Source organism: Pezoporus occidentalis, unplaced genomic scaffold (assembly GCF_034315485.1).
Source record: "Pezoporus occidentalis ecotype Australia unplaced genomic scaffold, CSIRO_AGI_Poc_V1 ctg27, whole genome shotgun sequence".
Lineage (NCBI taxonomy): Eukaryota > Metazoa > Chordata > Aves > Psittaciformes > Psittacidae > Pezoporus > Pezoporus occidentalis.
This window is the reverse complement of record NW_026914611.1, coordinates 5,131,475-5,275,653: the sequence shown is the minus strand read 5'-3', so window position 1 is coordinate 5,275,653 and position 144,179 is coordinate 5,131,475. Positions and strand designations below refer to the sequence as shown.

At 37.0% G+C, this 144,179-nt stretch overlaps 1 protein-coding gene across 1 annotated transcript; it reads right to left on the bottom strand.

Annotated features, from left to right (window-relative positions):
• Positions 1-34,613: 34,613 nt before the first annotated feature.
• Positions 34,614-135,624, bottom strand: GPC5 (glypican 5). The gene is given in 6 exon segments (XM_062624540.1): positions 34,614-34,944; positions 38,973-39,106; positions 59,807-60,011; positions 60,013-60,496; positions 122,890-123,060; positions 135,441-135,624. Coding segments are annotated over 6 exon segments (1,365 nt in total). The 3' UTR covers positions 34,614-34,757.
• Between the last annotated feature and the right edge of the window lie 8,555 nt (positions 135,625-144,179).

Here is a 144,179-nt window from a genome sequence, read left to right as displayed (position 1 = left end):
CATTTGCTCTGCCCTGGGGCTATTGTGCCATATATTAGGCTGATAATCAGTTCTTTATTCAGCTTGCTATGTCTAGATAAGAAATATCACACTTCATCCCAAGTCAGCTGGCAAATTCTGACAGGGGTATGAAGTTAAGTATCCAAGGACAAATTTTGTCCTGTCTTTATATCAGTTGACGATGCTCTGTAAAATTTTGGTCACCCAGTTTTGATTATCATGATAACTAAAACAGTAAGGATACTTCATCAGAAACTTTACAAGCATGATTTATTTGATATATCCCCATAAGGCAGATAGGTAAGTCTTATTATCCTTTTTTAGGAAAACAGTAAAGCAAAGTGACTTGAAAAAGGCTGTACAATGAATTAATGCTACATCAAGATTAGGACCAGGGCTTTTCTGACATAACCCTCTATCTGTTCTTCTGGATTATAGCTCCTTCTACATTTATGAGTCAATTGTATTTTTAATGAATAAATTCTTAATATTTTTATTAAGATGAAAATAATTTTGCAAAGCAAAATCCCTTTTTGTCATTTACAGTTTTAAAATTAATTAAATTAATTTAAAATTGATTATTGTGCAAAATAATCAATTACACAAAACAACAGTAAATTTTACCTTCTGTGTCTCTCATGATGTAAAAGAATTCTTCCATATTAAAGTATTTGATACTAAGGATAATATTTTGCAATATATAAATGTAACTGCACTGGTGTTGAAATAATACCTTTCTGCTTGTATTTAGTTCTGTAATTATTATCAGTATCACTCAATTAAAAATTGGACCTGAATTACAGTTTCAAATGCCTCTTTCAAAGGCACACTCACAACATAAAATACAAACTCCTTCCACTCACCAAACATCTGAAATAACTGTATATAAAAGAGACTATAAGAAATAACATTGGTTTTCCAAGTCAGTTTATTCATTCTGTCAGTGCTTTGGGTGCTTTGGGTTTAGCTGTTGTTACTGAACCTGCTTACTTCCTCTTGATCACTGAAAATACTGTTATCAGTAGCATTGTAACAAAACACCATCTTTTTCTACTGTTTTTATGATCACATTGTAGTGGATGCCCAGCATGACATCCAAGATACTAAAATGTTAACTCATTAAATATGTCCAAATTTAATTTAATTTTTTTTTTTAATAACTAAGAAAATTTCAGTCATCACAAGTATGTGCTGTACAAAAACAGACTACAAGAACAAAGTCATAGACTACATTTCAGTTCATGGAATGCCACAAAGACTGCCTTGGAGTTATTCAGAACTGTTTATCCTCTGTGCTGCAGCATGCTCCTTGCTACGGCCTGATTCTCTCTGCACACCATACTGATTTAAGGGCCGTGGGGCTATCTCTCACCTGCCTCATTTTGAAGAATTTTCTTGGTCACTTTAGATTTAGAAAGGCTTTTAGGAAAAAATAGTATTGCTAGAAGAAAGGATGAATTATTTTTTGAAAAAAGAGGGGAACATGAGAGAAAGGTAAATGGTTTTAAAAGGAATGCATTGGATATTGTTTTAGAAGAAGAAAAATCCTCAAAATTACACACTAGTATTCTTTTTTGATGTAACGGTTGCCAGTATGATATTTAGGCAAGGAAACACATAGCTTTGCCAAACTTTAAATTATTCTTATCTCTTTACATGTGGATTTACTTATCCAAGATCAGCTGCTGAAGTCATTGAGCAGCTAAAATTTCTAAGCATCTAAAGCATCTAAGCAAAGTTCCACTGGTAATTGCAGCCATACCCTTCCTTATAAGCTCTACGCTGGCATGGTTTTGGGGTATCTTTCAGTGGCAGAGTGGATCATTTCCTTCTATCTTCCATTGTCACTTCAAGCCTTCAAAGGCTGTGAATATACCCTGTATTTTAGTTTGTATAAGTACACATTCATTTTTTTTGACAGAATTCATGGAAGTACATCAATTCAGGACTCAGTTTTGTGCTTCAGAGACAGGGAAAAACAATCTAAGTAACATATTGAAAAACAAGAGATAACCTTGGCTATATTAGCATATAACAATAGCATATATATGTATATATATTATAACAGCATAAAAACAACATCAGAGAAGTAAATCTCTAAAACATTAAAAGGCTGTGCCCAAAAATCATCCTAATACAAAAAAAAAGAGAGAGGAGGAGAAAAAAAAAAATCCACATGGCTGAGTATTCTCATTAAACTCAAACTCTGTCAGTGAATATTTATCTTCATTCTTCTGCCCGGAAGGGAGGCTGGAGAGAGTCTGAGGAAAAACACTTCTTTCTGTCAATGAAGCTTAGTAATCAACTCCATCACTAGAAGTCCTCTTACTGCCAGCTGCCATTCAGGTGACAGGTTATTTCAATATATCAGCAGAGGGCCAGCTGGCAGGGGGACAGAAATGACAACCTTGCTTGAACAGAGAAAAATATTTCCAGCAGAATTAGCAAGGCTGAGATGTCTGTATATGCTTGGGGATACAAGCAAGGCCAGAGGAGGGATGTATTTGAGCAAATAGGTAGATTTATCCTCTGTCTTCTAGTGACTGTAGAGTAGCATTTTTTCCAAATGGCAAGAAGTATGCCACTCATAGGTAATTTGATGTATGATCTGTTTGACAGATTACCTTTTCTCCTCTGTGTTTATTTCACAGTGTTATTCCCCTGTCTCGTATGTTTTACTCTTAAAAGTCTCATCTCATTCCCGTCTCGCTGCATGACATAAAGTTGTTTCTTCGGACTTCTTGGCACCTTTGTGACTTTCTTTTCCTTCCCTTTCTTTTAAACTCTCTAGCTCTTACGTTATTAGTTACTGCAGATTCTTTTCAGTCTCTGCTATTTTTACACTGCTGTGCATTCATCTGACTTCAAATCCCCTTAGAGGTTTAACTCGAGTTGCCTTTAAAATTATCTGCTCATGGATAAAACTCATATTTAGGGAACTTCCAAGGTCTGGTTTGCAGCACTGCAATGCAATCATTTGAGACCTGCACTGACTTTACCCAGAGCTGAAGATATCAAAAATTGTTGAAAATCAGTCTCTGGCTGTGAGCATAGGCAGGTGAAAACTTTACTTGTTTCTGCTACTCATTTTGAGCATTTCTTCTATTTATCTTTAGTTTTGAAAGGGTCTTTTGAATATTTCTTTTCAACACTGACTTTTCGCCATCAAAGTGTTCACAAAATCCTTTACTGATGTCCCCATTTCCATAGGCAGAATGTGTATTTAAAGAGACAAAATGAAATTCATTAGAATTCTGCATCCTAATCCCTGATTTTAATTACACTGTATCAAGTAAATATTTTCACCAATAAAAATAAACTTGTAGAGTTCAAAATGTAGAGCACAGGATACACACAGCTTCTATTTTCTCTGATTACCTCAAACTAAAAATATAATCAAGACTAAAAATGGATATTGTATTTTTTTTACCTGTAGCCACGTAAGCTATATATTACAGAAAGCATATAAGGTTCTTTGAGACTGGACAAAAGAGCAAGCTTATATAAGGGCAAATCACATCAGTTATTTCTTGCGCTGCAGAATACCTTACCTAGAGAAGAAATGATGCCTAGATTAATGTTTCTTATCACATATGTGCCTTGTCCCATCTGTTTCCTGCAGAGTAAATCAGCACTGATCAACACAGGTTGGACTGTGAAGAAAAAACACTAATTTTGAGCAGCCTCTGGACTGAGTCTCAATAACCCTTTTTTTCCCTCAACAACATTTTAATAATCCATCTATAAATTTTTAGGGTACCCCAAGGCATATTTTGATGGTCCATTTATGTATGCTTTGGGCAGGTTCAGAGACATAAAGTAACAAAGCAGCTGTCATCAACCATCCAAAGCACTTTAGCGTTTCACTAAAAATGCCCTGAAGTGTCCTAATATTATTATGCTATAGGTTTTTAATTTTAAGATGAGATTTCAATAACAAAAGGCTATTTAAAAAAACACTAACTTTCCATTTTTAGACTATTTAACATATAAAGCATAAGATAAAATACCAGTATTACTAGTTTTTCTTCTTCCATCTAGGAGTCTTGATCTTCTCCATATGAATTTTTGGAAATGTAAAGCTGGTATGGGGAAGACTGAATACGCTTCAAAGTTGATTTAAAAATATACCTTATAATATCATTAACCATCTTCTGCATATTAACCCCATATCTTTCTATAATTCAATATACCTTACCTTCATACAGAAAAAAAAAAAATGTAAATAAAAGTGGTGTGATTCACACACAGTAACAAAATGAATATTTGATTATTGGACTTCCACATGTACGATGTCACTGAAAATATGCTTTATTGAATAAATTGCTCCAGTTGAGCAAGCAGAAAATGACACTTGGAAACATGTCAGCATCTATTAAAAAAAAACAAAAAAAAACCAAACTCATTAGAGCTATACCCATTTATATCAGAACTGAATTCAGACCTCTGTTTTATTCACAATAGAAAGTCAGGAATTATTAGAGTGCTTGCAAAATGGTTGTTATAAAAACAGATTTGTAGGATTCAGCTGACCAAATCTAGATCTTTACAATTTGAATACCTACATATAAGTTGGTTGTCTAGGCCCTCTTATTAGTGGGGAAATTTAGAGGATGCTTTTATCCTGAAATTCCTATCTAGAGGGGAATTCATTGGTATCTATGAAGCCATTCCAGATGCCATATGATATCTGAGACATTTCCACAGGCCTGACAAACATGACACAGAAGTGATTAGACATCTGGGCAGTACCTAAAGGCCAAGCAAGATACCTTCGGTATCTAAAATGGAGCACTGGATGCTTCTATTTAGGAAAGTGAATCTTGTATCCAAAGTAGATATGGCGAATTGAGTTCTGTTCACTTTTCACCACTGACTCTGAAGGGACCCTCATCACTACTGGCTGATGATATACACTATATAGGTCTAAATTGTGTAAAATTAATCACACCCTTGGAGTTAGCTCTAACGGATTTTATTTATTTTGAAAGGCATACTTTAGGAAAAAAAAAAAACTTACATCACAGAAATACTGATCTTGCCTATAAAGAGAAAGGGGTTTGCCAGACTGAGGAAAGTATTTCTCCATCATCTTCAAGACATTAGTAGATATATAAATAAATAAATTTATGGATTTACAAATATAGGACAAATACATTTCTATGCCTAACTGCAGACAAGTAAACAATCTGTAGACAAATGTCAGCAGTTTGCAAAGAGATTGGGAAGCTCTGTGTTTATCTGTAAGATGAACTATTGTGACATTTGTTTTCCTTTATTTGCACAGAGGTACTTTACCAGCTTGGTTTACACCTCTCAAGGAAGTGGTCCTAGATCCATCTTGGAGGAATTTGTAAAACTGCACTTGCCACATTCTATGTGTCTGGCACCATAACATCCTTGAGCAACAGGTACAACTGCAACACCTGCAATGCAGCATGTCCACACCAGTGTTGTGCTGGAGAACACATGAGGAATTCAGATTTTCTTTTCTATCTCTAATTTCCTTGGCATTTACTTTCTGTATGCATCATTTTTGTGCTCTTCAAGCCTCCCCTCAGCTTCTTTCCAGAGGCTTTATGTTTCCTGATGATAGTGAAACAATACCTACTAATACCCTCTGTGTGTATGTGTGTGTGAACCTGACTGCTGGAGGGGTCCACCTTGTATGTATATGTATATGAATATATGGGATACTTGCTTAGCCAAACAGTGGAAAAGGATGAGGCCATTGGTGCTCCACCTGTGTCCGTGTGAGTGCTTTTTGCATCTGTCTGTGGTCTGTGCAGTATGCAGTGTATATATGTATATATGTAGTGTGCATGTGTGCCCTGCACATGTGTGCTTAAGGGGAATATGTGTTCAACCTTGCTACCAGTTGGCAACAGTGCATGGAGCTGCAGCAGTCTCACCTCTTACTGGCTGTTGGAACCAGCACAATTTTAAACACTAACAAATACCTTTCCTGCTTTGTTTTGCTTTATTTTGGTTTGTTTTCTTTTCACAAGTTCCTCTTCAACATCTGGCTTTACCCCATTTTGCTTACCTGAGTTTAAGCCCTTTATTACTTTCTTTATTTGTGGAAAAAAAAAAAACAAAAACCACCCCCCCAAAACCCCCCCCCCAAAAAAAAAAAACAAAAAAAAAAACAAAAAAAAAAAAAAAAAAAAAAAAAAAAAAAAAAACAAAAAAAAACGCACCACCACCAAGAAGTCCTGGGTTTGAAGGGTGTCTTTTCACTTCCAAAAGATTCTTTATTCTCCTGCTTAACAACATCAGCTCCTTTTCAAGGTTTGATTTGGTTTTGTTTTTTCTTGGGGAGAGGGGGTATGAGGGAGGTCCTCTCTGAGGCTCTAATTAAATACCTGCCATATGGCATTTAGCCTCAAATATAACTAGTGGCATGCTTCTCTGTTTGACCAGAATTGTCTCAGGAGTGCTTAGCTTCCACCAACAGCCAGAAGGTCAATATGGGAACACCAAGGCCCCTAAAATACCTAGTTATGCAGAAGATGCCCCATGCAGAGTGATATTAATGCATCTGAGGTCACAAGAAGAATAAGCAAGAGAGAAAAATAGTAGAATAACTGTTTCCATTACCACCGATCATCTGTTAAAGCAAATAATAAACAAAAAATAAGACCAAATAGCATGGTCTTGGTCTCCCCACTCATAAATGAACATACTCATAACACAGTTGTCATTATTTTCTCCTTCTCTCCTTCTGGCCTCTGAAACCTGGTTTTCTTTCTCTGTTTTCTTCTTTGAAAGTTCCAACACAATTATGGACCTCACCTGTAATCTAGAAAATCTCCAGCCTGCTGATGTAGGGCAGTCTCCTTCTGAGGCAGAAGAAATAGGGCTGAAATTTCTGGAGCTAAAAAGGGCACTGAATATAAGTGCTGCAAGCTTAAACTGCATATAGTCTGCATCCCTGTTATTTTCAGAGACAAAAAGGAGAAAAAGAAAAAAAACCTACAACCTATAAATTATATGTGTAGAGCACAGCAGTATAAACTTAGAAAAAAATCAAGAAAAGCTCCATGGTTCATGTTAGCTTATACAATTAAAGGGTCATTTCTATCAACAGGAAGGAGCACAGAGGGACAAGGTCACGAAGAGGAGCGAAATAACCTAGCCAAAGAGACAAGCCCTTGCCCAGCCCTCCCAAGGCTGTCCCTGGAGACCCTCAGGCCACGGGCCACAAGAGCGCCTGTCACCCTGAGACGGGAAGGGGGGGAGAATTTCACTGAGTCACCTTGTGTTACTGTTTTTCTGTAATAAAAATAAAAATGAGATACAAGGTAGCAATTTCCAAACACCATATACAATTTCAATCTTCTGAAATTTTAACATAACATTAAAGATCATTTGGTATAGACTTCTCCTTACTACAGTAATCAAAGAAGAGGACATTTCTCCAAATACTAGAAAACATGATAAAATTTGTATCAGTGTTTTACGTCACCCTCTCCAAGGAATGAGTAGTACCCCACTCAGCTGTGTAACACAGTAAGGTACAACCATAAATTCAGAAATAAATGTGAACCTTTTCAAACGAGGGCTAAGATCACCAAAATATACCCCATATATAAGAATAACGGAAAATTTATTTTTAAAAAATTAGTTTCCTAAAATAATATACGAGCGTAAGAACAGCTGTTTGGCTAAAGCCATAGCCCAGTATTCTCTGTCATCATTTAAGCAGTGGCCTTAAATGATGACAAGGGAAGAATAAGAACAAGGAGCATAGATATGATCAGCTTGCCCTGAATATTTCTGTATGGTTCCAGCTCAGGGGACCTATAAGCCCAAATCTGCTTCTAAGTATTCATTGTAACTCAAAGGATTTATCCTGTAGAAGTTGTCTAATTACCTCTTAGGTCCTGATCAATTTCAGTATACACAGCATTCTAAGTAAAGCCAATATTATAGCTGCTATATACTTAAGGTTTTGGCAAATGTCATAAAAATGTCTAATGAAACTCTTAGCTTCTGTTTCACTAATAAGCAAACTTTCTGCTGTGTTATAAATGTAAATACACCAAGCACACCACCACAACAGAACAATCAAATAATATCTAATTCAGTTTTTCACAAGCACAGAATTCAGTAATTCTTTAGTGGTTTTATATAATAAATAAAACACTCCTATATACATGGATAGACAGCTAAAAAAGTAAGAAAATTATTTCAGATGCTAATATGATAAGGAAAAAAAATCTAGAAACTTTAGCATAAAACTCACAGGCACTTGAAAACCAGAAATGTAAATAACCACAAAGCAATTTCCACAGAGACCTCCAATATGACAGAACTGCATATGTAAAGTAATGATAGTAGTACATCTCCAATACTTTTCTTTGCCTGATGAATATTTTTAATGTAGTTTTTAATTTGACAGCCTTTGAGATAAAAATGTTTTAGTTCATTTATTTTGTAAGCAACTCTGAAGACATGAACAAAGGTATCAATATTCAAACTATATATTTTATTCTGAGAGGATGGATAGCTGAAAAGAAAAATAAAAAAGCAATATAATAGAAAATAATAAAGACTAGTAGGTGATCTTGATTAGTGTTCTGCTACTTCAGAACTATTTCCTGACATTAATTTATCTTTTTATGTGCCTGCAAAACTAGAAAAAGTCACAAACAACTTCTTATCACTTTGCTTAGAACATTGTTCTTAACACAAGGCATGATTCCTCAAAACTTATAGAATCATAGAACAGTTAGGGTTGTAAAGGACCTTAAGATCATCGAGTTCCAACCTCTGCCTTTGGTTCCCCCATTTCTTCCTTTACTGGGATGCTAACACTGAACTCTCATTGAACAGATTTACTTGCCATGCTTCCATAAAAGATACATACTTCAGATGCAGTCACAGCAAAGTGCAATTTTTCTCAGTAAACTAGTGAGCACTCTCCCTGGGTAAAAGGACAGCCTAAAAATCTCAATGGTCACTGAAAGGCCTAACACATCACATCTTTATGCACAAAATATTTTTTGACAGTGGCCTAACTTTACATCCTTAAACAACCTCAAGCCAGCTTTGATCCCTAAGAGCAATGCCGCTATTTTTAAAAGTGCAACTAAGCAAACTGCAGGCACAACTATTCCCCATCTCTCATGACAGAAGAAAAGATGAAGATGCTACTTATACTTTGACCTAGCAGTATTCAATATTGTTTGGCATTTGGATATCAGAATGACAACTGCAATATAAATATGTAACTCAGAATTGCTCAGAATTGCTTGAAAACATACAATAATAATACTGATCAATGGTAAAACACTCTTTAAAATGCACGACAGCACTACGATACTAAAAAGGGCACCTTGGAGGTAATGTTACTGAATGAACAGACTGGTCTGAGTACCCCCTCTGAATTCTCTTAGGAATTTATTACGCTATAAAGAGAACAGAAAAAGGTGGACTCTTTTGACACTGCACACTTGAAAATTCCATGCTGCACCTTACAGCACAGCCATTAACAAGTTATTTCAGATGTAAAAGAAGCAATAAGAGGATACTGTAGGAAAATGAACATAAAGGAGCCACAAATCATTACAATAAGTCTTTATTTTCTGGAATGCATCCTTTCATTTTTCCTCCTATTATCCCTTCTGTGATATCAAAGAGTGTTTCAATGCAGAACAAACCCCACTAATATGGAACCGAGTATTCAGGGCTGGAGTCAGATCCAGTTTAACTGAGACAGCTGCACACCTTGTGTTCAGCATCTCAATTTCGCACATCTACCACACATGTAGTGTATCACATGGTGGCACCTTCCAAGGAAAAAAATAAAAAGAAAAAAAAAAATACAAGAAAAAAAAAAATATTATTCTTTTTATAAAACTCATAAAATTATGTTTAGGGAAAAACACCCAGAAAAGATAGACACACAAAACTAAACTGAACAGAAAGAATAAGGTGTTCTGCTCCATTTGAAAGAACCTATCTCTGCAAATCCACAGAAATAGCATATTAACCCATCACATTTTAAATTACTGTATGGAAGCATGCCTTACTATACTTAGGTAAGATAGTCAGGACCACTAAGTTCTGACAATAGATGTTTTTAAAAGCTCATTGAATGGTCATCTTCAATGGTTCATGAAGGTCTACAGAAAAAGTGGATGCTACCAAGCAAAGCAGACAGGCACTTCAAATGCTGAGATGACTGTCAAGAAGCTATTTCTGAAAGATGCAAACTGATAAATGAATTAATAGGACTGAAGTCAGTAAGGAAACGAACTCCCTCCTTTTTTCAAGGTAACACACCTGCTTTCATCTCTGCTTTGGTGGTTAATAACAAAGAGTACCAAAGGAATACTTTAAAGTAGAACATTTGTTCCTACTTCTTAGGAATCTTTGTCTGAGTACAGGAAGAAATGAAACAGTCATTAAGAAACAGCTCACACATATATTCAATGTAAAATGTTGATCTTTGGTTTGCTGTACATTGTAGGCGTCTCTGACTGTTCAGTCATGAAATTTGCTCAATGGCCTCTGCATTTTCTGCATTTCTTTTCTCTCTGATACTCTCAGGGAAACAATGATCTATAGTTTATGTATGTACAACTCCATGAGATGTTGACAAGCTGACTTACTTTCTCAGTCTTCTGTAGTTTTAAAAATAGAGATGTGACCCCTTTTTCACATGCAACAGGCTAGTTAAAACCATGAAATGACAACATATTTAGAGAACTAAAATGATTTAAAGAATTATACAATAGTCTTCACCACAGAGGCTGATTTCTGGGCCTTTTTCAGATTTATTTCCTTCCATCTTCTTTCACCATGCCATAAAATTGGTCCGTCCTGTTAATAATTTGTCTTACGGTATCTTTTATCTCTTATACCCTACCTGAGCCATCGTGAAAATCTAAAATGCGTTATTTTTCCTGCCTGCTAAAACATGACAATAGTCTCTAATTCTGTCTTCTCCCACACTGTAATTTTCCGATACAACCTGTGTTCTGTTCTGACTTGAACTGTGCCTATTTCCACAGCACGTTTCTATCTAACGACTGAAGCTATGATTGAACAATGATCAGACCTTCAGGTGCTGAACTACTTTGACTGGCCTGGGATTTTATCAGGCCACAGCATCATGATGTACATGTCACCCTACTCCAAGGATTTTGGCAGCCAAGTAGGGGTGTTGGACCTTATATATGATTTCTGGTTCTGATCAGTCCATTTGTAACAGTTTGTTTTGTACCAAATTTTTCAAAACAACTAGTGTTAGGTAAGATATTCAGCAGAGTTATGGAGGTTTCTGTAAAAGTAATTAAAGGTTGTACATGTACACACAAACTTATGTGATGCCACGTCCAGCTTCAGTGATTTGAGCCTGAATTACTGTAGATTGATATAGACAGTGTGACTTTACAGCTGTGTGACTGCTCCACAACATCAGCACTGGGGTTTTATGACATTGTCAAGGAGGTAGGAAGCAGCTGGCACTTACAAGTGAACCTGGGAGGCATTTTCATTAACTTATTTGTTCAACTGATGGATTTAAAGCACACTAAATTCAATAATTTATGGAACCTAGTATAGGTCCCCATTAATAAATAATACATAAAAGAATGTATACGTAAATAAATAATATGTAAATAAAAGGTATCATTTTATGCATTAATAATGAAATTTACATTCTCAGCTACTTCAGCTATGAAAAACTTTTTCTCAACAGCTATATACACATTCCCAATGTTCATATGCACTTGAATACAAGTATATTGTAGGTATTAATAACTTGATGACATTTTATTTTGATTTTTTCTTGTCTGCAATCATTATTTAATATAATAATTAGTATTTTGGACAAAATAGGAAATATTAGTACATACAAAATTTTATTTCTCTCTAGGTAAATGAATAGATACAGTAGGGAGGAGGAATGAGAAGAAGATAAGGAAAATGAGTTAAGTGGGACTTAACGTTTGCTTGTCTGGCTTTTGTAATTATCAATTGTTATTTCTTTCTAGAATGGAAGCAGACCTATAGCTGGAAGCTTAAATAGTAATAGCAAAATACAAAAAAAGCAATATGTGTTGTGATTCAGAAAAAAAAAAAAAACAAACAAAACTTAGATCCATAAAAAATGTGGGCTAAACAAGGGAGCTTGAAATTTTCAAAGCCTAAAGATTTCAGGAACTTTTTGAGCATATTTCAATACCTTAGAATGATTTAAATAAAAGCTGTTTCCCACAGATTTCCAAATCACCAACTTCAATACTGATTTTCTTGAGCATGTGATTTGGGCATAATTTCTCACCGTTAGCGATTTTTCATCTAATACTTTACTACTCTGTGAACCTCATTCCCTGCAACCACACAGAAAATACTTAGAACCACTTCAAGAATTTAATTTCATCTTCACATGAGATAGCATTTTTTACATTTCTTTCCCAAGAAGGCTGACATTTAAATTCTATAATTTTTGGTTTTATTGCATTAGACTTCAAAGATGCTGCATCTTTCAATATTTTTACCACCGATAGTAAATTCAAAAGTCAAATTAATCATATGGATGTCATCTAACTACTATTAAAGGTGCTGAGAAAAACCCATGTTGCTTTCTGTGTCAGCAAAAGCAAATAAGACAGAACATTAACAGAAAGAGAAAGAAATTGATATGCTTACAGAAAAAAAAAAAATCCTAACTTGTGGATCCGTTATCATCTTAGTCACTTCCAGGTCTCTTTTGCAGCTTTCCAAAGATAGAGGTTATGTTTTTAGAACAGAATTCAAATCTTCATTTTACATATGACAACTGTATCAGTACCATAAAAGGTATCTACTCTAACTAGTTTCCTGTGAAGAAAAACTACAATGTGCATTGTAATTAAACAGCTTGTGAGAAATTAATGGTATTGGAGTCCTGGAATGGATATTTAATCTACAACACACAAATGCTATAAAAATGGAAATTTAAACATTCATTTTATTCTACCCAGTCTGCCTGCATTGTGTTAGACATTTCTACCAGAGATTGTCACAGGTGATTAATATAAGTAGAGTAGGAGTGAGAAATTGAGTAATACAGCTCTGTATCATTACACTTCATGCTATTTGTATTTCTCCCAAGATTAGGTTCAGGTACTTGACTGAAATACTTTTAGGTCCCTATCAAGTATACTTGTTCACACAATTAAAATCAAGTAAAGACTTTTCTGACCTGTGCAAATGCCTGTGAAATAACAAGCTACCAAAATACAATTTGCACCTTTAACGTTTTGCATGTCAGAGAACTTCAGAGATGAACTTCAGCCTTTACATAGAGCGAGTGCCATTATATCTATTAATTCTATTATAGAGATACTTAATTTGGAGTAAATGGAGTGCTGCCAGAATAAATTACACAGAACTAAGATATGTGAAGCTTCCATAAATCACCACTTTTTTTCTCTGACAGAACCAGTGTTACTTCTTTCTGTATCTTTTTGACGGTAACCTTTCTCTATTTTCTTTTTTCTTTATAGCAATTTTACATGTTAATATCTATTGTGCCAATATCACAATGAAATGACACAAAAGACCTGATTACTAAACAGACCCAAAACTCTTGTGAACATGACACAACCCAACACTGCTGTGTGAACACCACGTCTTAGATCTCAACAGGAATTGCCCTTTTCATGTCCTGCTTACCATGGCTGGACACACTATTCTGAATGAGCCCTTCTTAATACTGAGTAGAGTTGAAAATACACTACTGGTGTACCACCTGTCTAGAAGAGGCAAGGGAACATGTGGCAGCAGGCTGGCCAACTTGGTGAGGTGGGCTTTAAACTAAAGAACTCAAGGGGCCAGGATCCAAAGTTGCAATGCTTATGTCATCATCTTCAACTGGGGAATAAGCCAGGCCAACCAGAGCAGAAACAAATGGTGGAGTGGGAGCGTTACTTTCCTTTAACATTGTGTTTTACAATCTGCTTGCAACACCCGCTGGTGCCAGTGAGTACATCTAATAAACTGGTAAGGAAGTAAATGTCTGGTATAAGAAACACACAAAGTAAAACAGTAATTTAGGGTGTTTGGGATTATTTTTTTTTCCTAGTAGATCTACTTGTCCAGCCCTTGAAGCAGCAAAACATAGATAGTAGTTATGTTTTCAATACAAGCCTCTTGTCCAGAAACGCACCAATGCTGCATCTTCCATCCTGAGCTTAAAATGCTCTTTCTGTCATCAGGTTAATAGCTGAATTGTAGCCTTAAAAGAGAAAAAAAACATGGTACAGAACCTATGATAATTTTATATGAATAATAGAAAATATTTCTATTTAATTATTATTTTATAGAAAATAATTTCCAGTTTGACAATAATCCCAGCTTTTACAGTCTGATTGAGTGCCTGACCTTCTTTCTTTCCCTTGAATATGCTTTTTTATAGCTTTCTTCTAGATATCTACAAGCAAGAAGGGGAGTAAAAGCCGCAGTTAATCACCTTCTGCTCTAGAGATCACAAATAGGTCAAGCATAACTGTTCCGTACCTGAAAAAGTGGTGTTAAATAAACAGAAATAATGTCTTTAGGTATAGGTACACTGGTGTGGTAATATAGTTGAAAATTCTTCACAAATACAGCCATATGTGTGAAATGCAGTAGCACAGTTCTTTCTCCTTTTATCATAAGGCCCTTTATACAAAAGTAAAACTGTCATTCTCTGGTGAAAAACACATATGAAATATCTGAATGATTATGTGGCTTTTAAAGTTTCAGCCAATCTTTGCAAGAGCTTCAGCATAAACACAGTTTTATCTAAACATAAACATGAAAAGAAATACTACAGTCATTGACTGCAAAAGCAGAGCCTGCTGGTTACTATTTTTTTAACAAATAACTGCCAGAGAGCTTCTTCCTCAAAGACTTCATTATCTAATACCACAGCTTTGCAAGCATTTTTTTTTGTGTCTGGCTACACACATAAGCAGGTCCTTTGATTTCAGCGGTATTCCTCTGACTGCATTTACCTTCCAAAATGCCTTTTCATGGTCTGAGTTTATGCAGATGACAAAGTCAAGGGAAAGGAAGTCTGCAAGAAAGACGAATCAGAGGGATTTGGGCAAGGCTTCCGATGTTATTGTGGGAGAAAGGTAGGTGCTTCTTCAAAATAGCTACTCTAGAGAAGAAACTTAGCTCAGAGCTTCCCAATCACCTTCCTGGAGTCTATCCAGCTCTATGTGCCGTTTAGAAAGACTAAGAAGATTAGCCTAGGAAAAACCCCAAACTCGCATGCCTAAATCACAGGTTAAAATCATGCTCCATTATTCCCACTGTTTGCAGACCAGGAACTGAGGTACATGAGCAACCATGTGGTGGTGGTATTAAAATGTAGCTGTTTTAGACTCTAAGTCCACCTCCCTGACTAGGCTAGAGATGTAATGTCCTGGAGTAGCAAATATGAAAACTTCATCCTCAAGCCATTTTAGAAAAGAAAAAGGTCCTGTTTTGTTTCTCTCCCATAGGCCACACATGCAGAGATGCCAGTTTGTGAAACATTTCCCTTCAGCAAGAAAAATATTTCACAAAGTATATTTATGGTGATACTGCTAGTGTTGCAGTCTAGCCCTCCAAATAATTTCTGTATCTAAGAAATACTGAAAATCAAACTGCTACAATATAAAAAGTTACAATGCTAGGCAATTTTAATTCCTACATAAGTAGGACTAATAGTAGGTCAGACAAATTTGCTGCTTGCAAAATTTGTTACTTAAAGTACTTAAAGTCTTTAATACTATGCTGATACACACTTAAACACTCATATATGGGAATGACATATTCATCTAATAAGGTCTTTGTTGGTAAGTATGATGTTTGATTTCACTTGTATAATGTCACATGCCAGTGATCCAATCTTTTAAGTCTACATGGCAAATATATTAATGCTTTCAGTTTACATAGTGTTTTTTCCTACCTCAGATGTGTCAGCAGGCGCTCAAAGAAAGCAGGTACATAGCTCAGTGCCACTCCATCTCTAAAATAATATGTACTTGTCATGCAAAAAATAAAGTCTTAGCACTTACTAATTTTATAAAAGCATCATTACTTCTCATGGCTTAAATAATTACTGTAAACAACTTTGTCTTTGCAATTCTTAACAATTACATAATTTTAGCAACTGTGCATTTGTTTGGCTAAAAAAACATAATCCAAAATAAAAACTTCCCTAACATACAAACATGTTTGTCTTCAAAATTTGCCCAGAAAAAAATCCCCACACGTCTTTGAAAGCCATTCAGGTCTTTGAAAATTAACAATCCTGGCATTTCCCCTTGTAGGCATAGGCTGCAAGGAAAGATCTTAACACTCAGGCTTTGCAGTCATTCAATTTACCTAATCATCCATCACTTTGTGATTATACTGAAGGGCCCTCACTTTGTACACTTTACTCTGTGTTCCAAGATTTTGGGCAACAGGGTTATACAATCCCAACAGCCTGAAGTTTTGGGGTTTGTTTTCCAGCTCTGTAGAAAATACTAGAGAGTTTAATCCACTGTCAGAGACTTTTGCCCTGTCAAAAAGCAATGCAATCTCTAAGACTGGAGAACTGCAGAGCAGCTATTTCAAAACAAGATGAAGAAAGTGCATTGAAAGACTGCACTTGCTAACTTTTTAATAGTGGAAGAAAATCAAACCTAATCTACTGCACAGGCTGGAGCATTTGGCCACCCTTCTGTGAATCTCCTGCATTTCATCTTTTTCTCTACCTGTCACAGAGTATAGTATTATAGTGTTCATTTATTCATTTCATTTGTCTCTTCTGCTTTATTTATTAGTGTTGGACTAGGTAATCTCTTGCTACTGCTTACTGAAATGGAAGAACCAGCAAATCACTGTCCTTAGCACCCCACTTTCAGTTTGTGTTTCCTCCAGCAGTGAAAAATTCCTGTCATTCTGCTAAGGCGATCCCTTTGTTCTAGATGATCATAGCAGTGGGATTTTGTGACATGGCAACTCCTTCATTATAATAGAAAAAACAATGGCAAATACCTGTGGAACAGTAAGTCCCCATAACATTGTGAAAATCACAGGCTTTCATGCTAATAACAACTCTGGTAAAAACAATGATTTTTTTAGCCAGTACAGCTATATGAGCTGCTATTATAACAATGATGCTGCAGGCATCTTTACACCCATAATACTGAATCCACACTGAGTGAATAACTGTACCCAGGGAGTATAACAAGCAAACCTTAATAACAGACTCAGCAAGAGATCTCAGTCATTCTGACATCTTCGGTGCAAGACTGGCTGAGAATACCCAAGGAGCAAAAGCCACAAGTAATTTGTAGCATTTCACAGTTACATTAGCACCTCTAATTGTAACTGACAGGGCAATTAAGACTGAAAAACATCCCAATGGCTTGTACATGATGATTGTCCCACTGAAACAACAGATCATGTATTCTATTTGGAGAAAAAATGTTTCACTTTATTTTCCTTCATTGAAGTAGATCTTCCAGTTCATCATGCCTAATTAAAAGGCATTTGTTTTGCTATAAATGTCATTATTTCAAACAATCACAAGCCTTTATACCAAGCATAGAATGTAACAATTCCCTTCTCACTACAAGTACCAGCATGATTCTTTTTCTAAAAAGGATGTGAATTACTGTATATAATGGTTTTAAATAATGAGTCTTAGAATAATGAACGGGTAATATTCTGAATACAAACACATTTAGGACACATGTTCCCCATACTTTTTTTTTTTTCCTTTTATAAACAAAATCCTGACAGTTTTCCTCATGTGCCTTGGTTTGCCAGGTTTTCTACACTGGTTTTCCTATCAGCCTTCCTTCCTCCCACATACACACGCACAGCTCCCTGTTGTGAACCATAACAAGCCAAGTTATGTCTAAAATTAATGAGTAGTTAAATTCTGTACCACAAATTTACAGTAATTTGTTTCTGTAAAAACTTGGTGCTTAGGGCCCAATACCTACTACAGACATATATTTGGAGGGGAGAGAATATGTGATTAGATCTACTCTAATCCCAAGAGACTGAATGCCCATAGTAGTTAGAGTGTGCTAGATATAACCTTCAAGCACACCTTACAGACAAGTTTCATTTGAAAGGAATCCTGTTTACTTGCCCCAGAACTGCTCCACAACATGAACTGAAGCAACTGAAGATGATTGAGAGATTTGTATCAAATGAACACTCCTGATCCAAACTAAAATCCTAACGTAGACACATGCATCTGTATCTGCTTCTTCAAGTAGAAAGCAGGTTGGTAACATGTTCAGAACTTAGGAGGAAAGAATTCCTCTCCAATTTCTGCACGTATACTCAGGATTTAAAATAGGTGGTATTTTTTTTTCTCCTCTGAGAATTCTCCCACACCTCAGCTGATGACTATTTAATTTCTCAGTTGCATCCTACTAATAACTTCCTATATACATTTGTATATTAAAGATTAATAATATCTAGCCACACTTTACACAGCTGTAATTACAAGCACACAGGGGAGAAACAAAACAAAAAAAATTAATCCCAAATCCCCAAACCTTACGCTGTATTGCAATCTTAAAGGACATATATGAATAAAAATAGTCTGAAGGCTATTAATGGCAATTAATATAGTAATAAAATAGATTAATAAAATGACTTGTCTTGGAAAAATATCCAGCTTTATGTCCAAAATGTGTCACAGGTCATGTTGAAGGTGAGCAATGGATTTTAGGGTGTACTTTTTTACCTTCCCCAAATTACACTCAAGAGAGAGCATCTAAGGAAAAAAAAACAAAACAACAAACAAACAAACAAAACCACCCACAAACAGACAACAACAACATCAACAAAACAAACAAAAAAAACCAAAAGGACCAAAGCCAACCAACCAAAAACCCCACCCAAAACCATACTTGTAAATGTCACAGCAACATATGGACCTTTACCGGCCTGAAAAGCAAAGTGAATCAATTCAGATGCCACCAATATGTTTAGAGAGCAGGAGAACTTGACAAATGAAGCAAGGTTGAATGAACTGTGTTTGCTTAGCCTGGAGAAAAGCAGGCCTAGGGGCATCTCAAAACATACTTTATAAAGTTCATAAAACATAGGTACAGAGAAGGATGGGATGCTCTTTTCACAGGGATGCACATTGACAGAACAAGAGGCAACCTGCACAAATTGCTCAGGGGAAATGCTGTCTGGCTATACAAATAAACTCCAAAACATGCACCCTTGAACACATGGAACATAATCACTTAAACACTGGAATAGGTTGCCCCAAAAATTGGTGAAATCTCTGTCATTGAAAATGCTACTCAGATTGACAAGAGTCCTGAATAACCTAATCTATCAGTAATTCCAGAGGTTCCTTCTTAATCCAGGCTTTTCTGTTTCTAAACTCTGTGTAACAACAAAAGTTTAACGCACAAGGTGAAAAACTATTATCTTTTTTCCCCTTTGGAATCCTGAACTGCAGCAGTTAATGCACACTTTTACTTTGAAAAGGATAAACAGCAGTACGCATTATTTTTTCTAACCATGATGCAAACAATGAGAAAAGTACTGAGGCATAGGGTGTATATGCTCAAAGTTTCTATCTTATCAGCTACAACTTGGTTCCATCAGCAAAAGACAGGTATGCTCATGTGATGAGGGCTTTAAAGAAGCAGAACGTCCCTGGAAGCCCCTACGTGAGCCATTATAGGGAGAATCAGCCTTGTCCTCTTCTATCCCTCTCCCAACAAAGGCTTTTGGGGAAGAATTGAAGGAAAAAAAAAAAAAAAAAAGGAAATACCGGCTAATAGACTAGATAAGGAGTCTTCAGCTGAAAACTGAGAGACAATTTGCAGACTTCCAGTTTCTGTTGCTTTTCACCTTTCTAAAAAAAAGAAAGCTCTCTTTGAGATTGTGATTTGTAACTTGGCTTTTGTCATGACAATGGCCTACTACAGATTTCCAAAGGAAAGAGGGTTTAGCCAATATCTTCCTCCATTTGTGGTTGGTCTGCTATGGATACCCTTGGGCTGTTGGACCAGGGCAGTGATGGCTATTCAGGAACTGCTTCTGATATGGAAGTTAAATGCTGGTGGCTGCCAGCACTTGGCCTACATGAGCTTTGTATAGCAATTGCAAACACTTAGATGAAATACAGAAAGAGTCAGATAATTCAGTAATACAAACTGAAAACTAATTTGGGGTGGTTTGTTTCTTTTTCTTCCTCAAAGCTGTGAGCTGCTTGTTTAAACATAGCTAAGGCCAAAGGAAGTTTGTGTTAAAAGAGATTTTGACAGCACATGGCATAACTTATAGAAGTTGAAAACAATGGAATCTTTTTGTAGAATTCAAGACACTGTTGCAAATCACAGCTGTGATCAGCTACCGTTAATGTATTCTTTAAATTAATAAGTATGGAGCTGCACTGTTATATTAGGCTTATGCCCATAGGCATATAACACATGGGTCAAAACCAGAAAGCATCTAGAGAAAAGAGGCAAACCCCAGGAAGCCTTTACTTTAAAATCCAGTGCTGTTGCTAGTTCACCTTTTAAATTTAAATTAAAGCAACTGAAAACAACAAAAGCAAGCAGTGTTTTCACAGAAGCCACCCGCTAGTATTTCCTTGCAGAATAAAAAACTGTAACAAAGCTTCTCTTCTGCGGCCTGCAACAGTGAGAATTCAGTCTTCTCCACTGGGTGGCAACCTAGGATGCAGTAAAAGAAAAAAATGCTCTCTTCGGACAACCACAGAAAAAAGTTTTTGCTCCTGTTGATGTTGTACTTGGCAATATACATGTGGAAGAAAAGAAACTTTGAACAAAGGTGACTGATTACAGACTAATCAGATTGGATGCGGTTCAAACAAGTATTAACATAAACCCCAAAACCTCCCATTTCTTGTTTGCTTCTCTTCATTCACAATAGGGTTATGAAACGTGAATTATAGTTGCCATTAGAAGCATTTGAAACTAATGCTGACTTCTGATAAGTGATTTCTCACATGCATCACGGTTATAGCTCTGCAGGTGGTTTCTTCGGATGAATAATTTTAATAAGTCACTTGAATTTATCATAAGTAAAAGGCAAATAGAGAAAAAAATCTACATCTCTGATTTAAGATACAGAGTGTACTTCCCCTGTCAAAATTCTCTAGAACATGGACTTCTTTACAAAATACTTGTAAACACACTGTTTTCTAGAGTTATTCTGTGGCTATCAGAATTAAAAAAAAAGGAATAATAAAACGACAGAGTACACTTTATCATTGTTCTACTATGATTAATGTGATTCCAATGAAGTGAAAATAAGGAAATGGAGTGCAAAGAAGAATGGCTTGAAGTGGAAAACAAAGTAGAGACAAGAATATGGAAATCAATGGGGAAATTATGTGAAAAATAATACATGAGAAAAGTAGGGATATACAAGGTAAATAAAAAAGTTATGAAAAATTATATGATAACAGATTAAGGGGAGAAAAAAAATCACACTGATATTTTCTTACAGGAAATAATAAGAAATAACATATATGTATGAAATTAATAAGAAAAAAGTATCTTTTTGTTGGAGTGGGGAAGCCCATAAAGCTTCTGCTCTAACTTCTGGCTCTCACTTCCTTGTTGTGAAGGACTTCTGCAAAGCAGGACATTGTGGATCCCCAGTACACACACATTGAAGTGAATGCACAAGTGTGAGTGAACATTAAATTACAGCTGGCTTATATTCATATGAGTGCCCAATAGGATTTTTTTTCCTTTTTGTGAGAAGAAAATGGTTCAGAAATGCCAGTATCATATCATGGAGAAGAAATTCAAATGAAGAAATGTCTCCACTCAAGAACCTTGACTCTCTGAAGGATCTCTACACAACCACTCTTTAAGTTAGACAGCAGAGACTTCGAATAAACATATACTGCTACATTCTCCCTTCTGTTCCCTGGGTATAGCCCCCAGTTTCTGGCAATTGATAGAAAGCAGACATTTACTGTAACTTTATCAAAAGTCCTTGATGAGTTATTCCTTGAATTTTCCTACCCATTCTTTGAACACGGAAAAACTGTTGGTTTACACAATATCCTGAAACAGAGATTCCATTATTCGATCATACACTATGTGAATAAGTACCTTCCATTTTTAGTTGGCTAGACAGATGTCATATGTTGTTGGTAACTGTGGTGGACTATTGCCTGTTCACTCTTTCAAATTTTTGATATTGGACATTTGGTTTAGAGTTAGATCTCCAAATGTCCCAAGAAAGTTGTCTCATGTAAAGAGGAAACCACAGGCACAAGAGGACATATTATTGTCACTATTAACCTGATTTCCACCCCCCTTTTTTTTTTTGGGGGGGGGGAGGTAAGAAGTGATGAAAAACATGCCTCAGGGCTGCTAGTTTTAACGTGCCAGAATATAATACTTTTTTGTGTGGATTCATCATGGGTTATTATAATTTTGATTATATTGATGCTGAATTTCTTTTTTGTTTGTTTGGAAACAAAACTTTGTAGCAGAAATGTTATCTATTTCCTAATTTTTCTGATGTTATCATGATATTCTAATTAGTTTGAACCCCCTACAAATACTAAGGTTAATGAAAAAATACATTTTAATTTTAATAAATGCAAATTTTTATAGAACAGCAATGATATTTTGAGACCAATGTGGTAATAAAAATATAATGCCTTACTAGAAATCTGGCTTTCCAAGTGTTTCCTTCAATTAGCAGCTGATCTCAAGATTTTAATATGACTTCCCACAGCTGGGATCAATTTACTTGACAATGTCTGTCCTTAGGCTTAGCTCCCCCAAATGGAAGCTAACTTCAGAACGAAATCTCCACTTCAGAAGATTTCAGTTGATGGATTTCATCTATCTCCCAGGTCTACCTCCTGAAAATTACTACAGTTACATAATTCATTTACCTTCATATCTCCCAAAAAGCTCATCCCAATGGAAAGAATTTAGTTGTGTTCAACACCTAACTGGGAAAAAAAAAATAAGCAGACTATAGTATGTATCTGTACCTCTTCATTGCAGGCAGACAGGTGAAATAACATTACTCCTAGATGTTCACAAGTTTAAATTCATAGCTCAGAATTATTTTATACATCCAAATACATGAGAAAAATGAACTTATTATGCCACCTATTTATCAGAAGGTGAGAGTGCCTAAGCCATGAGTTATTCTGTCCCTAGAGAGAATTTGTTCTCTTCTTACAAAATGATAATCTTATCCATTTAACATCTATTTTATGTTTATTAAAGAGGGTTGAGTTAAAAAAAAAAAACAACAAACCAACAAAAAAAACCCAAACAATGCAAATTCCAAAATAATTAAAGTCCTTCTGGAGGTGTTAGAAGTATTAGAGAAAACTGCTCATTTGAACAACAACTGTAGGACCTTTTTACATATGGCTTCTCTTCATGTATTCCACAACAATTTGTGTACACAGCTGAGAAAGAGTTTTTCTTGTCATGAGCATCTGTTTGACTCATCGTCTGTGCTGTACCTATCGCTGTGAACTGTTCCAATGACAGTGTTGAAACATCTGCCATGTAGGCTCTCCCTACAGAGGATTTCAGAGCCTAGAGGAATTTGAAAGAAGGGAGAAGGGAACAGCAATTCAATGAGATTCAGCTGATGTTCAGAAAAACTTGTTTTTCTTTTACCTTCAGTGGCCATCTTCTGGTGGCATTTTACTAAGGAAGGTGCACAGTGCACTTGTAACTACATCTCCCTAAGGCACAGGGTATAAGTAACCCATTTCTGTATTTTCTTTCTGATAGCCAAGAAATATGCTTTGAATTGACTTTATTTTTTCTCCTAGAGTGAAAACCTTTTTCCGTCACACTTGCATGTCCTTTTGCATGTCCTTGAGGGCAAGATTCTAAGCTACACAGCTATTCTATGCTGTTCACTCCAAGTAATTATAGTGGTTAGAAACAGCCAGTCAGCTAGCACTAAGCAGGATGTGTCTTCATTGACTAATCAGATTCAAGAAGTCCAGATTAGATGCCTAAATTTTGCATAGCTAAACATGTCATTTCAATCTCATCTCCAAAATTGACTTCTTTGTATACTCAAATATAGAATCAACTGTATTGACGGAAACACAGCTAAATTATTTTTCATTGTAAAACTTTCACAGGTGCCTAAGCAAATTAACAATTTCTGTTTGACACAACTTTTTTTTCTTTTTCTGCATATATATTCCTTTACAATGCAAGTGGGAGCACAGAAGAGGTGGCAGAGTCTAGCCATCATCTCCTGAACTGGCAGCTAAAATATTCTCCTTTGAAAAACTAATTCTTCAGATATAAAAATATGGATTTGAAATTAAATGATTACTGCCAAGATCCCTGTGAATACACTCTGTGCTGTCAAATGGCTGAAGGGCAGTACTCCAGAATGAGCTTTCATTGGTTTGGATCATAGTCAAATATTTCCTGTGCTAGAAATACATGCAGTCAAGAGCCAGTTGCCCTTATCTTGGGATTCCTGTTCAAGGACTTGAAGAAAATACAGTGATAATCCACAAATGCAGAAGGCTTTTGCGCACACACACACAAAAAAAAAAAAAAAAGGTTTGTACAATCTCTCTCCATTAGCTGCTGTCTAGAAACCCTGTACCATTCAGCACTGCTCTTCTATTGTTCATTACCGTTCAGTACTGCAGTGTGTTAACTGACCATGTTTAATATTTTTCAATGGAAAATGAAACATCTTTCTATCAAGAACATTTTTTGCTAAGTTTTTTAAATTAGCTTCTATTTATATTAAACAGCTTCTGTGCAAGGATTTCAGGAGGCACTGATAATGCATTTTTCTTCCCGAAGTAGAATAGAACACATTGCTTTGATGTTTGAACTGAAGGCAATAATATTAACTATCTGCCATGCTATCTTTGTAGATTCCAGAAGTATTTCATAAAATAAACAAAAAAAAACCCACAGTTTTATCAGACTATACCATAGGATAGGCTTATTACTTCCTCTGTTACTGTTGTACTTATGTGTGATTTAACGGTTTTAAAGAAATCAGGATATGAAAGTGAGACATATTAAAAGAAGGATTAGTAAGAACATACTTTTGTGTACAGGAACATAGGCAGCTCTCAAATATTGTTGCCATCATATTTGGAGAAAGGACACAAACATATCCATTTGTATAGCACTTTATAAAAACTGGAGATGTAAAACCTGGAGCTCTAGATTCATAACCTCTCCTACAGTGAAAAAAGGCTTAGGAAATAGAGGGAAAATGAAATGAAAATTTCATCTTCTTCCCATAAGCACCCTAACTCTCTCCAAATCCATTCCCAAATTTATGTAACCTTTAAAATGATATAACTTTAAGAAACCATGCAAGACAGAAAGATTTATACTTTATTCAAGAATATGTTTCATTTTTAACCAAAGGTACTGAAAGACCGAGAGTGGTACTTGGTCCTGCACAAGCCTTTATACTGCTTACCCCAGTTACCTTCACAGAGCACTTTGACCAGATCACCACTCACAAAAACTTATCAACATTACTATATGACATTACTTTCAGTATATTGATCAACATGCATACCTAATTTTCTGGTGAAATAGCTCAAACACTTAGGTGTAATGGTTCTGCATCAATCTCTCTGATTTAACAGTGTTTAGGTATTTTGGTTTTCAATCTCAGCACAGATACTTTGTTTCTAGATATTTCCAGATAACATAAATTCTACTACTACCTTTGACTGACACCCTTTACAGCCAAGGAGGAGAAACAAGTCCTTCTAGAAAGTTCTATCCAACTATTTAAAGACTAAATGAATTGTATCCTACAAGGGTCCATTTAGCTCTTTAGTGAAAAAGAGGTCAAGAGGCCCATTCAGACACGCATTTCTTCACAGAAGTACCTGGAGCAGAACAGATGAAGATTATCACAAGTTTTAACATGTCCAGTTCTTATTAATGTAAGTCATAAATGTGTTTAAAAATTAACATGACAGAGATTCATGACTTGCACTCCTTAGGAGGAGAAGCTACATCTTTTTAAACTGCAATATGCTATAGTGCAATCCCTCCATTCACAGACATGGGATTTTTCTCAAATACACAAAATGATTCCTAACAGTCTGAAGTAAGGTCTTGCTGGTGCTCCTGCCTATTACAAGCAGCAGAGAGAGCTCTCTTATTGTGGATGGAAAATAGTTCATTGTGAGTTTAGACTGGTTTACGTTTCGTATTTTCTTTATCTGCCTCACAGGTATCAAGTATACATTTGGGAAGAACCTGCACTATCTCAAGTTTCATGAATGTAACAAATTAATTTGGCTGCTTTCATCTGTTCTTCAGAATAATGTCTCATGTGAAAGCTTAGGCACTACCTGAATGTGAAAACCTTTCAGATTTGGACATGACTACTCACACTAGTGCTTGACTGCAGCATGACATATATAAGCATGTTCATGTTTCCTTTTCATTAGTTTTTGCTTCAGTCTTCTTTCAGAGATAGTTGTCACTGAAACATTTCTAGCAGATATGTGTTTACCTACATAGCTAAATTCAAAACGTTACTTGGAACATATTAAACATGCAAATGCATTAACTGGGCTAGCAAAACATCATTACATTTCTGTGTGGGTTACTACACTGTGACAACTAAAATTCTTTCTGAATTAATGTAGCTTCAGTTTGATTCATTCATTCAATGAACTGGCTAAAGCATGAGCTAACACAAGTGATTTCTACTTACAATCTTCCATACTTCAGCTGAATTTTCCCAACTGCCCACATGTGAACGAGTGCTAAAAAAACTTGGCCGTAGGAATGCAGTGTTAGAATAGAAACAGTTAGAATAAAATAGTCATTTTAATGAATATAAGACAACTTGCATCTTCCATCACACAGTTATAAAGGAATACAAGAAGAAACTGAGCTGCTAAGGAAGATAAGAAGCCATAACTGTTATTAAAGAAAACAGACCATACGGTATTTTGAAGTACATGCTCGTACACTCACAGTTGTGAATGGCAATTAGTTTTACTTCATTAGAGAGGATCTAACAATTCTTTTGACTACAAAAGCTGCAAGAAGGATTTTAAAGACTTGGAAAGTATAATATTTATTTCTAGAAAAAATGAGTGAACTTGTTCTTTGAATACATTAATAGAATTGTATGAATACCAATTTTTTATCTATATTACACAAACAACATCAAGAAAATCAAGCTGTACACATAAAAATCTACAGCATATTCATCAAAACAGAACTACATAAAGCATATTTTTTTCTTATATGGAGAAAAGCTTACTGCAAACTTTCACAATTAGATACACAGTAAAATCATTGGGTTTTTTCCCATAAGACACTCAACCAATTTCCAGATTTCAAAACCCACCCTGCTTGACTATCTAAAAGTCATCTGTGAAAATGTAAAACACAAAAAAAACAGCTTCTAAGTTTCAGTAGCTCATTTTCACAGTCAGTACATGATACTCAATGAAAATCTGACCTAGAGCTGTCAAGAGAGAAAAGTTTTCAGCTGATGCAACATGGCAATACAAAGATTGAAAGGAACATCTGTAAATGCTACAGTGCTGAACATCAGTACACGGAAGTTTCCTGTCTGAACTGGTAAGCCTGCAGTGTTTATAGAGGTCTGCTGTGAACATTAAAATGAAGGAGGACCCCATAGAAGATATTTCACAGCCCTAAATATTACTTAAATAATTCAATGAGAGCTGTTCCATTAAATTGCCATGGCTAGAGGTGATAAATAATTTGGTTTTAGAAATATAAAATGTTCAGAACATCTCTGTGTATAAGGGGCCACATTGTAAAACATCACTAAACTTACTGTTTGAAAGATATTCTGCATATCAAAGTTGAATTCAGTTAGATCATATTTCTTTCATAAGAACCTCAGTGAAGCACAAATACACAAATCTTCTGTCTAGTGTCATATGCTATGATTCAGAGTTATTGATTTTATGTTAGGCTTATTTCTGAACTATGAAGCAAAGCCTCTTGCATGAGTTTTCCTCGGTATTAAAATGAAACCTTATATGAAAAGGAGATGATATATCGTTTTTCCCCCCTCCACAGTTTCATGCCATAAACTCTATTAAAGTAGTCCTAAATTCCCTAGGAAAAACTCATAAGAGTCATCAGATCTCTAATACTGAATTCTGGAGTAAGTCTATTTTATTATGGCTGTCTAAAATGAAAGAACAAAACACTCCAAAATGAAGGTATGCTAATGCCATAATTCAGTCTATTAGAATATCTTTGGTCACTGTTCTTTCTTATACTGTCTTTCAACAGTCTTCTGTGACTTTATAAATGCTTTTATTTATTTAATATGGATCTAATAATGTTTTTCAATTTAAAAGCCAATATATTTTGTAAATTATTACCAGCTTAATAAAAATTAATTCACCCAGTGTTACAACCCTTCTATTATAACTCCTGCTGTGCATGAAAAATGATTCAAATTTCTCTAGGACAAACACTACAGAAAATTATTCTCGTGGTTTAAACCCTAGCCAGACAGCTTGTCTGTACCACATACTCTATCGGCCTACCATCAAACAAGGTACCATCCCTGTTGGTTAGTTGCTGCTGCAGCTATTTGATCAAGCAAACAAATGGAAAAATAGATCATTTAGTCTGAGGTAATCAAATTCAATAAATATCTTGCTGCTGTTACGTAATTAAATAAATTCCATTCTGAAGTGTCATGAGATTTATCTAAGCATATATTGAGAATGAATATTACCATTATTAAAGCAGGAAGGATTTTATTTTTATATCTCATGACAAAATAGGGAACAATCCCCACAGTTCATATCAACAAAGAATCATAATGTCATTTCTTTTTTTAACCTAATGTCAGAGTTGGAGCTCCTAAAAGTAACTGACAGAGGGACCTGAATTTCATCTTTTATATAATCTATCATCATCCTTCTTTCTTCTGTTTTCATCTTTCTATGTAATAAATGGTTCAGATTATATTCTCCCTTATAATTCTCAAATTCATTAAGATAACCTAAAAAATAATGCTTAAGGTTTTTCAAAAGACAACAAAAAGTTACCTCCAGAAAACCAGCAACTAGAAGAAAATAATCTTATTATTCAATTACATGTTGATGCCAGAAATAGAAATGCTTTTTATTTTTCTACATTGACACAGAAAAATTTATCATAAGCCCCTCTCATTTTTCTGACAAGTGAAGTTATATCAACAAGAAATTATTTGTGATTGGGGGGGGGGGGGGCAGTGATAAAATTAATGGTGTTGCTGATTATTCATTGAATGTATCTCAATGTCAGCAGTTTTCCAAATGAAAAATTTATAAATTGTAATGAAAAAAAGAATTCTGAATTCAGGGAGGACCTTTGAGGCCCCATGGTCTTACAGGACAGGTGTCTTACATTTTCATGACGGTTCAGGTGCCAAATGCTGCTGACTTCATTTCCAAGCATCCCTAAAGGGGCAGCAGCAATTCAAAACAAATATATTTCAAGGCCAGGCTGGATGTGGTCTGGGCAACTTGATCTACTTGAAGATGTCTCTGCTCATTTCATCAGGCTTGGACTGGATAACTTTTGAAGGTTTCTTCCAACCCAAACCACTCTACAATTCTATTCTATGCTTCTATTCTACTTCAGATTTCAGGTGTTTGGATTTAACAATTTATTTCATTTTAATTTCTTTATAAAAGATTCAGCCTACAAATACATTTATCCACCAATTACCTGTTAAGTTGACTCAGTGTTTTGGTACCTAAAAACTTGTGGTTAGCTTGCTGTGAAATGTTATTGTGCTAAGACTTTATGAGTTCATGGGAAGACTGAATATTCATAATTCTGGGTCAGGAAATTCAAAACTTGCAGATTGTGAAGAAACACATATTTACAATTGTTTCTTTTTCTCTATGCATCAATTATGCTGGTCCTTGTTGGCAATGGCATATTAGGCAAAGCAGTAAAAGACATAATTGGCTGTTACTACATTTCAAATTGCTCAGGCAAATCATTTGCATAGGTGGCAAGAGGTGCTTTTGACAGCAGTTCACATTCTGCATCATTATAAAGTGATGACCAGTTCAAATAGAAGAAAGCTAAAAGGAATTCATTAGATCTCCTTATATCAACATTAATCTTTGTTGTCTAAGAACAGATTCAGGACTGTACTCTTGTTTCAGAACATTTAAGAATCAAAAAAATTCCTTTCCCCAGCCTAAGAGCTGTGATAAATCTAATCATTTATTTGATGATAGATGCTTATTATAATCACTTTCTAACAACTTGCTCAGCAATTAAAATCAATCATGATGTTTAATTCCTCTTAATTTGGATACTTTAGATATGTGTTTCATACGAAACTCTTCCTTCCAAACTTGATTAGCTGTTTTTAATAATCTCCATTACTCTTGAATTCTTCAACACACATGAATGTACTATTTTCTTCTCCCACATCTATTTTTATTTCAGTGGTCCCAAGATGTACAGTACATATTCTCCTCTCCTCTGTGGGTTTTTAATCCATCTCTCTTCATGTTCTAGCCAGGCACTCTGGACTATCAAAACTGTATAAATGTCAGTTAAACCATTTTATGTTCATGAATGAGAATTTTAGATTTAATGTTAAGATGCCACTGAAATACTGACCAAATCCATGCAACTTTTACGATATGCTTTGGTAGCGCATAATTTATTAATTGCCATTCCACTTTTTCTATTGAGCCTAATAAATCCCATAACACTAAATTCCAGGTACTTCATCATGGCACTCAGTTGTGCCTTTAAAACTAAAGCCTGCACTTCATGAGTGACCAGTGTAGACAAACAACTGGGTAAAACAGCAGAAGGGCTGAAGACTCCTCTGAGACATCCGATCCTTCACTCTGCAGTAGATAGTAGCCTTGCTCCTGCAGTCCTGCCTGCTACCAATCTTATCAAGAGCACAGGGATTCTGGTCTCAGTTTTCAACAACAGCATGAGCCTGCACTGTGTGACAGGCTAGCTGCAGAACAATTTCCAGTTTCAGAATCAAGGGCCATATTGTCATGACATGACATGATTCAGGGGAAAAAAAAAGGCTTGAATCAAAAAGGAAACAGCTGAAGCACATGAAATGTAAACTGTTAAGTAAGCTTTCATTTCAATAATACCTTCTTTTTCTTTTTCTGACCTTTTCCCAACCAGGCTTGATAATCTAGGTAGCAAAGGCTGTAAGATTTATCTGAGACATAATAGCTGCTAAAACCTTGAACTACTTCCTTCAGAAAAACGCACAGAACAGGAGAAAGAAGAATTGCAAAGATTTTTTTAAAAACATTTATATTTTCTGTCTCCAGGGTTTAGTGCTACTTGCAGCTTGAAAGACAGATACAGCAGTCTTAGCAATCTCTTCAGGTTCTGATACACTCACACCAGCATTATGTACCTTGTGATATTGCTTTCCCATACCAGGCCCAGAAGTGCAGTCATCACCAGCTATGGTACATGAGTTTTAAATAGAAGGCAACATCAGACAGAAATTATGAAGAATATCAAAACAGATAAAATTTATTTATCTTTAACTAATTTGAATAATACCAACTTTTCCCGATCTGTGCCAGGTACACTGCACTCATAAATTCACCAATATGCTTATTTATTATTATACTGGGGGGCAGAGGGAGAAAAGAAAAGAGAGTAAATGTACAGGATCAGGTGTTATTCAGTATTTACAGAGAAAAAGTGATGGTGCCTGCTTAGATCATTATTGCTTCTAAAATGTCACAGTATCCTGGGATCATGGCAACAAAAGTTGAGCAACACAGGATTTAGATAATCCTAGATTCAGTATCAGAATGCTGGAGGAGATTTTAAGAGGTTATCCAATTTATCTCCACATCTCTAAGGAAAATCAGCTTTTGCTGCATCATTTCTCAGTGCCTTGCCTTGCCTTGCCTGCTCTTGAACATCCTCCTTCAGGCAGACACAGGACCACCAAAACTATTTTTGGTCCTTATTGTCCTTGCCATTAGAAAACTTTCTTTCATACTTAGAATATATTTTAAATGTTTGCTATGTGTTCTAGCCATTATGGAAGCAGATAGCAGACACTTCCACTTATTAACAGCTTATTTACACTTTGCATTTCCTCTTAACAGTTTTCCTTTTCAAGATTTAACAAATCAAATTTGTTGACTCCTTTCTTTTGTAACTTGAGTTTCCTAGATTCTTGATTGATCTCAGAATACTTCTGAGAATATTCTATGAGTATGCCAGTTTTCCTGAAAATGCTAAAATTGGGCTCATGCTATTCACCAAGATAATATTGAATTGTTCATCCTGGGTTTTGCGTGTTACTAGTCCCTTCTAATCTGGTTTCCCTGCAGGGTGGTTAGGCTCGCTTACTGCCTCCAGTCCGCATACCCAAGGGCTGACATTTTCATTTCCCTTCACAATATCCCCAAATACATTCACTTCTGATGCTGCTCATCTCATTAGATCTCTCTGTTAGTTGACTTATTGATCCATTTCAAATGTCATTTCCCAGCACAGTCTCTGGGGCAGATCAGGAGCTTTCCTTGCTCAAACACAACCTCCTTGTTTTTGAATTTGCAGAATTTGTTTATTTGAGTATGTTTCTGTAGCTGAGTTTTGCTTTTCATAGCCAAGAGAAGTCTCCATGCACTGTATGCACAATGTGTGCACTTGTCTCCCACATGCTTGTGTCACACATGCCTTAATTTCATAGCAGGCACGTAGATGTTCCCAAGCACAAAAAGAAAAAAGTGTCCATATTTCCCTAGATTAACAGTTCTGTAATAATAATGATACTAAAGAAATCCCTGATCTCAGTCAAAATGCAGAAAAGATTTTTCTTCCCTTTTAGTTATGAAAGAACAAATATAAACAAATAAATTGAACAAGGGACATTTTGACTGAGTAACAAGGCAAAATGAAGGGGAAGAAGAGGACATATGTGAACATCTTCATATAGATACTGGAGCAAGAGAACATGCACCACAACATCTTTAGTGTACAAGTAGAGGTATTGGGCTGTAGGAACTAATCTACAAATCTCATATACAGTTGAAAACCTAGAGGAACTCTGTCTGTCCTGTTCTTCTGGTTTTAATCAGCACTCTGTACTTCTAAATATTATCTACATTTCAGTTCTTTCAGGAAGTTAACACTAGGATATACTGAGACAAAATATAAAAACTATAAACATCAATATGCATATGAAACCAAATTATTTTGGTAAGGAAATTTATAAGCTAAAAAAGTGGTCTTTCTTATAAGATACAGTGCTTTTGTCACCAATTATTCCTTTAGGTTGATCCAAAAATAAAGTGAATTAATTAAATATTTTATTACTTCTAAAAATACACTATGGTCTAGAATTTAGTAGAATGTTCCATTTCTGTATAAGGACATTAAAGTCTAATCAATCAAAACCAAACAGTATAGTTTTATAATAGTAAGTATTATATAATAAGTAAGACAGTAATAGTATAATAACATAACTAAAATAGTACCATTCGGAAACAGCACCTTAGAAAATCTGAAATTAGGGTTTATTTCAAACTGTTACTGAAACATTTGGTATGAGTAGTATAACTCATTTGGGGAATGTCAGCAAAGCAAAAGCCAGAAGGTAAAACTGAGCTTAAATCTCAGATATAGATATCTCAAGAATTAACATGTCACCTTGAGAAGACTGTTGAAAATTTAGGACAGTTTTCCAATGAGGCAATCAAAGGAGTCAACTACTCATTCGGCTTTGGTGCTGCCAAAGTATTGGTCTATCCAAGAAGATAAAGAAAAGCAGATCTGTAGCTGTTCACTGAGAGTATCCATTAAGTTTCCTTAGGTATTGTTAATCAATAAATTGCAGCTCCTACGTAACCTTTTTAGAGATACCTAAAGATACAGGCTGTCACTGTTCCTTCTACTTAGTATCAGCTATCTCCTACTTCATTAACTCGCCTCACAACCTTTAGCCATCTTCTTTAATATAACCTTTGATACAACCTACTAATAAATGCTGTATTAACATCATGATCTTTATAAAAACATAATTGCAGTGAACTTTTTAATATTTTGGTCTCTGTCACCACAAGGTCTTCCTGCTCAGAGAAATACTTGTTTTGGTGATGAGAGCAATAAAGGAAAAACAGAGATCAGCTCTCTGAAAATCCTCCTGACATCCTCAGATGTTAGTGTTTTGTAACCTGTGAAATATATTGATTCCAGAAATACACATCCAGGAGCATAGCAGTTGATTATTATCTTTTCTTTGCCATTGCTGCTGAATGTTGTCTCCCAAGCTGCTGCTGCATACATAAAACAATACATGTGTTTCACCTTTAAGATGTTTTGTGTTTTAACTTTTAACTCTCTTTTGGGAAACCATATATATTAAGAAGTTGCTTCATTCTTTAGAGTAGAGAAAGTTTTAAGCAAATAGCTTTTGTCTGTTATCACACAACCTGTATCAAAAGGAACATTTTATATAGATCAAGCTCAAACAAAAACCCATGCTCTTTTTTCTCCAACTGTATTTTGTAAATGTCAATCCAAGCTTCTTTTCTAGTATATGTGTAAGTGCTGTAAATTTGACAGAAGAATATCTGAAAAACAGTAGATTTTTTTTGTTGTTGTTGAAACAGTGATTATTTTTTTTTTTTCTGTTCAAAGGTGAAGCTTGAGAGAAGGAAATCCATGCCAATTTGTTTTCCTAACTATCCTTGACACCTCGATACCTAGGGAAACAATGCACTTGACTTGAGTTGGAAGCTACTCCAGAGAAACAAACACAAAATACAAAAGAAAAGACAAAAGCGAGTCAGAAAGATACCTTCTTACAACATCTTCTCTGTTCCAACACAGGAGTCCATCGGCAGCTGCCAACTCATTACTGCAGAGCTGATCAGTCAGGCCACCGTAAAAGGCTCTGTAGAGCCGGAGCTGGCTGATAAATTCCCTGCACAGGGGAATACAGGAAATAATCGACAGTCAATAACAACAAGCTGTTGTGCATTTCTACAGAAGAAGATAAAGAATGTGCTTATTTTACTACTCTCCATTGGTTCCAATGATCTTTTTTTCTTAAATCAATTTGTCAGTTTCTTGTTAGATTAATTGGATTCTCTCAGATCACTTCAGTAGCTTTACAAGGTTGATACTCTCATAAGTGAAAATGAAAAAAAAACTAACTTCACTCATGCTCTGGAACAGGAATTATTTCCCTCCAACCTGAAAAAGCATAGCAATTTAAAATAATAATAATTAAATTGAATACGTAATCTGTTTTTCATTAATGCCACTAACTAGTCCGCTATACAGCATTACAAATACTACAAAGAGTATTTGTTAGTGATGGAGGAAGAAAAGATTTAGGTAAGATGGGTTTAAGACGTAGGTGTTAAATATTTAGTGAATATTTAAATAACTGTCTGAAAAATTACATCAGTTTTATCATGTGCTGTTGGTAGGTTATAAATTACATATTGCTATTTTAAATAATTGTCAAGATGCCCAGAGCTAATGATAAGTATTTGTACTTAATACAAATAAATGACTTTTTAGTTAGTATGTTTTTAACTGGATTGCGATATTTATGTTTATAAAATGTTTGCTTATGTATTGAAAATCTCTTCCTGGGATACCCATTCCTGCTGTGAATAATTAAAATATTTATTCATTCTGGTTTAGAACATCACACTATACTGAGTTATCTATGACCTGCAGGCACAAAGAAAGGCAAAAGCAAATGCTGTACTCACTGCTCTGTAACACAGCAAGCTTTACTCTGTGTTAACTTCTTTTATGGTGTCTGCCACAATGAAAAAATGCCAGAAATACTCTATACATTTCCCTGTATTTAGACAACACAGGCCTAAAATGGCATAAGGAATGAAATTATTGTTTACTCTAAATTAAAACAGATAAAACATGAATGATTATATACATGAGTGCTTATATACAGTCTGTCATTTAAAAAGCCACAAATTCTTTCTTATAATTGTAGGGCAAATATTTTACACAAACCAAAGTGATTTAGATTTACTATGTATTTTAAACGTGATACAAGTACTACACTACGTCTAAAACTGCAGTTTGGAAAATCTCAGGTAGGGTCAAATTTGACTATGCATCATATAATTGCCTATATGCAATATATTTAAAATATGAATGTATGATTCATGCACACTCTCCCAGACATGAATAGTCATATCTTGTGTCTCTCCATCCCCAAAATTGGATCCACTGTGTACAGCATTTTTGCAATTTTTCTCCATTTCCCATTGAATGGGATTGATTTTGATTTTATCTATGCTTTGGGTTTACATTCTGGCTGGAAACTAGTGTTTAGAGAGTCCTCTCATAGTAAATAGCTGGAATTTCTTCTTCTGTACATCCATGTACAACACAGAAACTAAAATAAATAGAGCTGCCATAATATCTTGTGACAAACTGCATTCTAATGGAAAGGTCATTCAGTTTATTAGTAAATATATCCTGAGGCAAAGCTAAAGTTAATACAGAAGCAATAACTGATTTCATCCTCCCTTGATGTCTGACCAAAGTAGTTAGAAGGGCAGATGGTATGAATGTCAATTTTCACATCATCATCTTCTAGACCAGATAGCACATAATTATAGGCAGCTGAGCACAAATGTGCAATTACAGTCAGCGCAAGCTGGAAGCTGCAGATACTTCTTATCGGTTTATTTGGAAATGTGAATTTTTTTTTACAATTTTATTCTCTGTACTAAAAGATGTATGCAATGTTAAGTTCTGGAGGAAAAAGCTTTATATACTTTTAAGTTTGTTACTATGGAAGTTTCTCCTCAGATTTTTTTAAATTCATCTGACAATTTTTGGTGTCAAAAGCACAGAGAAATTTCCTTTCCTTCTTATACCACATAGCACTAGAAAATACCAGCTTAGGTGTGATGGCAAAAATAATTTAGAAGTTCAGGCAGAGGCAATCTGACATGTTCTTTAAAATGGAAATTTTCATCCAGGGATGTATCTGAAAATATTAGAAAATCAGGGAACTCACACATCTAATGGAATTTCCATTCATTTCCCCTCAGATAACTGTCATTGATCAAGTCTACATGGTTTGGGAGAACCCTGTTCTTTTCTGCTAAAGCCTGTGAAAGCTGCTGAGAGCAACTTGCTGCCGGAAGTATATGAAAGGTAAATAAAGTGGAGTTACAACACCTCCTTAAAAGTACGCTGCAAACATTTGCTGTAGTCACTCTTCCATGTGAGGAATTGTTACAGTTGCCATGGGAATACAAAATGAAATATAAAGCAATTGTGACTAATAACAAAGGAGGTGATCCTGGAGGCAGCAAATGAAGATGGTATCAACTGTGAAGCTGTTAAACTGAAATCTGTGTCAGTGGATCTCAAACTTTTTCCCCTCTCCCCCTTTTTGGTGTAGCTCCTGCTGCATGCCATGAAGTGTTTCCAGCATCTCAGGCAGGTGAAAATCATGGCAAAATAGTATGCATTGTGCTGCTTATTGCCCTTCATGACCCTTCAGGTCTTCTTAGGAATATCCCTGAGGTCAACTCAGACAACACTTATTTTGAAACACGGTCCTGGATGAAATGAGATTTTAGAATATGGTTACACATTTGCAGAAAGCTAGCAACCATAAAATATCAAGAACTTCTCTAGCTACGTAACACAGAGAAAATGTGCCTGTAAAATGCGTATTGCCTGATGAACTTCTGTGCTGGCTAAACCAAACTTCTGGTTTGCATCTCTTTTCATTTCACAATGCTCTACAAAGCCTATAGGTTTGGGTTTTGTTTTTATTTTTATCTCCACTATTTGGAACTCAAAGGACCTTGCACTGACAAGAATGGTCTGCCTTTGAAGCTCAGAGGCTTTTTTTTTTTTTTCCAGACATCAGGAATGAGCAATTACGCAATTTTCTCACTTCGATTTCCTTCCGCACTGCAAAGTGAAATAAAAGGAAAAAAGGGGACAAAGAAAACCTCTTTGTGTTTTAGCAAACACTTTGACAGAAATGAGATTTCTGATTTTAACTTTGCACTTTGTTGGCATAATAGGGCGTTTAGTCTCACCTGTAATATCACTCTTTACAGTGCTATTACTATTGCAGTCTTTAAAGACTTGATTAATCTGTCTAAAGATAGACTGGCTTTTGAGATGCCCTCAGCTATTCAGGATATCTGCAGAAAGCTGGAATATACAATACAATTTACAGGCCACCTTCTTGGCAGTGGAATATCAGCTGGGTATCCTCAAGTAGCGCTGGGTATCCTCAAGTGGCACTGGGTGGCACTGGATGCTTGTAGTTGTGTGGGCAGCTGAATTGAATCCTTCTCTCCATAGAATATCGCAGCAACTTAAACACTTAAACGTAGTCTGGCAGATTTTACTCTCTAATGGTGAGCCACATACAAATAAAATCTCCAAGTCTTTGCAGTGATCTCAATCTGCCATATACTGAGAAAAGTCTGAGAAAAAAATTCAAGGATTTCAAGTTTTAGCCCCAAACACTTACTTGTCTCATTTTTTATAGTAGAAGGGTACGTAAGAACAGTCATTCTTTTCTTTTTTTTTTTTTGACTGATCAATTTGTACAGTCTTCTGATGAAAGTCACAATCACTTTTTGACAGCTTTAATCATGCCTGCCAATGTGCAAGTTAAATGTACTTTGAAAATATATACATCAATATAAAGCTAACGTTCATATTCTACGAATGTTATCCAGTCTTATAAATACTTCAAGCCACAACAAATGACTCGTCATATGTCCTTTATTTCAGAAAAGAAAATCTAGTCATAAAATTACACTTTCTAAAATGTAACGGCATGTTATGTTGCTGAAATGCTTCATTCTTTGCAATCTTTATTTATTCTCTAGTAATTCATGCCATTGCATTGAATATAGTCTATTCTGTTGTAAAATTAATGGCTTACTTTATTCTTTCTTTCTGGCTGTAAAATTAATATCTTACTTTCTTCTGCTGGAGAGGGTTTCTTCGCCGTCTCTTGAGAACATCTTCAACCCTTGATTATCTCTATTTTGATCTAAGGAGCAACCTGGAGACTGCATAGGCTTCCTTACAGGAGGACCACATACTTTGCTCACCTAAAAGAAAAAATGACACAAGAAGAAGAACATAACACATGTAAACAAAAAATACTATATATCGATTCAGTTTAAGTCCATTTAAATAAGAAATAAAGTTCTCTAGTCATTAAGCTAACAAGTTTCACTAATTATCATATTTCTCAACACCATATTCAGTAAACCCATAATTAGTCATTTATAGTAGAAAAATAGCCAAACAAAATTACTTCTTTTGAAGGAATACCAGGTGTATAATCAAGTCACCACATATATTTTGATTGTGCTTTTTTTCTTCCTGTAAAGAAAGCGTATTGCTATGCAGATAGTAACAGTAACCTCAGATAACACAATGTGTTCTGAAGGGGCAAATTTCTATTTTGTCTGTAATACACCCCAATCACATTTTTAATATGCATTGAACTTGGTGATTTCTTTCAGGGTTGATGAATTATTATGGCATGTTCACCACAGTTACCCAGAGCTTATAGTGAACAGTTAGCATGGTGCAAACTTGCATTACAATGTTGCAAGATGTAAATTTAATGATCCAAGATGTAAGTTTAATGATTTGACCATAGATGTTGAAAATATCAAGGCATTTTATACATCTGGCTTTCTGATCTAGATGTCAAGAGGCACAAGTTCAAGTGAACTCCCATTTTCTTCTTAGCAAAATGTGATACTGAGTATTTTGTACAATGGAAGTTATCAATTCATCTTCGTGGCTTATTATTTTCCCTAGTCACTGAATAAAAATAATTAGGGCTATACATATTTATTAAATAAGAGATACTTCATGCTGGGGATCGCATCTGACAAGATATTAAGCTGACTGAACTACACATATTTTGTGTTAGCTAGCACACACGCACTACTGAAAACTAATACTATATGTGATTTATGAAAACTTGGGTTTCAATAGTCAACTTTTCTTTTTTAAAACAGGGAGAGATCACCGTTGTCTCTAACACAGTGTTCCAATTTTTGAAGCAGAAACACATTCAAAATGAGAAAGAGGAATGGGTGCATATGGTATACAACAAAGATTATTGTTTCCTGTTGCATTGTACACCCCTGAATGTAAGAATAGAGAAAGGAAATAAATCTCATTCTTCAAGTTGCCATCACACACGTTAAAGAGCAAAATGCAAGCCTTAAGAACCACCTTTCCAACTAAGAACTGCAGTAGTGCTAACTAAGAAATACATTTAAAATTTTAAATAATATTAACATATTTAATTTGATGAGCTTCCTTGCATGGTATAAGTGATGATAACTGAAGACTCACTGAATGTACTTGCTTAGGCCAGTCAAAAGAAGAAAGAATCATCATTATTACTACATATGAATAAGCATTCGACTTACGAATTTCAAGTAAGTGTAAAGTTCAAAGTGAATACTCCTTTTTGTCTGCAATTCACATGTCTTAGTTTAGGCATCCAAGCTATTATTTGAATCCCCTTCAAATGAGGTGCATAAATTTACCCACAAGATAATTGCCCCTGGATACAGCTAAATTGAGGAAGTGTGGTCTGGATGATCAGGTAGTGAGGTGGACTGTGAACTGGCTGAAGGAGAGAAGCCAGAGAGTTGTAGTCTATGGGGCGGAGTCTAGTTGGAGGCCTGTAACCAGTGGAGTGCCTCAAGGGTCAGTACTGGGACCAGTATTATTTAATATATTCATCAACGATTTAGATGAGGGAATTGAGTGTACTATCAGCAAGTTTGCTGATGACGCTAAGCTGGGAGGAGTGGCTGACACGCCAGAAGGCTGTGCTGCCATCCAGCGAGACCTGGACAGGCTGGAGAGTTGGGCAGGGAATAACTTGATGAAATATAACAAGGGAAAGTGTAGAGTCCTGCATCTGGGCAGGAACAACCCCAGGTTCCAGTATAGGTTGGGAAATGACCTGTTAGAGAGCAGTGTAGGGGAGAGGGACCTGGGGGTCCTAGTGGATGGCAGGATGACCATGAGCCAACAGTGTGCCCTTGTGGCCAAGAAGGCCAATGGCATCCTGGGGTGTATTAGAAGGGCGGTGGTTAGTAGATCGAGAGAGGTCCTCCTTCCCCTCTACTCTGCCCTGGTGAGACCGCATCTGGAATATTGTGTCCAGTTCTGGGCCCCTCAGTTCAAGAAGGACAGGGAGCTGCTGGAGAGAGTCCAGCGCAGGGCAACGAAGATGATTAAGGGAGTGGAGCATCTCCCTTATGAGGAAAGACTGAGGGAGCTGGGTCTCTATAGTTTGGAGAAGAGGAGACTGAAGGGTGACCTTATAAGTGTATATAAATATATAAAGGGGGAGTGTCACGAGAATGGAGCCAGGCTCTACTCAGTGGCAAACAATGATAGGACAAGGGGTAATGGGTACAAACTGGAACACAAGAGGTTCCACTTAAACTTGAGAAGAAACTTCTTCTCAGTGAGGGTGACGGAACACTGGAACAGGCTGCCCAGGGAGGTTGTGGAGTCTCCTTCCCTGGAGACATTCAAAACCCGCCTGGACACATTCCTGTGTAACATTATCTAGGTGTTCCTGCTCCGGCAGGGGGATTGGACTAGATGATCTTTCGAGGTCCCTTCCAATCTCTAGCATACTGTGATGCTGTGACATATGAATAGTGTCCATTAAGGGATTTCATAAAATCATAGAATCATGGAATCATTAGGGTTGGAAAGGACCTTAAGATCATCTAGTTACAACCCCCCTACCGTGGGCAGGGACACCTTATGCTAAATCATATCACCCAAAGCCTTGTCCAACCTGGTCTTGAACACTGCCAGGGATGGAGCATTCACAACCTCCCTGGGCAACCTGTTCCAGTGCCTCACCACCCTAACAGGAAAGAATTTCCTCCTTATATCCAACCTAAACTTCCCCTGTTTAAGTTTTAATCCGTTACCCCTTGTCCTGTAACTACAGTTTCTAATGAAGAGTCCCTCCCCAGCATCCCTATAGGCCCCCTTCAGATACTGGAAGGCTGCTATGAGGTCTCCACACAGCCTTCTCTTCTCCAGGCTGAAAAACCCCAACTTTCTCAGCCTGTTTTCATACAGGAGATACTCCAGTCCCCTGATCATCCTTGTGACCCTCCTCTGGACTTGTTCCAACAGTTCCATTTCCTTTTTATGTTGAGGACACCAGAACTGCACACAATACTCCAGATGAGGTCTCACGAGAACAGAGTAGAGGGTCAGGATCACCTCCTTCGACCTGCTGGTCACGCTCCTTTTGATGCAGCCAAGGATACGGTTGGCTTTCTGGGCTGCAAGCGCACACCGAAGCTGGCTCATGTTCATTTTCTCATCAACCAACACCCCCAAGTCCTTCTCCACGAGGCTGCTTTGAATCTCTTCTCTGCCCAACCTGTAGCTGTGCCTGGGATTGCTCCGACCCAGGTGTAGGACCTTGCACTTGGCATGGTTAAACTTCATGAGGTTGGCATCAGCCCACCTCACAAGCATGTCAAGGTCCCTCTGGATGGCATTTCTTCCCTCCAGCCTATCAACCGAACCACACAGCTTGGTGTCACCGGCAAACTTGCTGAGGGCGCACTCAATCCCACTGTCCATGTCAGCGACGAAGATGTTGAACAAGACAGGTCTCAACACCGATCCCTGAGGGACGCCACTTGTCTTTACTTGGATACACTTTAGTATCCACCTCACCGTTTCCCATCAGAGGCAGTGGCTCCTTGGACAGCATGTTACTATACTTGTTCTTGCCCTCAAATTCAGTTTCAAAGCTCCATCACACTTTTCCCACCATTTCCCCACTAACTCTTCTTCAGAGCACATGCTCTCCATCAACTTAACTGGACTTCCATCCCTTCCCCACCCATAAGTCTCTACACTCTTTCTAGGCTTCGTTCATCCTCATGGGTGGAGGAGTTTTCTCCTTCAGTGCTGCACCTCCCCAGTCTCTGCAGCAGTCTATTCCATCAGCCACTCTACATCAACACAATGTACATACAACAGAAACAAAAAATGCTTGTCCTTGTACTTGTCTCACTCTGCTCATATTCTCTTATGCTCACTGATCTGATATGGGGAGCATTATGCTTATGACTAATTTTTATTACAAAGCAACTGATGGTTTGGGTTGCCTCAATTCCAGGCTTGCCATATGCTCTTCAACAACTCTTTATCTTACCAAGAATGGAAACAAGGGTTTAAAAGACAGCGAGAGATGTGTAGATTGTTGTAGGTCTTAGGTGCCTTGCATGTCTGAAAGAGGCACCTTACCTGTTCAAGCACTCTCAGAGACTGACTGCATGGTGGGAGCCAGTGAGGAGAAGAGAAATAGGGTAATACAGGACCTAAGCAGACAAATAACAGTCCTTTGGGTCAAAAAAATTGGCTCCAGTTATAGTAAACTGAAAAAAAATATTTGCATTCACCTACACTAGGAAGGCAGGAGAATCCACTGCTATCTATATTTCTTGAATTTACAATAATATCTCATTATAGTTTACTCTGTCTAAAATTAACAAATAAAGAAAATATTTTTTTGCAGTCATAGTGGCTTGGGATATGGATGATATTTGTTTTATATCTATTAAACAGTTGCTTCAAAATACTGTCTAATGATCATTATCTCTGTTTATCCTCTTTGAGTGGTCTCAAGAAATGCATTGAAAGAAATTGGCACAGCTACAAGTTGGGCAGATAAGAGACTCAGAGCAGCCCTGCAGAGAGAGACCTGGGGGTGTTGGTCGATGAGAAAATAAACACGAGCAGGCAGAGTGCGCTTGCAGCCCAGAAAGCCAACCGTATCCTGGGCTGCATCAAAAGGAGCGTGACCAGCAGGTTGAAGGAGGTGATCCTGCCCCTCTACTCTGTTCTTGTGAGACCTCATCTGGAGTATTGTGTTCAGTTCTGGTGTCCTCAACATAAAAAAGGACATGGAACTGTTGGAACAAGTCCAGAGGAGGGCCACGAGGATGATCAGGGGACTGGAGTATCTCCTGCATGAAAACAGGCTGAGAAAGTTGGGGCTGTTCTGCTTGGAGAAGAGAAGGCTGTGTGGAGACCTCATAGCAGCCTTCCAGTATCTGAAGGGAGACTATAAGGATGCTGGGGAGGGACTCTTCATTAGGGACTGTAGTGACAGGACAGGGGGTAATGGGTTCAAACTTAAGGGGAAAGTTTAAAACTTACAAACTTTTAAAGTTTAAAACTTTTAAAAATGGGTTCAAACTTAAAAAAGGGGAAGTTTTGTTAAATATAAGGAAGAATTTCTTTAATGTGAGGGTGGTGATGCAACTGGAATGGGTTGCTCAAGGAAGTTGTGAATGCTCCATCCCTGGCAGTGTTCAAGGCCAGGTTGGAAAAAGCCTTGGGTGACATGGTTTAGTGCAAAGTGTCCCTGCCCATTGCAGGGGGTTGGAACTAGATGATCTTAAGGTCCTTTCCAACCCTAAGTATTCTAAGATTCTATGACTGTGCAATAGGAAGAAATTTGCATTCACTGATACATTTAAAAATAAACCTTGGTTTCAAAGTTAAAACCTTTCTTAAAAATTAATCTTGGATAAACTTTACAATATAAATACCATAAAAATACTGTCACTATCTGAAAAGTCTTTTTAAGAAGTGGCTTGGGTTTTTATCCAAAAGCCATTTTTTGAAAATTCCAAAACCAGCATTAGTTAAATGATAAAAAGTGTTTCTACAGTACCATGTACGGCTCTATCATTCCCACAAAGAAGTACATGACAGTAATCATACTGCCGTGAACTCAGTTCTGTTAATGACACCACAGCCCTCACAGCTGAAAGTTAGCTCACCAGTCTTTAACAAAGTTATTTACTTCTTCAGACACAGTTTCTGCAGGATGAGCTACTTCAGCACGTGCAGTGACGATGTCATTATCTCTGTTAACTTTTTCATATCTCTTGACATTTAAACCCGTGCGATCACTAACTGACAGACTGGTTTTGTGTGGTGTTGGCTGTTCATTTTGTGTTTGGTACATCACCCAGTTGAGACCAATCTGTCTTTTTTTAACTGTTCACTAGTAGCTGTCAGATGTTTAAGCCATTAACTCTATATGCATGCCAAATGTACTCGACTCCCCCACTGCCCCAGTCTTCATTGCAGCCTGGTTTCTTCAGTAAATTTGTGCACATGGAAAGGTCGTATGCTCTTACCTTGCCTTCAGGTGCCTGCTCTGTCTGTGAGATAAACAATTTAAAACCAAAATGTCAGTATCTCATTTAACAATACCAGGCTGATAATAGTCTAGAAAATAAAAAAATATACTTTCTATAATAACTTCTGAGGTTGGTTGTTTTGTTTTGGTTTTGGGGTTTTTGTTTGGTTGGTTGGTTTGATTTCGTTTGAGTTGGAGTTTTTTTTAATGCATTCTTTCCATCTACAGGAATGAGTACAGGTTGTGAGTGTAACGTGTCTTAGCTGTATTTCCCATGGTTCCTGAAGGGCTACAACTATATCCATTATCTACATTGTTTTTTAATTTTTAGTCTTTTGGCTGCAAAATTAACCTTCCAAATAAAAATTCATTCAGTGCTATTACAGACAGTCTTGAGAGACACAGACTGGAATAACAACTTGGAGAGAAGGGGAATGCTCCCACTACACTAATGAGCTAAAAAATTACCATTTTTGAAGCAATATATCAGAATGTATTCTTCCTGTCTTCACTAAAAGGGTATTCCCATCAAATGTTTCCACAATTTTTCTTGCCTTTGAACACGAAATCCTAAAAGTGTATAAAACCAAATACCTTGATAAAAATGAGACTGAAAAATCACCAGAAATATTATTCAGGAGAAAATTACAGATCACACTGAATTTCAGGAAGACGACTGCTATAAAATTTTAAAAGACAGACAAGCCTCAGCAAATTACTAGAGGGTTTTCTGTTTTATTGTTTGGTTTTGGTTTTTTTTTTTTTGGTCAAATGTTTTTAAATACTGCACAATATTTGAGGGCACAAAAAGAAACCTCAGAAAATGATAAAACTCCTGATTTTTACATTTCAGACAAACCTATTGTTATTATACTCAGCATGCTGTTATTATGCACAATTTGTATGCCACAGTATGATGACTGGGTTAATTAAAAGCTCTTGTAATAACCATGCAGTTAAATCGCAATTAGTGCCACACATGAACTTCATGGCAGTTTGATTTTGCTGGGTGCAATTCTGTAGAATGTCTAGTTATGGCTACTTACAGTTTTCAAAACTGGAGCATCATTAACCTTTGCATTTACACAGGACTGGACAATGTGAGCATCATATCGGTAACGGTGGGATACTGCCCTCTAAGTTCACATGCGCAATAGAAGAAATCAATCACATTCTTTGGGTTTGGTTTGTTGTTTTGATTTTTGTTGTTGTTGTTGTTTTTTTTGTTTGTTTTTTTTTTCCCTGTAAAATTGGTTCTTTCTGATCCCAGCATTTCTACTGAAATGATTTTACATCAAACTGAAAGCACAGTCCTCTGGCACACTTTGAACTAAATATGCCATGTATCAGTAATTAGCTACACCATAATCTTTTAAATGCTGCCACTGTGTCAGAAATAAGCCTCAGGAAACCTGAGACTCTCTGCTCCATTTTCAGTCATAGGCTGTTGTGGAATACACTGAGATGATGAGTATCTTCTAGTCTTGCATAGTGTCTGTAGTCTGTTCACTAGTTCTTACTGCTGTGCATACAGCGACAGGAAGAAAACACTTCTCTGGATATAAAACATCTTGGGCTTAGACCTAGCTTTATCTGGGAACCAGAATCAGGACCCTGAAAATTGCCATTCCTTTTAACAGTTTCCATGCTTGGTTTTGGTATATTTAGCAAGCACTCTAAGTTTTTTATACACACACATATATATATATATATAGTAAATGGGGTATGTGTCACGTATTACCTAAATTGACACAATTTCTCAGACCCGTAAGTCATTAGTGTGGCAATAGTCCACACAAGCATTTAAAACTGCTTTTATTTAATGTATGTTTTAGATAGTGATTAGCCTGGTGGCTTTGTGTTCCAGCTATAAGGTCACAATTTGCCACCACCCTTTACAGTTAAGTCCTCTCTAACACTCATGAGCAAATGGACAGCTGAAGTCAAATAACTGTGAAACAAAGACAGAGTGAGATGTGAGGGACAGACAGGTGGAAAATACATTTTTTTTTTTAAATAAATGTGGTTAAATTAATTTTGTTTGCTTTCTAGGAATATATAAGTGAATACCCTCTTCAAGTCACAAGCATTTCCATCAACAGATTAATAATCAAACTACTCCAAATATTAATCTAGAAAAACAATGCATTAACAAATTATGAAGTCCCCTTGATTCAGATTTAACCTTGCAAGTGGATTTGTAAAACTTTCAGGTAAATGGCTGTGTGTTAGAAGAGAAAAGACCAACACAGACACTCTTTTTTTTGCACCTCATTTCAGCAGTCTTTGCAAGCAGCACAGGAGAGGATGGCTATTCCCCGACAAGGCGACACAGGGGTTTGGCTCTTGCTGATCATCTAAGCAGGTGAAAGTGAAGATTTCTTTAAGTAAGAATAGCTTCTCCTTTTAACTTGTAATAACCTCAGCTGAGCTCCTGCTGCCCGAGTCAATACATCACACACTAAGGACTTGCTCCACTGGTTTGTCTTCTTCTACTTGCGCCACAAGAGGGAGCACCAGCATTTCAGTATTTCCAAGCACTTAGCAGCCTCTTACCGTTTGCTGCCTGTTAACAGTTGCTTACTTAGTATCAAAGTTCTGTTGCAAAGAAAAATGTATTTTGGTACGTGAGAGCGTGCACGCGTGCATGGAAGATTAACGTATTCCCTAGTCAGGCAAAATGCAAGTTCTTCAAAATAAAGAAAGCCAGTATTTGGTACAACAGGCCAGTTTTTCTTCAGAACAGGAAAAAGACATTAGATGATTTTAGGAAAGAGCGTGGTGGAGTACCACTGGTGTTTACAACACGGGGAAATCATGCAGGAATTGTTTATTATTTCCTCTGTTTTCTTTACAAATGTTATGTTCAAGTGTGACTCGTTGTCTCTTTTTCTCCACTGTAGCCTCAGGACTCTAGGCAACATCTGAGGCATCCAAAACATTAAGCAAGGAGTGGAGCTACAACAGCAACCAAGCGTCATACATAGGTTTTACTCCATTTACAGAACTTGCAAGAGTCAAAGACAAGCTCCAAGGGACAAACATTGGGAACAATAGCCTAGGGAATTAAAGCTATTACTTAGACTAATGCTTGCACAAATTATCACATGATTTGCAATCACCTGCAAGACAAACCTTAAATGGACTTGCCAAATAATGCTAATTTCAAAGCAATTTTATGCAAAACTGTAATTAAAAGCTCAGGTGATACATGAAAAAGTGCACTTATACTTTTTCAAGTGAGATAGAGTTTTAAGTGGTTTCAAGCTCAAGAAGTGACAAATCCAATTCAAAGCAACCTTGTTAAATGTAGATTGTCCCATACCCAAGCAGATGCTACTGAGCAAAGATAAATGCAAACTGCAGATATACAAAAAGCTGACCCACCATTAAAGCAGTGGTAGCCTCGCCAGAAAAACCCAAGGAAATTGTATGTTACCAAAAAAAAAAAAAAAAAGGAAAATAATTTTCAGGGATATATAAACAAAAATACAACTTGCAGATACTGAACTAATTATTCCACTGTGTTTGGCACTAATACATCAGTGTCACTGCTGCACATCTTTTGGAGGAAATCTACAGTCGACAGGAAGGACCAAGAAAGTGACAAAAATGCTAGCAGTTTGCAAACCTTTTTTTTTTCTTTAAATAGAGATTTTTTTTTTTAATACAGTTTTGTAAAAGACTGCTGTCCAGGCTCTTGGATTCTGGGAGCCATAGTCCACAACTTTTATGTGACTGGGACTCCTATCCTCCTTCTACCACTCCATCTACCAAAACTAGTGCTCCGGCCCAAGTTCTCCTATCTTGTAAGTTTTTAATTATCTCTGATTTCCTTTATAATTTTGCACGTTCTGATAGTAAAATAAAATCTAATAGCCCATTAAATATGAGTTAATACACTTTTAATTTGTGTCTTCTTTTCTTTAATTACTAAAACCTTAAACAGTTTTAATTCTGCTGCTCCTTTCATGAGGGACTAACACACAGCAAGTCTGGCAGTAAAAATAGCTTCTCCTTCTGAATGGGGTGGGAGGGAAGGAAACGATTTTTTTTTTTAATGGCTTAATGTCAGGGGAAATCCTAATGTTCTCAGCCAAGTTACCCTGCAGCCAGAATACAGCACTGCCAGTTCAAACTCTTCAAAGGCAGCTCAACAAAAACTGCTTCTTGTGAGAGGCTGCCAGCTCTCCCAATCCCAAGTCTGCTTCAGTGGATGCCAAGGTGTTTCATTTATGGTCAGTGAAAACACCCTGTGGTTCTCCTCTGAAAAGCAATTATATAAAACTGGCAGTAGCCCTTTCCAAAGATCAGCTACCTCTGTGTAGTTAGACTGATTTATCTGTACTCGCTAGTGGTTAAAATACACCTTATTGCTCCTTACTTCTGTGGGCCCTGCAAGTACAGCTTTGACCTACAGGGCTAACGTTATGCCTTCTTGTCTGATACAGGCAGAACTGTTTATTATACATCTATCCAGGGTCACTGGTGTAAACCAGAAAAAAATTCAGTGTCACTGAAAGCAGAAATGGGGCTCTGTAACCTTTATCAGGCATGCTATTCACTTAAAACAAAAAGCATTACAACTTATAATACATAAAGAATTTGTGGAAGCAAAACAAGTTATCTATGTCAGTGTATCTCCACGACGTGTTTATACTTGTGGCAGGTCGCAATTCATGGTCCAAAATTGTGACGAGGAGAGCAGTTTTGTAAGATCTGCAACAAAAGTATGTAAGTCAATAAAATCATGCACACTTACAGTAACAGTCATAATGCATTATTTCATTTAGCATAAGATACTATCAACAACTCTTCAGATAAGCGGATGGTCCCCTTTTCACAGTAATAATCAAAAACCACCTAAAAAAAAAAAAGAGGGAAAGAAACCCTCTATCTAGCTAGGCTAGGTGATTCCCCTCCCCATTCCAAATAACATTTTACGAGATTAGTGGGTTTACTTCCTGTATCTGTATCTTAAGCATTTCAGTGCCTCCTCACCCTCTTACCTGAACCAGGACAAACCAGTTTTCTTTGAAGATCTTTTGTGATGTACAAGCTGCTCACTTAGCCATGTGTTCATATCATTTCAGGGACCAAAATAGTCTGAAAGACTCATCTGCTTCAAAAATCTCAGGATTTGGCCTCACAAAGTTTTTCTCTTCCAATACAAAGGGCTCATAGTGATTTAGGGGCCAACTGAGACACCCAAAGTCTGCTCAGCTCAGCAGCTCTCTGTGAACAGTTAATTCTGTTTCACAATGAAAAAGAGCAGAGAAAAAAGAAAGCACATTTACAGCCTACAGAAAGGCTTTTCAGCTGAATTCTTCCTTCACACTTGTTCATGCCTTTTACTTGCCTTTGGAGAAGGAGTGAAAAGCCTCCTTTCTTCTCTTTCTGCAAGAACTGGGCTGCAGCATTTTTTGTCTCTTGGAGCATCTTCCTTACCTTCATCTCAGCTCTCCAGTGGACACATTCAGAGAAGCCTGCCAAGGTGCCAAAGCGAAGTTAGACATCTATTGTGTCACCTAAAACTAAAATATGATGGCAGCCCATACTGCTTACTCCACATTTTTCAGACCTTCGAATCCCTCTGCAGTCAGTGGAAGAGGATGGCCACTGTGGATCTGTTGATTTTGCCCAAATTTTGGTTAACCTTCTGTTAAAAAAGGCGTATATATTAAAGATCCTATGCTTTCCTAACAAAATAGGTCTCAATCTTAAGAAGGAAGTGCAGCAAACTGAAAGATTTAACAAAAGATTCAAGTAATTTCAAATTGTGAAGTGGATTTGCTCTAAACACACTAAACAGGAATGCATAATGCGTGCCATGATATGTTCCTACATTTTTTACTTGGCAGTATGTATTGAACATACCTATGCAAACCTGCACTACTCAGCATCGCTTGCCAAAGCACTGTCTCGGTAAGTGTGGTGGGCTGACCTTGGGTGACTGCCAGCCCCCCACCCAGCCACTCTCTCTCCCCCTCCTCAACAGGATAGGGGAGAAAATAAAATGAAAAAGGTTGTGGATTGAGTAAAGACAAGCTGATCACTCACCAATTACTGTCAAGGACAAAACAGCCTCAACTTGGTGAAGAGGTATTCAATGTTTTGCCAATTATAAATAGAGTAGGTTGATGAGAAACAAACATAAAATGAAAACTACCTTTCCCTTAGCCCCTCCCCTTTATCCCAGGCTCAACTTTGCTCCTTCCTGTGAAGGAGTTCCCAACTCCTCTGCCTCCCCTCAGACCCCCAAGTGCTGCAGAGAGGACAGGGAACTGGAGGAGCTGCAGGGGAGGAACCTGGAACATTTGGCAAATGAACTGAAAAAAGCACTTTTTAGAAAAGTGTGAGACATGAACTTGACACTGGATTTGAAACTCTTATCACCAAAGGTAAGAAATATATCCTCTCGCATTTCCAAAAATGAAAGAGAAATTGATCAAAATAAAAAGAATTGGAATTTTTGTATCTATCTCGAAACAGGAACCAAAGGCTATGCCACCATGTACCCAAATGCTGAGAAGCTAAGGAATGTAGCAAGTGACTTATTTAGAAAGACATGGTTTCGTGGCTTCATGTTCTGATATTTTTTTAAGAAGTTCTTGACAGAACTGAGTGCTTCAGTGTTTTGCCACACATCTGCCAATGTAAACCAAAATAAAGACAGAAACAGAATATTAGTAAGTGTATGTCCAGCAATGTGTCTCAGTTTTATTTTATTTAATTTGCACTTGAGAGGTAATACCCTGATAAATCATAGAATCACAGAATAGTTAGGGTTGGAAAGGACCTTATGATCATCTAGTTCCAATCCCCCTGCCATGGGCAGGGAAACCTCACACTAAACCATGTCACCCAGGGCTCTGTGCAACCTGGCCTTGAACAGCGCCAGGGATGAAGCATTCACAACTTTCCTGGGCAGCCCATTCCAATGCCTCACCACCCTTACAGTAAACAACTTCCTCCTTATAGCAGATTATACCCTAACATACCTTTATCCAAAATGTGTGCATAGCTATGGATGTATTATTGCCTCTGCTAATAGTCTATGCATTATTTGAAGCCCTTTTTCCACACATCAGAAACAAGTAGACCAATTGCACTGGAAAAGGACACCTATTTTGAGCAGAATTCTGCAACACAGAGCTTAAAGAGGTATTCCAACATATAAGAGGTACTCTGGAATGTGATTAGCATTATTTTTATGTCAAATGAAGCAGAGAACTTATCATTTGTAAAACAATGATTTTACTTACAAAATCTGTACAACAGCATGGGTAGTATATAGTGTGTGGCATCGTGGACAAGACTACAGATATAAGGCTAACACTTCAGACCACAGTAGGCAAGCTACCGAAATAAATAACAAGGACGGATCAAATCAGAAAATATGGGAAGAGCTGTCAAACCTCTAGTTATGTTTGGGTAGGAAGAAAGCCTACTGATAAGCCATAAACACCTGCTTTTTTAATTTTTTTTGCCTTGTTTTCAAAGTTCTTAATTCTCTTTTCTGAGGAACGAAGCCCAGTTTACCCTCAGAAGAGAACTTTCTGATAGCAGCAAGGAGCTTTTCCACGTTGAAACAATGGGGAAGTGAAATACCACAGTTGAGGGATTTGAATTAGATGGAGGTCATGGCTGCAGAACACTTACTCATGTACATGCCACATTAAAAAAAACTGACGCATACAAGCACCCCAGTTTTTCCCACCTACAGCTGGATGCATGTCTGTGAATGGAGAGAAATGGAAGGTGACGGTGTTGAACTGCATATTAGGTTCACTATCAAACCTTTCTTTAGAACACAGTAACATTAGAATACAGTCATGTATCAGATGACTTTAAATCCAATTATTGTTTAGCAGTTTCCACAAATCAGTTTATATTGATCTTGTAAAGTAATTTAAATTCATCAATTTATCAAGTAATTTAAATTCAGCAAAATAGTGATGGCAGAGACATAGGCCAAAAGCTTCAGGCAGAAATCCTCAATCTTATTCCAAAGTCTGCTTTGCTGAAAACTCTGTGTTTATTTTATTTTTTTTTTCCTAAAGCATTAAAGAACTATATGGCATGTTTTTTTCACGTCATTTACAAATTGGTAATGAGAATACACACTTGCTTAAAGTTAAAGAAGTACAAGGCTGAGTCTAGTTAGGTAGTTTGGTGGTAGGAACAATATAATTAATTTTCCCACTATATCAAATCTAGGTTGTATCTGTTGCAGTCTCTAAACCAAGACTCATTTCCCTGCAGTTTAACATCAATACCTCAATTTCTCTTGAGAACAAAAGTACTTACTGTTGACAGATAGCCTAGTGATCAGCTCCTTTGAGAACCTCTGGTCTCTCCCTGTTGGTCTCAATTTCTATCCTTTTGTGGGGAATTTCATCTGGACTTTGAGACTGTATAAGGAACAATTTGTTCACTTTTGCTCTGACCAAAGATCTGAGAAATACACAATGCGTCTTACCTTGTGCAGACTCATGCACACCATAGTCATGAATACCTTGCATGGCTACATTCATTATTGTCCTGGGTTCAGCAGTAGCAGTCATTTTTCTCCTTCTTGGTAGCTGGTGCAGTGCAGTGTTTTGACTTTCAGCTCGGGAACAGAGCTGATAACAAGGATGTTTTTGGTTTGGCCAAGGACTTTGTGAGCCTCATGCTCTGCCAGGGAGGAGGGGGAGCCAGGAGGAAGCAGAGACAGGACACCTGACCCAAACTGACCAAAGAGGTATTCCATACCACAGCACGTCATGTCCAGGATGTAACTGGGAGTTAGCCGGAAGGGCTGGGGGACTGCAGGGTTGGAGGAGGTATCGGTCAGAGCTTGGTCGGGCTGGGGGGGCGAGTTATTGGTCGGCTGGTGGTGAGATGATGTATTCTCTTCCCTTGTTATTTCCTTTATCATTATTATCATTGGTGGTAGCAGTAGTGATTTGTGTTATATCTTAGTTACTAAACTGTTCTTATCTCAACCCGTGGGAGTTGCATTCTTTTCGATTCTCCTCTCCGTCCCTCCGAGAGCAGGGGGAGGGCAAGAAAAGGGGGGGAAGTGAGCGAACGAGTTACCTGACTGGGTTTAAACCACGACAATTATCCATGAGATGAAGCCAGTGCCTACATCTTGTGCTAGAAAAGCAAGTGATCCTTGAGCCTTGGGTTGGCTCTCTTACGAAAGGAGTGTGTCTGACCCTTTAAGGTATTTGTAGAAATCAGAATGAAGGAGCAGGAGCATGTATAGAAACACAAAATTAGAGGGAAATCTGGGATTTGAACACAGTTAAGTTTGGGATTTGAACATGCTAAATTGCCCCTGACCTCAAGGTGGTTTGTATCTGCTTCAGATTGGAAAACTCCCTCAGAATGACACGGTCTGCATGCCTCTACATTGGCAAATGCTGGGGAAAGTTATCTGCACAGCAGCAGATCACTCACAGACAAATGAAGTCAGCAATTTGGAAAAGCCAGCTAGATATTTGTCTAAACTTACCTATTTCTATCAGATAAAGTATACCTAGAATGTTTGCAACAGAGAAATGTACTGTGTAGTTTAAATATAAACAATATGGATAACAAACTGAAGCACTCATAAATTATAGAATGCTGTTTATTCTGCTTAATTTGTAAAATAAGTGATTAGGTTATTCTGTAACAATTGCCAGTTTTACTCTAGCATATATATAATAAATTAGGCTGTGAAAATATATTTCCACATAATTACTTTTTCTTATATGTAGAGCTTTTGGTTCTTTTTAACCAGGGTTTTGACTTTCAGTCTATGCTAGGTCATAAAAGCACACAGACTAGACCAGACCAGACTATAATTTCAGTTGGAAGGACCTACAGCGATCATCTAGTCCAACTGCTTGACCAATTCAGTGCTGACCAAAAGTTAAACCATGTTTCTAAGGGCACTGTCCAAATGCCTCTTAAATACTGACACGCTTGGAGCATCAACCACCTTGCTAGGAAGACTGTTTGATCCACATTGTCCAGAACACAGTGAAAGCATAGTGCTTACATACAAAAATACATAGAAGACTTCTACCAAATTTACAGCACAAATTCTTCACTTTCCAAATTAGGGGATGCCAGAATTTGTCTGTGTGATTTTATTTTTTTTTAATTTTTTTTTTTGAGGTGTTTCTGATTCCCACGTTTTAATATGTATATATAGCTTCTAGTATCATGGTCACGCACTTCCTTTTCCTTCAGATGCCCAGATCATCAGTGCCTAGAATACATAACAAAAGGAATCAATATTCCTTTTCATCTCTTTTATTCAGTATTAATCCCAAACACCACTGATCTTTTGGGAATCAAGAACAATAGTTTAATGTAAAGTTTGGAGGAAAGATTTAATTATAAAGCCTTGTAACTGTTTTATTTCCTCTCCAGTTACTCTCCCCTTTTCTTTCAGCTCCTGCCTCAGATCAGTATCACCTCCTCTCAGGTCCTCTGTTCCACTCCGAGGGACATGTCAGCTTCTGTGTTACCAAAAGAGTGACAGCACAAGTCTCCAAACACCAAAACAAAACCACAGCTAAGAGAGACACTCTCTTCAAGACAGCTCCCTCAACCAGCTTGACTTTCAGCTGCCAAAGCAATGTGAACACAGGGAAAGGGGTGGAAACACACAGCTGAGAATGGTGCCAGAACAGAACCTGGACAACCTAGGGTGAGACAGGCTTACTGTGCTCTTGAATCACACTGTGAGTGACACAGGAACTTGCCTTTCCATGACATGGGGCTGTGCCAGTAACTCATGCATAAAGGGAACAGAAACACACTCTTATGCTGGGCTAGTAGTTTCCATCCACATACACACAAAAAATTTCAATCTTGCTAAAATCTCTCTTTGTCCTTAACATTGACAATGTCTAGGACAACAGAATGGAGGAAACACAAAACAATTTATTATAACTTGAAAATAAGTTTCTAGAGGTTTTTTGTTTGTTTTTCCTTAAACAAGGCTTAAAGGTGTTATAAAGTTCTTGTGTGTCCATTAGCCTGCACTGTTGCCCTCACTGGAGAATTCCCTGGCTATACACAAGCTCAGAGACCAGCACAGAGCAGCCCAGGCTGAGCACAGAGAAGCATAGGATGAGTCTACAAGGTCCTTTGTAGGAGTAAGTACTTTTACCTGTTCTCCAAAGCTTAAGAACTACATATTATCTTTTTCAAATTATTTTAATAGTTAATACTGTTCCCATTTCGTACGATGCAGCTCTCTTAATCCTCTATGACATTATAGCTGCACAAGCATCCACAGCAGAAGTCTACTAAAAAAATTCCTGTTCTAACTCCTATCAGCTGAAAAGCACACAGTCCACTATGCACTGAGCATGAGCAGTACAGAAATGGACATATACAGACTTCAGGAACACAGAACAGACTGTCATTAAATATATGTGTGTGTGTGTGAATGTATATAAATACGTGAATAGTTGCACAACCCACACATCACTAAATTCTGCAGAACAGCATAGAATAACATCCAGGTATAGAGATGATGAACAGGTGCTGCACTTATTTTTCAGTCAGTGGAGCTGTGGGAGGCAGGAATTAAAGGTGTGAATTCAAAACAGGAAGAATAAAGGGAAAGACAAATTCCAGCTGGGGACATCACAGCACTGCTCTGCTGACCCAAGCAGAAAAGGGAACAAGTTGTAAATTACTGGAAAAAAAGGTTTAGTAAAAAGAAGCTATGCTATATAGGCATTAGTAGTCTTTCCACACCACACAGAGCTTAAAGTGTGAATATACGTAAGATTTAAATATAGAAACCCATGCAACAGGTTATAAAAAATCATTTACGTATAGTTATTTACAAAAACCATACACATGATTAGATAAAGAGCTGTACAAATACATGTATCACTAAGCAGGATACTCTCAATTCTCATATTAACATTTGCATATTTATATATCATACTTCCAAATGTTTAAAGATTTTTTTTTCTCTGCTTCTTTAAAACTCATGAAAGTTCTTGCTGTGATGAAATTCACTTTTAAAACTGCAGGGACTGCTGCGTGTTTAAATGAGCCATTATTTGCTAGCTCATAATCATCTTTTCTATGTCTGCTAGAATCACTGATGCATTAATTGCTTATCAAAATTTGAAACAGTTCATGAGTCACTCTGAAGATAAAATAAATAAATATTAATGAGTCAATTTCAACAGAATTCATGTCCTCTGCCTCTTAAAGCTGAAAGACTCCATTTATTACATGTCAGAATTAGGTCTCGATACCTGATGTATGGGCAAATATACTCAAAGCCATACTCAGCACATCAGAACTGAGATCACCATGTTTCAAGGGATCAATCCATCATAGTCTTGTTTGACCAAATTATAGATCAAAGAGAGAAAGGCCTGGTCAATTGTAACATAGAGAGTAAGTGAAAGATCTCTAAATGCACAGTTCTCATACAGACTGAATGAAAAATGAAGTATTTTGGTTTTAAAGTTTGGAAGTGATTCTATATGAGAAGATCTTAACAAGTAAACACTTGATCTTCAAACAAACACATTGACACAAAATATCACTGCATAAGAAAATCTGGTATTTCTTGCATGACATGAAAGAGGGGAGAGGGAAGGCATAGAGTTTTCAAGAATCCTAAAATAAAGCATAAAACCTTTCATTTTGAAAACATGAGTGTGCTGAGAGGCTTCCAAGTCTGTGCCAATGCCAGTTCACTGCTCAAAATCCAAGCTTAAAACTTTTCAAGCTAAATGACCAAAAATGAAACAGGAAACAGAAGTCTTTCCCTTGAGCCTTTACTTTTCCATTCTAGTTTTTTCCTGGAAGTTGTAGGTAAAAGAAATCACCCAAAAAATCTGAGGAGGAATGGGGATTATCTCTAAAAGGCAACTGAAGCTCTGAAACATATTAGGAATTAGACATCAGTGAGCCACTTCTGAGCCAAACTGTTAAAAAATTTCTAAAAAAAAATCACAGTTTTTCTTAAGGAAGTTAATCAGAAGAAGATTCTGGATAATGTAGCTGGCTGGTATAAAGCAGATAAAATGGGAAATTCATAGAATTGTGCAATTTTCCTGTTGCTCACTGAATACAAGCAGGATGAAGAAACCATTTTAACAGATTGTTGGTCTGAAGTGAAGAATCTTCTGTTTGTTAAATTAAGTCCAGTTGTTTATTGTCAGATCTTCATATCAGCTGCTTAGCAGAAGATACTGCTTCAAGCCCAGCTAGTCACATAAAGAGGCAGTAGAAGTATTACTGCCCCACAGTGCCACAGCACAGGGACACAGAGACACCCTGTTAAGACCTGTGTATACTGTAAAACTAAAGGCATCTACCCAGACCAAGATATCCAATCCAGCATTAAACACAGAATATGTCACTGTCAGTGAAGCCTGTATGTAAGGATACAGAGAAAAATACAATTACAAAATGTATTTTGGTTCAATATAATGTACGAAGAATTTAAACTTTGCTACTTATGTAACATTCTTAAATTTTCAGATACACTAGCTTTCTTTATAATGTGTAACTAAATAATGTGTATCTTTCTCTAACCATATCTTACAAGTTCTTCATGCACTCACAGCTAACACAGCTCTCACACAACTTGCTTTTTCTCTTAAGTATATTTAAGGAAGGATTTAGTTCATGTTAAAAATGAACTGTGACACTTTCTTTGAAACCTACAAAATTATGCAAATAATAAATGCAAAGTCATAGGTTCTTTAAGACAGGCTACTGGCCTCTAAAAGAAGCATTGTTTAAATATATCATTATGTGCATGTAAGATAACAGTGAAGTGATTAAACAATTTTCTTATGCTCATGAAAAACGTTTTTTTGTACTCTTAAAAATTATTCTCATATGTCATAGGATGTCACAGAAAACGTTTCCCATCTGCAAACAAATACTGCTGAGATTTAACATTCTCATTTACACAAATGTCAGGGTATTATTACGGTTTCATAGAATATTTGTGGGATCAGTTTTTCACCAGATAATTCACCTTCCTTTCATTAATATTTTAATTAATATTAAATTTCATTAATATTTTAAGCTTTCAAACTTAATGACACATTCCATTGTTCACTGTTGTTCAGCAGAACTTAACAGACAGTTGTAAAGTTAAAATTAAGCTACTCAGTGCATCTACTGAAAATGTTAACTTCTAAATAAAAAGGGTAAAGAAAAGAAGTTTCCATTGGGTTATGCAACAATAATTTTTACTCAGCAAAATTTTGAAAAATGCTGTGGTTTCATGGGAAGTGGGAAAAGATAAATTCCACACAAGAATTCTTCTCATACGGAATAGCCCTTACTGTAAATGCTGCCAAAACATTGAATCCCCATTTGATGTTAAACTTGTGAACAGAATACAAGAAATTAGCAGGTCATGTGCATGAGTAAAATAAAAACTGGCAATCCTGGAAAAAAGCATTGTCAAATAAACTGAACTCAGATACAAATGTGTTCATCACCATAAAAATGCCCAAACAAGTAATAGTTATGCTAATGAGTGTCATGTTTGCACTAAGTGTGGATAAAACCAGCTACTTACCTGCTCAGATAATTCTGGACCATTGACATGAGCCTGTAAGAGAGCATCATTAACAAGCAAGTGGAAGTTCAGAAGCATGTGCTCAATGTCGTATGTTCCACTCATGGCACTTGAGAGCTCCTCCAGGGACTGAATATATCCCCGCCAATGAAGATCAGCTTCTGCTATGTTAGCTAAGCAGCCTCGGATAATGTTGAGGCAGTATACAGGGCTTACTTAAAGTCAGTCCTTGGCAATGGGGGCAGTACTGCATTCTCAGTAAAGCTCTGCTGCAGCCTTTAGAGAAATGCAGATGATCTGTTGTATTGATCACTTCAATCCCCAAATTCAGAGCCTGCAAGAAAGTCAGGCTGGGTAACAGTGATCTTCCCATTTGTCTTATGGCCTTTTGGGGAATTTTACCAAAGGGTTTGATGTCTCTTCTCGCCATTTGGAGGCACTCCGCATATTCTATTGAAATGTCAGTCAGACCAGGGTTAATCACATGGTTGTAGATGACTGGGAAGAGGGTGACAAAAAATCTGTTGAGAGATTCCTCTGTGCTAATGTCTGTGCCAAATACGAAGAGTCCAACATCTGTGAAAAACCCCTGTACATGTGTAGTAGCCTCAGCAGCCATGTTTTTATATGTTTTGGAGAAAAGTGTGCTTGTGTAATTCTCAGCCAGTCTGATAAGCATTTCAAAGGTTTCTGCAATAAAGTAAGCTTGTTATTTTTAAGGTTTCAAATATAAAAAATTAAAGTAAGAAATTAAAACAATTACATCAGGACATCTTACATCGGCAATGCATTTTTTTTACCTTGCAAGTAATTCTACAACACAATCAATAATCCATATGTTTTCTTGGCAGGACATACTAAACAATCTAAAAACTATAAAAGGAAATTGATTGTAAGATGAGTTATTAAGTTACAAAATACAACAAAGCCCTACTGTATTTTTGTACATATATACATACATTAGTTCTCTCATCTCATGACTCATTCTGCAAATTGCACTAGAAACTTAAATGCTCTCAGTCACTTCAAGTCATTCCTCTTACCATCCTAAAATGGATGGGCAAAAGTAATAGCAATTTAAACAACTGTCCCATTCCATTAAAAATTTTTAAAAGATCAGTTTTGTCTTTTTGTCTTCCAAAGGAAGGAGGTGTACCCAACACACATGAGAACTATGTTCTATGTTTGAATCATACATGCTTTTAAACAACGCTACTGTTTGGTCTGGCAATTGCTATGGTCAAGCAAAGTGCTGGCATGGGCAGAACTGCCTTCTTTGGGCACTGAGATGCACCATCTCTAATCCTGAAGATCTGCACAGCAGGTAAAGTCTGAATGGATAAACTTACATTTCATTTCAAATGTTAGGCAGCAATCCTTAAGTACGCTGAGTAGTTCCTAATAAAAGTATTCTTCCCTGACTTGATCTATGATTTGCAAGTAAGGAAAAAAGCTGGGTTTCTAAACAGAAAAGGGGTGTCTGAATGAAGAATTTTCCAGATCTGCCTGAGAAGCCTGCACTTCAGGGAAAGCAAAGGAGCAATATATAGTTTAAAAAGAAACTTAGACCTCAGAATACGTATTACAAGTATTAACCCACTTTTTCCACTGGATGACTATGACTCAGTAACTTTCTTTTATTCATTCAAACTTTACAAATTTTTTTTTTTCACATTTATCTTTTTAATGGAACTCTATAGAAGTGACTAAAAGCACGAAGTACAGTTAATACTTTCCAAATGGATGTTAAAATAGGCAGAATCAAATAGTGTCAAACTATGCTACACAATTAATGAAGCAATCTGAAGTCTGATGTTAAGTCAGTGACTGAAAGGAACAGTAGAAAGAATAATTTTAATGTAATAACAAAGACTAGCTATCATATCTGTAATATATATTTATGCATAATAAATGCTTTATATTCTAATTAAAAGTTTGTCAGTTCAATGGGTTTAAAATTGCAAACTGTGTAAAGATCATAGGGAAGACATATTAATCTAATCCGCTTATACTTTCTATGCATTCTTTGCTTTCTCCAATGAAAATGAGATATATGCTTCAAAATCAGATTCATTAACTCTATTCCTGTGCTATTAAGTGCTGACTGTCCACAATAGAGTAGAAAAGTGCACCCCATTTGCCTTTTTTTTTTTTTTTTAACATTACTATTGCACATTCATATGTGCGTCTCTCCTAAAGTGAACTTCACTATAAACATTCATACATGCCAGATATCACAGTGATTCAGCATAGGGTTTGATTTCTTTAAAAAGTCATACTCCTGAAGCCAGGACATCACATGGAGCTCCCAGCAGTGGAGACCTATTCCAAAGCCTCTTCTGTTTACCCCATGATTTGACATGTGGAAGTACCAGCTGAGTAACTCTGGAGGCCACCACTGCCTGCATCCACTGTTCATTCACCGGCTCTGTGACATATTTCAACCTCCAGCACTTCATGCCAGACCATACCTGAGACACCTGCATTGCAGCCAATGTTAACATGAGAGACACATGTTCTTCTGGAGCAGCAGATGAGACACAACATATCAGATAGGGCATACTGATCAAGACACCCACTTTAATGCGACTGAAGAGAGGATGAGATCTCCACCAGCTATAAAGGCAGTTTGGACACCTAGCTCACATGGGGACACATGTACGTGGACAGCTAAATTAGAACCCTAAATATTCTACTGTACATTTTGTCTCATTTTTATTGGAGGGAATAAACACTGCAAAGAAAGTACAATCCTACTATGGAGGATTTATTTAGTTGCCTAAGAGTGTTCAATGCAATTTTCAATGGTAGTTGCTATGTGCCTGTCTGGAAGGGTATGGGTTTTCTGCAGGTCCTGTGTCACATCTACAGGCTTTGTGTGGATGTTTTGCATTTAAAATGGAACTAGATGGCTGTGCCTAGTCAGCTGAACTAAATCCTAGATACCCAATTATCACTGACTCAAGAACCCTTCATATAAAAGCTTGGAGCAGACAGAATAACAAAGACAAAAATTTAAGTCAAATAAATTCTTGGTTTAGATGGTTTAAAATAATAAAGTGTGGAGAATATTAAAACCTCCTAGGAAAATGGCTATTTTTGTAACTGTCGATTCAGTCTTTTACACAAAAGTAGGTAATGTTAGTAAAATAAAGATGTTATAATAATTTAGAATGACATGAATAAGGTTTTTATGACCCTTCTCAATTTTTCATTATTACTTTTTCCTAGAGGAAAACAATAAAATATGTGATACAAAATATCAGTTACAATCCGTGGCTTCAGTATCCTATTACCAAGAGCACAAATATTAGATGAAAGAATAAATCATGCCACACAGGGATAATCAATAGATTCTACAACGTGGTCTAAATAATAAGAAACCTTCAAGACTGAACTGTATTACTAGTGCCCCAGCAACCAACAGATGAATGACTTCAATAATCAGCTGCATGACTTTTTGACTATTTGTGCTTTTCTAAATAGCATATGATAATACTGGCCACTTGTGTTTATGATTCTGCATCATGCTGTTTGTCATGTTAGGATTTCTTACAAAATTTGTTAAGTTTATTTTACTGGCATGTTTCCTACTTTATAACTACCAAAGCTATTCCAGCGATTTGTTTTGCTGCCAGACAGCTTGAAGAAGGACAAACAGCAAAGCAGACCTATGTTTATTTTCAGTATTGAACAGCTTCTGTGAACACCTTACAATGGCAGTCTATGCCATTTACAACACTTTCAGAGATTTCAATGAGAAATCAAGTCATGCTGGTTCAATACTGCAAATGCATCATAGATTTAACAATGTGTTTTTCTATTTTTTGAGTCTATGGGCCCAAACTAACATCATTAGTCTTAATTATTCAGCCACATAAGAGAAGTGTGAGTTTTTCATTAGTATAAACCCAATACCTATAAAAGACATTTTAAATATAATCAAGATGAGCCAGACAAGCTCTTTCGATTCTAATTAAATGTCTTTTAATCTGCAGGTTCGGTGCCTCTTGTCTCCATCCTTTATGACATCTTTGTATTAACCACTATACAATATCATACAATATCCTACAGATACCTTCTGTAGCACTACTGTAAATAATGGGTGACATGTCTATTTTATTTTTGCTACACTTACAATTATGATTTGTACAATCCTAAGTCAAAACTCAGGGCTGTCAATATATTAACCCATTAGTTTTTTAGAAAGAACAGTAATATCTTTCTTCCTGGTATTGCTAACAAGGGTCAAAACACAAGGCAAGGAAAAAAATATAGATGAGCACTTTTTTGTTTTATATATTTTGCATCTATTCAGCCGAACCTTCATATCAGTACATATATATATATATATATATATATAGGCTTTTTGATGAGTGCATTTAATAAAGTGGTCACATAGTGAGGTAAAGTAACTATCAATCAGTTCACTTCTTTAAAAGATTTTCAATCTTTCATTCCCCTTCTTTAACCTTTCTGTTCCTTAGAGCCACAGCTAGTTCCAAATTATAAAGACACCACAATGCAGTAACCCATCCAGTGGATTACTGTCTTTAAAAGACCACACAAAAGTATATGAATGCCTTGTTTACTAGAACAACTCACAAAGAGAACATAAAAGAAACCTTGTTTTTTTTCCTAGACATCAATCAGATGTAATGGAAATACTGCACAGAATGAAATAGAATTTGGATTGGATTTTAAACCAGCCCTGCAATTCTAATACTTAACAGTTTTGGCAAAGTGTTTCTCTACTACAGGAACCTTAGAAAATTAATTAAAAAAAAAAATTCTGTGGAATCATGTTGTCACAAAAGCAACTGCATTTTCTTCAAGTTTACCCTTTCTTCACACAGATAAATATTTTATAGAAGCTGCTGAATAAGAAAACGCATGGTCTAATTCTGAGTATTACCTTTTGAAAAACCCGTAATACTTAACACAAAGATAGTCTAATAAATTAAAAATCCAGTAGTGGGCCAACAAAGTGTCATAATTCAGAACTAATTCACCAGGTTACATTACATATCATAAATTAATTCACACTGAGTCAGGGTAACATACAGAACTCAATAAATTATAACTAGACAGCTTAAATTCCATCATAGAATCATAGAATAGTTAGGGTTGGAAAGGACCTTAAGATCATCTAGTTACAACACCCCTGCCGTGGGCACAGACACCTTATGCTAAATCATATCACCCAAGGCCTCGTCCAACCTGATCTTGAACACTGCCAGGGATGGAGCATTCACAACCTCCCTGGGCAACCTATTCCAGTGCCTCACCACCCTAACAGGAAAGAATTTCCTCCTTATAGCCAATCTAAACTTCCCCTGTTTAAGTTTTAACCCATTACCCCTTGTCCTATCACTAGAGTTTCTAATGAAGAGTCCCTCCCCAGCATCCCTATAGGCCCCCTTCAGATACTGGAAGGCTGCTATGAGGTCTCCACGCAGCCTTCTCTTCTCCAGGCTGAACAGCCCCAACTTTCTCAGCCTGTATTCATACAGGAGGTGCTCCAGTCCCCTGATCATCCTCGTGACCCTTCTCTGGACTTGTTCCAACAGTTCCATGTCCTTTTTATGTTGAGGACACCAGAACTGCACACAATACTCCAGGTGAGGTCTCACAAGAGCAGAGTAAAGGGCAGGATCACCTCCTTCAACCTGCTGGTCACGCTCCTTTTGATGCAGCCAAGGATACGGTTGGCTTTATGGGCTGCAAGCGCACTCTGCCAGCTCATTTTCTCATCGACCAACACCCCCAAGTCCTTCTCTGCAGGGCTGCTCTGAATCTCTTCTCTGCCCAACCTGTAGCTGTGCCTGGGATTGCTCCGACCCAGGTGTAGGACCTTGCACTTGGCATGGTTAAACTTCATGAGGTTGGCATCAGCCCACCTCACAAGCATGTCAAGGTCCCTCTGGATGGCATTCCTTCCCTCCAGCCTATCAACCGAACCACACAGCTTGGTGTCACCAGCAAACTTGCTGAGGGCGCACTCAATCCCACTTTCCATGTCAGCGAGGAAGATGTTGAACAAGACAGGTCCCAACACAGTATTTAGGAATAATGCTTTTCGTAGTCCAGGGGGGATCCAGAATTGATGAGCCTGCATCACCTTAAGTATCAGCCCATAATATACAGGAATCCAGATAACTAAATCCAACTAAAACCTGAAAAAAATTAATAATAACATTTTTTTTTATGATTTGAATTATCCTATTGGAAAGTATTAGCTTGTTGCCAGTTGCCATTGATGTTCGATGCTCTCAAATGTCTTCCTTCTGTTTATGGGCAGCACAAAAAATCCAGAAGCATCAAATTATCTCTAGTAAAGATTTACAGTCCGAACAATTATATCTTGCACACACTGTATTATCAGAGTGAAGGGGAATACCTCAGGTACAGTTTACAGCTTAGCAAACACAAGATGTTCAAAAATTATGAGAAAAAATAATTATGGAAAATAAATTTATCCAATCAGTATTACACACATAATCTCTTTGTTTAAAATACATCAAACAGAGAAATATGTATAGGTGAGAAATTCAATGTAGTTATTCCTAACTACATAGTAATATACAGTGCCAGATACACTGCAAAGTCCTCTAATCATTTATTGTACCAGAAAAATGAGCTGAAAAAATAAAGTCTTTGAGACATATAAATGAATTATGAGGAATTAACTCATTAGGGTATTGCCTGTGAAGGTTATATGGAAGAGAGATCAAAAAAGGATAAGCAGAAGATATCTGAGACTCACAAAAACTGCTTCTCATTAACACATATTTCAAATTTATCCATTTCATAGATTAGAGACTCACCATTGAAATCAGTAAGAAAACAAGTAGAACAGATAAAACCTGCAGGCCAACAAACTTTGTGATGCCAAGTGTTAGTGATACACCTCAGGCTTTATAGCCGTAACTACTCATAACAAACTTCAGAATTTGTCAGGTCTTGTTTGGTCTTGAATTTATTTTAGCTGCCTTTGAAAAAAATATAAAATTAAGAAACTTGAATTAGAATAAATTCACCATTGCCTGAATTGTCCTATATTCAGTGGCAAATTACTCAGATGTCAGGAGTTTCTTACATTTCCTATGATTTTGAGTTTGGTTTAGTTATATTTTATTTTTGCTTTACTTGTGGGGTTTGGGTTTTGTTGTTTTGGTTGGGTTTGGCTTTTGTTTGTTGCTGTTGGTTTGGTTTTTGTTTGGTTTTGTGGTGTTTTTGGCTTTTTTTTTCATTTTTGGCTTTTTTTTAGCTTTGTGAAATTGCAAAACTCTTTAAAAAATTACACAGAGGACTGAAAAAAAAAGAAGTAATCACGGCGTAACTAAGCCTAAGGGCCCAAAGAGTAAGTGTGTACCCCATTAGCAAATGCAAGGTCATGACAAACAAAATTAGCCCTGAAGGGGCCCAAGACCACCCTGGAAGACACCTTCAGCAGCAGCATTATATTCCTCCCAGTGGAGAGCTCTGGAGGCATGAGCATAGCACCAGAGAAAAATATATACACTAGGAAGTTAGTGTATGACAGTTTTAGTTGGAATATTAATAGGAATTAGCAATCATAGATAATTTGGGCTATAAACATTAGCGCCACTGTAATTACACTAAAAAAAAACTGTTGCACTTTGAAAGGCTGTTAAAACATTAATCAGAGAAACAGCAAATTTTCATGGAACCATATGTAAGGTGTGCTCATTGTGAGGACTCCTAAGAAACTCAATCCCAATTTAACCAACGTAAAAAATCATTTAACATTTACTTGAAAATTTAATGTGCTGAAGAATCTAGAAAAGCATGTTCCAAAGCCAGGTGAGATTAATTTAACCCATGATTGTGCTACATTTTTTTACTACTCTGAATTGATAATTGTCCTTCTCACTCTTATTTTATAGTCTAAATAGCACTCAGTGTCAATCTTTTCTCAGTAATCCTGTCACTGTTTTGTCATGCAGAATTTCCTTTCTAAATCAACAAATTCAAGTATTTCCCTTCTCCCTGTTCTTATTTACACATTCAAGAACAAGCCCAGCACTGCAATGTTGTTCAAGCGCAGCTGATCTGATAATATGATCTCCAACTTGTGGGTTTTTTTTATAAGATGTTGGAATAAAATTCTCTTTTTTCCAGTTGTCTGGAGCTTCATTAATTTTTATAACTTAGTGAAAATCAAAGAATCATAGAAGTGTTAGGGTTGGAAAGCACCTTAAAGATCACCTAGTTCCAACTTACCTGCAATGGGCATGGACACCTTCCACTAGACAAGGTTGCTCAAAGCCCCATACAACCTGACCTGGAACATTTCCAGGGATGGGGCAGCCACAACTGGCAACCCGTGCCAGTGTCTCACCACCCTTGCAGTAAAGAATTTCTTCCTAATATCTAATTTAAATCCATCCTCCGTCAGTTTAAAGCCATTCCTGCTTGTCCTGTCACTACATGCCCTTGTAAAAAGTCCCTCTAGATGTCCAGTAGGCCGCCTTTAGGTACTTGAAGGCTGCTCTAAGGTCTCCCCTGAGCCTTCTCTTCTCCAGGCTGAACAAGCCCAGCCCTCTCAGCCTGTCTTCATAAGAGAGGCGTTCCAGCCATCTGATTCAGGAAATTCTTTTTCAACTTTTCACTTTTCAGTGAAACTTACTCCTATTGATTTTCAAATTTTAATGTTAATATTTAACAAACTCATATGATGTATTTAATCATATCTTGATAGTATAATCTATGTAATATGGAATGACTGTCATAGGCATGCATGAATAATAATCACCTGAATTAGTATCATATGGTTTTTATTTTAGCTAGTTGTGATCAGTGATTCCACTTTTCTTCCAAAACTGTTCTTCTTTATTTTTTTTTTTTTTCTCTCCTGTGGTCTGTTTTTATCCTTTTAATAGTGATGACTCTGGGACCATTCATCTTGCAATTCTGAAAGCAACAAGAGCATATTTTTTTATAATGCCAGGAGAAGAAATAACTAGTAATAAATAGAGCTCTATCAAACCCCTTTTTCCTCTTGGATTCTGCTTAGATTCTCTCTGATTTTGCAAGGCTCTGTGTGTTTCACAAGCAATACTTTCTCACTACAGGAAAATATTTTTAAATTGTCTGTTGAAGCAGAACACTTCAAGGGATCACAGCTTTAAAACTTCTATCATATAATGAAGTTGTTTTAAAATCTTTTGACGTAAAATGTTCTGCATGGTTTGCAAAAGGACATTAACTTGATTTGTACTTTTACACATTTGCCATAATAAATAAGGAATGCAAGTCATCTCAGATGTAGGAAAAGGGTATTTTTTAAAAAGGGAAATTTGTAACTTGTAGCAGGATGATGTTGATGGTGAGAAAAGTAATTGATTAGAAGGGTAAAATTCATTTCACGTAACTTCAAAGATGAGCTGGTCACCTGAAGCTCCCTAAAAGTCAGGTGAGATAAACAAGCACTTCTAAGGCATGACTCATCTCTCTGACTTTACATGACTACTTTTGGTTGAGATTAACTGCTCTCTGAAAGTGCTTGATCCTCTCCTTTGACTATAAAGGGACATTAGAACAAATCACTTAGATATATTAATATCTACATTTAGTCAGGCTGAATCCCTAAGATTTTTATAAGGAACTGGTATTAAGAGAAAGTGTCATCAAACATAATATGATAACTGCAATTTATATGAATAGACAGCTGAGATGATCATGCTTCTACAAAGTGGTCTTAATGCTAGATAAATTACAAACTTCTAATATATTTATGCAAATCCTCTTTCCTTCTGCATAGCCAGGAACACGGTTTTCTTAGAATTAATTCAAGTTTATATTTGGTCCCCAGAGGGTTCCCTGAGCATCATGACTTTACCTGCTAGCCTTATAAAAACGAATTATTGTGGAATCACAGAGGACTTACACATGAAGAGAAAGAATAACATCAAGAAGATTACCATAAAGCTATGATGATGACTAATATCAGATAAAGCTTTGCCTTCACATTTGAAAGTTCAGAACCTGATTTCCCACCCTCCACCCCCCCCCCCCCAAAACATGCCCTCGTGTCCATCCATCCATTCCCTCCCCCTATGCTGACAATACTCATTCAACTTCAGTGAGTTTGTTTTCAATGTATACACCTTAAAGTGAAATGATAATCAGGTGCTAGCAGATGCAACACCACAGATCATTTCTTTCACATCAAACAAGTAAACATATTCATTTTGTATCACTGAATATATAATCTGACAGCTTTCTTCTCAGCGTGGGTGGAAGTTCGGTGAATTCCCGCATCTGATATTCTGAGAAATTCCACACTAAAAATTGTGACACAAGTTAGTCAAACAAATTTGAGGAGTTTGTTTACTTAACATATGACTACATGTCACAGGTTTCAAAGAGCCTCCAAAAAATTTGGTAAGGGTTTAGATGCATTTATCATCTTCCACTTCACTTCTCTTAATTTTTATTGAGAAAAAGAAGACAAAAGAAGTGTTCTTTAAGGCTTCATTCCTTAAACAAACATCCATGTTTCCCATGTAAGATTCAGGAACAATTAATTTTATGACAGGATCCATTTTATGAAGTTAGTTCAATGTTCCTCTATAACTATTTGATATCAAGAAGAAAAACTGCATGCTACAGAATCACAGATTCATTAGAGTTGGAATGGACCTTTGGAGACCATTTAGTCCAAGACCCCTGCCAAGGCAGGGATACCTATGTCCCTCTGCGAAGCCCTGGGATATTATTGATTAGTGATCTAATCACTATTAGTGATTAGTGATATGTGCAAAATTCTGCTTGCAGGTGCTGTAAAAGCATTTTGGTTTATACCATATTTTTCACTACTTAATTCACAGAATACTGTAAAAAGGAACAAATTTGAAGTGTTGACTTTCAAGTATCAGACAGGTTAATAAATGTACCATTTCTAACTTGACAAGATAGAAACTCTCAGAAGGTGGATTATCAGGCAGACAAATGTGTTCTCTCCCAGTCAGAAAAGGAAAATAGCACCTGCCAACAGCAACATAAAAACCAGTTAAAAACTGGTTAGGAAAAGACATACAGTTTAAGTATATAAACTTACCAAATTTAAGTGAAATTCAGAAGATATTTCAACAATAAGAAAGTCTTAGGAAAATGAAATTGTTTCTAGGACTTTTTATGACAGTTGTACAGAATATTCTGTGTAGCTGCTTTTGATGATACCACCTTAGTGTCAAATATTGATATGGATTGGAACAATCCACTCTAACCTACTCTTTCTTACCCATCATGGCTTCTGATTTCAAGGTTGATAGGCTTATAGTTCCCTGGATCCTACTTCCATTCCTTCTTGTAGATGGGTATCACATTTGCTAATCTCCAGTCAGCTGGGACCTTCTATCCATGCCCATAGGCTTGTGTGTGTCTAAGTGGTGTAGCAGGTCGCTATCACCACCCCTTGGATTATGAAGCCTTCGTTTTGCTCCCCATCCCCGTCTTCCAGCTCAGATGGCTGAGTACTCAGATAACAAATGGCCCTACTGTTAAAGACTGAGGCAAAGAAGGTATTAAATACCTCAGCCTTTCCCTCATCCTTTGTCACTATATTTACCTCCACATCAAATAAATGATGGAGATTCTCCTTAGCCATCCTTTTATTGCTAATGTATTTATAGAAACATTCCTTACTGTCTTTTACGGTAGTACCCTGCTGTAAAATTGGGATTTGACCCTTCTGATTTTGTTCCTGTGTAACTTCACAACATCCTTGTAAGTCTTCCTGAGTTGCCTGCCCCTACCTCCAAAGGTCATAAACTCTCCTTCTTTTCCTGAATTCCAGCCAAAGCTTTCTGTTCAGCCATACTAATCTTCTCCACCAGCTCATCTTTCAGCCCATGCAGATTGCCTGATCCTGCGCTTTTAAGATTTCCTTCTTGAAGCATGTCCAGCCTGCTTGGACTCCATGGTCCTTCAGGACTGCCTCCCAAGGGACTCTGTCAACCAGGCTCCTAAGCAGGCCAAAGTCTACTCTTCAGAAGTCCAAGGTAGCAGTTCTGCTGCTTACTTCTCCTTACTTTTCCAAGAATCAAAAACTCTATCATTTTGCGATTGCTGTGGCCAAGATGGCCTCCAACCATCACATCTCCCAGAAGTCCCTTCTCTGTTCACAAACAACAGGTCCAGTGCGGTGCCTTCTGTAGTTGGCTCACTCAGTGGCTGTGTCAGGAAGTCATCTTCCACACACTCCAGGAACCTCCTAGACTGTTTCTTCTCTGCTGTATTTTATTTCCAGCAGATACCTGCTAAAGTGAAGTCCCCCACAAGAACAAGGGCTAAAAATTGTGAGACTTCTTCTAGATGCTCACAGAATATTTTTTTCTGCCTCGCAAAGAGTTACCAGACTCCCACCATGATAGCTGCCCCTGATTCTCACCCATAAACATTCAACCCTTTAATCACCGTTATTATGTCCTAGACAATCAAAACACTCTCTAACATAGAAGGCTACCCCACTGCCTTTTCTTCTTACCTACTGTTGTGGTTTAAGCCCAGCCTATCACTCAGAAACCTCACAGCTGTTAGCTCACTCTCCCCCTTTCCTCCCTCAGTTCCTGGAGGGATGGGGAGGAGAATCGAAAGAATGTAACTCCCGCAGGTTGAGATAAGAACAGTTTAGTAACTAAGGTATAACACAAACCACTACTGCTACCACCAATAATAATAATGGTAAGGGAAATAACAAGGGAAGAGAATACAGCCACTCACCACCCGCCAACCGATACCCAGCCCGATCCCAGCAGTGATCTAGGTCTTCTGAGTAACTGCCCCCAGTTTATACAGTGGGCATGACGTGCTGTGGTATGGAATACCTCTTTGGCTAGTTTGGGTGAGGTGTCCTGTGTCTGCTTCCTCCCGGCTTCCCCTCCTTCCTGGCAGAGCATGAGACTCAGAAAGTCCTTGGTCAGAGTAAACATGACTTAGCAACAAGTAAAAACATTGGTGTTATCAGTGCTGTTCCCAGGCCAAAAGTCAAAACCACAGCACTGCACCAGCTACTAAGAAGGAGAAAAATGACTGTTACTGCTGAACCCAGGACACCTACCCCTTCAGAAGAGTTTATAGTCATCCATTGCAGCACTCCAGTTGTGCAAGCCATCCCACCCTGTTTCCATGGTGCAACTGCCATAGTTCTCCTGCTGTGCAATGACTTCCAGCTCCTCCTGTTTATGATCTCATAACATATTTATCTAACCTATTCTTAAAAAATGCATAGTAATAGAGAGGGCACAACTTCCAAGAAAATCATTCCAGTGCTTCACCATACTCTCATTTGCTCTCACCAATGAGAACAAATTATTTGCTTCTTCCTCATTTTAGGTATTTCAGATTAAATCCTCCCCACCTAATTGCAGACACCTCCAAAGACCAACTGCATCTCCAAAGTGGACAAGTCTACATCTCACCTAATCAGTACTAAGGATGGTATGATTCATCTGGCCTAGTTCAGGTGTCCACATAGAAGTACGATGAATCACTCTGCTTTTCTCCCCTTTTATACAGAGAAAGAGCATGATTAGTTCACAGAAGCTAGGTGATGAATCTTACTCCTGAAAACTGTTATAAATTTTTTTTTTTTTTAATTAGAATGAACAGTCCCATTTCCTTCAATCATAAGGGGGTCCATTCTGCCTCCATGTAGTCAAACTTAATACTAAAGAGACTTCCAAAGGGAAGTCTAAACTGCCCAAATGATGTGCTTTAAGTGGACAAACTATATGTTTTGGACTTCCAACTTCATGTATAGCGCTATCTGACTAGATATTTAAAAAAAATGCTTTGTTAATGTATTTTGGAATAGCATCTCTTCTTTAACTCATGTTTACCTTGGGAACCATGAAGCTCTCTACATCATTTCAACAGAACAACTGTGAACCCAGTCCTCCTCCAATCTTCAACTCATCTTATTCCTACCTAAATGAAGAATCTGAATATGCCCCCATCAAATGACATCCCACTATTTTGAATTCTAGCTCTATTTTCCAGTCTGCACATGAGCTCTTATTGCCCTCCCTCATTTATTGAGAGCACATTGGTTATTTCAACATTCAACACAATAATGAAAATGGTGGCTGGACTTGTCCAAGAAACACAACTGATCATTGACCATTGCTAACCAATCAAATACAGATTTACAAAAGTTTTGCCTATGTTTAATGGCAATTTAATCAAGACAATTCCATACTTATGAGAATGTTGTGTTGAATAGCATAAAAAGACTTAGGAAAGACAAGTGACTTAACATCTCTGCTTCTCACATACCCACATTTTGGTTCCATTTCCACACAGGAATATTAGATTAGTTTTGCCCAATTTATGCCCAGTAAATACAGTTTCACTGTTTCATATCTACTTGGTATGTTCTTGTATTTGGCTTCTAAATACTTCATCTTTTTATTCCAAATAACTGAAATTAAACTAATTGGTCTAAAATGCTCTAACTTCCCATTTTCTGCTTAAAAATAATAATAATAAAAATGCATTTTCAGCCTTTTACTATCTCTTAAAAATCCGAAGACAACTACTAGTGCAATTCAGAATGTGCATATTGACAAAAGAAACCAATCAGTGAAGACAATTCTGAAGTGAACATCTTTTACATCTTACCAACTGCTGCTCCATAGCCGTGCAAAGAGGATCTTTATCTGTTAACAGTCTGATCAGCATTCACGACCGCTGGGCTTAAGCATAATTAATATCCAGTGAAACCTGGTAGGACATGTGAGAACATTTTGCCCTTTTCTGCATTTTTTAATGACTGCAGGAGAACCTGATTTATTCTATTATATGCCTAAAGTAACATACATTGTGATGTCACCTACTAATACACATTTTACCTCTGCAATACAAAGTACAAGATTCATTATGGAGCCTTCCAACCTATACTGTTCAGTTCATACATAGCCTTAAAAAATGTATGCCAATACTGATGAAAGCATTGATGTATACGAAACAATGCCAAACTCAAAACCAGCAAGGAAGAAGGCAGTGAAAGATTCACATCAGCTTATCACATCTATCACACAAACATACAGTTGTGATTCATCTGAACTACCACCTCAACTAAATACCATAGTCTCTTTTTTTTTCAACAGTAGAAAGTTAGGGGGATGTTTAAGGCATGATTCATCTGACCTATTTTAAATGTTTATAGGAACATGAATCATGCCCAAATATTTATAGGGAGATGAATCATGCCAAAAAACAATGTCCCTCTCAATTTTCTAATGAGGGAGCTGATAGTGACAAGCTCAACAATCGACTCTATTATACCAATCATCATTAGTTTTACTATTTCACCTGTAGAGTTTCATTATCTTAGTTACAAATTAACTTATAACTTCTTTATCATTGACCTGTAAGAGCTGTACCTGAATTTCCACTGTGGAAAATTAAATTCTGCCTTCTCTAGAGATTTGTCTGCTCAGAGATTATTTTCTTGCAACTATGTATGTTTTTAGAATGATGTATTCATCTAACTCCAATTGCATGAATGTAATCTATAACATAAAACAAGTATCTACTGAAAGCAATGAACTCTTAAAGAAAAAAGCTGAACAATACAAATACAATGCAAATTGGAAGAGATATCCCATTTCGTTTTGATGTCTATAGTTAATGTTGATCTAATACCGACACCAGATAAACGTGTGCATCTCCTTTCATATATGCATATTGACCACCAGGCCTGTAACTGGTAGCATACTCACAGGCTTGTTTCAGATCACTGCTACTAGTTCTTTCAAAGATAATCTGTGTGGTTCTGTAGACAGGTATACTACAGGGAGCAGTCTGAAAAAAACAGTACAGCTGAAACTGTGTAAGCCTCAGCACTCTCCACACTCTTCCAATGCTGCTCCAGAAAGCTTTCCATTTCCTCTTTCTGACACCCCTGGGCATGTATCATAGCACCACAGGTTCAATTTGGTGGGTGCGGTGCATCCTTCATATCATTGCACACTGAAAAAACGTATTAAAAACAAGGTCGTGCAAAATCAAGTGCACACTCACAGTTAAGTGGTACAGAAAAAGCATGTAGTCATTCTGCTCTAGAAGAGATCAAAAGAGGTGAAAGAGGTACAGGGAGAGAAAAGCAATAAAAGTTGCGTGCTACCTACTAAAGATTGCAAGTAGCAGCCCTATTCGCCACTCAGTTTAGATGATGTCTTTTAATCCCCTGCCAAATCCAGTTTCACAAGAAGATCATATATTAAACTATTTCTTGAATTGGCACTTGCCTAGCAATGACAAAATGGACCCCAACTCTTCTTCAGACTGCAATCCATGGCGAAAGGGGTGGAGGAAGAAAAACTAACAACACTGATTTGCAACCACCATCCAAGGAAAGAAAACTTTCATTTCAGTTCCAATGCTATGTTTCTCTTACATGAAAGCCATGTAAATTAGTCCTACTGTAATCCTAAGGGATGAATGGTAATTTCAGCTCTTGAAGACAGACTGTTACTCTGAACACAAGAAATTCAAAAGATAGAAAAGCTTTCTCCATGACCATGAAGATAATCTATCTAGAAAACAACAAAACATTCCCTTCTCATATCCTACCCATGCAGGAACAATGCTTCCAAATGAGCAAATAATGCGCTGTGAAACAAGATGAACAGACAGGGAATTTCTCAGTCTCCTCAGACTCCTACACATGCCCTTCTATTCAATTCTGTGACCAAAAGTTCATATTGGAAGTTGCTGCATATTAAATATTACAGGAATGTTCTATTGTGGAACTAATTTCTCTGTTTGTGGGCCATTTATAGGATGACATCTATGGCAGAGTTGCAGGATCACCTCACTCTTCCTTAAGACTCCTGTACATTATATTGTTATCAGTGGTTCAAGAAGACTCCTCAAACCCTCATGACTACTGATGAGGGACTGTCTTTGAGGATGGGAAATGGCCCTCAGAAAGCTGTCATTTCACTTGAAGCAAATGGCATGGAAGGGATCACTTTCTCCTCTGGCTGGCAGATAATGCAAATTAATATACCTTAATAAACCTTAATGCTGTTCTATGATAAATATGTAACTAGTCACATGGTAGGAGGCTCAAGAACAGAGCTCACATGCAATGAATAGCACTGAAGCGTGCTGCTGAAGCTGCAACCAGCATTACTGACCTGAAGCTGAGTATCAGAACATTCTTTAAACAACTAATTCTTAAGATTCTCTGACTAATTCCTACCATGAGGATTGTTTTCCTTTTTTTTTTTTTCTTGCTTGACATCCTTCTGCATGGCTTGGTTCAGCTGCATAAATTAACTATGGCATGAGCAGTAATCATTGGTCATTTAGGAACCATGGAAAAGAGCAGCAATGTAAGAACCATTAGGATCAGCTGGAAATATGGGGCATACAAAACTTCCATCTACATGAAAAAAGATGACACCCATAACTATTTTTTGTGGGAAAAAGCATCATAAAGAAGATTCTTTATCTGAAGAGATTCAGAGCAGCCCTGTGGAGAAGGACTTGGGGGTGTTGGTCGATGAGAAAATGAACATGAGCCGGCAGGGTGCACTTGCAGCCCAGAAAGCCAACCATATCCTGGGCTGCATCAAAAGGAGCGTGACCAGCAGGTCGAAGGAGGTGATCCTGCCCCTCTACTCTGCTCTCGTGAGACCTCACCTGGAGTATTGTGTGCAGTTCTGGTGTCCTCAACATAAAAAGGACATGGAACTGTTGGAACAAGTCCAGAGAAAGGTCACAAGGATGATCAGGGGACTGGAGCACCTCCCGTAGGAAGACAGGCTGAGGAAGTTGGGTCTGTTCAGCCTGGAGAAGAGAAGGCTGTGTGGAGACCTCATAGCAGCCTTCCAGTATCTGAAGGGGGCCGACAAAGATGCTGGAGAGGGACTCTTCCTTAGAGACTGTAGTGACAGGACAAGGGGTAACGGGTTAAAACTTAAACAGGGGAAGTTTAGATCGGATATAAGAAGGAAATTCTTTCCTGTTAGGGTGATGAGGCACTGGAATAAGTTGCCCAGGGAGGTTGTGAATGCTCCATCCCTGGCAGTGTTCAAGACCAGGTTGGACAAGGCCTTGGGTGATATGATTTAGCATAAGGTGTCTGTGCCCACGGCAGGGGGGGTGGAACTAGATGATCTTAAGGCCCTTTCCAACCCTAACGATTCTACGATTCCATGATTCTATAACATAAACCATTCCACTGAGCAGACACAGGTCTCTGAACATTCATATTACAGTCATATGCTTTATAGGTGGCATATACAAAAAAGGACTCAAAGGAATAATGAAAAAAAGGCCCCAAAAATTTATACTACAGAAAAATGGTATTTTTTCTTTTATTTTCTCTTTCCTGTAGAAGGTTTCCTGCTTCTTGCACATTATTGGTTTTATCTTTTCTAAATCTACAATAAATAATAACAGTCTTAAGATTGCAAAGTTCTGGCTTTATTCTGTCTTTTAACTGTCGATGCAGTACTTTATACATCATTAATAATTCACTGATATAATCCCACCAAATCTATAATCTACAGTAATAAATACTAAATAAGTATTTTGAAATGTCTTCTGAATGGCTTAGTTAATATAAGCATTCTAGTTTTCTTTAATGACAAATAATTGAAATAAAGAGGGAATAAAGAGGATGATATTTTCTCCTTTCTGTATGTTTAAGAATTATAATTTGTAGTATCATAATAATGAGACATTCTGCCAAAGTGTCATCTTTTCAAAATACAAAACAGGATTCATTTCACCTTACTTTAGCCATCTAAAAGTCAAATACTTCACCTACTGTAGCTATTCGGATAATCAGTGGGTTCAGACAGGAAACCCCTCATTTTTTATTGCTGAGGCAAATCCAAGATTATTGATTAATTAAAAAGATGCTTTAAATGTGCAAGCCATAGTTTCCACTCAGATATCTTTGGAGGGCAATTCATCCCAATTATGGCAGCCATCCACCTTAGGATGGGATGAATTGCACTCTAGAGTTGCTTTTCTTTTTTCATAAACCATGATGAGTCTAAATGAGGCAGTAGATTAGATACTCTTTTAGCTACTTCATAGGTGGCTAAAATTAGGAGAGATTAGTGCTATGTGAATTTAGTACTGAGTTTACTTACCTCATGGATACATAAATTGTCACAAAGATGCTTTGTTTGAAATAATGTATAGGGAAAAAAAAAATTAATATTTTTCTAAAAGATTCTCTGCTGGGTTTGGGAACCTTTGGATGTTAAATTAATTCTGCAAGGGTCTTCAAGTACAAATCACTAATGCAATTATGAAATGTAAATTTGCCTCTTACCTGATTATATGCCAACTCCTGACGAAGCCTAAAAGGTCTAACCCAGTTCAGAAATTAATTACTTTGAGCAAAAGTTCCCAAAGAGTAAGGGGAAAAAAAAAAACAAAACTAAACCACAAAACCAGCAGCTGATAAAATCTGTTCCTGCTGGCTGTACTGATTTTGTCTGGCACCAAGAAGTTATGCTACACTGATTATTTTATTCAGTAAAACTCTGAAATGTTGGTTAGCATTGGAGAAAGGTCAGAGAAAGCTCTTACTGATACCCTATTAAATATATCTAAGTCAGTGGCATACTATTAAACATACCACAGCAGGTTTAGTGGTTTGTAATTATTTAGTATATATCTACCAGAAATACATTTTTAACTTTAAGGAATGTCTGTTGCTTGATACATAGATCAGTTATCACCCATTTAAGAATTTAATAATACTCATTTTCCATTCCCAAAGTAAGGATGTGGCACACTGTTATTTCAATATATTTTCCCTAAAGAATACTCTACCATATTGACGGAATTTTCTGATTTGTTCCAGAGAAATAGATAATTGGAAAAGAAATACTGCAGTGAAAAAACAGTCTGTACTGTGATGACTTTATTTAAGGTACCTTTTCAAGCAAACAATTATTTCCATTAAAGTCCAACTTCAAATAACTTTATGAACTACATCTTTACTTCTAAAAAATCTGCCTACAATTAATTGTTCTGAGTATCTTTATCTCCATACACATTAAGATTCGAGAACTATTTTTTTCCTGGGTCTGGCTTCTTGACCAGCTCATTTCCTGGATATGAATTGGGATAAAAGCCAAGTATGCAGCAATTCCTTGTCCCATAAAATAAACTTCAATTAATTTCCCTAACAAGGTCCATGATTGAAGCATCCAGGAGAGCAAGACCTGGAGGTAAAAAGGCACTGATTATTAGGTAGTCACACCTCAGCTTTTCAAGAATGCTTGCATAAGTTGAGCCAGCTATACAGATAAATTTCTACATTACACTGAGGTAAAAGAAAAACTTTTTGCAAACTGATGCCACCTATCTTTCTGTCTTAGCAAGAATTCAGAGAAGACTGTGAGTTTTATTAACACTTCGGCCAGCAGAGATTTCTATCTTCAGTGGAAGATGGAGAAAACAGGTTGTCTAATTCTTCAGAGTATTTCCTTTTCTGATCATAACTTCTGTCTTGCTTGAGGGAGATTACTTATTATTTAAAAGCTAATATCCAAAAGATATTCTGACAGTTAATTATTTTCTCAGTTGAAAATAAGACACAACATAATGTACTGTTAATACGTAAGCGTAGCCAAGGCTGTGGCATCCATCTATCTTGCACAGTGGCCTCCTGAACAGCATGGGACAGAATAAATAACCTGGTTCCACTAACGCTCCACAGATGATGCTTTTCAAACCAGAGAAAAATTAGCCAGTAACAGTTCCTAAGTTCCTCTGAGAAAAATTATGCAAGCCACTGCTGGGTTGGATCATCTACTTCTGCTTTATCACATAATCCTTTGTTGATCTTTGATCTCAAAGGCCAAAGGGGAGAATGAGCTTGGAAATCTCATACTGTTCATAGTGATAAGGAAGTCATTGTTTATTGATGTTACCAGCCCTTGGTCTTTTCTGTTGTGCTGTAATGTGGTCTGACCCTTGACTGTGAAATACACAGGAAATTCATTTATGTTATGTATTAGTGGAACTCAGTGATTACTTCTTCCCAAGAATGAAAAACTGAGTATGGGATGCTAGCTAGAGAGATCCTGGATCATGTGCTGACAAGAAAAACTACTGCATGTTTAAATAATGTGCTAAGTATGCTTGTCTGAAGAAAATAATTTGGATAAATAGTGAGAACAGTGTTCTTTTATTTAGCAGGCAGGAAAGAAACTTGTTTTGAAGAAAGGAGTTTGAAAAGTTTTCAAAGCTGCTTGAGTTTCACCCTGCATTTTCATGCTGAATGAGTCAAAAATAGTGAAAGAAACATGTAATTTCTCATGTAGAAAGCAAGTGTACCTGGAACTCCTATATTCTGTTCAGTGTTATAGATTAGTACATAAAATAAGACTGTAGATTCTGTGGGAGCCTCCAAGAAAAGACAGGGCTGCTACAGTACTTCATAGTGTGCCCAACCCTGCACACTCTGTGAGAACATGGATTTGTTTAGGTTGGAAAACACCTTTAAGATCATTAAGACCAACTATTAACCAAGTCCACCACTAAACCAGTAGTGCCAAGTCCACCACTAAACCATGCCCCTAAATGCCACATCTACATGTCTTTTAAGTACCTCCAGGGATGGTGACTCAACCACTTCCCCGGGCAGCCTCTTCCAATGCTTGACAACCCTTTCAGTGAGAGGTATTTCCTAATATTAAATCTAAACCTCCCCTGGTGCAACTTGAGGCCATTTCCTCTTGTTCTGTCCTATTCCTTTGCAATGTGAGGATAATACACTTATTTCCGTGAGGAGAAGTCTGTGAGGATTGTTTATTATTTGATCAGATTATTTAATACATTGTCATAAATATTCTAGCTACTCTTACAGCTAAACAAACCATGAAATTTGCCTGAAACATCATTAATATTACATATTTGTTTTCATATTAAATAAATAGATAAAAGTATATGACTTGTATGTCAGTATCATGTTTTCTGTTGTCGACTGTGTATTCTCTTATCTGTTATCTACTATAACAATGAGGAAAGGAAGGTGGGGGTTACTGCACTAGTGCGAAACCAGAAAGACTGAAAAGACAATGATAATTCTAATTCTTAGAAGCATCTAAGAAATATTGCTTGAAACATAAAACCAGAGATAATTCTGATCTTCAACTATTTTGGGGAAAAGGAATGCAGTGAAAAGCAGACTATCCAACAATCTTCAGATGGACTGATAATAATTTGTTACATAAAACAGAAAGCAAGAAGACCTAGACCTTATGAAAGAAGACAGATGGAAAAAGATTTCAGTGAATGTCCATGGAATCATAGTATTTTTAATTGCTAGGATGGGAAGGAGGAAGAACAACAAATTAAATACAAATTATATTAAAAAAAAAGAGAGATTTCATGCAAATAAAAAAAGACAAGTAAGTTCCCCTGGGATTCAATTAATTTCCTTATGGAAATCCTATTTAAATACGACTAAAGTATCTAGCACAAAAGAAAGATGGAAGCTGTGTTACTTCAGAAACAAGAAGAATGTGTATAGAAAGCTAGTACAATTCAAATCATTAAGGTGACAAAAGAAAAACAAAATAATATCGAACTACCAGGAACATGGAAAGATTCATTGAGAAAAGTGAAGGAACAAAATGTGAACCAGCTAGCAAGGACCATGCTAGATAAACAAATAAAAAAATCAATAAGTACATCAGTTGCAAGAGGAACACAAAGGAAAGAGCTGGTCCACTGCTCAACAGGGAAAAGAAGTTGTCAAGTCATGGCACTAACAAAAACCTAAATGTTTAATGCATTTACTGTTTTAGTCTCCACTAAAAAGGTTAGATGCAATCCGGAAGATATTGTAATTAACACAAACAACAAAGCATTTAAGACAGATAGAAAATAGGAATCGGATTAGAGAATACAAACATAAGTTAGTTGACTTTTTAAATCATCCAGACATGATGAAATTCAGGAAGTACAGAGAACTTGCTGAAGCAATTTCAGAAGCACTTAAACTCATGGATGATGAATGGCATTCTGGAAGAGGGGGGGGGGGGAATCAAACGAGTTACCTATCTATCCTTAAAAAAGAGAAAACAAAAAGTGCTGGAAAACTATATATCAATCAGACTACTTTCAGTTTGTAGAAAAATACCAAAATGTTTTAGCAAACAAAAAGACTTCAGGCCTGAGGGAAAAGGGTGATGACTAAGAGCCAACACAATTTTCAAAAACAATTTCTATTAGTGAGGTGGGGGGTGTGGATGCGAAGGGGTGTATAAGAGAGTAAGAGTAAAACAAGATTTCACTTGTTTAGTAAGTCCTTCTGATATTAACATAATGTTCTCAGATGCTGACTAAAAGTTGTCTAAATGAAGTTACTCCTATATGCAAAGCCAGTTGGAAAATTATTCAGATATCAGTGGTTCCCCAATTTGAGATTCCGGGGGATCTACTGTTGGACTAACCAATGTTTTCCTTAATGAGTAGTATGATATGATGAAAGTTTTAAGAAATGTAAAATTATGAAATCTGAAGGTGCTGCCAAGCTGGAGCTAGCTGTAAGCATTCTTGCTGACAGAACTAAAATTAAAAATGACCACTACATATTGGATACATGTTCTGTAAAACCACAATGAATTTCCCCAAAGAGAAATGGAAATTCTACACTCAGGCAGAAGTAGTCAATGGCACAAATCCAGCCTCTACAATGACTGCCTAAAGGAAAGAAAACTTCTGGGGGCTTTAGAGGATATCAAGTAGAACATGAGCCTTCTATGCCAACTGAAAAAGGAGAACACTATGCTACTGGTGTATAAAAAAAGAGAGAATAGCCTATAAAATAAGTATATAATCTTTCTGCTGTTGCTGGCTTTAATACACCTTTCCCTGGAATATTATATTTGATTTTGGCACTAGAATTCCAAAAGCATGTGGATTGGCTAGAAGAAATTGAGGGCACAAGGACAAAAATAAACCTAGATTATTATTTAAACATGATTTGTAGTGAAACATTTCAGTTGAATTCAACCTAAAACTGAAGGAAGACATGATAAAAGGCACCTGCAGAAGAAAAGAATAAACTATTCATGTCCATTGTGGCTAGTACAAGTAATAATAAGCTTTAACTGTGGAAACAGAGATTCATTCAGACATAAAGAAAAGCTTACTAGAAGTGATAGCTGTTGTCTGGAACAGATTGCCTTATGAAGATGCAGAGTAACCATCAGTGAGATTTTAAAAAAACATGCTAGACTAAAGATGTCTGGTTTTGTCTGTTTTTTTCTGTAACCTACAAAATTTTGAAAGATTCTATCTTGAAAACATAATGCTGCCTTTGTTTCCCAGACTTTACAGCTTTCTGACTTCTTGAACTGGTTGGGGTGTTCAGTACCCTCGTGACAAACCAGGAAAGAAGTCTGTTGATCCACAAGATCATGTAGAGATGGGAAGGAAATGCTAGGACAAAAATGCTGACAAAGTCAATGGAGATGAGAAGCTGAGGCTGACAGGTGGGTTAGCAAATAGACCAGCAAATACAGGACCAAGGGTCTACCTGAGCTCAGCAGTCTGACAGCCAGTATGCCCAAGAGCCAGGACATCTGATAAATTAACTGTTTCAGCACTGATTTTGGCACTGTTTTGGCACTCTCTTCCAAACTCCTCACAGTCTTATGAGGTCAATACTAATGAGGGAGCAAAACAGGCAAAAGATCCCAAAGGCAAAGTCCCTGCAGACTCCAATAGGCTTGTAGAAAATGAGGTGGGAAACAGATTAACTAAAGATAAAGATAATAGATAAACAGTTCTGCTTCATATAATGTAAGATATTTTACTCCCTTTACTTCCTCTTGAAAAATGGCTTTGTAAGTATAACTTCTACAATACCTGAACATACTACTGTACATACACTGAGTGGAAACACAGCTTATAACACGTTATTAAATGAGCTACAACACCACCAATATGATAAACACATTAGGGGGCCTATAAGGATGCTGGGGAGGGACTCTTCATTAGGGACTGGAGTGATAGGACAAGGGGTAACGGGTTAAAACTTAAACAGGGGAAGTTTAGATTGGATGTAAAGGAGGAAGTTCTTCACTGTAAGGGTGGTGAGGCACTGGAATAGGTTGCCCAGGGAGGTTGTGAATGCTCCATCCCTGGCAGTGTTCAAGACCAGGTTGGACAAGGCCTTGGGTGATATGATTTAGCATAAGGTGTCTGTGCCCACGGCAGGGGGGGTGGAACTAGATGATCTTAAGGTCCTTTCCAACCCTAACTATTCTATGGTTCTATGATCATTAAAAAAGTATTTTTGTTAATCGAAACTTTTATTTTCATGTATTTTGAGCAGTGATTTCAGTTCTAAAACAGGCTGTTCTAGGAAAAAAAAAGTAAGAGCTGCAGATGAAAAACATATTCAAGGATATCACAGAATCACAGAATATTTAGGGTTGGAAAGGACCTCAAGATCATCTAGTTCCAACCCCCCTGCCATGGGCAGGGACATCTTACACTAAACCATACAGAACTGAAATTAATTTTATGTTGAGAAATGTCTTTGTACATATGCTGGTTATGTTGACTCTTTTCATTTACACGTTTTAAGTACTGTCATTGTGTGAAAGGCTTCACTATGCATAAGATATTTGTCTTACTTAGACAACCTATTAGCTTGCAGTACTTTTGCTCTGAATAATTCTCCTTTAGCTCTCTTTAACAGATGTAGCATTTCTTGTCCTTGGGTGTTGATGTGACAGAGGAGTCCAAAAAGTGTAACTCTTTCTTGCCTTCTATATTATATTAAATTCTATATTGAATTTAAATCTTTCTGTTTTTCTCCCCTCTGTCTCAACCCATCATTCTTTCTTCTAAATAAACTGCTTTTTTCTCTCTCAGTACATACTCTCATGAACCAGTGCTTAATTCATAAAACCATTGGCTCATACAGCAGAGATGGATCATAGAAACATAGAATGGTTTGGGTTGGAAAGGACCTTAAAGATCTTCTAGTTCCAATCCCCTGCCACAAGCTCATACCCCTTCCACTAGACCAAGCTGGTTGAAGCCCCATCCAACCTGGCAGGGTGAAGCTACTATTTTTTCAGAGGGCTCCTTATTTGCTTATCTTATTCAGATAAGCAATATGTGTCCTACTCCCCTGCCTCTGAAGTAGGTAGCTTGATGACTGCAGGCTCAGATTTGAAATACTAAGCTTATGTATAATATTAGTTGGTTAATCTTGCAACTTTTCAGTTTCTATTATTCTACATTATTTACATTTCATATTATTACTGTGTTTAAATGCTTCAGATATCTATCTACTCAGTAGATGTTCTGATATCTTTAAAATCTGTAGGAACTAAATAATTTTAAGTGGCCAGCAACCATAGGCACATGACAAAAAATCTGTGACTTCACTAAGCACATTTCATAACAATGTTAAAAACCACCTCTTATCATCAAATTCAAAGTATACTGCTCATGGTGAGATTAATATAAGCAAAGATAGATATCTGCAGTGTAGATGTGCATTACAGGTACCAGTTCCTGAGAGGCTTTTTTCAGTGGCATCCAATGCAATTTCAGTGAACTAAGTCTGGAATATGCCTTATTTTTTGCACTGGCTGTAAAAGGAGTGGGGACTACTTATATTATGAATATGAAGAGTGAAATGGAGAAATTCTACATTAAGTTTCTGAACATAATTTTTCCTATTGCTCAATGTAAAGCAAACTTTATTCCCAACACTAGGACACCTGCAATTTAGTGCTTCCTCATGTTGGAAGTCTTGTAAAACACTTAGTGATGAAATGTGCTACTGTACTCAAACTAAGGTCTATATAGAACTTGTCTGAACTTTAATTACAACATATACCATCTTCCAAGGCTTGTTATGTACATAATAAAATTAATTTAAAGGAAATGCAAGTTGAGTATGATAAAATGATATTATGCAACACACTGATACATTTAAATCTGGATAAATGTGGAGAAGCCCAAAAAGCAGCTTATGACAATAAAATAAATTAATTCATTCCAAATGTTACACAACAGTAAGTTATATGATTCTGACAGATGTTTCTCTTTACACAAATTTTATTATGCCACAAAGGGCAATTTGTTTTAATGAGAATATTTTTTGAGGATAATATTTGTTCTTTAAGGCAATACTTCTCTAGCTTCACATTCTAATGAGAACAATTTCCTTTGATTCATTGGTGTCGCAATTCTTTTGTTGACTCAGTCAAAACACCAATTAGCGGCACACATGCTGCAAGAGTAAGAAAGCAGGAAAATGCTGATTAGGGTCCCGATCCTGAAAACTCTTCAGTAATATAATTAACTTAGTGGAGTTCTTCACATGAGCTGATTGTGTGATTAGGACCTTAAAAGATGCAAAATTAATGTACGATTCCAAGCACAGGATCAGATTCTTTGCTTCGGCGTGTGAATATACTTCTCAAGTGCACTTGGTAGCTATCTTTTTATGAAGAAGTTTAAGCACCTCTATTGTTTAGATTGCGTAATCTTTAGCTGTTTGACTTTCTAGGGTACACTATTGTTGCAACCCTTTTTCTTCAACATACATTCACTGTGTGTTTGTCTCTTAGGTGTTGCATATTACTCAACTTGCGCTGCAAATTTAGAATCTGAACTATTTCTGATACAGAGCTGGGACAAAATTCAAACATATTCATACAAGCGCTCACTTATGTCCACCTGTATCTCCCTGCATTACTATGCACTCTTTCAGTCTGCTGCCAAAAAGGCTGCATTAGCCTAAATTAAATGCTGAAAAGCCAAAAAGTTAAAATAAGTTATTTTATTAACAAAAATAAAACTATTTCCATTGTGCTTTAGCTTGCAGAGGGTTTTGCACCTTCTAGTCATTTTAGCCAACACCAATTTTCTCATGAAAATATTAAGCTGGTGTTAGGTCCAGAAAGACTCAAATGTTTAAGCAAGTAAGAAAGAGCCTAGTTTATATTTCAGTACAGAGATCAAGGAGGGTCCCTTGATCCCTCCAAATTTATATAGCACATGTATCTATCATGCATAAGCTCAGAATTGCTCACTTCTTGAATTACCAGGGCAAATAAAATTGGTTTGCTGTTTAAAGAGTAATCTCTACAAACCAAGCTTCGTTATAAAATGATAGATTGAAAATACATTACCTTTCAGTGTGTAGCATAATTCATTATGTTAGTTTTCACAACTTTTTTTCACAACTCAATTTCTAAAGATTTGTCTTCTGATGTTGATTGTAATGTTATAGCAAAATCATACAGTGTCCTTTTCCGAATATATAAATCATAGGAAAATCCTACAGAGAACATAAGAAACCGATATATCAACAGAAATTAAAGTGCTACAGGAGAAGTTCTTCAATTTTTCATTTTAAATTTCAGTAACATGCATCAAATAAAATAATAATAATTTTGTACACAGTAGCTCTAAGGAACCACTTGGAATAAGTTAATGCAGTTTATCAGCTCCAGGAGAATGTTTAAAGGCAATTTTAAGTATGGAAACCAATTGAAATGTTCCTTTTCAGGTCACTTCATTGTGCTTTTCAAAAGCTAAATATCAAACTGCAGCAGCGTAAAGAAAAAAATATTTTAAATATATTTAACACAAAGTCTGTTTATTTGAATTTCTGATGCTTGCTATTTTGTTTTTTTTAAATTACTGTGAATGCATGTTATCTTAAGGTATTGACCCTAAGACCCTAAGTAAAATTCAGAAGGACCTCCAAATGCAGACAGCAATCAAGAAAAGCAAGAAACAAGTGCCTGAAGTCTTTTCAGTCATTTGATACATATTTATAATAACATATGAAGCAAGTATATCATGTTGTACTTTGAAATAAGGTTAAGCCTGTAACACTGTTAGCTTCATCAGCATGTGCACTGCTGTGCTGTGGGCTATCAGCGCACTTCCCACAGACAAAGGGAATCTGTTAAAGAGGAAACAACTACCAACTTTCTGATAGGCATAATTTCTACTTCTGCCTTCATTATCTGAAGATGAAAACTGAAAGAAAAACCTTATTGGACATATTGTAGGACTGACCCTTAAGTCACTGGCTAGTTACTGTGGTTTTCCCCAGTGGTCTCCCCAGTGCATCATATGTTTGTCTGCCTTAACTAGAAAACTAGCAGTGTAGTCTTGTAACACTTGGCAGTGTAAGCATTTCTGATAAACTCAGACAGATGCTTGAATTTCCTGGATATTACCATTCCTAGAAATAGTCCACAATATTAATGAAATCTGCAAAAAGATGTGCTTCAGCATTATTCTCCAGAAAATTGGTGTCCATTTCAAGATTTTTTTTTCAAAGTTAATGAAAATATTTGAAAAGAAATGTATACTTAAGTTTTTTAAAGCACCAAACCACATGACATAACCGTAGAGAAGTTAATGTTGAAGGAAAGGCACAGTTGTTCTTATGTCAATTCCAGTAAAACTGTTCTCACACTTGGCTGTGTTTGAGATTTTATTTTGCTTATGGTTTTTGTTTTTTCTTTTTCTTTCCAAAATAACCTCTCTCAGTCCCATTGCATTGTTTACATCCCAGCATACTCTAACCCTAAATATTATTAAATATGTAAAATTAAATTTGATTAAAAATTAACCCATTTGTCTTATCCTATGTTACTCCTCACTAGATGAACAGGTTATTTATTACCTCTTATTAACATTATTAGTCTGACTGTCCTATTCCAACAGCACAGCCTGAGGGAAAAAAAACATAAATACATGTACATAGACATGCAGAGGGAAAAAAACAAATATTGCATATATACAGTGCTAACCTATATGTAGATATAAGTATATATACATACCTGAATGCAAAACTAACTTGTATTAAAAAGAACTGCTTTGAGTGGATACTGGGTGAGATATGTCTTCTGGTTTATCATTACAGACTGCTTCAGGCTCTGAAGACAATTACCAATAGCATGAACTGTCATCCAAGAGGGAAAAGGACTCCATGTACATTACACCTATCCTCTCTTCGTTCTTGCCTTTTCTAATTATTGACAGCAATAACATTGTGGGGATGTGATTCATTACTTAAAACATCATTCTACTTTGTACACACGTTTTTTTTTTCCAAATTAGCTGCCTAACCTCTCTTTAATTTACTATTTGTTTCTAAGGGCATTCTTCTCACCCTTAAGGATTTAATTTAGAGTGACAGAACAGGACTTATGAAGATCACTTCCCTCCCTCCCCCTTCTCTTTTTGAAGATCAGTGCCACCTTAGCTTTCTCTTTTAATCTTCTGGTGCCTTCACAGTTGGGCTTTTTTCAACTAAGTTACAGTTGTAACCGTGTTAAAATTCACAGGGTTCATTCATGTTTATACAATTTGCAAACTTGTTCTTGTCTGACATGGTGTAAGTCCAACTATCATTTACCCCTTCTATTTCCTAAGAACCAGACCATCATGCAGGCTTTAAGAGAGAAAAGCAGTGTAAGAAATTTGTCTGACCAACCAAACCCAGGTATCGAAGTCAGCAGTGAATCCTCACCAGCTGTCAGCGCCTGCTGCAGTGTGCAAAGCAGTGTAGCTGAAAAGGTGTGTACCAGCAGATGAACTGCATGAGCATGATTTGAGAACCAAAAGCAAACCAAGGCCAGATTGCAGATCTTGGCCTCCTGATTTAGTACCTGCTTTTTGCCTGGGACCATACAACTGTGTTTTGCCTGAGACCTGGAGTAGGTTCCTGTGAGCCAACCTGCTTCTGTTTCCTCGTGACTTTTTTCTTTCCCACCCCAGCCCTCCCCAGCCAAGATTGATCTTTTTTTTAAATCGCTTAGGCACTTGGCTACATAGAGTCATTAATCATTAATTTAATCTACCTTCTCATTTATTAATAAGCTTACTTTCTCTCAAGTCCTTCATTTTCCCTTGATATCCCTGTAAAAATTTTATTGACTTTAACTGCTCTGGTTGACACTAATCTGCTCTCAGGTTTTGCTATACTTACTTTTTCTCTGAATTTTAAAGCACCCTGTGTCCATTCAAAGATACTCCAAGAACTGACTGGAGTAAGCAGCTATCACTTGCCTTCTTTTTACACAGTCTCATACTTACAAATTATATGAAAGGGTAAAAGACTGCACATGCAGTAACTGCTTTGTTGCTCTACACATTCTACCCCCATTATCCACTTGCTGGTCACCCAAGTAAGGTACCTGCTGAAAGAGCTGCAGCCTGAGAGGCTGAAAGTAGCAGATACAGATGGCTGCAAGGCAACAAGGGATAATGTGGAATTATAAGAACAATAAGATGGGCTGGGAAATGTGACACTGAATCAACAAACTTGGAGTTTTTCCATTCTGTTTTGATCAACTTTCAGTTACTGCAGTTTTTTCCTGATCCAACTATGGATTCATTCTTCAAGCAAGCTATAAATAAATGAGCAGCACCTTTTAACAAATAGAATGTGAAATCACAGTGATTTTAAAAAAAAACTACAGGTACAATAAGGTATGTAAGTGATGAAAAGCAACATGAAATTAATACAGGTTTCAACTCTACAGGTTTAAATGTATGCAGATTCCAGGAATTAAGATGTAGTATAAACAGTATTTATTCTTTGAAGTATATTCTTACATCTGCAAAGTTTTGGCACAAAGCTCACCTCTTTATGCAAGATGGGTTGGGTTTTTTTCTTCCATTTTTAGGAGATACTTGCAGAAGATTGCAAGACAGTAAAATCACTATTTTCTCTTTGGAAAAAAAACTTGCAGCGTTAAACTGTAAGTGCAGTAAGGAGAAGCTGACCCTTGCTGTGCCCTGACAGTTGCACCCACCTGATACAAAGAATTTATGTATAGTGCCATATAAACCTTGACCAGAAAATGCCTAAAAAGAGCATGAAATTTCATTTGTGGGAATAGGCACGTAAAAGTTTCACATACAGCTTTAAAAGTAACAGTTCTACTAAAACAGAATCCTCTCAGAAATAGCAATTTCTATAAACATGACTACCATAACATCACTGTAGAAAAGATGAGCTGTCTTCTAATTGATAGATAGAGACCATAAAATTTAAGAAGGTGGGAAAAGACTTTGTGCTGTTGCACAAAATCTTGGCCTTAAATTTGGGCTGCACAGTTGACTTAGTGAATCCAGCATTTTGCCGTTAATCTCTCCTAAGAACAAAGAAAGAGTAACATCAATCTTAAATCCACATTAATATGTCAGGAGCAGATGATGCCATCACATAGTCACAATGATCTCACAGTATGTATAGATAGGAATCTTATATTACTAGTACATCTGTACAGCATAAATTAGCCATGTTCTTACACTTTTCCCTCACGAAACAAACATTGATACTGTTTTTCCAGAGATGCAAGGCATCATTCTTTCTCTCTCAAAAAGCAAGTCAGATAAAAACACATCAAAATAAAAATATTCTAGTGGTCTGAATCATTCAGCATTTGATTCAGGCTAGTTTAATTGTGTGACTCCAAGCTAATGCTCTTTCCACGCCTCCTTCCAGCCCATTATGGCAAAGGGTTTGCCCTTACTGGAGTGTGTGCTCGTTCTAGGCTGGCAAGACTAAGCACTACATCTTGAGGTTAATGAACTTACAAATGTATGTAGCTGCAGCCTCTAAAGATGTGTGCCATGGCACAGCCCAGGTCCCTGAACCTCACACAAAACCCACAACCATGACAGATATAAAAGAATTTCAGAATAATCTCAAAATCTTAATGGCATCTATCCAAGTGGCAAATGTATACATATAGGGAAATAAACACACTCATGGTCTTTAAATTATTACCTGTCAAGAAAGAAATCTTGGAATCATTGTGAGTCATTTGCCAAGTGTCAACTAGTTTCTTGGCAATTGTCAAACATGGCACAGTAAGAATTACTGTGAAAGAGTAAAAGAAGAAAACAACCAAGACCATCTTTCACAGCATAAGTGATTAGGCACAAAGTATTACACACCATGATTACTGTAGAAAGCCCTAATCATCACATATCCAGAAGAAAACAGTAGGACTGGAAGAGGTAAAGAGGATGGCAATAATAAGCAAGCATGGACTAGCTCCTCCACAGAACTCTTCAATCTGGAAAAGTGAAATGAGACGAGGGTGAGAATGAAAAAAGATGTATAAAACCATGAGAAAGATGAACAGAGAATTAGTCTTCATAACTTCTAAAACAGATAGGAGGGTATACATCCTCTTGAGGTGTCCTACAGAGCATAATTAAACCAACACTATCACATGATTTTTATACAGTCCATAACGATATCTCATTTTTACAGGATGAAGACCAAAAGTAAAAATGAGTTCCAAAGTAGTCAGACAACTCAGGGAAAATACATCCACTAGTGAAAAATCTCTGGATGCTGCCTTTGGCTTATTTGTCTGATGGTGTGAGTCTTCAGCATGGGGGGGACCTGCAGATAATTTCATTTCTTCTTTTCTTTTCCTAAGCAGATAGGAACACAGATAAGGTACAAGGCTCAATGTCATTTTGACTCTGTAGGACAGCCTGGATATTATTTATAACTTTGAGTCCTTTTCGGAACTCATTCACATACATACTTTAATTTCAGTTCACATACTAGCTTACTGGTATTTCATGGTTGATGACAAGTTAACAGCAAAAGAGGAATAATATTTTGTAGCACGAACACCCAAAATGCTACCAGCAACTGAAAACTGATTCTATTCCTCCTTGATATTTCTATAATAAAGACTCCATAAAATTTTACCTCCAGCAATTCACTTACATATTAATAATAAAACCTCAAACAAGCTAAAAGCTTATTATTTTAATGCTCACAGCACATACCTCTTGTTTGTCAAAAGCAAATAGCCTACCACAGTCTAGATCAGTCAGCTACGCTACAGTCTAGCTTACAGTCCAGCTGTTTATTCCTGGTTTAAGAATCTTTTGTTATATATACTTTTGCATTAACCATAAATATTCTGAATTTCCACAACTTTGCAGTTTCAGATGGTGATAACTTGATCATTAGCTTACTCTTTACAAGTTCCTAACATCAACATTTTCAAAGATAGACTTCTTCCTAATGACACAGCCACAAACTTACTGGAAATTCTCATGGTAATCACAATGATGTGAATTTTCCTACTACCCCTGGGTATCAGATAGAAGTCTTTGCTTACTCAAGGAATTCCATGCTCGATAGAAAATCTAAAGAACAAAAGAACTAAAAAAAAACCTCAGCCCAATGCAGTTCAAAAGATGCAAAGAAATGTTTAGAGATTCTGCAATCATACAAGAATGTCTTTGCTGATCTACATGAAGCATGACAGGTATAATCCAAGCTTCAACAGCAAAGATTAGTAAAAATCCTAGCACAAAGACATGCAAAACACCAAACTATGCTGCCAATAAAACATCATTTTTTAGTATGCATGTAACAACGTTTCAAAAGAAGTGAATAACTCAATATTTCTAAGGGGAAACCTCTACTAGAAACCTCTATAGCATTTCATACTGTATTGCATCTTTCATTAAGAATATTAAGTGTAGAATGGAATAACAATAACACTGTATATTTAATGAAATATAAGTAATGGACACTAGATTAAAATTCAGAAAAAGACTGGCTTTGTTCTTTAATCTGCTACTGATGAACTGTGGGACATAAAGGAAATAGATTTACTCTGTTTCTCTGCAATTCACTCACACTGTGAACTTCTTATGAATGAGACTTTTCTTATTACACGTCTGCACAGCACAAAAAGCACAGCTGTCTCAGAGAAACAGGTACTTTGATATGATCCAATAGCTATTTTAGTACAACAAGCCCTTCTATTTATTTTACAGCACCGCCTAATATTACAGGTTCCAACATTCCTTTGCTTGCTTCCTCAGCCATCCTGACAGTTTTCTGGGTACCTATCATTTGGTTCTCACATATCCAAGGTCAAAAGTGTCCTGAACCAAGAACACAGTTGCCTGTTTCCCTCTTTCACTCTGTGGAGACAGTGTTCTCACGGGAGAATGCATAACTGGTACATAAACTCTGAATAATCCTGAAAGATACAGCACGGCCATGAGAGGCCCGAAGAAGCTTAAGCAAGCGAGATAAGAGGCTGGAATTCACCAAGTTAATGAGAACTGTGGACTGTTGGCAAGCTTTCGAGGTCGAGTTCTCACACCTGTGTTTAACCAATTATATGTTAGCCACTAAGGGTCTTCAGGACATGTATCCAATCATAATATGCCAAATCACTGTAAGTGCATGTAAGACATAGTATATAAGGGGTTAAGGATTTGTATAAAATGAACAAGAAGCATAACTCATGTTGAGTCGTTCTCTTGACTCCGGTCGCTCTCTCCGACACACTCCAAAGTAAACTTATGTCAAATCAAATGACCTCCTCCTCCTGCTTAAATGCCTGAAAGCGCATCTGCTGTTCAGTCTTCACTACAACTATTACATGTCCCGCAAAATTATGTGAGTTAGACATAATTTTGCTTAACTGCCAAGATTTTACACCATTTTCCTAGAAAGTAAGAGAACTGTAATCTAGATCTTCAACTTGAAAAAGCTTGAACCCAAATTCTCCATCACAGATGCCCTTGTCATGGTACATGGAAGGAGGGTATCTGCTCCTTTGAGACTATCTGGTCAAAGAAGCCATAAAGACTTGGCCAACACATGATAAGGAAGATCATGGTACGAACAAACCTGGTCAGTGGCATGAACTAATAAAGATATGTGGACTGTGAGAATGTTTATTTTTTTAGTTATGAGTATAAGGAAAGGGAAGAAGACAAAACACACAGAGACATAAAACCTGGTCAGTTAACGTTTATGAACAATAACCAGAAATAAACTTGGTCACTCACAATAATTGATGGGCTATACAGAAACTGCAGGCAAATGGGTCTCTGCAATAGATGAGGATGCAAACTTGAGGGTCCTGCATTTTGGAGGGGGTTGGTGGGACTGTGACAATTATTCCTGCACCATCTAAATCCTTCTGAAATAACTTCCCACTGGCTGAAGTAAAATGCACTGCTAGGAGCAAAATCAGATGATTCTTTGAAAGTTGCCTTGATGTTGAACACACACACACAACATGCTCCAGAATTCAAGCAGATATTTTCAGTTCCTAGAATTAAGGAAACTTTGTATTAACGTCTTCCAGTGACATTATTCACAAAACCTGACGCCCTTCAGCCTCACTGAAGCCTCAGGTCAGCAAGAAGGTGATATAAAAATAATACGGTTATTAATCATTGACAAGTAAACCTATGAGCTTACACCAAGCTCTGAGAGAACAGAATTTGTATGGCTGCCTAATCCATATGGTTTTTTTTTACAGTGCAGAAAATTGAAAGCCTTTTGTCATCAGGGACTTCTGAAGTGTATTTCATGTAACTTAAAAAAATATACACTCTGTAATCACATGCTGCATATTGAAAAATAAAAATTCAGTATTACTAAATATAGCAGAATTAAATCATCAACACCTTTCAAAAGTATTCATCTGAAAGTCTGCAAGGAAGTTAAATTATTTACATAAATCTTCATAATATAAGCATGGCTTTTCTCTCTTACATTTGGCTTTAGGCAAGGTACATGAAATGTAGGTACTGGCACTCTAAACATGTTATTGTAACAGCTTTGTGAGCCAACTGACTATGAAGAGTGATAGCTGCCACAGATAACTGTATATCAGTCTGAGTAACAAAAATGAAAAATACAGCCTCTTCTCATAATAAGGCGTTTTTCATCAGGTCTCTTGGTAATAAAATTTATTGTTTGCTTCTAGATGCACTTTCAATATTTGGAAAGTTGGGAAGGGGGGTGGAAAGCAAGAAGAGGTATGAGGAACACTGCTTTCCATGGTGCTCTTGTCTTGAGAAATGAAAAAGTTGCCACTTGCTAAAAGGATGGCCATGAATACTAACTACAGTTCACATTAGCCAAGTGACCAGTCCTGAAATGAAAGCAAAAAACCTACCATGTATGGAAACATCCACTTTTAAAATGAAAATATTTCTTTGACTTAATGATAGAAAATGGATATGGGACCTACTTTATATAAACCTGTATGTTTCTAGAGTTACCAAATATATTTCAGGACATGATACTTCCCCCTGCTTTCTTGGTCTGCATAACATTGTGAGTGCCTATTCATGCAGTGGCATCTATGTTCTGGAAGCTCTGTTGCCATGTAATTACAATCTGCTGCATTTGCTTATTTCTGACAGTTCTGCACTTTTGTACTGCCTAGAACTGCATTTCAATACATGTTTAGGTAGGCAGGCATCCAAACTCTTCATAAGATACCTAAGATAACCCCCAAAAACTTGTGTAATTTGCAGCAGGATGGGTAACAGCTACGACCTAGATTTCCCATAATACTTTTGACATCAGAAATGGGTTTCAACTCCTGTGCAAAGAGAATGAGAATGAAACTTTCTGGACCCTGAACCATCATACAGATTTTAGGCAGATTGGACTGTATGCCTGAGGCCACAGTCTTCATTAACTCCATTCACTCCATAGCATAACATTACATTATATAAGAAATATATAGTTTTGCACAGCAGACTGGATTAGCCCTACCCCCAGGGCTGAATAACCTAAACTTGAAGTGAGACGATGCCCAGCTTAGCACCTTAAATTAGACAAACTGTATTCTAAACTGGGGTTCGTTTGGTTTTTTTTTGTGACCTTTTTCTCCACTTCCACAAGGTTACTTTATTAATTAAAAAATCAAGCTGCATGCTGTGTGGCCTTATAGGAGTTGAAGGAGTTCAGGTTTATTTTATTACCCAAGGAATGCAAATCAGCAGTGCAATAATTCAGCGTTAACAGAAAAAAGAACAGTAGGCAAATACTAAGTCCTATTCTAGGACATTTAAAAAATATGTTTACAAACCGTATAAAGAATGGAAGACAAAGATTTGAACATTTGGATTGATTTCATTTTTATAAAAATATGTAATACCTGTAAAAGTCCTTACTATGCAAGTCAGAGTCCATGCAATAGCTTCTCAAGCCATAGATATGTGTAAGAGATTCTAACTCTTAGCTTCCCTGAGAGTGACACAGAAAGTATCAAAAGGCAAACAGCAAGAATTGAAATTGAAAATAAGGAAATCAGGAAACAAAAATATATAGACTACAAATCTGGACAAAATAAGATACTAGCATTATTGCACTGTCAATTTTAGTATTGAATGTATCATTTTGTGAATAACTGACAATAAAATTCTGAAAATTTATTTTGGACAACACAATGTTTGCAGCCAATTTTGCGACAACATGGTGTAAACCTCTTTACATGATGAGTAATTTTACTTTTATAGGGCAACAGGTGATCTTATGCCTGATAAAATAAAGCCCAGTATGCAAGCAGACTTCTAGGGAAGTCAGATGACTCATAGACAGAAAGCATTTTGAGACTAGTTTGCCAGTACTTTTTCCATAAACCAAACACCCCAGAGGCACCAAAAAGCTTTGAATATCAATACCTGTTTTACTACAACTGTGTACTTTTTAAAATAGGCTAACTCTTCAGTGAGACAGAACAGCAAGAAATAATTGGCAAGAAACTGTTGCTGCCACAACAGTTCTTCAGGTCTGTCCTTTTGTCTTCTTTTTTTTTTTACCCTGGATGAATACCTGCTTCTTGCTTCCCACCCTCTCTGTGTTCTCATTGCTTCCTAAAGATCCCTTCTCAGTTTGGCCTTTCCTACATCCTGGAAGACTTCCCAAGCTGGTATGGTCGGCTACTCTCAAGGACAGAAGCAATTTGCAGTCATGTTGCAGGAGGTTCACACTTACCTGATACAAAGCAATCAGGCTTTTTACTATTATTATTTATTTTGTAATATAACTTCAGAAGATGTGTAAACAAACCTGGGCTTATATGATCTCAAAAAAATTAGGGAAAGACCTTAGAAAACTGGATTTTTCTCAAAGTTTTGCAAAACAACATGTTTATAATGAAGATAAGGAATTCCATAACAAACTAATACTATCTCAAGATCCTCACTTAAACTAATAAAAAATAACGCCACATATTAAAGATTACTGTTTTTATTTAAACAAGATTTTAATTCATGCTTGAGATGTCCATATTCATAAATCATTTCTCCAAAGCCAGATAAGAAAGCAAAATCTAGCCCAATACATTTGCTACTTCTAACATCAAGACCATTCTGAAGATACAGCCAAATTTAAAATCACAGATGTACAGTGACCCTGCAACTCAGTTGAAGATAAAGTATTTGTGCAGCCAACAAAAGTCTGGGTATCACAAAAATGAAGCAGATTTAAAGTAATTTTAATTTCCATCAAAAAAAAAAGACTGTGTCTCCATCTTTCAAATTTGGAATATTTTGCATCTTTGGGTTGAAATCTTTCTTGTTTCTTTTTTTGTTGATTTTTTTTTTGTGGTTGGTTGGTTGGTTGGTTGGTTTTTTTCTCAATCACAACTAATACAGGAATGAGGAGTGAAATAAAATGAGATTCCTAGGTTGTTTTTTTTCCCTCACTTTAGTCATTTGCTGTATGCAAAGCTTTCATTTTATTTGAATTTCCTAAAACTCCCACCTCACAAAATACAAAAACCATGTGGAATGAAGAAAAAGCACAGGGGAAGGAAATGAGAGCACTACTATCTGTGTGACATCCAGTGTTCCAAACTCTCTTTGGATTTTTTCTAAGTGGATCAAAGAACTTCCCAGATATTTTATACAAGTTCATCTAACATCAAAGTCCTGTAAGATGTCACTATTTTCCTGCAATCACCACTGAAAAACCTCACTGATTTCAAAGTTTGGTTTTGCTGCTCAAGAATGTATGAATGTCACCCAGATAACATTGACATTAAACAGCAGATATTCCCTTAATTACTTGATTTTTAATTAGTTTAAAAACTTTTATCTTCTCCAAACCAAATCCTTGTATATGTTTTATTTCATTTAGAACTTAAAAACCTCAATTTATGACATAAATGAGAGAATACGACCACCGACATGAATTAAAAAGTAACTCTGTTGAATAATATTTGCCAAGTGAAGAGTAACCTTAGTTATCTTCCCTATAGATAAGCTTCCTAATGAAAGTAATTTTTCTAATGAACTGAATAAGCCAGATTCTAAGCCAAAGCTTTACTGACATTACTTGTCTTTAAATAGCTACCAGGTGAAGACAGTCCTTAATGTTTCTTAAGTTCATGAGCATGCAACAGCGGTCTCTTTAACACCAAGAAATCTAAATACAGTAAACTTTTTCCCTGAGCTTCCAGTTGAGAGCAATTATCTTTGTCAGTAACTGACAGCAACTGATTTACTGTGATCTCAACAGTAATTATGCCTATAGCGAGTCACTGTTCTGATAAATTACTATTTACCTTCTCATGTGCATTCTAAATAACTTGAGCAGAGTTTTCTGAATAGCACTGTCTCTTCATAACAACCTCACACATGAGGAAGTATAAAAAGCAGACCACTTATGAGTGTCCCTAATTTTATTATTCAAAGCTATGGTGGTGATGGACTTTGAAAAACATGAACAGAGGAGCCACACTGGGACGTAAGAGGTGATAATTTTTCTTTCTTAAAGTTGTATTCAGAAAAGGTAAGTTAACTTGAGGCAATTGCTGCACAGTTATCCATTAAGATAATAAAATGAGGCTGCAGCTGCCTCAACTGTGAGTTTTGGATTGCTTTAACGATTTCTTGCACTTTCAGATTAAATCTCAGTTGAGTTTGAATTTGGGGAAGCAAATCTGCTTGAGGCAAGATGCTCAAAAGCAAATTAAACTGTAACTGGTGCTTTGACAATCTGCAGTAAAACTACCTCACCTTCAAAATGTCAACCTTATTGAATAATGTGGATCCTTTGATCTTGTATCATAAAAATCTAGAAAATACCAGGATTAACAACTTTTGCTGGCATCAAGAGTGTACCTTCAGTAATACACAATGAAACATTTCAGATTTCAGTTGGCACCTTGAATACCACATTTAGTTTTGGGCCCTTTACTCCAAGGAAGAGATTGAGGTGCTGGAATATGTCCAAAAAAGATCAGCAAAGCTGGTGAAGGGTCCAGAGAACAAGTCTTATGAGGAGTGGCTGAGGAAACTGTGGTTGTTTAGTCTGGAGAAAAGGAGGCTCCGGGATCTCATCAGTCTCTACAACTATCTGAAAATAGGATAGAGCAAGGTGGGTGATGGTCTCTTCTCCCAAGTAACAAGTGATAGGACAAGTTGCAGCAAGGGAGGTTTAGACTGGATATTAGGAAAAATTTCTTCCCTGAAAGGGCTGTCAAGCATTGTAACAGGCTGCCCAGGGAAGTGGCTGAGTCACCATCCTTGGAGGTATTTAAAACACGTGCAGATGCACTTACTGACATGGCTTAGTGGTGGACCTGGCAGTGCCAGGTTTATGGCTGAACTCAATGATATTAAAGGTGTTTACCAACCTAAACGATTTTATGACTCTAAATTCAGGAACCATTTTACAGTTAGGTTAGTTGTTAGCATTTTCTCACCTATGTGAGCTATTGTATATCAGGGTATACCAAAGGGTATATCAGCCTTAATATATAGGCATATAAGCCTATAATCTTTGGCTGCTGGCAGCTAAGAAAACTGTGAAATGATACAAAGAATATTAAAAGAAATATGAAAGGCTATGAACCTCATGAGATTTTGTATCATAAATTCAGGCAACAGTGCAATTTGATAGGTACAAAGATTTTAAAAATGCTTAGAGAAACTTCAATGCCATTAGAAAAGATAAAACATCACTAGTGTCAGATAGAATATTTTTGATGTGGAAATGAAAATTACCTGAAATTACCCGCTCCTAATTTATTTTTTTTTTACATGTTGCAAATTTCCATTTTCTGGTAGATTTATTAATAAGGATGACCCAGAAGATCATTTGTGAGCTGATTAAAAATTAAAATGTCCTGGGAAAAACCCATTTCCCATCAATCTAAATTCTAACTAGGCTTCTGCCTCAGGTATTGTATTACCAAACAGGTAAAGCTACCTGTAAAATGCAAAAATAGGTACTTGCTAGTGTACACTTAATTTTTTAAAAAACCTAGACATGCCACACTGCCATTGTAGCCAACATATCTCAAGTCTGGTTAAAGAAATACAGTGAGCTGAATATCTCTTAAACAGTCAGTGGTTAAATTTTATGGCTATTACATACTGCCAATGTGTTGTTATGATCCTTATAAAACCATTATTCTTCATGAATAGGACTCCTGAGGTACAAGAGATTAGGTTATCATAAATAACCTAAAAAATTTAAAATAAATTAATAAAAAAAAACCAACATATACACACACACACAAAATGTTATCAGAGATATCAATTAGCTTATGATCCAAATTGTTTCTAAATCATACTGCATCTGACACATAAATACAGAACAACAGAAACTCCAGAAGGAAATGTTTTACAGACAAATATTACTTTTTATATAATATTCTCCTTGGAGATTTAAGCCATCAGAAGATAAAAGAAAGCCAGACTGTAATAATAATAAAAGATCGTATTTTCCCAATGGTATTAGAATAGCTTTGTAAATTAATAAATACAAGACATTAATACTCCCCTAAAAAGAAAGGCTTCTTAATTTACTATGATGTATGCATAAATGCCTTTCATTCAGACTGTTAAAAGGAAGAGGAGCAATAGTTAAGAGCAGAGGCTACACTTTCATTTCAGTAACATGAAGTGTAAATGAATGGGAATTAGATGAATGTATCAGATGCAGAGAGAATACTTTCTTTGGAGAAAAACTTGTAATAGGGATGTAGGAGAGGTTTTGGTAGCATATTACCATGCAAGACAAATAGATGCAGAATCATTCACAGAGGAAGAACACTTTCAGTCATCGAATAAAGCAGAATTCAGTGTGCCAAATTTACAGAAGTGAATTATCAATAAAAAGCCTACTGACATTAAGAAGGATTTGTGAGAAATAAAAATTAAACACAAGATGCTCCTCTGATCCAGTCTTCCTTGCCACAGAAGCCTGACTTGTGGCACGGAGTCAGAACAAGGTATGGTCAGACCAAGGGTTTTGGTTTACGTTCCTCTCCATCCATGGTGACCTGGCACTGGGCTGTCTTTGACAAGTGCCCCTGGCCACCATCCATGACATGAATTGCATATCTTCTTACCCTTCTGCCATTTCTTTGCCCGGCTTTTCACTCTGGAGTCTCACTTTCTCCACCCTCATCACCTCTTAACATCCACAACCCACCCTTAGTTTTTCATATTTGGTCCCCATTTTCTTACATCTGCACCAAAATTTGGAACTGATACCACTACCTAGGTAGTTGCAACTGGTACAGTTACCTATGCACTGCCAGCCTCGCAAGACTGTTCACCTAATGGCCTTCAATGCTCCCCTCCAATTAACTATTATGTTCAGCCATTTCTCAAATGACTCCCTCTTGACTACTTAAGAAATCCAACTGTTCTTCAGTTGCAATTTCTGTCAGCTTCACACATTGTCATTTGTCATAACTGCCTATTTCTCATGTTGTACCCAGTTGTTTCTAACAACTGCTGATTACCTTAACTTCAGAGGAGGGACTAGTCATTCACACATAGCCCTAATGGCCCCATCTATTTCTCTTCGTAGATTGAACAAGTAAAGCCACTGTGTTTATATTCACAATTTACATGACTAGAGTTGGGAGGAACGAATCTGAGTGAAGAGACAGATCCACACAGGACCATACAGAGTGATCTGAATTTGCTTTGCCTACAGAGTGAGCCCACGTATATATATGACATAAGCTGACTTCTATCTAGAAGTTGTTCAACTCTCTGTGTAGCCTCTCAGCAGGGCTATACTTCATCGTGCTCCATATTTGTCCTTATTTTGAAATCTGACTTCCTACTTGATTGCCTGCAAGATCCTTAGTTTTCTCCATTGCCTCCATGAAATGTAAAAAGCAAGCACTCACCTACCACTTTTGCTGAAAATGCCAGGAATACGGATACCAACATTTCCTTTATACCTGAGAGATGCCAGAACTTGTTGTTACATATTTTCAGTGTAAAAAGTGCTAGAGATTCTCTGCCTTCCTCTCCTCACCTGAGGTGGGACATTGAGGCCCACACCCACTAGAAAAAAGAATGTGGGCCCCATTTTTCTGCTAGCTCCTCTTCAAAACAGTTGGAAATACTGGGGGAAAAAAAAAACAACAGGGAATTCTCCTCATTTGCTTGTCATTGGAAGAGGATGGATGGATGGATGGATGGATAGATGGATGGATGGATGGATGGATGGATGGATGGATGGATGGATGGATGGATTGCAAAGGCACTTCTCACATCAGGAAGGGACAGTGGGAATTATTACTTCTAATGGCAGTGAAAGAACGTCGTCATTCCATCTTGCATTCACCTTGAATACACAAAGCTCACAACCAATCTTCAATAAGCCCATACAGTTTCTGTGTTTTCAGAGGGTGTAATACTTCCTAGTTATAGGAAAAAAAAAATGCACTTTATTTGACATGGGGTGATAATTTTATTTGTATGTAATTTAGCTGGGTTGGGTTTTCAACTTTTTTCTTTGAACTTTTTATCAGTGTCAGCTCTACTTTGCATATTTTCAGGATCAGAGTAGAGTGACATTATCTGTACACTGAAGTATTGTTTCTTATAAGTTCCCTAAAAGCTCCACTAAGAAGTAGGTGAAAGCTTTAAAGTCTCTGGGACAAAAACACCATAGACGATACTGTGAAGGAAGAAGTACAGTCACCCTATATCACACTCAGCTGATCATGGAAGAAAAAGCTGCAACACAATATGGGGTAACAAGTATGACAGGCAGGCTCAGCAAAAAGCCCAGGCATATACAAGTATGTATTAATAAGAAAGCAGCAGAAGTACGGAGAAAATTTAAGTTCTGTATACAGCACTGTGGTGATTTGTATCACAAAATCATACATAATTTATATGCCAGTAAAACCATTTGACAATTGGACAAAATGTTTTAAAATAAGGCACTTACAGAGCTGCTTAGCTTACTGAAATTATTATTGAGAATGATGTAATTGCATTCATATGGAGAAAATGCTGGATATCAAAGGGTTCTTTAACAGAAAAGATGCTCACATGCAGTGTGATTACCTAATAGATCAAATTATCAAAGAAAACAATGGGTTCATATTCTCCTGACAACTTCAAGCTAAAACTGGAAAAGTTTTAGCTAAATTTTACTTATTAAAGTCAATATAGACGTAAATGCATAACGTTTGACTAGATGATCTCTTGATAAATCCTAGCAAAAGATTTTGAGACAGGGCTCCAGATGTCAAAAATTACAAGTAAGGAATTATATGAACAGGTCTATGGGAGAATAATATACTTTTCTCATATGCAGCTGGTGAAAGCGATGGTGCCTCTCCAAAACTTACAGCTGGTAATCAAAAAGTACAAACTAGCTACATGCCACAGAGTTATGCATCAGTACTACAGCAGAGCAAGACATCCAAAATGACACAGGCAGTGGTGTCAATATGTGTCTTAAAACATCTGGATTTCTACAAAAACGTAATGGGCACAAGAGGAATAATTGCAGGCTTGACCTTGTTTAGCATTTATGTCCTTTCAAATTCACAGTCAAGAAGCTGTGCATTAACACTATAGCTGCAAGTGAATGAACACTTACAGTTATTACAACAGAAAATGGAAATTTTCTTCTTCATTTTTATTACATTTAATCCACCTCATAATATTTCTTTTAATGTTGCTTTTCTCTGCTTTTTCTCTGCTCACTGCCTGGAACACTGGTTCATGTATTTTAATCCATGGGATTTTAACACAATAAAAAGAGATTCTCTATATATTCATCTATTTTAGAAATAATTTGTGATTTGAAAGGCAGCTCTAAAATTAATTTCTGCAATGTGAGTGAATTTGCATACTACACAGTAAGACTAAGAAGGTTAGCATTCTAGATTCCACATTTTTAATGTGCATTACTAATAGCCACACATAGCTGACTAGGGGGAAAAAAACAACTTTCAAAGAAATAAAACCCAGAATTCATCTGTTTAGTGTGATTGTGATTAAGTGGAAAAGGAAAGTATGTAGTAACTGCAAGAAACCAGATTATCCTGACCCAACTGAAAATATTTAAAGGAATACTTTAAAATGAAGTAAGGATAAAAAAATCGGGTCGGATAGAAACCAGGACAGTTTTATATCTATTCATACTTATCAAGATAGAACATAAGCAATTTCTAGGTCCTCGTGATTTCTAATGTCTGCTGTTGATTCTTTTTCTGATTTAAATAGCACTGCACCTTTATGTTTAGTAGAACTTGCATAATTTTACAAGCGCAGATATTGCCATGAATTGCTATTTATTGATTTATGAGATGCCAACTATCACTGCTTCAGGGTAAGGTCCCTCTGATTTGATCTACAAAGCTGAAGGCAAATACCATGCAACTGTTCCCAGGTGTTCTGCTGTTATTTAACATCTGCAAGTAATTGCAATCCCAAGTGCAAATCCATATTACCTACCACAGATTTTTTTTTTCTCTCACTAGCCACAATGCTTCCAACATAATGATAAAAAGTTATGCCCAGATGTATCATATGTGATCTCTCTCATTTGATTTTTAGATATCTCCAGTGTAGACAACTACACCTAAGTGAGTAGTTTTAGACTCTACACAATGAATGGAGAGAGGCACCTCTGCTCGCCTCTGGCACAGGTGACTGGAACTGAGCTTTTTTGGTGAAGAGAGAGTGAGCACAGGCAGTGGGCTATGAAATGTTGGAAACTGATGTTAAAGTCAACCGAATGTGTTTGACAAGTTCCATCATTCTGAAAAAAAAACCAAAAACCTGATATTCACAGTATGATACTTTTCCCTCTTTAGTTCCAGTGACTTTTTATGGCATATAACAAGGAATAATGTGTTACAATACATTATTCTGAGGTCCATGGAGCGTGAAGACAGCCAAATTTACCACAGTCTCATCTAAATGGCCTTTAGGAATTAGTCTCTGTGATTAATATTTTCAGAGAGCACAACACAGCACAACTAAAAACATTACCAAAGAAAATACTAAAGCTCAGGCAACACAGTAAATACTAGTTTCAATCTTCCTCCTTCAATTTCCTCCTAAATGTGTTATTTATCAGTACAGATGCAGCTCAAACTAAAGCTAGGGAGGATGAATATGCACCTAAGATCATATTATCTTCATGCCAGGTGAGAGTGCCCAGGTACTGAAGGCATGGCCATTGTGTGATGTCACATCTCTACGACCACACATAAGCATGTCTGAGCTGCACCTCTCCCTTACTGGGAACTGTCAACATAAATCTACCCTTGTGCTCTCTAGATGTGCTATGCTTTGTTCAAAAGCCTGCAGATTTCCCATTTTATTAATTACCTACAGTTTTGTTTACAAAAGATCTGAGACCTGGTGCGTTTGCAATCAGCAGATACTCTTCTTGGCTCAGACAGAATCTAGAAGGACCTGCCACATCTGGATCAAAAAGTATATTTGTGACAGCAGCTAATACAAATATTTGCCTATCTGTGTCCTTCACTTTTAAAATCTCTAGAAAAAGGCTTGCCTACACCACATTTGTGGGATACTTGCTCCCCTCATGGGGGGAAAAGAAAAAACCAAAAGCACCCCCCCAAAAAATAAAAATAAAAAAAAAACACACAAAAAAAAAAAACAACAAACTGTATGATTCTTTACTGATAACCTGAAAATACAAGAACTCTTTTATATTCTCATGCAAAAAGTGAAGATACTTGACATACATAATTCTGTTCAAAAGATTCTGTTGTCCTGAAGTTCCCAGCACTGAATGTCTAGAGTATATGTGAACCAAGAGTTGGATGGGAAAGACTTAAATGTCTAAAGCAGAAATAAAGTCAAAGCAATGAATTGCTGATACTTGAACTGATTTATAAATATATATTAACTTATAGATTAATTCCTGATTCTAAGATTTTGCTACAAGAGTAAGGATACTTTTTCCTTTTCCTTTTGATTCATAACTGTCTTCTGAATTGTTACTTTCACTTCTTACATAAAACTAAATATTTCTACTGGATAAACCAGATCTCTATTACCTTTAAGTTGAGATAGATGCTAAACTCCAAATTTTATTTTCTTCAGATGGATGTGACTTTAAATTATACATTAGTCATACCTTCTGTCACTGTAACTTATAGACTAATTTGTGGATCACCAACATTTTATACTAGAATTGTTGCTGTCTATTGTCTTGAGAGAAGTTTGCATATTAATTAAATACTACTATATTTTCAGTCCTCACTGTACAGAAGTCATGCAACAAATTTGCAAACAAATCCTTATGAAGTAAAATACAATTCTGATATATTTACTTAAATATAAATATCTAATATGAATTACACTATACTGCAGACAAGCTTTTAAAATTAAATACATTGTAGCACTAGTTATACAAAGCACTTGAAGCGGCAAGTCTCCCTTATTGCTTCCCTTCCCTGAACGTAAAAGTAGCCCATTTGATTTACAGTAAAAGAGATGTGGTTAACAATTATATCTTTGGATGAACGTGAGTATCTATTCTAATTAAAAAAGTTTGTGAAAACAGAAGTTATGACAGACCCGTACTCATAGCTTTAAATTATAAGCACTGGAAGTAGCTCAGAAGCACTGTGACTTAGGCTATGGTTTCACAAGTCCTTGGCTGCTGTACCAGACAGACACATAGCTGTTTGCACAGCTGCTCCATGAAGCAGATCAGGGAAAGTATCCAATTTAAATATAAGACAGAAGGAAAAATTACCCAGTGTTAGTTTCCCACCCTAGTTCACAAAATGGCCACAAAAGGAGTGAGGCCACTATAGAGAGCAGAGGACACAGCACGTACTGTCAAAGAGGCAGGAGTATAAAGCAAGGAACAGGAATACCTTTAAGTTTGCATCAATGCTAAAAATAAATAGAAAATTTAAAAAAGCTTTATGAATACCCATGATCAAAACTGGCACTCAGCTGAAAAATTTCCAGACCAAGCCGTCCCATCCTGCTTCAACAGAATACTAGTCCTCAGAATAAGTGTTTCTAATATGAATCAATGAAAATGCGGTGGAGCAAGTCAAACAAGACAAAACTAGCTACTTTTGTTAAACGACATCTCCAGTACTCAGCTGGCTCACAAGCCTTTGAATGTATTTTACCCTTCCTGTACTACAGATACTTAAAAGGTATGGAAGCATTTTATACAAGTACAGAGACTGAAAATAAAAGCTATGTTCACAAAAGGATGTAACTCATACTGAGTTTGATGTAGGAACCTATATTAAATAAGGAAGTCAGGATTGTAGGGGACCCCACAAAGCCAACAGAAAGAAAGCAGATTCCTAACTGAATTGGATGAACCTCTATTTGTACAAGGAGTCTGAACACAGATGTTAGAAACAAAAACATCTAAAAGATAGTGAATATGCCTCATAATACCCAAACTCACAATGGCAACCCAATTCCTACTGAAATGGATGGAACTCATAACTCAAATTCACATTGTCTAACTTCGGGTACCAATTGAGGCTCTGAGGTATGAGATGAAAAAGCAGGCTAATCTTCCTCTGCAAGTGCCTTTTTCTCACTGCTGACTACAAAGGAGGCCAGGAAAGCTAGGCTCCTAACTTAGGTGTCCAAATTAAGTGGAAGGAATATGGGCTTTGATACCTTTGTGGATTTAGTCCAGCCACTCAAATGCACTCCACTTAAATACAGACAGTAAGGAGTCTTGTGGCCCTAGGCTCTTTCTGTTCCTAATGAAGAAAGGAATCATCAGGAGTCAGACTTTGGTGCACACCATTATTGTTTCTCTACACACATTGGGAGTTAAAGTGCCTAATTTAAGACAGAATTACTTTCAGGAAGCTTTATAACACTTATGATCACCAAGTTTGAGTGGACAGCAGTAAGAAATAGATATATTTCAGTGGCAAATTCAGATGACTTGTCTCAGAAAATCCTTTCAGCACGTGCTCAACAGATGAATTTAATTATCCCAGTGGTTCAACCACTCGTCTGTCTTGAGTGACTCTGGGCCAAATCACCATGCTATCAAACTGATTTCAGTGAGATTTACCCTCTGCTTACCACCTCTCAGCTGAAAAAAATACAAATTTTGGACTTCAAAGTCTTCACATATTCAATGTATAACAGGAGGGTGGGACAGACACCTTTCCTTTCTATGAGAATTTATAAAAAGAAAAAAAGAACACAACATGCATGTTGCAAAATCCCTGCTTTTTCTGTACCAGAAGAGACAATATAAATTAAAATTTGTTGGATTACTGGACCTGGAGGTTCACAGACACAGCAGGAAAAATTGTTTCGCTACAATGTGTTCCTCAAACTACTTCAGACAGATACTGCAGACATTCAACAAATAGTTTTAACTTTTGAAGCAAATGTAACCACAATGGCTTTCTTCAGTCTTCTCAGAAGTATTAGAGAAACTATATTTATAAACCATTGCATGCAATCTGTCATGGTTATTCTTAAGAGAGCCTTAAGTGAAAAATTTATAAAGAATAGAGAACATCAGTTTTCACTTTCATGTATTTATAAGTGTGAAGGAAAAGGTCAAAGGCAAAAGTAGAATTTCACACAATACTTTCCTTGTGAATAATAGCTGAGAAGTCTGGAAAACAAACTAATTGATTGACTTCCACATTATCACAATGCTATCTCTTGAAAGTACAGTTAAGTGCAGATCAAGTGCCTTGGTCTTCACAGGGCAGCTAGATACTGATGTTAGATCTGTGAGTGGACAAGCAAAACACTCTCAAAACCCCCGAAGTAGAACTTAATTAAGATAGTATTGACTACAAGAATTCTCTCTTTGCATTAATTTTCATATAGCTCAATTACCTTACCTAATATTGCACTGTTCTTAAAATTTTTATGACCTAATGACACAAATAAGACCAGGATTTGTAGATAGATGTGATATCTTTTTAAAAGCTAAAAAAATAGATGAAAGTTCATCCACTCAATACAGATCATAAGAGAAATTACCTCTATCTACAGACTTTTGCCTGACTTATTTTATACAATAAAATCTAGCAAAAATTAGAATTGTAATGATACTTTATATGATATAAAGCCATATTTTGTCACTCTAGCATTTGTTTAGCTTCTTCAGCTAGGCATGTTCTCAATCCTATACACTTACCATAGTAACAGAGACACCAATCACAAAAGGTAAAATGGAAAGCAAAAACAAACAATTCAAAATAATATTCACTAGATAATCACAGATAAAAAAAATAATGTGGTTTCATATAATATGTAGGAAACATATATGGCATGTTAAGTTTTAGCCTTAAAGAAAGAAGGCAAAGTATCATTTCATTTAGGGTAAAGACCCATTTCACAAGAGAAAATGAATCATGTCAGCTTGCTTCCAGAGTTACTCTTTCATAGAATTACAGAATCAGCTATGTTGCAAAAGACCTTTAACATCTTCAAGTCCAACCTTTATACCAGGACTACCAAGACTACTAAACTATATTACTGAGTGCATCATCTACATGTTTTTTGAACACTTCCAGGGACAGTGATTCCACCACTTCCCTGGGCAGCCTGTTCCAATGTCTGGATATTTCTTCACAGCAAGGGTGCTCAATCTAAACCTCCCCTGGAGCAGCTTGAGGCCATTACCTCTTGCCCTATCGCTTGTTACTTGGGAGAATAGACTGACCCCCACCTCACTACAACCTGCTTTCAGGCAATTGTAGAGAGCGATAAGGCCTCTTCTCCAGACTAAACAGTCCCAGTTCCCTACACTGTTCTTCATCAGACTTGTGCTCCAGGCCCTTCGCCAGCTTTGTTGCCCTTTTCTGGACTTTCTGTAGCACCTCAATGTCTCTCTTGCAGTGAGGAACCGAACACAGTATTCAAGGTACAGCCTCACCAGTGCCAAGTACAGGTGGATGATCATTGCCCTGGCCCTGCTGGCCACACAATTTCTGATACAGGCTAGGATGCTGATGGCTTTCTTGCCTGCCTGCGCACAAGCTGGCTCATGTTCAGCTTCACCACTCAGCACCCCCAGGTCCTTTTCCATCAAGCAGCTTTCCAGCCACTCTTCCCCAAGCCTGTAGTGCTGCATGGGGGTTCCCTCTATCATGCTACAGATTTCATTTGGTAATGTGAAGAGGACTTGAAGGGGTGGCAGGGATTGTTTTTTTCCAAGTGAAATAACAGAAATAACAGTGTTGCAAGATTTTAAGATGCAGAAAGTATCTTAGTTTGGTAAGAAATGAAGTAGTTGTCATGCATAACCTTTCTCCATTCATGACTAAAAGGAAAAAAAAAAAAAAAAGAAAAAAAATTGCAAAAAACTTTAGAGTCCTGTTTTGTTGTAAAACTTGATGAAGTTTCATTGATGGTTCTCAGGATCTAAATGCTACCTTCTTAGAAGATGGACCCAAATTCAACTAGACAGTATGAATCATGGTGAAGAGTGCAAAGAGAAATGGAAGAATCTTTGGACAATATCTGTTTTTTAAAAAAGCCTTAATGAATAATTATACAAAAACTGACAGTACAGAGCAATAATGTCAGTGGTATACAGGTCTGTGATGTTGAAAAAAATACATCAAAGAGACTTCAGAACTTAAAATGTGTGACATGACTGGATACTCCTAAGCCTAGCAATCCAGAAAGGATTCACTAAGGATACAAAAATGCGTGGGTTCTCAGGTCCTTAAAAACTTTATAAAGCATGCAAAGAGAATCCATAGCACCTATAAACAATTCATGTGATATTTATACTTGAGAAGAATTTCATGAAAGCTATGCCACACTAAATCCCACTTAGTTGTAGAACTGCCTGGAGAACTTGAACTCAGTGGTCTTTCATTAACCCTCTGTATGATGAAGAAAGCTGTGGGGGAATGTGTGTGGGGCAGACTGCACTCAGTTTTCTGATTAAATTGACATTATTCATCTTACAAGGAATCATTCTAGTGCCAGACCATACTATGATGAATGCCTTCATATGTTCACACTCACTATTTTCAAGACTAGAGCAAGATGGTACAATCTGATTGCTGTAACACACCTTGGGCCCCCAAAATGCTTCTTCATAAAATAGGGCAGTAGCACATCTTCAGAGCTGATCTTTAAAAGCTGAACTGAAGAACTTGAGATGGAGCTGATAGTCTATCATCCCCACATATAGCCTGTTCCAGTGGCTAATCACCTTGACTATTAAAATTTATGCCTTATTTCTCATCTGAGTCCCTCTGGCTGAGCTCCCAGCACTGGCTGTTGTTACAACTTCAGATACTTCTTTAGTACCCAGAATAATGTAACTAGTGATAAGCTATAAAAATAAAATCCCAGAACAAATTACAGATTAAAGCATTTCTGAGAAGTCACTAAATCTCTCATTCTTTCCAAGAAAGGATAAATGACAACTACAACTGTTCTGCCAAATTATATGAAGGGATTTGTTTAGAAGTTAGGGAGCTTCTAAGCCTATGTCAGTTGTCTACTGTACGTGGTATTAAAAATGCAAAACATAATTTATGTAACAACACACAATGGTTCCACCTTTGATATCTGTTCCTTTTCTAACAGTTTCTAATCTGCTATTTACTTTTTTAACTGCTATCAAGCTGCATTTTTCACAGAATTACCTATTGCAATCATAAGATCTTGCTACCAGTCAACTCAGAGACTCTCACTTCATACAAGAAACAGGACTTATTTTCCCCATATACACCATTTGACATCTAACTTTACTGGATTTTGTTTGCCATTTTAATTCCTGTTTAGCCAGTCTCATAAAGCCTTTCTACAACTTTCTGTATTTTTTTTCTTCTATATCACCTCGTATAGCTTGGGACTTTTCATTCTGCTTCCAGGTTGAACAGCTCTATGTTTAACAGCACACACTCTTGAAATAATACTTTGGTGACCTTCCTTCACTGTAAGAATCAATTACTTCCCATACTTTTTTGTTAACTCACTCTTCTCCCTTTCTCCCAGTTATTCAGTCATACAAGGATTTTATTTTGTTTACCTACTAAATACCTTTGTTGATAAACTTTCTCAAAAGTTACCTGGAAGACTGATCAGGGTATAGCTGTGTATACAAGGCTGAGCAAGGCAGTTCTATGGTTCATTCCCATCTTCCCTGATCATCTGTATTGTCTAAATATCATCTTGATTCCAAGACTGATGTGAGCCAACTTGTGCCCACTGAAGCAAAACCCCACTTCACTCCAGGGACCTGGGACTAAATAGAGCATAGATGAGCCTGAGTCCCTCCAGCCTACACAGTTCATTATCACTGCTCCAGCAGCCTTTGCCACTCAAGCACCACCGTTTGCCCCAACACCACACCCAAGGGCATGCAACACATACATCTGAGGTCATGCTCTAAAAACACTACGCTGATGGGTTACCATTACTATTTCAGACACCCTCAAGCAAAATAAGAAAACCTATGAAAATGATCTCATGTTACAGAGCATAAGGGCAATGAACGATAAAGCTCAATGCCCCACACATGGATGTGGCTAGCCTATTGTGAAAGCACTGGCCTAGACCCTGCTTAGGCATTGATATTGCGTATGTACATCAACCAGCCTGGGTACCTCCTCACAGTCAGAGATCACCCTGCTTAGAAGATGCATTTACGTATATATTTAATAGCTGACATTGACTGGGTTTATATGCTGATGTCTTCAGATAACAGTATTTACTCTGTGAAAGCGGATACAAAGTGACAGCAAAAGAATGTCACTAACACAGGCATCATCGTAGTAGATAGATAGTGAAGACTTCTAAAGTTCAAGGTAATGGAAAATCTAAGTTGTAGCACTACAGAGCAACACATATTTTTTCCCAGAATTTGTACAGGCTCTAAACTTTGGACTCAGAGTAACCATTTCTACTTTTTTTTCCTTTATTATTATGAGAGCAGAAACAGGTTTAGCAGCTTTTTTTGAGGAACTACTTATACTTTAAATTAAAATTGACATGATCCATTTAGAATGTTTCCTTTGCTTCATTTTGTTAGAACATCAAATAGACTTTTCTTGGTCTTAAGAATTATCAGGAAAATGTTGAAATGCTGTTCTGACACTGTATGAGATTTTACATTTTCAAACGATAAATCAAAAAACTATCACTTGTTCTAAATTCGCAACGTACACTGTGAGAAGATGTCACAGCTGGCCTTCTTTCAGTGGTACAGAAGATACTTGGATGTAAATGGACCAAGTTAGCGAACTACTCCTTACAGCTTTTAGTCACAATGTGCTTCACTGAAATCTAAAGCTAGATGGTTGAGAGAAGAGAGAATCTTAGCCTCTAAAACACAATCAGATTTTCTTCAGGTTACATAAGTAGTAGTGTTTGAAGAGCAGAAAAGAAACTTTCTGAATTCTCTACAACAACCAGCTGATTAACTGGATACATTGAATTCTTAATACTGACTTTGACTTCCCCCTCCCTTTCTGATACTTAGTACATATTTAGGTCACAATCTCCTCAAGAAAGGATTACTGGTTATGGTTGTAAACTGTGAAGGTGGGGGAACTGAGGGTGTCAAGTTCTATGGAAAAGAAGAAATTAAAAAGACCACACCTATTTCCCCTTTTCTCTATTCTTTCTTCCTAATGCCCTAATTCTACACTTCTCTTGTTACTTCTGCAATGGTTTTTTAGATTTTTACATTTCTGGTTTGTTTACTTGGGTTTTTATAAAGTCCATTCCCCAGCTGATTGCTTTGATCAGTACACAGATTTAAGACGATGCTCATATACTTTCTAAAAGATCTTTAATTGACATGGATATTTTTAATCATTTATGTCACCTAGCATAAGTGCTCTTGATTGGCTTCATAAGAGGACCTGAGTTTTAAGAAGACATGCAAAAAGCTTGAGCCTCAGTGCATCTTCCCAAGTCTGCTTGACAGGATGCTCCTGTTCAGTTGCATTAGGTACCATAGCAACTGCAGGGAGGGAAGCTGAGTATCACAGTATCACAGTATACTAGAGATTGGAAAGGACCTCAAAAGATCATCTAGTCCAAACCCCCTGCCGGAGCAGGAACACCTAGATAAGGTTACACAGGAATGTGTCCAGGCGGGTTTTGAATGTCTCCAGGGAAGGAGACTCCACAACCTCCCTGGGCAGCCTGTTCCAGTGTTCCGTCACCCTCACTGAGAAGAAAGTATCAAAGAACTATTTCAGACAGGGAGGCAAATCTGTAGTTAGAAGCAAGTACGAACCTGAGACCATGATTTTATTTACTTTTTTTACTCTACTACCTTGTCTGTTCTGTATCTAATTCAAAAACTGTGACATTCCAGAAGAACAGCAATTTGAACTGCAATTTTTTTACCTTTTCCCTCTCAGGCTCCAGTGACTGTTTTGTAACAGTGACATTGTCTAAATCTTAATCTCTTACTGTTAAAGTATAAATATACATACAGTTCATGTAAGTAAAAACTGTTACTATGGGTGTAGTCATTGGAGTTAATTAACTCCATTTAAAATAGATACATTTGATCTTATTTCCTTTGGTCATTATGGAACTAAATGCCCATACCTCACAGGTAGATACTAGATGTGGACATCTACAGGTAAGACCTTTGCGTCTGGGAAGGCCATGCTTCACTGTATCACTGTTTTTTGTTCTTACACAGGTACCTTCTTTTCTCCCCACAGTTACCTTCTTTTCTCCCCTTCCAACTTTGCGCTATTTCATTTTCCACTTTCTTCGCTAAATTGTCTCACAGTAACACAGAACAGAGAGAGGAAGCAAAATTAAAATTCTTTAAACCAAAGGGGTCACTCATCTGTCTCACAGTAAGGCCTAAGTGCAGTGAGCACAGGAAGGGCTATCTTTAAGTCTTAAATTATAATAAATGCTAAAGAAAACATTATCTTTAAAAGAAAACAGCAGGTTTATGATCACCACATCTAAAAGTAAGAAAAAAAGCATGCTTAAGAAACCATTAAATACAAAATTGAAATATTAAATGAATAACTAAATCTTTCCCAAGGGGGTAACCGCTACAAAATTCCCTTAAATATCAGCTTCTACCTAATAACACAATAAAAGAGAAGCCCCTGCATAAAAGAAATTACAGATTTTAATACTCTACACTGAAGGAAATGCTTAAATTAAATGGCTATTTCAATTTATTTTTAAAACAACCAGAATATGTCATGAGGAATCAAGTCCCTCATGGGACTGATCAAAATTGAATTTCCAGTTTCCTGTATTAGACTGACAATCATTTACAATAAAATCAGAATGAGAAATAGAAATTGTCTGTGGGGACCACTGAGCCACGTAACAGCTTCAGTGTAACACAGTCACACAGCAGAAGGCAAATTAAAATATACGCAGAATTTTAATATGGTTGAACTAGACCTTACTTTGCTTACAGGATTCTTGCTCACAGCTTTTAAGTAACATATCAGGAGTGACAAAACTAAATACTTATTAATGATAATCAGGCATTTTACATCACCAGCAATTTGTCTAAAATAACATGAAGTTAAAACTGTGTTAGGCAAAAACAAGAAAATGAGCTTACAAACTACTTAAGATTACTATGACTTAATGGGAGCACAATGCAAAGCCATGACAGAACTTAAAATTTCTAGTCCCATTCTGTACATCTACAAACCTTGCAAATTATAACTACATTATCCCATTTTACAAATGAACAAAGATCTTATAGGTACAACTTAAAGAACAAGGAATACTTCAAATATTTAATTACTTTTAGATATCTAACAATAAATAAATATATTTATGCATACATAATGCATTTTAGACAATCACAGAACAAAGACATGCTATACCAAAAAATTCCCAGCCACATAGGAAGCCTGATCATGCAGAACATCTATGCTATACTTTTGTTAAAGTTTATCGCGTTCGAAACAAGCAGCCAGCCCACAGCCATCACAGTGGTGGTTAGTGGAGAGGAACACCCACTAGAGTTTAGATGCAACTCTCTTCATTCTTCAAGATGAGTTAATTAATTGGTTCCCATTCAGCACATAATTCCTTCTTTCTCAAGTCCTGGTGACTATGGAAAATCCACTGAGAAGGGCAACAGAACTGACGGGATACAGACAACTGGGAGTATACCTAGCCCAGAGTTCATACGTGCTTTGAGAATCACTTGTTCAAAAGTAACTCAGGTAGGTAAAACCATGCCAGAGTAGACTATGGATTATACAAACAATTAAAAATACTCAGAGGAGCAGTAGCATGCAACCTTCCTTTGTGGCAGGTGAGTACCCTAACCACTGAACTAGAGAGCTAATTTTTCACTTTGCTTCTCCCACAGTGAATATTAAGTAGTAATACAGACCAGAACAGCTGCAACAGGGAAGTCTAAGAGTTATCCACTGTAGAATAAATAAACCAGAAAACAGCCAACTCTCCTCAGCAATCTGCTGTATTCTTAGATACTATTAAAAAATCCTACAGAAATGGCTACTGTGCATGTGCTGAACAGCTCTGCAGCTGATCTTACAGTAAATCTGCAGCTTTCCACAGTATGACCTGCTATGCATAAGCATTTTAAATGCACTTAAATAGTGAATATAAAACGGTCTCTTCCAGAACTTCAGGATCAGCAGATTTCTGTCTCAGCCTTCCTCTAGTTCACACAGACCTAAGCTCAAGACCTTAATGCAAGCAGAGATTTGTAGATTTATTAAAAATTGACACTACTTGTATCAATTGCTCTTTTAAGGCTCAAAGTACAGTTACCTACACCTGCTGGTGACTTGTTCAATATCAGTAAAAGATTGTTTTGCTATATTGTTAAAATGACTATGCCACCTACTTCATTACCTGACACAGACATACCTTTCTGCTTCATTCCAGAAGAACAGCAGAAAGAAAATTATTATTAGATTATTATTTTGCACATAAACAAGTTGCCACATGATTTCACATTACTTGCACATTTACTTACAGAATCACTTGCACATTTCCACCTCACTGATAGGAGGAAAGCAATTTGTTCTGAGCAGTAAGACAGCTTTCATTCACTTCAGGATAAAAGCAACCACCTCCAAGTAGCTGATAGGCTGGAAACTCAAATATTAACTGATTGCTCAACAACCTGCTTCTGTTCCCAGACCTTATTCATGCCCTTGAGCTATGTTAGACAGGGTGGCTGCAAGGTTTCAGAGAGAAGGGAACTTTTGAAGGCTGTTAATTTGGTGTGTATAATACACACACTGGGGCACAAGTTCAGACACCTCAGTGCAGGTATCAAAGTATTTGAAATTTAACTAAGTGTTCAAGCTTTCATTATAGTCAAGGGTCACACTGGGCTCAGTCTAACCATAGGTTTCTAGTGACATTTGACAAGCCCTTAGCTGTCTAGCAATAACTTCAGATTTTTTTTCTCCACAGGAAAAAAATTCTCCTCCCAGGTTTTACTGTAGAGGGCTTTTTTTTTTTGGCAGATTTCCTGGTTTTATTCTCTGTTACACATCACCTAATTTTTCAAGTATAGGTGTAGTTATTTACAGGAAAATTCAGTACTTGGTTGGTTAAATTTCGCAATAATTTATTCGAATGTTTATTTGATATTATGAAAGCATTGTTTTTTATATAGTACATGACAGAGTACAGATAATGACTTTCTTCAATGTAGCTGTCACTTCTTTTTTCTTTTTAAAAGATCTAGGGTGGCCCGTTTTTTTAAGTTACATGTTTAGATTTCAGAGCACGTTTTTCTCTATTTTTTTTCCAAATTGTCCATGTCTTTCTTTAAGTAAACTACCCAAAACTGAACGCAACTGGGTTGGGTTTGTTGTTTTTTTTTTAATTTCTTAACAGACAAAATAAAAAATACTAAGTGAAAACTTTTCCATGTGTACTTGGAAATCTTGGAAATCTAAAAGGCTACAGAAAACACTATCTTAGAAACAACACTAAACATTCATTCAAAACCAACTTTATACTACCTTTCTTCAAGCTCCTATATTTTGCCAGCTATCAGCTTCCCAAAATTCTCAGAATAAACAAGAAGCAGGCATCCACAGTTCTGTGAAAATGCAAACTTTCTATAGCCACTGCTCCCAAGAGACTAATGTTTTAAATTTGTATTTCACTATTTTTTTTTATTTGTATGAGCACTACATAAACTATTCAAATTCCAAGTTAGCATACCTACACTGATCACTGTGCTACACAGACATAAACCAAAACAGTAGCAGTAGTTAGCTGGGCAGTAAAAAAAGTGAGATTATGAAAAAGTCTTACTATTCACTGAGTATATTAGTCTGAACAGTGTACCTACATCAGCTTAATTGTAATTCAGGTATTATTGCAACTAGGGGAAATAATTAAGTGATGGAAAATAAACTTAAACTGAGACAAGAATCCGTGAGCACAAGTTCATGCTAAAAAAGTACAACTTCAGAAAAGACCAATGTGGTCAAAACTATTAAAGAAGCCCATTAAATCCCTGTATATATGGCCCCAAGAATGCTTTCAACACAGCAGGGGTGTATGCAAGTAAGCATCTAAAAGATACAAGTGAGATACAATGGAGATAAATCCCTTCAGAATGATAAAAGACTTGCTTGCCATACAGAAATAAATCTCAGGGTTAATAATAAAATTTCAAGTATCAATCTAAATCTCTAGATTTCTGCACTTAGAACAGCTGCTTAATGCTGTGTTTTATGTATAACATATGTATAGACATACTTCGTCCAACTGTAAGTTATACTAGCATACTGTTTATCCTGCTTTTGTATTATAAAGGAATCAAAATAGCATCTGAATAGATGATTTCTGAAGTTAGTAAGATCTGTGTAACAGATTTGCTCTTTAGACCAACCAGCAGGTAAAATCATTTAATAACACATTATTATGAATTTAATAATGCGCGAACCAGAGACATTTTTGAGACACTCATCTCTCAACATAACAACAGAGTGACAATCAGGTTTCTTAACCTGCCAACTCTTTTGACTTTTAATAGAATCATTCAGTTTCATTTATTTTATGTAAATTGGGATTCACAGGTATTGGGGTTTTAGATTATTTACATCTCACTTAAAACATAAAGGATTATGGAGCTGAGAAAGAAGAAAATGTTTTAATTTCAATGTTGCTCTTCACATTGTAGATGATCTAGAGGGCAACATATCATTTGAAACCATAAGTGAGATACAGCAGCTCTTGCTGAAAGTTTCTGATCTTCAGACTATTCTTCAGAAGAAAGTGCCAAATATAGCAGCACTAAGAAAAGTCCATTTCCATTCGCTTTCAGTCTCTACAACCTCGTTATAACCTCTAAATTTCTTATTCTAAAAGACAGCTACCTTGTTCTGTGTCGTACATTGCCACTTTTTAAAGGGTTGTGAACTCTGTGTGGAAAAATAGTGAAATGGCACAGACCTGCTATTCTGTTGCACAGAAAGGTATATGTATATCCCTGTCTTTCAGGGAGAGCTACCTATAGGGCAGATGTACACTGCATGCATTGAAAACACCCTGCTGAATGAGCCCCTCAGGACTTAAAAGCAACAGAAATGTAGTTTCTGGATCTTAGCTTCACTTAACTTCACTTAAATGTTACTTAAATCCCATTCTTGTGAAGACTGAGAAATCTTGGGATTGCAAAACTATGTTATTAAATATCTAAGGGGGTTTTTGTGCATTCTCGGTTTTTTTCTAGGACTGGGGGAAAGGAAGAGGTGTTAAAACACCCAGGCAAAGAGTACAACCCTCACTTAAGAGGAGTACTGCTCCTTCCTGGGCTCTACAGTCTACAGCCCTAGGTCAGCACAGCAATACAACATATTACACTATTATGGTGAAAAAAAAAAAAAAAAAATCTACAGAAGTTGAAAGGAAGAATGAAGGTAGAAGAAGAAAAAATTTCTTTCCAAATTTTACCAGTGATAATCCTGACACATATTGACAGCTGTGTTAGGCAGGCTAAAGGGGGATACTCCCCCAAGGTAGGGAGCAACTGCAATTTGTTTTTAGCCTTAGACAGCCTAAATTCAAAACGGGATGGTTTTAGGACCCCAGAGTCAATTTTGCTGTGCATTTTATGACCCTAGGCAGTTGGCCTTGTTCTGCTGATCATTTTAACTTCACAGGTTAAAAACAAGACAGTCACCAGAAGGACATCTTCCTAAGCCTTCACAAAGTTAACCATTCTATCCTGTCCAATCAAGTGGTCATTAAGGCCATTACATATTAATAAACAAATGAGAAAACTGTAGGGCTTTGTTCTCAACACATGTGAACTCTATATCCCTTTATATCACTCACATAATATAATCTCACATTGCCACTATTTCTCACATCTTCCCAGCTCCTAACCAATTTCTACATTAATTTATGCTTTATTAATTCAGAAAAAAAAATTATTAGTATGCAGGGTAATTGCTAAAAGGCAATTCCACCAGCCCAAATAACTATTAATTTATCAGATAGCTTCCAAATGTGCATTGGAATGACTCTCACGCAACTTCCAATGTTTTAAAAATTACTTTCAGAAACCCCCCCAAAAAAATTTAGACACTCAAAAACTTAAAAAACTAGATCCCAAAAATGAACCTCAAAACCAAACTACAAAGTATTTCTATTAGAACAAGATAATGAACATGGTTGGTGGAAATACGGGAATAACAAAATCTCTCTTTTGCAGCACTCCAGGCAATAATTTTGCATTTAATTATCACTGAAATTAAAGCACATTCTAGAGGAATGCCAAGTTAGTGGTTTACAATTCAAATCAAAACATTTTACTAAAAACATTTATTAGTTTTTCTCAACTATCATTTTTTAAAGTCATGTATTCCAATAGCAGTTTCTAATCACCTGCATAACTTAATACTCCTCCTTTGAAAACATAAAAGCATAGGGAGAAACTGAAAATTAACAGATAACTTCTATTACATGCATAAAGCAATCAAAGACGAAAATCAAGAAAAGTATGAACAAGTTTGGAAACAAAAAGTAGGAAGCCTTACCTTGAAAAGCAGCTGCATTACAAGATACTAAAAATTTTAATGTAGTGCTTGATGTTTGAAGCACTTGCTCTATATCTTGCTTTGCCGCAGCCTGGTATCTTTCTTCCATCTTCTTGGTACAGCATGTTGGATTTTTAGAAGCACAAACCCGGAGATCAACCCCCAGAGAAAGAGATATTTACACTGATTACTACAAAACACAAGTATGCAATACATAAATGCATAGCAAATATTTGGGGGGGGGGGGATTTGGTTGATGTTTTTTTTTTCATATAGATATTGACACATAAAAGAAATACCCAAAGCTTTAAAGACATCTGGTCTTGTTAAACAAGAAATAGAAGGGGATAATAACTAAAATTCTCTGGGAAGAGAACACTTATTACAGTTAGTTAATGTCATATAAGATAATTTCCCTGACACTATAAACTTATTCCAGCTGTGAATATTTCTAACTAATGTTGGTAAAATACTTAACTTTTTATTTCCCTTTCACTAAACTTTTTAAGTCTTTTTTTCACCTATTTTTCTCTGATAAATCTTTCTAAGGTAGTATGAATATAGCTAGGGAGAAGGGAGGCCTTACACATTTTGGAGCCTAAATATTCCATTAGTTATCTTATGTAAATTAGGTGTTTTAAATAAACATATACCAGAAAGCTAAGAAAGAAAAATTCAGCTGAATAGGAGCATTCTGAAAGAATGGTAAAATCTTTAAATGTATTATATCAAATTCATGTCCCTTTATCCATTGAAGCAAACTTATGGAAGGGATTCCTGGCCCTGGAATTTCACTTCAGCTACATAGTGGGAAAAAAAGCGCTATTGTTTATATAAAGCAATCCCAATCCTGAAGCAGGAACCCACTGTGCCACATTTAGACACCAGAAAAGATCCAGAAGATTCCTTAGAAATCACATTTAGAAAAGTACAAGACTAGAATGAAACAGGTAAATTATATGAACCATAAAAAAAAAACAACAGGAATTTGGCCAAGACATGGATGAACACTTGTACAATACTCCACAGAAGGATTTTGATTCCCATGACAAATAAACAAATTTCCCTTGGTAATTACTGATAATACAGTCTCAGATTTGCTGAACATTTCTTTCTGGCATTGCTGGTTTCTATCTTCACAATTCCTGGTGCCCCCATCCAAAAGCAAGTTTGGAAGGAGAATACATTTGAACCATCAGTATTAAATACTACAGAATTTCTCTTAATTTTTGAAGGGTCTTTTCTGCTTCAGGCTTTAGGTCATATGATGTAAGTTTTCAGGCAAAACTAATTCACTTAGTGAGGAGTGCTGCTCAGAAACTGATATAATTCCATACTCACTAAAGTCTGACTCTATATACACAAGAACAATTTATTACCTATTGTAAAACTGTGTGCCTTGAAACAAATCCATTTCACAGACATAAACAGCAGTAAATATCATTATGTTAAATGAAAAGCAGTAGATACTTTAAGAAATCTGACTGCCACACAGAATTTACAAATCTGAGACCGCCTTCATGGTAGCACGCAAATGTAAGAATGTAACCTCTGGATGTGAAAATAAATCTCTTTGAAGTGGTCTCCAGTAGCAGTTCAATACAAGTAAGTACACCTATGAGCCACAGTACAGAAAGCTGAACACCTTAACCAGCACAACTGAAAGCTAAAACTCTGCTCTAATGTAGGCATAAATCACCGAACTTCTGAGAGTATTAAGAAATTTTATTTCATAAGTGTTATACTATAGATATGACATCTTTTTCCTCATACAGCTTGGTGGTTTTGAAGGCTATTTATCTTCATCATTTATTTAAAAATAGTTTTTTCATGTTCTTCATTATGTACACTTTCACACTTTACAAACTAAGTAATTTCTCCTGGCTAGCTGCCTTTACAAATCTCTTGCCATGCAAAAAAATTAATATTCCATTCTCTGACATTCCAATTCATCTGAGAAATTAAAATAAAGCTGCAAGTTAAGGTGGTCTATTAAATTACCTTTATATTAGCTACTATTTATGCTGTGCATGCCAAAGAAAATGTTCAGCATCAGAGCCAGCCTTTAATAAAGTTCCTTGCCTGAAAGCAACATTAATAAGCATCTTACAATGATTTTTATTAGTATTAAAAATACAGTTCACCAGTTGTCTACAACCTCAGAATCCATGCAACTGTCTATACAAAATCTCCCTCTCCTCTACCTCCACTGCATGTCCCTTGCTTCCCCAAGCCAGATTTCAATCTTTTGACCCCACTGACTTCAACCTCCCAGTCCATACCAGCTCTCCAGAGTGAGGCCCATCAATAGGTCAAAAGAACAAATTAGCGATGCATGACTCAGATCCAGAAATGTAAGGATTAAAGCTGTGTTAATACTATCCATTCCAGGGGTGAGTTATGCTGCATGTACATGAAACACAAACGCAGGTAATTCTAATGCAAAACATGTCTAAGTTGACACTGTTTAATGAAATAAACCACTCCAAGTTTCTATTAATCCTTTTAAATCCTCTTGCTCGTAATTAGATAGATTTGCTGTTATACTGAATACTAATAAACTTAAATATTAGCTACAGTAAATAAGAACTTTAAAATAACACACTGTTAAAACAGCAAGCAATAAACTGGACTAATATAACACCCACCTGCAAACAGATTAAAGGAATGATAAATAAGCCTACAGCAGTATTTACTCATCATACCAGAGAGGTCAATTCACAGATATGACACTCAGCTTTCTCGATCTTTTTTTTTTTCTTTTTTAAGTCTCAAAGAGTTTATCATACCACAAATATCACAGTACAAGACAAGCCAAGGTATAGTCTGCAGCATGCCTGAAGCAACAGACCTGACAAACATCAAGAGAAAAAATGTTCATACTTATAGCAATATTCACAGCATTGCATTACATCAGTCATTTTTCCTATTTGGTTACTGAATATTATCTCCTGCTGGTAACAAAAATCAAATCACTACTGTAGAAAAGAGGCAGGGAGCTATCTAGTCATGTAACTAATACTGTAAAGAGAGGAACTATTATTAAGTTGTTTGGACACGTTTCAATACCATACCAATTTCAGATTTACCGTATTCTTTATTCCCCGGCATCTGTTCTTTAGGCTCTTCTCTGGAAAGGAAAGGTTTTATTTACATTTGATTATTTTAAAATTGATTTTTTCTAATTATTTCTCATTATCTGTGCATACAATTTCTCTTTATTAACCTTCAAACAAATCAGCAGGGAGCTCATAAAGAAAGAATTAGTCATATAACCTGATCTATTAGTGTTTGTCTATTGGTCTCACACTGACAAACCAAGCAATTTACAATTCTTTGCAGTACTCATATTTTCTTAAAACTCAACTTCTGTTGTTCAGGAAAAGTCTTTTGTCTTTTATCTTCATAAAGAAGTTTCTAGCCAGCATAATTTACAAAGAAAGAGTGCAGGGCAGGACAGAGATCACCTGTGATACTACAGATTTAAGACAGATATTTTTTAACCCATATGCATGAATTCTGAGGTGTCTGGTACACCATTATTAATACTGCTGCTCAAATTTATATATGGTAACTAATACAGCCATTAATTTAAGTACAGCTGAATTGAGACTCTATAATGCAAAATATCCTATCAAGAGAATATTTTTGACCTATAAGATAGTCTCAAGAAATAAAAGCTGAACTGCTACGCACAAATTCACCATTTTATCAATTCATCTAATCAGAATAATATCTGAACTAAATTATGAACTCTTATGCTCCTGAAACCTCCAGGTCTATTAGAAATCTTACTATATAATACATGTTAAATTCATGTCTCACCTTGCTCAAAGCCTGTCTTTGTTAAGAAAAATGCTCAGCACCTACTTACAAAACCGACACAGAAGCTAACTCGGAACAACACTGAGCTTAGTTTTCCCTCAAAGCTGCATCAGTTTCATGGAGAAAAGAACACCAAATTATTTCATTTCTAAATACCCAGAAGATAATCTGCTGCTCATATATTACTCTGAAGCAGTCTCTTCACTCTTCCTGCAATGTGCTCCTTCGGATTGCCATTAGCGCTGAGATTCCTCATGATAGCTTTGGTTTCTTTTACCAGATGTTAGACATGTTTCTGTTGCTTCCAATTTCACAAAGCAGCCTGAGAACCCCAATCTAATCATTTCATGTTCCTCTCTTTCATAAATATTTAAGATAATTATATATTTATTAAAAATACAAATATTTTCTAGCACAATTCTCAGTAATTGTCTTATTTCTTTATTTCATACTTTTAAAGTTTAATATTACTAACTACTCCTATTTTCTTCTTAACCTCAGAAAATTTTAAGTACAATTATAACAGCCCAACAAATCTGTCAGAGCAAAAAACAGAGCAGTAGTCTGAACCAGAATTAAATGACAAAGGGGAGAATAAATTAATCTAGATTAATTTTACTAAGCATTGCCTACATTAGGACTTCCTTCTTCTTCATAAGCAGAAAACATGATTACAAAGAAAACAGAACTATACAATGTCACAGTGAAGGCTGATTCACTCCACTACGCTTTTCACATCTAGTCTAGGAAGGAGTCTTTCCTCTTCTCACTGAGTACTTGTGATAAGAAATGAACTCCTACAAACTTCAAGAATTTGCAAGACCTGCTCATGACAGCAGTATGATATTCCCATTTTGATGATATTATGTCTGTGAAGTTGCTATTGTGTCTGTGAAGTTGACATTTCCCATTAGGACAAGGGCTTTTGATCATGAAATTTCTCCTAATTGCTTACAGAATTACTCACCAGTGCTTATATCCTGGCTGGCTGGTACACTCACTATAACATCTCCTTTGTTTTCCACTCCCCTCCCTAATCCTTATGCAGATGCTCTGAACCACATCATCACAATCAAACCTCTTCCTTAAGCATAGTGTGACACCTTTACAATTCACACTACTCCAGACAATAGTACAGTGGATGAGAACTAAGATCTTCAATAAACTGTTATTACACAGTCTGGATACCAAATCATTTAAGAAATAAAAAAACAATTTCAAGAAGGTTAAAAAAGGAAAACTCCCAACTAGATATATTTTTCTTCTCCTAAATCACTATACTGTTACAGTTTTCTGGTAAGTGACTTACTAGAAAGATATTATCCAATTTTCCAGATTATGGATGTCCCCTCAATACAACCACTCAATCTTCAAATTTCAACACAGCTTGTATATGAGCCCAAATATTAGGAGGAGAGGTACAACTCTTCCCAATGAAGCATATAGCTGTAGTGAGTTTAAGGAGAGTTTTGTTTAATTTTGTTTAAAAAGTATTCAAAAACAGTAAAACACCTCACTACCACGTATATAAGATGATCTACCTTACCCTCCAAATCTTAGCAGATAGTAACTACATGTAAATGTCCTCCTTCTGCTTGGAACTAAAAATAAAACTTAGCAAAGTGTGATCAAGTTGCCTCAAACATGATTAACATTGCTTTGCATACAGCATCATTTTAATCAATGGCATTGTTGTATAATAAACCATAATTTCATGATCAGAAGTGTGTAGCTGAGCTGTCAAACCAAGCAAAAATTAGAATTTGTGAGTACTATTTCTCATTCTTCTACTGACTTGACATGTGTCTCTTTCATAAGTGAAGAGTAGCTTCATTTCTAAGGAGCACTGATCTTTTTCTTATGAGGTTCAGAAAAGCAGACCTTGCACAAAACCGCCATGTCATTTTACCAGTAAGTATGACCTTCCAACTACATTTTAGTTATTAACAAATAATAGACACAGTATCTGCTCACATGCAGTTCCCTATGTATATAGGCATAGACATGCATAGCTCTTGTTTAGCATTAAAATTAAATAATCTAAAGATTACCTTTATTATCCAAATTGTGCTTAGTTTTAAACAAATGTTAGGCACTACTTAGCTTTCAAACCTTCTGCTGTTTGTCTCTTGTAAAGCAGTAGCAAATATGAAATTTTATCTAGGCTTATCACGGGTGTTAGTATAGATTCAAGATGACATTTAGACTTTTAGCAAAACTCTAAAATAATAATATTTGTTTATGGTTTCAGCTGACTCTTCAATATTCTTTATTCCCTAGATTTTATTGTGGGTTTGTCGTGGTTTTTTTAAGCAGAATATTTTTAACATGGATATTGTTCCCAACCATTAGGGAACTTTGTTTTGTACTTTAAGAATAATTATGTACATATAAAACACATTTTAGTGACCTACTTCTGTTCCAGCTCATTAAGCATGCAAAAGAACCTAACTGACTAAAAATTGAGAGGTTGCTCAAAATCTAGAGTGATTTTGTAGTTAGTTGTTTCTTTATAAAGCTACAGAACAAGCAACAGCTTGCAGATAATGTTTCAGAAGAAGGTATGCAAACCAGCAAGTGAAATAGGTCATTTCATTTCAGTATAACCAATGTTAAAAAAAAAGAAAGAAAAGAAAAACACAACAAAAACCAAACCCAAACACTTCTTTTCTCTGTTTTCACATGTAAAAATCTTATCTTCCACAAGACCTGTTTTGTCAATAACTAATTATTTTAAATACAGTGAGAAAATATTTTCTGCTCCAATAAGGAATACTGGCTCTCTTCAGTACCAAATTCTAAAGGCCCTATGCTGCAATCTATCTTTAAACAAGATCACATGACAAGAAGAAGTGAACTAAGCCTGTAACAACTATATGTTCACATAAACAGTTACAGTATAGGAAAGGTTTTTACAACTGAAAACAGTCTAGATGGGTGGAGAAAAGACAGTTCAGCAAGAACAAAATGTAATTATTCTGAGGTATGGGTTTACCTATTTCCTGAAGACCTGGAACTGATTTCAAACTTTCATTCATGGTCTCAGCCATACAAATCCGTATTTTCAGTACCTTGAGATAAACAAGTGCTGACAGGATGAGTACATTAATTGCCAAGAAGAGAAAATACCAGATGTGTGCTAAATTTCTGCCTGCCTACATAGACAAATACTCCCATAAGATCAAGTCCAGAGACCGAAATATCCCAAACCAGACCTAGGATTGTCACAATAAACAGTCTTTTAAAAGCCAACACTAAAATGCCATAGGACCTGAAGAAACAGGCAGTTTATTCAAACAAGCAGTTTATTGCAAAATGGATTTGCAACCTGTATCAGATGTTGAGTTCTTCTCATGCTTACCCTTTAATATCTGCTCATTTTTGTTAAAAGCACCACTCCAGACTTAGCATTAATCGCCATCATGATTGCTGTGAAGTACTTCAGCATTGCTAAGAGAGGTGGCGATCAGCCTCAAGCACCCAGCCTGGCCCATGCTTCTGAACTCTCTTCAGAAGGCACCAGTATTAGCTGCACTTCTAGAGCTGGTGCATTCTACACATTGCTATCAAAGGGCACCATAGGCAACTCTGTTGTACAGATCTGGCTCCTTCTTAACATCCTCTAAGATCATCCTCCTACTAGCCGACAACCCCCCAACAAGGTACACACATCCCTCCATACAGCCATGCTACAGCTCATGGCACAAAACGTGCTCAAGTTACAATACACTCGCTGCCTGTGAAAAGCCTTCTTATTTTTAAGACTGCTTGAACTGTGGGGGAAGGGAACCCTAAAAATCCATAATGCCTTGGCATTATAAGAGCATTGTTTTGGATCCAGAGAAAATGTGTGGGCAAAACCCATTGAGTGAGGGCAGTCTGTCCCTTCTACAGGACACCAGCCAGGCTGGACAGGGCTTTGAGCAAGGTGATCTTAATGTCCCTTCCAACCCAAACCATTTTAGGATTCATTGTTATGATTAAGCAATGTAGCCCTTCTGTTCTACTCAGCACAACAAACAGGAGCTGGTCCCCTGTCCTCTAGCAGTATGGACACAGCCTTTCAAGTCATCCCAGTCAGATCAAATCCTAAGGCTACTGAGCACTGCTGACTTCCTAGAGGTACTGAAATATGAGAGATTGAGATGGGGAAGTTGCTATATAGCTGAGCCCATTTTTTGTTGGTTTTAATCTCAAAATGTTTTAAGAATTGTTTCACAGTGATCATTTTGTGGATCCAGAGGTGAAATACTACTTACATTCAGGAAGCAAGGGTGTAGGTTCACACACACACAGAAAATTCTGTCATAAGCAACAGTCCTTGCAAAAACAGATGTGATCTAACGAATACCAGTAACTGATATGACAGAGCACTTTTGCCTCTGCCTAAATCCTTTTCTGGAGATCAATTAGTAAGTAGAGTAATTAAAAATGCTCCTGCACACACACACAAAATATATATACATATATATATATATAAATTATTGATTTGACTTCAGATAGAACCAAAATCCAAATTACCTGAATGTAAATTGTAGTGGAAACCCATATTAAGTTTCAAGCATGATCTCAGAGCTGTATCAAAGTAACCTGCTCTGGATTTTAAACTGACTTCTACTGTTACTTTAAGATGAATTAACAAGAATACTTTAACTGGGATTAACAAAAAGGTATCACACACGAACTTAGTTTCTAGATTATCTCATCCTTCAAGCACAGTTTTTCTTAGTCAATTTTATACATAATAATTCTTTATAAAAAAGCCTCACAATAAACTTATACTAATCAGAGTTTTAATTCTTTTATGCTTGTTCTCACAAACACATCCCAAAATTTGCTGAAAAGAAGCCTAGATTGATTCCTGAAAAACAAAACAAACAGCTGCAGAGAACTGGAAAACTATCTCCAGCACTTCTTCCCACTTAATCTGCAACTGTTTGATTCTACACTTCCAGGAAATGCAACAGTTTTCAATAAACCATGGAATTCAGCCTTTTGGTGCAAACAGAAGCCAGACACCTCATTCACGGATGTGCCTACTGGAAGCCCTTTGTCAGGAAGGCAAAAGTCACTTGTTTACTGTCCATTTTATTCTGCTGTTCTAAGTATTCTGAGAGAAGGAAACCAGAGAAGAAATCTTATTTGCAATCAAAAGAAGGAGAGTTGAAAGCTCCCATCTAATCTGAAATATGAGCCGATGAAATCAGGTAAGACTCTAGTTTTACTAGCATATATGGGGTAAAAAAGTAGAATTCTTCAAGGAAGCTGCTTAGGTTACAATCCAGAAACTGAGCATAGGAAACACACATATATATATATAAAGAAGAGTTTTGCAGACAACAATTTTTTTTTAACAATCCAATTCATACAGATCCACAAATATATATTAAAAAAAAAAGCCTAAAACAAAACTTTGAGGCTTTTTTATATTTAATTCATGTTTTGGTTATTTTTTGACTCCCCATACAATAAAAAGGGTCTTTTAGGATTTTCAATTATTGAGGTTTTACTGTACAGTCCCAACTTGTAGCCCAGACACAGACAGAAAAACCAAAACCAAAACCACAAACAAACAAACAAACAAACACAACAAAAAAGTAATTTTGCAGCTAACATTTACAATTAGTATGAAAGTGACAAATATTTCAATATAGCATGTGACGGATACTGTCACAAATCAGTGCTTCAAAAGACAGTACAGTTAGTCAAGTTTCTTCATTGCTGGGGAGACACAATATAAATCATGATTTTGATAAAGATACTCATTTATCTTGATTATTAGTTGCCTATTTCAACACCATTATATCCTGCATCATGTGAATGATAACAAAATCTTAAGATCCCTCTCTTGCAAATATCTGGCATTTCACCATATAATGACAGCAGTATATTTGCTTCTTTAAAGATGTATTAACTACATACAATAGCTGCAAAACTAATTATATAAACCAATGTATAGTATTTTCAGCTAACATATATTCAAAGTACAGCCACATGGCAGTCCCCAAAAGAAAGAGAATTACAATTTGCATGATTTACTGATCTAAGACTGCTTAGTTTTTATTACCACTACAAAGAGGAAAAAAGACATTTGTCAATGCTAGCCTTTTAACACATTCAATGGAAACAAGGCAAATATAAGCCAGCTTCTTCCCTACAATTTTACTGACTGTAGAGACTGTAGCCTTTGACTGTATACAAATCCATTCACCATCTAACATTCCCACTCCTTTTCAGCTAGCAATCCTTCTCCATATAAAAGGTATGGTTCAACTTAAGACATTTAAATGAAGGTGTCTTTATACTAGCCAGGTCTAAGGTACCACTTAAAGAAGCATATACAATACAGTAGGCAAAGGACCTACAGAGCTCACTCTGAAGTCAATACCTAACAATAGCAGAGCAGCTCCCAGATGCCACTGGCTGCACTGACCATGCAGTGCAGGTACCCACAGGTTGTATCTGAGATGCCAAAGTTATCCTACCCCTTGCTCATTGCCTCTCCAGAAAGACACAAGTCTCCCAGAAGCATCACATCTGCTGGCCCCATGGGGATATTCCAGAGAGTCTGTGGAAACTCAAATGGTTCCAGATGACTAAATTTAAGCAAACAAATTAAACCTTACAAAGGCAGCTTTGACACCGACAGAAAGTGTGTGTGTGTGTTACAAACACATTATATGTTTCTAAGTGCCATCACAAAAGGTTTTAAAATACTTCTCACTTCTTGCCTCAAAAGATCAGTAGCAAAAGTGGCATTTCTTTCCTCTTCATATTATGTTTCCAGCCTATAATACTTTTAAACACACCCAAACCTAAAAGACTCATTTAACCCCCATTTTTCTTGTCATCTCCAATCCTTGAGAGATTCTGCTGTTCGCAGTTATTTGTTTTTCGTGTACCTCTGGGATCAAAGCTGCCCAGGGTGAGAACTCTGACACCCTCCTCGAGGGCTGGTGTTTTCCAGGCTGCCCACAGCAATGCAATTCCTTCAGAGAGAGAAAGGCTGCTGACCACGCGGCTGTACCGCACCTCCTACTGACCGCTGCTTTCAGGGGCAGCAGCTGAGAAAGGAATTATTTTGTTATTCTTATAATTCTAAACCAGTTTTTACTTCAAGAACAGGAAATACAGAAAAGTCATAAGAAAAAAAAAAAAATGAGTGGTGGTATAAAAATATTACAGGGGAAAGGAGATCAAAGAGCAGGGCAGAAGAGACATACATGAGGTACCACAGTTCTTTTCCCTTGAGGCAACAGATTTCCTCCCTATCCCTAGTATACAAGTGAACATATTCTATTAAAATTAATGACAACGGCAGGGAAAGTGTAATAGTTATGCCAGACTACAGAATGAGAAGAGCACAGGTAAACAAACTGACAGCGTTTCATTCATACCAATGGTATTGACACAAATAACCAACCAACTCAAAAGATTTAAATCAGTGAGAAGGCTTAGTCTCAGATTTCACTTTCCAGACACCTTCATTTGCACAGTACCTGTCTAATCAGGCTTCTCAGTTAAAGTGTTTTCTTTTTATTGAAGACAATAATAAATTTTTTTGCTACAGACAATGTAAGAAGACAATGCACGGTGTCAAATGTACTGGTAAGCTGAATATAGCACTTTGTAAGCTGCACACGGCAACTATTATCTATTATGTTCAAAACTCAAGTCATTAAAAAGCTGTATTTTGTAGTGATTCCTTTAAAAATAATCATGGTATGCCTTAGCTCAATTTGCAGAGTTACTATAAACTACACAGACTATGTTAAAAAAGAGACTATTGATATTTCAATATGAGGGGGGTGGTAATTCAGCTTTTGTTGCATTGAGAAGTCATTTTTGGTCAGGAAAGCATTGACTTACATTCTCTTGTCATCTAAACATGCACACACTTTACAAATATATGTGTAAAAAAAAAAAAAAAAAGATTTTCCAACCCTATATGGCTCATCATGAAAATATGCGCATTTTAATTTTGTGATCAGCAACACTGAAATCAACTGAGGTTCTCAAGAGGCTGGAAACACACACCAAATCTAAGAAGGTGCATCTTACTACACACGGGCTCAATGTCATTTGGTACCCGCTTAAAAAAAAAAAAAAAAAAGAAAGTTTAACTGTTGATTTAAAGGCGAGGACGTACGCAAATTTCCATTAAGACATTACTTTCCCTGGCATTTTATTCACTTAGAACGACAGGCAGACATCTAGTAGGAAAAATGTGCGGATCCACCGCTTGCAGCGGTGTAAATTACTCTCATTTCACGCGACAATAACTCCATCAGCCCAAGGGGCATACATACCACCGGCTCTCCCCTTCCTTCAGGGTTTGCACTGGGGCACCGACGCAGTATCTGCGCCTGACCGCGGACATTTGAAAGCCGGGGGACACGCCGCATCTACCCAACCCGCCCCAGCCGAAGCTGCACAGCACGGAACAGGGCACCGGGGGGAGGTTTAGGCAAGTGTCGGGTGCTCCACGTTTCGCAGAGCCCGCACCCCAGCAGCAGCCTTTCTCTCCTAAGTAAGGAGCCAGGCGCGCCCAGAGGTTCCGCCCGGATGCTCCCCGCCGCCACCCATTAACCGCCGCCGAAGGTCCCACGTTCAGAGCCACCGCCCCGCGACCGGGCAGCACGTCCTCGAGTGAGCCAAGCTACCGCCGCGGCATCCCCTGCCCCGCCGCTCCCTGCGCCCTCCGCCCCGCGTAAATTGTTCCTCACCTGCGCCCGGGCACTCCGGGATGCCCCGGAGGGGGCCGAGCTGCCGCAGCTGGAAAACTTTCCGGACGGCCTGGCAGCTCTGCGGTGGCACCGCGCCCCCCGGAGCGGCGGCGGCCAGGGGCAGGATGCCGAGGCTGAGGACGCCGAGGCTGAGGACGCCGAGGCTTAGGCTCTCCCCCCCCATCGCCCGGCGGCCGCCTCAGGGAGCGCAGCAGAGCCGCCGCCGAGCCATCCCCGTCCACTGACCTCCCGCCGGGACCCTCCCCCCGCCGGGCCCCCGCCAGCTTCCCTCTCGGACGAGGAGGGCCGCCCAGGGGTCGAGAAGGGGCGGGGGAGGGCAGCGATGAAGCGCTGCCCACCACCGGTGTCGCCGTGGCTCCACACCGCCCCGCCGGGCTCGGGGGCGGGCACACCAGGGGCGGTGCGGGGCGGGAAAACCCACAGGGAGAGGACCGCACGAGTTGGTATATAAGCGATAACCCCCAAAAAAGCACGAGAAAAGAGACTTAAAATAACTCGTAGTGTTATTTAGTAACTGTCTGCAATAGGCTTGCGAGCTGGCAGTAATACACAATTAGTCTGGCTTCAAACGACAAACTTCTGCTTTTCTGACAAGAGACTCAAAGAATTCAGCTACCTTCAAGACATCTTCATAAGCTGGTTTTCTTAGGCAAAAGTGCCAGGTTTACAAAGCCCTCTCATGCCTACCAGCCAAAGTCCAGTGTTATCTGTCCGAGCAGCCAGGCAGCAGCTTTCTAGGTGCCAGAGTTAAGAATCCCTCCCCCATGCACAAATTTAAGTATTACACCTCACCCTTTACAACCGGAAATTGTCCTTAGTCCGTCTTGAAGCTGCTGGTGGTCATTCAGCCCTTTGCAGCGTTAGTCCATCCCAGCTTTCACTTCAAAATAAATCTCTTATCTGCAGCAGCGATTTCAACACAAGACTGTGAAAATAGTTCGAGTGTGATATATTCTATGCATCCATTTAAATACGGGTGACAAATCAACACTTAAGTTCTTAAAACTTGCACTAAAGATCAACCATTTCACTGCTGAGCAATAAAAGAATGGCATTACATTAACATTACCCAGTATACCGGGTTCCTAAGAAGCAGAGAAGACGAGTATTTCACTTTTTTGAATCATCTATGCTCCTGGACTTGGCAACGTCCTTCTGTCAGCAAGTTTGTACATTATATGAAATATCCTTTAATAGAAGTTGTTCTTCTGTTCTTCTACTGTTGATGCATAAGGACTGAACACAAATGACAGCTTACAATCTTCTTGCTAAAGTAAACTACATTTTAGTCACCTAATGAAATAAAAAAAAAAAGGGGGAAAAGAGAACAGGGAGTCCCACTTGCAAATAAAAAGATTTGGTTAATTTGAAAAATAGAAATAATTAAAAAAGTCAATGTCGTGTGTGGTTCACTGCTTAAGTAGGCAGCAAACCTCTCATCAGTCAGTAAAACACTGCCTTAAACAGAATGCTTACTTTTAAATATTGAAAAACATTGCTGAGGAAAACCACCCAAATATAGGAGCCAGAGAACACAGACAGGATCTTATTCATCAGCTTGAAGATGGCAGGGGAAATTCTGCACATCTCAACACCTAGTATAAGATGTGCAGCACTCACAGTAAACATGAAAATTAAGTATTAGGAGATGGGGAAAAACTCTTGCACGTTAAGAAATATACGCAAGTATTCCTACTTCAAAAAAAGTAAAATAAAATAAAAAACTAGGTTTCTCATTTACCTCAAAACTGTACAGAAGTTTGGCAACAGAGACAGATGACGTTGGGAAACCTCTTTAATTTGAATTACTACCTCCTCCCATCTTCCACTAGTGGCAATTCAGAGGAACTTGTACCCTCATGTTCTACAGAATAAGGGAAAAGGGAGCTTTTTGGTAAGAAATGGAACATACCTGTTTTAACTAGCTCTTTCAAGATGAGGAAGAGTCTAGTTTAGTGGAAATGGAATGAGTTTTTGTTTGGTTGTTGAGGGATTTGGGGGGTTAGTTTGCAGATTATTTTCTTTTTATAACTTTAGCATAGGGACTGTGAAGGAAACAATTTTGGCTTTATCATGACACTAAATTTAACTTTTTTGTTTTATGCTTTGAAACATCACTGATTTTAGTGTTAAAGTGTATATTTTAGCTAACAAGTTTCATGAATCGGATATTCTGGAAAAGTTATGACATATTTGCAATCACATGCAGAAGGGACTTCTCTCATTTTAACACGAGAATATATAAATACATATATATATATATGAACTTTATGAGAGAACATTAACATTGGCTTCAGACCTCTTTTCTTGACCAAAGCCGTAACATGTGCCCTTGGTGAATATTCGTAAATATCCAGCTGTCAGCAGACGACTGAAGAATGATTCCAAAATTCTGCCTTTGATCATTTTCTTAACCATCATGAACAATACCACTGTATTACCTGAAATACTGACACATGCCTTCTAATCACATCAAGCTAAAATGAAGCTTTCTATTCTCTTTGGCACACAGCACTAGGTTTCCTGCTCATGTACACAGATGGCATTCTCCTTTGGACTGCCATCTTGTGCCTACTGGCTGTGCCATCTTCCCTGTTTGTATCCTCTCAGAGAGCTCCTGCAAAAAAAACCCTTCCTGACCTGTTGCTTTGACAACATCCACTTTTCTTGCACTCTTTGTTGTGTCAAACTCAAGTCCCTTGGCTTTGATTGCATATCCTTTTACTGTTCCTATCTCAGGGAAGAGACGTTTCCCCTCCCAGAGGACTACAGCACCTGTCTCCATCCTCAGCTTCTGAAATCGTCAAATACTTTCATGCTATCTCCTATTTTTGTCTCGTGTATCTGAAAGCAGTTCAAAAATCCATTAAGCTTCTGCGTTTTTCTAAGTACTTCTTTAAAGATTTCTTCACTATGCTCTTTTTACTATTATTTTTATACATATCACAGCAATTAAGGAAGTTTTTAATTAAGAACTGTTGTGTTGACTAGCACGTTCACATCATGTCTCAGTAGCAAATTCTACCCATCTGTTTCTGGTCTAATACACGCTCTCTGTAGGTTCTTGGTTCTGATGCTATCCTTTTGCTTTTTATACAGCTCTAACCAGAGCAGGGATCCCTGACATTAAAGCAAAAGCACGGAGTGGAACCCACCAACTTTTTCTTCAGTTATTATTCCATAGTCATTATGGTAGATAAATTTAAAAAAAAGAATCCTGCTATTTAAAATTGAGATAAGTAAGCTAGTAAAATAGGGTTAAAAGCTATCCAACATTTGGATTCATAACACTACTGGACAGTTATAAACACCACAAATTTATGGTGAGGCCAGTAAAGCTTCACGCACAACTCTAAATTTAACTCATCTAAGGGTCCATTAACTGTAGTGTTGAAAGAGTTCATACTAGTATTACAAAAGTTTGAACTGATCTGCAGATGAATTAGTTTATTCACTCTGGAGACAAAAAAAAAAAGAACACAACAAACATAAAATTGTATTTTAATTCAAATATGTATGAAATCTTACCAAGAAAGCACCATTTTGTTTCATGCTTCGAATTACAAAGAAATGTAAGCTGAGACCTCAGCTAAGGACAGAAGAGAAAGAAAATGCTGAGGAAACAATTCCAGACCAGAGAGGAGTATCATATACCTCCAGCATTGCTTACTCCCACCCCCAAGAGCATAATCCAATATAAACAAACTTCACTTGCTGCTTCCCCAAGGTACCTTAAAGATCCTCTAGTTCCAACCTGCTTGCTATGAGCTACCTTCCACTAGACCAGGTTGCTTCAAGCCCCATTCAACCTGGCCTTGAACTCTTCCAGGGATGGGGCAGCCACAGCTTCTCTGGTCAACCTGTGCCAGTGCCTCACCACCCTCATAGTAAAATACTTCTAATATCTAATCTAAATCTCCACTCTGTCAGTTTAAAGCCATTCCCCCTTGTCCTGTCACTATATGGTCTTGTAAAAAGTCCCTCTCCAGACTTCTTCTAGGCCCCCTTTAGGTACTGGAAGTCTGCAACAAGGTCTCCCTGGAGCCTTCTCCAGGCTGAACAGATCAAGCTCTCTCAACTTGTCTTTCCTGTCACTGGTGGTGTCACTCAGGGCTTGGTGTTAGGGCTAGTATTGTTTAATATATTCAGTGATGATCTGGACAAGGGGACTGACTGCAGCCTCAGTAAATTTGCAAATGATGCTCTCAAGTGTTGATTTGCTGAAGGACAGAAAGGGTCCACACAGGAATCTGGACAGGCTGCATCGATGGGCTGTGGCCAATGGTATAAGGTTCAACAAGGCAAAGTGCTGGGTCCTGCATTTGGGTCACAACCACCCCATGAACCGCTACAGGCTTGGGGAAGAGTGCCTGGAAAGTTGTTCAGCAGAAAAGAACCTGGGGCTCTTGAATGACAGCTGCTTAACAGGAGCCAGCTTGTGCCCAGGCAGCCAAGGTGGCCAGCAGCTGATAGCAGTACCCACTCTTCATGCTGGGCAGTGACTGCTCCCACAGGTCATTTCCAATAGCCAACCCATGCTCTGCCGCCCTCAACCACAGGAAACACAGAGCAAGACACTTAACACAACTGGCCCCTACTCCCCAGGTGCTCCCTTGGCTGTGAGAGAAGCCCCCCCACGCAGGGTAAAGGTGCCCTGCCCAGACATCAAGGTACATTGCTCACAGCTTTGCATTACTGCCTTCCCCTACAGTGACACAGAAAAGGATTTTACAACACAGGCGCTGCATCCTGCCTGCACAGAAAGACCTTATGTTCTTCACAGAAATTCCAAGTCCAAACATTCACTTTGGAGTACGGTACCCAAGATGTAATTGCACATATATTTTCATAAAGGTTTTATTTATTTAATAATTTATACTTCGAGCGTAGCTAAGCATTCAGCCATTTACTTTGAAAAGTACTTCTCCTTGCTGCTAGGTACACTGTTTCCATGGAGACTCCTCAGTTATTCATGGATGAACACCCTTCATCTACTGTTTTCATTAATACCACTTGTCTTCTTTGCAGGGTTGTTAACATGGGCCTGGAGAATTAAGACTTTAGGAGAAAGAACATCTAAGAAGGAATGCCCAGCAGAGGAGACTGCAGCAAAGCAGCAACTTCTACAAAGTACTAGCATGTAACACAGAACATATCTGCTGTGTAATTGGAAGAAATATGGTTCTGCAACCTGATCTTTAAACCACGACATCTTAATATAAAAGAAACCTATGCTCAGTATCAGTTTGGCATCATCAGTATTGAAAAACACCACACTTCTGCAGATAGTTAAATATTCTTCTTCAAAGAATCCACAAAAAAGTCAGCACAAGTTTGGTCATCTCTAAACACATAATGGGGGTGTTAAGTCTTCTTTTCTTTACATGCCACAAAGGGACAGTTGTTCACATTTTCCAAACTCAAATAAAAGTTTCATCATGACTAGAAATGTGAGTTAATTTCCCTTAGTCTGTATCTGATGTTCAAAGCGTTTTTACTTCATCAGAACAAATGATGCCCCAAGAGACCCTGCAATCAGAAACTTGCTTTTTCAACAAGACAACCAGGCACCACCTTAGTAAGTTAGCAGCTAAGTCAGTAAGCATACAGACAGACACTCTTATTATAAAGGTTTTCACTCACACCTTCTCTTACTATTCCTCATGCCCTTGCAACTTCGGAAGCATGAACTGTAGTTGATGCCCAGCTTCTCTGTTTTTTGTTGGTGGGTAAAACACATTAAAAACTATTCCTGAGAAATATGAATTGCATGACTTGCAACTAAACAGAATGTACTTGATGATTCAGCCTCCTGCAAATGGACCAAAAAGCATTTATAGTGTTCCAGATTTTTTAGCTTTTTTTCCCCAAGCAGGTTGAAGCACACTAAAACACCCAAAAAAGATGAAGCTCCTCTCACCTTCCCCATAAAGAAATAAAAAAAGAATTCTGTATTGATTCACTAAGTGCTGAACTGTAAATCTCAGAAATGTCTTAGTTTTGCCTTGCAATTATATGTGTCAGTCCCACCTCTACAAGCTCCAAGGTAACAAGTAACAAGCTGGAGTCTCATTCTGCTTAGAACAGTTAAAAAGTGAAAAAAATTATGCCTCTCTGAACATTCCAGGAAGACAGAAAAGCTCAGGTTATAGCATCCTTCAGAGCTCTAGACCATGTCTTATAATGGTATGCCACTTCTCGTAGTCATATATAGTCTTACAAACTGAAATAAAAGGTGCCTATGTTCTTTCTTTGTGTCCCTGCAGCCCTTCACAAACAGTGAAGTCTGGAAACACTGTGTTTGCCCCCAGTGTTGTTTCAGTCCTCACAGAAAAACTGTACCCAGAGATACAACCACTGTTGGTGGTGTTTTCCTTCAGCTCTCATGTTCTTCAATGTGTGGTTTACTGTCCATGGAAGGAAACTGAAAATGATCCTGCCACAGCTCTCAAATTTAATTCTGTGCTGAGTTCTGCCTTTAGGGATCAACTCTTTTCATTTCTTCTTTTCTCCTCCAAGTTCTAGCTCCCAATCCATGAAATGTAATCAGGCAGTTGTTATAGGTGCATGCTTCTCTGGCACTAAATCCAGATTTTAGTTAATTAAAGAATCAGAGCAAACCTAGGCACTTCTGAAAGACAGTAAGGGCTTAAGTAACCACTCAGTAATCACTCCCAGCCACTTAATTTTAAATCATTAGTAACTACATGCTGCCAGTGTTGAGCAGGTGACCTACCTCACCATTAGGTCCCACCTGAATAAAAAAAAAAAAACAAAAAACTGAGTGAGAGTACCTAGCAAATCTTGAGTTCAGACCAAAAGCAGTGATTTGGTCACACCTTAAGTAAATGAGTGTCAAAGAGAATGAATGCAGACACCCTAATTTTCTTTCATACCATTCATACCATTCACACATGCAAGATGCAAGTGACTGGCTGCTTGACACAGGTTCAGATTTTCCATACCTCTCCCAGGTGAACACGTGCAATATTGATGTATTTTTAAAGTGACAGGGCTACACAAATAGTTTCTGAGGTTATCCCATCATGAACTGTGTAGTTGTAGCAACCTCAACCTACCAAGCGGGGCACTGAAAGGAAGTACTGTGCTCAAATCTCCTTCTACAGCTGACGAAGTATTTAAAGTGCTAGTGCCGATTTCTTCCTGAATTATAAATACACAAAATACAGCCATAACTTCCTACTAAAGGCTGCTGAATCTCCTAACTACATCACATGCTCTTTTTATAGATTACTGTATTTTTAGCAAGATGTAATTTCTATCAGCACACAAAACCCTTATGAATTTGGTAGTGAAATTCACCATGCAAAAAGTCAGTTTCCAACTTTACATTTTAACAAAAATAAGTGTCACACTGTGTAATGACATTAATGCCTATCTGCACATAACTTGTTACTGCGTATTTCTCTGGTGTTATAGGAATGAGATATCAGAAATGCCTCAATTACAGGAAAAGATTCAAGTGAAAACTGGATTACTCTGGATACCAAAGCCAATCACTACACAATAAGGTTTCATGAATTCTGTTGCCCTGGAACTACTTATGAAGCTGGACTTTGACACCCCACTTTGTCTTAAACAGAAAAATGAAAATAGTATATGCAAACAGTTAAGCATAGGTCCTCTTTAAAACAAACAAAAAAAAAGTGCTACCCAAAAGAAACTGTGTTTGTTCTTACATCAGAACAAAATCCTTTATAAACTGAAACCAAACTACTCCCTGCTACTGACCTGACCAACTGTAGCTCAAGGCATACCCTGGATTAGGATCTCTGAATTACACATTTGTTCCTGTTTTGTCAATAGCATTAACAAAAATTTCAGGCTTCAGCTTGCAAAGCACCTTGGAACAATCATCTTGGAAGCATGCTTCAAAACTTCAGTTTCCAAAGCATCTTGGAACAAGCCGAGTATAGTACTGCAGTTTTGAGGTATTTAGCAGATACAACACAACTTAACTGCAGACAGAAGCAAGCTACTAGGTAAATCAACCACACAGGCCAAAACTGAGAAACCCAGATCAGTTTTACTTTGTCTTAACACAATATTGCTCTCACTACCATGAAATAATAGCTCAAGCATCTAAGAAATTACTTTAAGTGCAGCTGAGGCTGAAGACTTTACAGCAAGAAGAAATACCAGATCAACTATGAGAAGTTTCATGTCACAAACCTTTCTTCAGGTATGTAAGCCATCTTATCTATTATAAAAATTTCATGAAAACTATGTATTACATGTGATTGAACACTTCCAGGGATGGGCATCTACAACTTCTTGGGGCAACCTGTTCAGTGCCTCACAACCCTCACAGCAAAGAATTTTTTCCTTGTATGTAATCTGTATCTATCCTCTTTCTGTTTAAAGCCATTATCCTTTGTCCTGTCACTACATGCCCTTGTAAAAAGAACCTCTCGAGACTTCTTGTAGGCACCCTTTAGGTACTGGAAGGCTGCTATCAGGAGATAATTTGGTCAGGAGAGCTGTCATCTGTCTTGCCTCTATAATCCAGCAACACTGAATAGAAATGCTGTCAGTTATGCTTGTTTTAAGATTATTGCTACTGATTCTGAACTGGCACTTTGCAAAGCAATCCCTTATATTTTGTCTTAAGCTAGACAGGAATAGTGGAGTTTAGGCTTATTTAAGAACTATGAAGGGTATTTAAATAACGTCTTAAAACACAAGTCAGAACTGTTT